We start from the raw sequence: 144,179 nt of genomic DNA on the forward strand, positions 1-144,179 counted from the left end.
TTTTCGCTCCTCTATCAATAAAATAGTAGAGGGGCGAATATACAAGTCTAATTTTAATTAGATTGTAAAACCCTGAAATATCTTTTTTGCAAAAAAGACAATTTTCATATCGTTTAAATATAATGTCATAATTTCAATGATGATACCTTAGTTTAAAGCCCCCCTCCACCGCCTTCTACGGGCCCGATGTCCTGATTTAGGTATGCATACCACACATTCAGAGTATCCTTTTCTGTGATTTTACATGATGAAAGCCATAAAGGACACTTGGTATATTTGTTTTGTGAAAATAAGATTCCCTCAGAGGCAGATAAACTTGTTTTGATTGCAACAATTAATAGCATGTTACGCTATATTTGTACTTTATTAATTGATCACGAATGAAATATCATCGAACACAAAACTGACACAGACCAAAAATAAGGGACGATGTGTTTTAATTTTTGCTGGAATTTACTCTATCTATTCTTAAAATAACAAATCAGATTGACTGATAATCCCTGGAGTTTGTAAATGCCATCGCCAAAGTTTTATAAGAGAAAATCCGATGCCATCATGAAGTGATCAATATGTGACTGATACGATATTAAAGACTCTGTATATATAAATAAACTAGAGGTACTATCAGCATTGAGCTCACAAAATAATACACCACCTCCCATATGATTAAAATAGCCCGTGTTTTGCCATGGGGACCCAAAATAAGTGTCATGCAGATCAAAAAGTAAATTAGAAGGTCACAATTAATGGCATTACTAATTTGTGTGAAACTTTCATTAAATTTTATTCAAAATGCTAAAGGAGGAGTTGCGGATAAGAGATAGATGGGAGGTCAACATTACCGCTACATCGCCCAAAATTTCAACTCATTACCGCTACATTTTTTCAAATTTTCGACCGATCATTACCGCTACATTTTTTTGGCTCAAAAACAACTCATTACCGCTACATATTGAATCAGCCGAAAACAACACATTACCGCTACATATCGCATCAGCAAGATATGGTACAGAATATGATCATGTAATGCTTCAAATATTTGAATGTTAAAAAAAAAATTTCAAAGTGCGTTAAAATTTGGGACCAAGCTAACGCACTTTGAAAAAAACATTTTTTTTTCAAAGTGCGTTAATATCGACCATATTAACGCACTTTGAAAAAAATGTAAAGATTGATCAATATTCCTTCAGATAATCGGTATGATTATGAATATAATTAATAAACACTTTGCAGAAATATCACATATTGATGTGAGCACAGAATCCGAACTACCCCGTCAAGGGCCAGGTCCACCATATTCAATAAACACAATTCATACTACACCCCAAGAAGTGGAGGATCAATTACATAATATCAACCCATCTAAACCCCCAGGACCAGATGATATTTCTCCACATATACTGAAAAATATAATTCCGTCTATCAATGCACCCCTAGCAAAATTGTTTAATGCATCATTAATCAGCAAACAGCTTCCCCATATATGGAAACTATCAAATATTACACCAGTTTATAAAAATAAAGGTAGTCCCGAAGAACCAGGAAACTACAGACCTATAGCTTTAACTAGTATTCTCTGTAAGATTATGGAAAAAATTATTTTCAAACATCTCCAAAACTATATGATGGATCATAATCTTTTATCCAAGAATCAGTCTGGATTCCAACCTGGGGACTCCACCGTAAATCAGCTTCTAGAAATATACAATAGTATTATAAGCAATTTAGACCAAGGCAAAGATGTAAGATTTGTTTTCTGTGACATATCAAAAGCATTTGATAAGGTCTGGCATAAGGGGTTATTATTTAAGCTTAAGCAGAATGGTGTTGTCGGAAATATATTGGATTGGATTGAAAACTATCTTACTGATCGTGAACAAAAAGTTTTAATAGAAGGGTACTCCTCAGTTAGAGAAAGTATAAATGCAGGCGTCCCACAAGGTTCGGTATTAGGACCATTCCTCTTTTTGATATACATTAATGACATAACTGAAGATTTAGAAAATCAAATTAGGTTATTTGCAGATGATACTTCTTTGTTTGTAATTGTAGACTCTGATACACAAGCCCCTGCTGTCTCTTTAATTAATGACTTGGAAAAAATTAAACAATGGTCCAGACAATGGATGGTAGACTTTAACCCTAGCAAAACTGTAAATGTTAATTTTACCCGGTCAAATAAAGCTCATCCACAAATCTCATTTGGTTATGTAAATAGTTACATAGAACAACGGCAAAGTCACTGCCACCTTGGACTTATACTACAATCCAATGGTGGTTGGTCAGAACATATATCTAAATTATATGATAAAGCATGTCAACGTTTAAATGTTCTTCGCACCCTTAAATACAAATTAAACAGAGATTCCCTTATTAGTATTTATATTGCTTTTATAAGGCCTATATTAGAATATGGAAATGTAGTATGGGATAATTGCACACAGGAACAGAGTAATCTATTAGAGAGTGTGCAAATAGAGGCTGGGCGTATCATTACTGGGTTAAGGCGCAATTCTTCGAAACAAAAATTGTATCATGAATTAGGATGGCAAACGCTTAGTGAAAGAAGAACTAAACATAAGCTTACACTTATGTACAAAATACTTAATGATTATACACCTGAATATTTGCAAGAAATGGTCAATGAATGCCTACCTGTTTCACATAATTACGCGTTACGCAATAATTCGTATCACTTACCAATCACTAGAACAGTTACATACTACAATAGTTTTTTACCATCTACAATTAAATTATGGAATGATTTGCCAGATAGCTTAAAATCTGTAACAAGTGTAGCAAAGTTTAAACAGTGTATGCAAAATAAAAATCTTAAAGATAAAAGAAAATCCAAATCATACAATTATGGACAAAGAAAATTAAATATACTCCACTGTCAGTTGAGAAACTTCTCTAGTAATCTTAATGCAGACTTGTTTAATCATAATTTAGTTGATTCACCTAAATGCATAAAATGTGGATATTGTTTTGAAGACTCTGTTCATTTTTTCTTTCAATGCCCATGTTATGATTTTGCCAGGAACATTTTAATTACATACATGAGTGACCATGACATACCAAGAGATGTCAATATTGTATTATCAGGTTATGATTGTCTGTCTCTTAGAGAAAATATGTTATTCTTTGACCAAGTTCATAATTTTATAAAAAATACTAAAAGATTTTAGTCTGAGCCTTCCTCTCCACATTCTTATTACTTAAATTTTTGTTTGTTTGTTTTTTCCATCATTTTTTTCTTTTCTTTTAAATTTATGTTATTGTTTTCTTTATGCATTTTTTCTCCTCAATTTTTCTTCAACCATGTATTCTTTATAATTCTCTTAATATTAATTTATAATACATGTTTTGTTGAACTTAAAATATGTACAGTAATTTAATTTACCATGTGTACCTTGATCTTAAATGGAGAGAACTAATATAGGCCCTTGGCCTGCTGTTCAATCCATATTCATATTGTACTCTTTGTATATTATGAATAAAATACTTCTTAAACTAAATAATCGGTATGATAAATAACAGATCCTGGTTTGATAACTTTTTTATGATAAAGTCACTGTAAGACCTGAGATATTGACGTTTTAAATATTTAAGGTTTTGATAAAATAAAAGGGAAAATTAAAGGGTCTTGGAAAAAAGAGTGACGATTGTTTAAGTTCATTAATTCGTTTCTTCTTTTTTTTTAATTCTAGTCTTTGATAAGTAGATGTAAAGGTGTATAGGGGGCACTAACAGAGGACAGCTTCAAGCAACTTAGCATTTATCATAATAAAAAGGGGCCAATTTGATTGTTCAAAACTATGAAAATTCTTCCTCTCTCATACGTTTTACTGTACTTAAAAATTTCTAGTTTTCATCTATGAAATGAACTCATTTATTATTGAAAGTTTTCAACGTCATACCATTTAGGTAAATACATAATTATTTGAATGCTTTGAGTATAGCATAGACATCGAGACTGGGCGAAGGGCCAGGGGAAGGGATGGGGGGGGGGCTAAGCCCTCCACTTATTTTGGAAAGATATATACATTGTACAAGCATTGAAAATGCAGCGTACCCTTTTTAGGTTTATTGCTCCCCCCCCCCGTTTGTTACCGACACCTATGTATGAAAGATAAAGATTTGGACTAAGGGATCTTATACCCGTCTTCTCTTTTCGACGGGAGTAAATCAATTCATTTTTGAGGTTAGGGTTAGGCTTAGTTTTTTGAACGATAAATAATAAAATCCTTCCATGACTAAAATATGATTTTTTTATTCAAAGTGCGTTAAGTATCTCCATGGTAAAATATATTGATGTAGACTCTTAACGCACTTTGAAAAACTTTTTCAAAGTGCGTTGATTGTGTCCAAATTTTAACGCACTTTGAAAATTTTTTTAAAGTGCGTAATTTTTTCAAAGTGCGTTGCCACACACGTGAATGAAGGATTTTATATCTGCTTGATTTAATTTTTTAAAAGTGTTTTATGAAATTAAATAGATTTTAAATAAAAATTATATTGAAAAAAACATTATACTCAAAGTCCTACTTTCAACTTCCCGTGATGAGCAAGGGGAAAAATGTCTTTTGCATGTACATGTTGTTCTCGTAATCAACCTGTTTACATGTAAGCAAAAGTGGCTGGCTAACGAAAGAGGCAATGTAGCGGTAATGTATACTTTTATATGTAGCGGTAACGTAACGTTTTTTGTAGCGGTAATGAAAATTTCGAAAATGTAGCGGTAATGATACGCACCCAGATAGATATCCCTCAATATTTAAGAAAAAATGTCAGTATCCATGTTTGAATTGCTATGGGAAACCCGAAACAGAGTCCGATCAAAAAGTAAAGAGGTCACATTGGCACTATTCTAGTCATTCAGTGGTATAAGAGGAGTGCGAAAAGAGATGAGCGGGGGTATAACAATAGAATATAGAATATTGTTTCATATGTTTCTAATGTCTGCATGTATATATGTTTATTTATTTATTTTATTTTATTTATTTATCTATTTATTTATTTATTTATTTATTTTTTCATTTATTTATTTATTTATTTTGGTAAAAAATTTGATTTAAGTAATTTCAATTTATACTTTTTTAAAAAATTAATTTTAAAAGAAACAACTAAATTGTACATACGGTGACAACGATGATTCGCATCGTCAACTTTCCTTATTTATATAGTTATACACCGTTATTGCCTGCTTATCATTTTTACATATACAAACGTATTCAAAACTCAAGATCGTCATAAAAAAAGACCAGTTTTTAATCTGAGGCAGGCTATAACAGATAAGTTGATTATACAGGGATTTCAACAAACTCGTTTAAAGTCAGTATTTCGTTAATTCTACAGTTGTTATGATAACCTTGTTGAGAAGTTTAACCCGGCATTTTGTCGTATTTTGGCTTACTTGTTTCAAACAAATTGTTAGGCCTTTGTTTTCGTATACTGAATTTGACAAAGGAATGTTTCCTTCTACCAAATCAATACATAGTATTCACAGTTTTGTAATGAAGATGTAGACTAGTAAATTAAATTTATAAAGCATATAATGACCGAAGATGTAGACAGATATATAATTTTATGCTGAGCTTAGTTTAAATGAATTGTTATTTGTCACTATCTGTCACTCATGTAAAATGACCCTGTCTACGAACGTTCCACTTTTCTCTAGAATATTTTCTGACACACAGAGCAGAAGAGTTACAGTTTCGTCAATTTTTTACTCGTTTTCATTAATCGAAGTGTCTGCGTAGAAATAATGCTATAGCAGTATTTGCAGATCGTTTTTATATTACGACTCTTTATTCTCTTTGGATGTTTTAAGCTTTATTAGTTTGTGTTGTGTTTCCGGTGACAGGGGATTGATTATCAATTTGTTTGACAAATCCTCAGTGAAAATGAGTACACAGAGAGATACAAAGGTCAAGGAGACCTGACAAATATCTGCTCGAAAAGTTGGAGGATATATATTGATCGGGATGTCCGTCCATCTGTTAAGCTTTGGGGAACCAGTAGTACTCCTTTCCGCAACTCCTCCTATACCACTGAATGAAATTTAATGAGACTTTCACAGAATCTTTTTACATAGTAACATTGTGTACCTCCTATTTTACTTTTTGATCTGACACTTATTTCTGGTCTCTCAGAGCAAAACATGAACTTTGTCATTATAATCACATGGGAGGCAGGGGTATCATTTAGTGTGCTCACAGTACCTCTAGTTAAATAATGCTTCAGTTTTTTTCAAGAAGTACTAGGTATGACATCATTTCAACAACGTACTCAGTGCCCTTGAATTCTGACGCTGAAGTGGCCTTCAGGCAATAGCTTACAACGTATCTAGAAAACTGATGTATTTATTACAGTTATAGTAACACGTGTGTTGATCGAACACGTGTTTGTTTATTTATATTTATACCGGAAACCAATTTTCATTGGTTAGTTATTTCAGAAATAGAACCTGTTTAACAGGTATTTTACGCGACACACCTTATCACCTGTTTAACAATTAAACCCCATTCGAAGGCTCTCTCTTCGTGCAGTATAGACGTGGCGCCCACCCACCCACCCTCACAGTGTTTATATTGTAATACATGTATTTCATATTATCTTTTTTCTCGTTATTACAGAGAATGGACTTAACAAGACTTTATATTACGGAAGATTATTTTTGTATGATGTTGTAAATAAACTGCACTCTTGAGAGCGCTTCTGTACCTACACACTGTGTTTATTTATGGTATAAATGATTTATGTTCGTTTGAGTGTGAACGAATTAGAACATAATTCTCTCTACTGTCATACATGTAGTAACAGATCTGTAGTAGACAGAGAGAAAAAACTTGCCAAAAAAATTATGTTCTTTTACGTGAAATATATACGAGGGTTGATCCAAAAGTTCGTGGAATTTCTTTCTAAAATTTTATTGCGATTTGATGAAAGCAAAGAACATGCATATTTATAATATAGAGTCATAATGTAACAATACTGGAAAATTTACCGCATTCCAATTACCAATAAGGTCACACAAGCTTTCTGAAAATGGATAATTGTGAAACCCGGAGGAGACTTCGACGTAACGTCAAGTTAGATATGTCACGTCACGTTATAGAAGCATCTCGCCCTAATGTCCGAAACGAATTTGTAATTCTACAAAATGCTGCCCTTTTCACCATTTTTTTTCTCAAGAAAAGCCTGGGTATCCTCTCGCACAAAGTTTTCTTAATTTTATCACTCATATTTCAAATACTCTTCATCTTGCATATGATGTTCCAAAATTAGTAGCAATATCAAGAACACTTCGTCAGCTGACAACCTCCATTAACGCTTTTTCACTTGTCTAGGAAGATAAACACTTAAAACAGAGCCTCCAAAAGGCAGCCACACCTTTAATCAACGTCCATGGAAGTTCTATTTTTCTTAAATTTCTTATTTTACTGAAAAACCACTAATTTAATGCATTTTATTTTGAGCATAATTTTCACACAAAGGTTTATGAAAGATCAAGCAATCGTAAAATGACACAATTTTCGTTTTCTATAACTCATAGGGCGGTTTTATTCTCATTTCAAGTATTCAGAATTAAAATGATAATAAACGTGTTGATGTCTCCCCCGCATTCCCAAACAACCGTTTCCATGGCAACTGCCATAGAGTTACTATCATAAATATTTGAAACTTTCTTTAATTTTAAATATTCAACAAGTGTCTATATTCCCATTTGTAATTTTCAAACAATTTTACTTATAAATAAATAAAATATGAAGAAATTCCACGAACTTTTGGATCAACCCTCATATATAGAGATAACGAACAGTATTCCATCTCAAAAATCCATTCAAACAATACAAAATAGGAGCAGACCAAAACGGACCTCCTAAACATCAGATGTTGGATCAGCTGCCATGATGGAGTGATCATCCCCTGCTGACCGGTCACACCCGCCATGTTCTCCTTGTCATGATCGGGAAATAACGGAAAATTCGTCAATTCAGTGTGTAAATAATGGGCTAACAATTTGTATGAAAAACGTCAGTCAGCATTTGACTCAATTACATGTATAAATTGTATTTGCTGACAAAGTCGTTGTATCGACCACAGAACTTACTAAATGACGATTTTAAATGAGATTGTTGATATTCTTGTTTCATCAACTTGTTTGTCAATAATTTACCTCCTTTTAGAAATTGTACATACATATATAAACGCCGTATGCAGGTGATGAAGATATATTGCTGCATAGATAAGTGAAGTTTACGATTGAAAAGTTAAAAGCATCACGTTTATCATTAGAGTTTTGTGGTTAGATTACCATTAACGCCTTTTCAAGTAAAACATCCACATTTGAAACAGGTGTGTCAAACTCTGTGGTATCTTTTATCTCAAGCTCATGCACCGGGATATATAGTATCGACATAAGAATGGAAATTACCATTGTTAATTGACAATACCTCGTCGATATTTCTAAATGTCGAGTTGAAGGCCACAGTAAGTGTTTTCTTCTTTTCACGTATAAGATTTTGGACAAATTCTGCTTCATATGAATACTAAATAGGTCTGCTAATAACGGGGCGCAACGTGAAGGGAAATATAATTTTGATTTGAACAAAAACGAGATCAAAAGATATTAGCTTTATTGAAAAATGTCAAGTACTGGACGTCAATACTAAATGGACACACCTTATTATGACCAGAAGTATATGTTCAACAGCAGTATAAATAGCCTGAGTTAATATATATATTCCAAAATAAGCTTTATTCTGTAATAATATCCCATTGTATTGATTGTAGCAATTTGTAATGGAACACAAAACATTAAACTAGATATGTTTAATTGATAAAGAATTACAGGTATCAGGTAGGTCACGAACGTTAATGTAATGTATTGATGAAATTGTAAAATTAGTAGAAACAAACAGATTTAGTCTAGACTTTAACATAATTGCAGAAGGATTGACAAGAAGTGCCATGAAATTATTTAGAAAAGTTAACCTAAGCATTTTGAATACATGGCGGACGATTACATGTATAACTTGAAAACATTAATGGTAATCTAACAACCAAACTTTGTGGCAAACGAGATGACTTTAACTTTAATTTCAATCTTCATCTTTCCTTACTTATGCACCAATATACCTACATCACCTGCATACGGAGTTTATATATCTCAGTTGATTCGATACGCAAGAGCATGCTCAACTTATGAACAATTTTTAAAACGAAGTAAGTTATTGACAAACACGTTTCTGAAACAAGAATAACAACAGTCTCATTTAAAGTCATCATTTCGTAAGTTCTATGGTCGATACAATGACGTTGTCAGCAAATACAGTTTATCATCAAGACAAATGGTGGCTGATGTTTTTCATACTAATTATTAGGCTATTATATACACGCTGATTTCCCGATTATGACAAGAAACACACGCTTGGTTTGTCCGGTTGGCAGGTGATGGTCACTCCTCCATGGCACCTGATCCCACCTCTGCTTTTTCAGAGGTCCGTCTTTGCTCTGCTTCAATTTTGTATTGTTTAATGGACTTTTTAGCCTGAATACTGTTCGTTATCTCCATATATTTCATATAAGTTACATTTTAAAAAACCTGTGAACATCACAAACGTATTTGTAAGGATATTCCTTACTTTAAATGTTTTTACCTAGGGAAGCTATTCTCAAGACCAGAATCATTTTTCAAGACTATAAAAACATATAGTTATATGGTTTGTTTTTTTTTTTAAATTGCAGGCAACATATTAATTAAAAGAAATGTTTTTACATGGCTTAAAGCCATTCCAAGTTTTATTTCCCTGTTTAGTATCCATCCAACTTTCCAAGACCCACCTACCTATTCGCATAAACACACTAGCCAAAAAATAAAACCTATACTTTATAGACTTCATTCAAAGCATTTGATTTTACCAATCTATTTTTCTCGCAGAGAAGTTGCATTTTTCAGCAAATTCAAGGTATTAGATGCTCAATATCCCCCTAATATGACAAACTGTAGAAAAGTTAAAAATGTAGTGTTAATTAAATGCATAATTATAATTTATAATACATTGTAAATCGGCAGTTCACTGTCAGGGATTTTTTCTTTTGTTAGTACACGAAGGTATGAAAAGAAAGCATCCTCAAAAGTCTTTTGGAACATTAAAAATTTGGAGCAAAACAGACATGGATCACCAAAGCACTAGAGGTGGGGTCAGATGCCATGGAGGAGTGAGTTTCCCCTGTCGACAAGTCACATCCACCATGTACTCCTGCTAGATCGGCCAAACGGAAAACCGGTAGGCAAATCAGTGCGAAATGAAATAATGACATGTAAATCGGAATGAAAATTAATATATAAGGAACTAATCTAAGGACGAAACATGACAATCAGAATCGGATTAGGTACTCTGTATAAATACTTCGTGTTTTCATCTGTTGTCTTTCTGAACAGTCTTTGCTCTTTCATACTATTATCAAATTGTAAAAAGAAAAAAATTACCATGATTGTAATTACCAGCGACCTTACTTAATTATCTAGAGACTTGCACCAAATGTTGATCAATATAATGTGCAGTCGTGAAATTTCATTGATTTCCAGTGAATCGGTATCAGACTATAATACTATCGCAATCTTTAATTTGCATAGATCACTGGAATTCAGGGTCTTATTGATTGGAATCTGATGCTGGGATTTGAATTTAAACAGGTTCTAATAGCGATACAAATGGGAAACACCTGTGGAAGGGAAACAAACAGCATGACTACAGATACATAAGGTAAAAACTCTCAATATTTTAACAAAAAATTATTTCTTCTGTAATAGTCAGATCATTTATCAAAAAATATTTGATATTAGATTTCTTGAATGAAAAAAATGTAATAATTCATCATATAATTCAAATGCAGGTAAAATATTTTGTTTTTTTTTTTCGGAAAAAGGAGTAAATTATATAGAAGGAAATATACCTATTAAAGGAGGGCAAGGGAAGCAAAAACTTTGTGCAAGTGTTTTTGACCATAAAGACATTTATATCAAGATATCAATTATATGATATATCATCAATTTATAGTGTATTTTGTATATGTAGATATATTTCATATATGTAGACTTAATGTTCGGATGGTTGGATTCAGCAGAAGATACCTTATTTGGATACAATTAACTCAGAAACGTTGTCTTACATAACTATTAAATATATAATTATATATTTAATATGTATAATTCTAGAATTATATATACATTTTTTTGGATTTATACAAAAATAATTGCGATTCTGAAATAAAAATTAAATTAAAGATACAACAATTATGAAGGATTATTTTTAAAAAGATGGAAAGTAACTTTACCATTCACCTACTTACATACTAAATAATAAAATATATTAGATAACAAAAAATGATCGATCTGAAAAATCAGGATAAAAAGATCTACACACAATTCAGAGCATAAAACTCGAAACGCTTAAAAATATCAGAGGTTGGAACAGGTGCCCGAACTAGTAAGTAATTAAGGGCCTCAAAATAACACCAAATGATAAATTGATTACAAGGCCATTAATAACAGCGACTATAGGATTAACGGAGAGCTGATTGTAAATGAGATTGTTGGAATTACTGTAATATCAACTTAATTGCAGTAGCTTGCCTCGGTTTTTGTTGTAATCGTACTCAGAACATTCTCTTGAAAAATTATACATTAACAAGTTTTGACTGGGAAATAAAGTTCAAGTCATCTCTTTTTTCATTCAGTTTGTTAGGATGATAGTTGGCACTTATTGTCTACAGTCAATAAAACATCATAATATGAAACCGATTTCGCAGTGCAAATGGAGGTGTGAGTATCCCCTACCGACCGGCCACACCCGCCGTGTGCTCCTTGTCATGAATGGGAAATAGTAGAAAATCCGTCGACAATTCAGTGTGTAAATAATGGCCTAACTATAAGCATGAAAAACGTCAGTAAGCATTTGACTCAATTATAAATTGCATTTTCTGACAAGGTCATTGCATCGACCATAAAACTTACGAAATGATGACTTTAAGCGAGAGTGATGATATTCTTGTTTCAGTAATTTGTTTGTCAATAACTTACTTCATTTTAGAAATTGTTCATACATTGAACATGCGCTTGCGTATCGAATCAATTATGTGATACTCAGTACTAACCCCATATGCAAGTGATGAAGGTATATTGCTGCGTAAGTAAGGGAAGTTGACGATAGAAAAGTTAAAGTCATCTCAAGCTTGGTTGTTAGATTACCATTAACGTCCTTTTCAAGTAAAATATCTAAATTTAAAACAGATGTGTCAGACTCTGAGGTATCTTTTATTTCAAGTTCATCGGGATATATCGTATCGACATAAGAATGGAAATTACCATTGTTAATTGACAATACGTCGTCGAAAGGCTACTCCTTCTGCAATTTTAGTCTGATTGCAGTCTTTCTTCGAAAAGATGAAAATATGTCGTCGATATATCTAAATGTCGAGTAGAAGGCCATAGCAAGTGTTTTCTTCTTTTCACATACAAGATATTGGAAAAGTCTGCTTCTTATTAATACAAAAATAGGTCTGCTTAAACGGGGCGCAATTGGTACCCATGGGAAAACAAATAGACTGTTGGGAAACCTGGTCTCCAATTTGATATGTAGTATAAAAATTGAAAGTTTTTTTTCCCTCAGTTGCTATCAAATCAATTTTTTAAGCATGAAAATCTTCTTTTCATTTTGGGGCACTGGATTTGTCTTGAATTGTATTCCAAATTTAATGTACAAAAGTGTCTCTCCATAATTCGTGTGCTTAAATATTACTATGGAACTAAAAAAGGGTCATTTATTGATTAAGATTTGAAAAAAGTTCGCAAAAAGGCCTCTAGTGCATTTGCTCTCTGTTTTCAAATCCAACATTACGTCTCTGGGGTCGAGGAGACATACTGATACTTTGGTTTGCAAAGCAGTGTGCTACCTTGTATATGGCTTGGTTTTTTTCTTTGAAGATTACGTAGAAAAAGTAATAATGTATTTGATGATACAAATTTGATAAGAATGTACACTCCTAAACAGTAATCAACAAAAGTATGACTTTTTAGATTTTTTTTTACTGTTTTATATTATACATATTTCTGAGATACATCAGAGGGGCTTAAAATATCCGGATCCGCAAATTAATAAAACAATGTTCACTTCATATAATTCTAAGAGATGTATGCCGTATTTTTGTTTGTTTGTTTTTTACTTTGTGTTATATTTTGGATCCATGAAATATTGATTATAACTACCCGATGGACCGAGAAGAACGAATATACAAGCCAAATGTCACTTCATAAAGTTATACCATAGAGAGTCTTGTTGAAATTACAGGCTTCAAAAGGGCAAGGTTGTGAATATTTTATCATTACTTTGCCGAGGTGCAGTTGCATCTTACATTGTTACTAAGGTTTTATTTGATCAATAGCTCCTGCATGGTGACATCTCTTTGCACTGAAGAATACATCTCATTTATAAACAAAATGCATTTTCATTCCTACGCTGTTTCGAAATATCTCTTTAAACTAGCTTAAGATAAAAGATACCACAGAGTCTGACACATCTGTTTCATATTTGAATATTTTACTAGAAAAATACATTAATGATAGCCTAACAACAAATATTTTTGATAAACTTGATGACTTCAACTTATCCATCATCAGCTTCCGTTATTTATATTGCAATACTGACCATATACCTTAATCATCTGCATTCATATGGAGTTTTTCTCTTCCATTTGATTTCCCATGCAATGTCATGCTCTACCTATGAACAATCTTTTTAATGAGGCAAGCTACTGACGAATTACTTTACGAAACAAGAATTTATAACACTCTTATGTCAATATTCAATAATCTTTAAAAGAAAAATATAAAATACATTTATAATGTTTACATACTCTATTCTATATAAAGAATAAATTGAAACGTTATATATTCTAGAGCATACATTAAATATATGATTTATTAAACATCAGAAAACGGGTAGCAACTGTTCCTACGCAAAAACTATGCATTTTGAAAGTTGCCGATCTTTTGCATGAGATCAAGGATTCGATTTGATATAGAAGTTGGTATGATGAAGCTCAACGGCTCTGATCTAATTTTTTTCTCTCACCTAATGATAAAATAATTTATATACATGTATATATAATGAACCAAAATTCTCGAATGGGATGTAAAAATACTTACATATTTTTTTTATTATGTACGTTAAATAAAGTAAAAAAAAATCAGTTAATATATGCAGATTTTAGAAAACAAAATGCATACATTAGTACATACCCGACGATTAGAGAAACACGTAATTTAAGTGACATATACAGGGAAACTGTTTAGAATACATGAGTCTTTCACTATCGTGAGCAGTAACTGAAAAATAAATAATTCTTTATAATTTACTACGATCTCATCTGAACTAAAGATTGAGACAATTATGTCAAAGAACTTTTTAAAAGTTTGAAATTTACATTTGATTCATCTACCACATGATTAGTGATCGTATTTTCGCTAAGCGATGGCATTAGAAATAAAAGTCACGGGTCTATTAAATGCACAAAGCTGCATAAAGATCTCTCACAAATAAGCGCCCCGCTTTAGTCACCACTGCATGATGACACTTCGACTAAAGAAAATGTCGTCTCTACGAGCGAAAAAAAATCTTGAATAGGACGTTAAACAACATTCAATCAATCAGTAGCATTGCTAAGTAAGATCATGTCTCTTGTCGCCTTTTTTTAAAACCTAAAAAAAATCAGTTCAATGTTTTGTGTAACTGTAAGACCGTAGAGAAAATGTAACTTATAAGACGTTAGCAGCATTTTAATATTACAAATCTTACTGATCAGAGGACTGGTAGCAATGGTACAAGTTTTAAGTAAGATCATGAATCTTGTTGGCTTTTTTAAATATTTAAGCAAAAAAAGTTCAATGTTCTGAGAAACTCTAAGATCTTAGAAAAATATATCTTATGAGACGTTAGCAGCCTTTTTGATCTGACAAATCTTATTGATCAGGGAACTGGTTTTGTGAATCTTCTCTTAAACTTAATGCATGTTTTTTTTTTTATCCTTTTAAAACAAATAGGCCTATGTCAATAATTTGCCTTGAGCAGCTCCATAGGACTATGTTTGTATGAGAATTTACACAAATATAACACAACAATGTATGTAAATCCAAGTAAAATAATCCTGCTAATGAAATCGATATTGCTGATATTGATAAAGAAACCATTTGGCGTGATAGAATTCTGAGACCTCATTTTACGGTTTATTCATTATAAAAATCCAATCATTCATGCAAGTCTAATTTCATTAATTCCTGAAATCAATACCAATGTTGTTTGAAATATAAACTCACAGAATATTCGCAAATTTCCTAGTTAAACAGTAAAAAAAAAACTTGCTCCTTTTAGAGCGTGTACATATTCTCTAGTTAGCAGAATATGAGTATGTCCTTTTTAGTACATGTCAATATTATTCAGAATGATGCTGATTATCAGAGACAAAACAACAGTCCTCACAAAGAATGGCCACACTTTTATTTGCAGTAAATAATTTAATTTTTCATTAAAAACAAGAATTTTATCTCTTTTTCCCAGTATTATTCTCATAGAGTTTGAATAAGCGTTTTGTAGATTTCAATGAAAACTAACTTCTTTACTCGAAATATCAAAACTAATACAAAAACAGCAATCCAAATACAAAAACAATATTGAACAGATCAAAATAAAGCTAATTAAGGAAAGATTATACGAACAAAAAAAATGGATGTCTTTCATTGCAAATGATGCAAATAACAAATTTCTAGAATATAAAGAAATTGTAAACCTTCTGTGATGTTCAAAAGTATGCCCTTCTGAAACCACCCTTGTTAATCTAAACAAATATTTTTCACTTCAAATCCCATTTTTGTGAAATTTTGAATAAAAAATAAAAAAAAAACAACTATGCGGTGAAACTTATGCATTTTACTCAAGTTATTATTTTCAATTTTTTGGACATAAGTTTGTTTGTATCATCTGTCCTTAAATAAATCAATAAATATTCATTATATATCTAAAATAATGTTTATTATTATAAACAGCATGTCAGTTTTGAATATTTTTGATATCCCGAAGAACCAAAATGATTTTGAACTACCATATATATATATTGGATTCCAAAACTTCATAAGAATCCTTACAAACAAAGATACATTGCGGGTTCCAGTAAATATTCAAACAAGCCTCTTTCTTTACTCCTCACTAAGATATTGACAGTAGTGAAGGAAAAACTTCAAGAATACTGTGCAACAATATATTCAAGAAGTGGTGTGAATCAGATGTGGATACTCAAAAATCCCAAAGAACTTTTGGACAATTTGAAATCACAAGATTTTACCAAAATCAACAGCTTAAAAGCTTACGACTTTTCAACTTTATACACAACCATTCCCCACGATAAAATTAAAGTCCAGGCTTTTTGATATCATTGACAGTTGCTTTTTCAATAAAAATGAAACTTCAATTCACTTACTTGGTCATTGGTCATTTGCAAAATTAATTATTTTGTTAAAACACATTCGGATTGCACACACAAGTACTCTGAAGTTGACATAAAAAGATGCTTAAGTTTCTGATTGACAATATCTATGTGGTTTTTGGAGACAAGGCCTTCCAACAATCTATTGGAATTCCCATGGGTACCAATTGCACTCTGTTATTAGCAGACCAATTTTACATTCATTTGAAGCAGTGTTTGTGAAAAATGTTATGCGTGAAAAAAGAAAACACTTGCTGTAGCCTTCAATTCAACATTAAGATATATTGTCGACGTATTGTAAATAAGCAATGGTAATTTGCATTCCTTTGTCGATACGATATATCCTGGTGAGCTTGAGATAAAAGATACCACATAGTCTGACACATCTGTTTCATACTTGGACATTTTACTTGAAAAAGACTTTAATGGTAATCTAACAATCAAGCTCTATGATAAACGTGATGACTTTAACTTTTCTATCGTCAACTTCCCTTACTTGTGCAGCAAAATACCTTCATCACCTGCATACGGAGTTTATATATCTCAGTTGGCTCGATACGCAAGAGCATGCTCTGCGTATGAAAAATTTCTAAAACGACGCGAATTATTGACAAACAAGTTGATGAAACAGGGATATCAGCAGTCTCGTTTAAAGTCATCATTTCGTAAGTTCTTTGGTCGATACAATGACCTTGTCAGCAAATACAATTTATCATTGAGTCAAATGCTGACTGACGTTTTTCATATTAATTGTTAGTCCATTATTTATACACTGAATTGACAACGGATTTTCCCGTTATTTCCCGATCATGACAAGGAGCACACGACGGGTGTGACCGGTCGACAGAGGATACTTACTCACCCATGACACCTGATCCCACATCTGATGTTTTGGAGGTCCGTGTTTGCTCTGCTCCTATTTTGTATTGTACTATGGACTTTGATATTGAATACTGTTTGTTATCTCCATATCCTTCATTGATTATCATAATAGTAATACAGCGCCCATTATATATAAAAATACTTAATAAATTAAAATAACTACTATGTATTATCCAATGAAACAATATTCATCACATCAAAGTAACACTTTCAATATTGCATTCCACCAAGTCTTCACCGTGCCTTTCCTACAGACTTCCCAAACTGTTGTTTCAACACTTCTGAATTTGTTTTTGCTCTGCTCCTAATTAGTTTTGTTTGAATGGACTGTTGGTTGATTGATTGATTGATTGATTGATTGTTGTTTAACCTCCCTCTAGAGAAATTTTCACCGACTTGGGGACGTCAACACTTGCCGGTGGAGGGCTTCAAATTCTGATCTATACTCATACTAGGACCATTAAGCAGTCAGGGATCTTTTTCGTTCCAGCACCTACTGCGACACAGAACCTCGGATTACACTGTCTCAATCCGAAGGATGAATGCTATATGTTATTTTCATATATTTCATCTATAAGTACCCAAATTTTGAAATCTAAAACAAAGTCCTCTTAACTGCGTTCTTGTTTTTCTACATCTTTAAACTACTGCCCCTTTGGACACATCTTACCTGTGATCTTAATATACATATGGCTAAAAATGAAGGCCTAAAACCAAACTTCTTTTTAAAATAACCTTAATACAGGGGACCCAGATCTCTCGTTAAGCATAGAAACTTCAATTCTTTCAATTGTATTATGAATTTTTCGAAAAAAATTATTCAGACGTTTTGGCTTAACATAAAAAAGGAGGAAAACATATAAAAATATAGTTTTAAAAAAGAAGTAAGAAAAAGACCTAAACACTTTGTCAGAATGTCTTTTAGAAAAATGTTAAGGAATCGTAAAAGATATTTAAAAGGAACTAAGCGAACCATCTATCCTTATTATTTTCACAAAATTGGAGTTAATAAAATATTAGAAAAAAAAACTGCATGAACAATGTGTTATGGTTCCAGCAAACAAGATTTGTAAAGATATTGTTGTTCTTTTTATGGTTCATTATTTTAACTGTATTTTAGATGAAATATATGAAGATAACAAACAGTATTCAAGCTCAAAAGGTCCAAAAAAAATAATACAAAACATGATAGGTGGGATCAGGTGGCATGGAGGAGTGAGCATCCCCTGCCGACCGGTCAAACCCGCCGTGTGCTCCTTGTCATTATCGGGAAATAGCGGAAAATGCGTCGTCACTTCAGTGTGTTAATAATGGCCTCATAATTAGCATAATAATGTATCAGATTTGACTCAATGATAAATTGTATTTGATGACAGAGTCATTGCATCGACCATAGAACATTCAAAATGATATCTTTAAATGAGACTGCTGATATTCTTGTTTCATCAATTTGTATTTCAATAATTTACCTCGTTTTAGGAATTGTACATTTAAGGAATCACTGTCTAGTTAGTTATAGTATGCCAGGGCATCAACAATAGTGGGAAACATGGATAAATTTATGTTTCCCACTATTGCTGATGTCCTGGCATACTATAACTAACTAGACAGTGATTCCTTGTATTTCCATTTCATTGTGAAATAAAATTGTAGATTTAGACTTTAAAAATGCACACATCGATTTAAATTATACAAGAGGATTCCCAACCCAATTTCAATAGTCCTCGCCCACTGACGTCAAACACAACGGCAGCCGCACGAAATTTTCATGCATATTTGGCCTCCTTAGCGTCAGACTCAGAGACAGATGCGCACGAGATTTGCATGCATATTAAGCCTCCCTAGCTCCTGACCTACTGACCTGCCTAATTTACATTCCGGTAAAATTATCAAGAAATTAACTCCGCTAACTTTCAAAGAGTTATCACAGAGAGAAAAATTAGAAATGGAAATATAGTAGAACATGCTCTTGCGTATCGAATCAACTGAGATAATAAACTCTGTATGAAGATGATGAAGGTATGTTGCAGCATAAGTAAGGGAGGTTGACGATTGAAAAGTAAAAGCCATTACGTTTATCACAGAGCAGGGTTGTAAGATTACCTTCAATGTCTTTTTCAAGTAAAATATCCAAATCGAAGGATTTGTTTCCAAATCGACATTTTCCATTTTCGAAAAAAAAATATATATTTGTAAAACGTTTATTTACCAACCTTTACTTCATTATTATAAGTGCATAAATTAGTAACATACTTTTAAAATTATTAACAAAACTCTTATATGCCACAGTTCTCCTAACGAATTTACCGTCAGATTAAAATTGTTATATTTGAAAATTGTGATGTCGGACACGTCAAATAATCACTTTCCATTTAAAGTGAGTTTTAGTAGAAGAAACATGTTTTAATATTTTTCACCTCTTACACAGAGTAAAAGCACTGACTTCTGAACAATGAAAAGAACGATAACTCTTAAAAATTTTATGATTAAATGTTTTATAACCTTCCAATGACAGACATGTAATAAAGAAGGCATCGAACAATAATAAAACTAAAAGGTATTTTAAAACAAAAAGAATCATGAATGATTTTAAAAAAAAATCTCTGAAATCATCAAATAGTGTCCAAATTCTATCAATGACAATCTTAGGTTGATGAAAAGACATGGTGATTTTGTGACAATGACTATTCTTTATTTGTTGTCAGCTCTATATTGTTTTACTTATCTCTCTCAGGTCATTATGGATTTCCTTTATTAAGAAAGCATGATAAGTGTGTAGTGTTGTTTAATTTCCATTTTGATTCAGGAAAATTAAGTACCTGAATTTGCTATTTAAAAAGAATAAGAAATAAACAAAAAGGAAAGAAAAATTTATGGAATTGGCATTAATTGGGCGGGAAAAAGTAATCAAACGTCTTTTGTTTACAGATTGTTGAAATCTTTTGTTGTTAAAAAAAAAAGATCGTTAGCACTATAAGAATTCAATTTTGTGGTTAATTAAAAAATTCAGGCTTGCAATATCCTTATTAGAGCCTTCAAGAGTTATATGGTTTAAAAAACAAACACGATCATTGAAGAGGGAAGCACAGCAGGCCTTAGTGCAATTGAAAACTAGTTAAGGAAATTTCAATTTAGAAATGCTCAATAAACTAAACAGGGATGTATATGTCATTTTCTTTTAGGGAAACATCAATTCATTTATTGTGTTGGGATGTCAATACTTCTTTAGATGGAAAAAGAACATTGGATACATAGAGAGCATATAACAGCTTAACGAATTAAAGGAGCAAAGGATCCTACAAGATGCAGGGAGGTAGGTGTCAGGATTAAGTTACAACTATTTGTCTCGTATTTGAACAAATATACAAGAACAACGTATCAAAATCAATTTTGATGAAAAATAGAAGAAAAGGCAATCTGTTATTTGAAAAAAATCTTCATAAATGCTTAGAATTTCATTCTCTACTCTGAATCTTTCCTTATTTTTATTATCAATATTACATACATGTTTACATCTTTCGTAATCAATTTTTGTTTTGTTTGTTTGAACAGATTTGAGCACCTACCCTCCTAATTCTATTTTTCCCTTATGTCCTTTAATTTGTAAAATATTTTTAAGATAAACACTTAAAATATTTCTGATAAAAAAAATCTTGAATTGAATATTGTTCAAATATCATTTGTGTATTCGAACAATCATTATTTAAAACATAAATAGTATTTTATAATATTTTATAATAAACGTGACGACTTCTAATTTTCTGTGTTAACTTTCCTTATTTACTTATGTAGCAAATATATCGTATATTATTATCGTCTAAAAATAAAGTTTATATCTCTCGGTTGATTCGATACACAATTGCATGTTCTACGTACGAGCAAATTCTTGGACGAATCAGGCTATTGAAAAATGATTTGATGATACAAAAATATCAACAATCTTGTTCGAGGTTAATAGTTTGCTAATTCTAATACTGATATAACATCCTTTGCAAATACAATCTGTAATTGAATCAAAATATTGACGAAATAAATGTCTTTCTGGTACAAGTTAGCCATTGTTTAAAACTGGATGTCTTCCGATTTTAACGTTTTTATGATGATGACGGGAGGGGCATGACGGTTGTGACCAGTCGGCAGTCAATGATGATATCTGATCCAAAATCTTTATGTGTTTACTTTCCTCCAATTAATTATTAAGAAGTGGACTTTTGAGCATGTTTGTTTTTACCTGCATGTACCCCTGTATCTTTTCATAAACACTTTATCTGTATTATTGTCCCCCGCTTCAAAAGTGGGAGAACCCTTTGAGCTTTGGCAATGAAATTTTGCATATCAACTCCCTATGGACTAAAAAAGAACCCTATTGATTTTGAGGTCAAAAGTCAAAGGTCATTCTGCAAATTCTGTCTGTAACGCTTTCATTTCCACACGATCTTTTGCAATGAAATTTTGCATATCAACTCCCTATGGACTAAAAAAGAACCCTATTGATTTTGAGGTCAAAAGGTCAAAGGTCAAGGTCATAAATTCGCAAATTCTGTCTGTTATAACACTTTCGTTTCCGCGCGATATCTCGAGAACCCTTTGAGCTTTTGCAATGAAATTTTACATAACAAATCCCTGTGTCCTAAGTAAGACCTCTATTGATTTTGAGGTAATACAGTCGCTATTTTTCAAGGGCGTAAATTTATACATTATGTCTGTGTGTAACTTTATATTCTTTTACATTAGAACTGTTTAATAAAGGTTAAAAGAGAATTTTGTAAAATTTTGCAATGTAGTGAATATATAAATACATGTATGTGACTTCATCTTTGCATATAATATTCGTCAATTTACAGCGTTTCCGTGGTGTAGAGGTATGTCTCTCGCTTCACATGTGAGAAGTCCCGGGTTCCATTCCAGGACGATCCATTTTCTTTTTTTGTTCGAAATACTTTTTTTTTCCTAAATGATAGTATTCAGCATGTGAAATGAAAAATTTATGAGGTCTAGCTTGTACAAAACTCATAAAATCTTCATTACAGTGTGATGAATATTCCATATAAAAAGAATCTTCTATACAAATAATTAAGAATAAGCAATAAAATCTTTATATCCATATTGACATACATGTATTTTATTTGCTTTTTTGTATACATTTAATAGTTCTACTACAAATTCAGTCAGGGGGATCCGACCCCCCCCCCCCCTCCGACCCCCGAACTGCACATGGTTTATTTTTCCCTAAGCGGGGGACACAAATTCTCTGAATTAGCTTGTATTGCATATTTCAACACGAGAAAAAAATCTTCTGAAGGAATTCAGGTGACAATGATGTGTAAATGAGTACAAATGTAGCTAATACCTGTTTTAATTTAATTCAATTTTCAACTTACAAGAAAGAGCATATTTAAAATCTTTTTTTTTCTTCCTTTTTTTGAAAGGGGATTTGGGTTCTTTGTATATATTTAAGGAAGAAGCACTTAAATTGGCTGAAGATTTCTGTAAGATGTTCAAAGGATTGTTTTTGTCTGTGTAACTGGCTGAGGATCCCTGCAAGATTTTGAATGAACTTCCTACATCTGCATGTACTTCATTTGTAAAACTTTTTTGTATTAATGTCAATTACGAGTTAATAATTCCGTACAGAAAAAGTGTACAAGTTTTATTTTTAAGTCAAGGGTCGCAATGCCTGCCCATATAAAATCCAATTTTACAAGGTAAATAAGAATTATCGGCCTTAACAGGATTTTCTATTCTGAGATATTACTTTCCACCACCGTAAAGTATGCCGTTTTAAACTCCAAAGTTTGTAAATGTACATTAATATTACTTTTCTATATGTTTCTGTTATTTTTGTTTGTGTTGGAGAGGACAATCTAAGTTGGCATAACTTGTGTCCAGTCCCATTGACTGTGTTCAATAAAATATGTTTAAATCTAAATAAAAATTACTTTTCTCAATCAATATGTTTTTGATAATCATATGTCATTAATAATCATTACAATATCATGATAATGATATTTATTCTAAAATTCAAACCTGTGTTTCTATGGACAGATTTAAAAATCTGAATATTTTTGCTGTAGGCTTAAGATTAGTAAAATCCCAAAAGCTTGAAAAATTACTTAATCTTTCTCATAGTTTTTCTCCAATTATCAACACCTATCGAATTCACTGTTTTTACAACACCTTTTCATTTTCTTCATATGATTAAGATAAAGCAACCAAAGCTACATTTTCGATTGAAATAATCAGTTTGCATTACAGGTTTAAGTTAATTAAATTTTATTGATCAAATGCCATACAAGTACTTCCTCTATTTATTTATATTATGATGACATTGATCTAGGTTTATCTTTTTTCCTGTACCTTGAAGGTTAATGTACTTTATGATTGTCTGCCATTCAATTTGTTTTTTCTTTCATTTGTATTTGCGTAAAAAAAACTTTATGTAACTTTATCTAATTTTAACAAAAACAAACTTCATACAAAAGCTGCATTGTAATGAAAGGCAGTTCAATGCTGAATCCGTGGTGCTATCATTGTTAATTTTGTGTAATTTTTTTGTACAGACACTAAAAATAAATACAGAAGTATTTGTTTTAAAGATTGTTAAGTATTTGAAGTCGTGTAAATGTAATGTGTGATTGACTTGGAGCTGCTGAGTTTTATTCTCGATCACGCCTTTCTTTGGAGTCACACCGACAGAGGACAAAAGATTTTTTGTTTGCTTTTTTAATCGTGGTTATTCAATGTCAGGGTGAAGAAAATACATGTATAACTTTTGATTTTAGAAATTTTTTTTTACTATTTTGGAAGTAAAGAGGAATTACTCTAATTCATATCTGTTGAAATATTACATCGATTTACCTTTCAAAGAAAGACCAGAATTGTCCAACATTAACCAGAGGAATTTATTAAAGATACCCGATGAAAAAAAAATCTTCACAAAATAGAAAAGTCGATATCTTATATTCATAACGATTAATTCATAATTGCATATTAATGGAAAGAAAGAATATATTTCGACATATTGATTGTCGTGGAAATACGACAGAAGTTGCTGTTTGAAATCAGAAGTAAATTTCAACTACATAGTGGTTGTAACCAATCTGCGTAATTAATCCACAGCCTTTTAAACAAAGAATATTTGTGTGATGTTTAAAAGTATCTTTGTTACCATGTTAATACATGCATGTATGTTTCATTTACCGTCAGGAGTATTTTAAAAAATGAACCCATTGATAAGTTACTGTGATGACTAAACAATTATGCATGTATTTAACATTTACATAAACTAAAATTTTATATTCAAATAAATGGTCAATCTCTTATCAACAGGATGTCAGCTGAATTTGGTCGATACCAGAAGCTGAAGCTTCTTTTCAATCGTTGCCGTCAGGATCAAATCATATCTATATGTTTCTGATGTTCCATCGATCTTTTAAAGATTCCTAGCTTTACACCTTATTATATGCTTGTAAAATCATTGCCTGAAAGAATTTATTCCGGCATTGATAGGCAAGCATTGTTGAAAAACATTCATTTTTTGTTCTTATCCATTATATTGATTTGGTTTCGAAAACAAAGAATAGTGGGAAAGCTGAAACCAATCGATAATTTTTCTTTTGCAATAAAAATCAAAAGTGCTGATCTAGAACTCCTGAATACTTAATTCTTTTGGATCTCCGTACTTCAATTGATCAAGTGATTGATTGATGAAACCAAGGATACATTACGATATGACAGAGCTAAGCTTGGAAGCCATTGTAATATTTTTAAAGCATCCTAAATTATTTTTTAGCTTTTGTTCCATATATTGATAAAATTTCTTTCAAAATAAAACCTCTTCACCTAATTAAAGGGTTGAGAGTAATTTCTGATTATGATTCAGACATGGAATATACGTGGAGAAACTTGTTTCTTTATCGTAGAAATAAAAACAAAACAGACATGCTAAAAAACTGAAGTGATTTTTATTTCATTTTTTGTCCTGATGATTGTCATATAAGTTTAAGAATTGCTTAAAAGAGCATTTTAGTAGATATTCTCAATATCCAAATGAAAAGACACTATAGCGATGTTTTTAAACACCAATTAACTTTTAACCTACATCTTTGAATGTAATTAGAAAGAACATGTGTCCTTAATTACAACAGTTCTAGACGTAAATAGGGGACTCAAAAGAAGTCCAGACGAACGTCTGTGTGGATAAACTGGATTCCTAGAAATCCGTTATTGTCTACTAAAATGTTTTTAAGTCTGCATACAGATTTTTAGAAGACAGGTGAAAGCACACCCAGGGTGCGTTCAGAGTATCTCCAGTGGTATCATCACCTCTCTGCCAATGGTAACAATTTGTACCGTTGGTACCATTGGACCCATATGTACTCTGAAGGGGTTTTGGGTAGAGTTGGTAGGAAACTCATCAATGTTAACAATGGCACCATTGGTGTACCATTTGTGACACTGGTGTATACCATTGTTAACATTGACAGATTTCGTAGAAGAAAATGTCAAACCAAGATTATTATTCTTGCTTCGTGCATCATTTTGCAGCAAGAGAATGCTTTCAGAGCTTTCAGAAATACCTATAAACACAACTGTTTATGTATACAGGTGTAGTAAAAACATTACAATGATTTGTTACTATTTCAACTTTTTTGCCCGAAAGGGAAAACTTTTCAATGATTTAGTCTTCATTATTTTGTTATTAATTCTTTTAATTAAAAACGATTTATAAAGTAAAAATGAATTTCAATTATGCATAAAATTTGTTTGAATTTACCCAATACCGAAAATTGTAAACCAATGAGACTTGTTTTTTCCTTCTGAAAGGTGTTTTTTCAAGTTTGGAAATAGAAACAAGTCAAAAGGTCAAAGATCACCATTTTGTTTGACGTCATTAAAAAAGTTACCATCGCTAACAGAGCTCTAGTTCGTCTGCAGAAAAATCTACCTATGGTCCCTCCTCTAATAAATTTTTTTTTGCAAACAATTTGCTTTTTACACTTCTTAGAAATTGGTAAAATTTTTAACAACAATGGTAATATTTTGAAAATTGCATATAAATCTGTCTTTGTGCTCTTGCAATTCGCACCCAATATAAACTGCTTTTGTCAAAAAAAAATTTTGTTAATAGCCAAAACTGTTGAATCTATTTGAATATCAAACAAACATGGTAAAGTTATGATATTTTAAAATAATTGTTAAAACAACAGTCATTTTCTCTATTTTTCAAAATATAGGGTGACCGGTCACGCCCTTTTTGTGTGCTCAAATTGTCATAAAACAGTGTAAATAACCCAAAATGATGTCTATCAAATTTGCCATGTGTATAAATAATGGACTAACAATATTTGTTGAAATTTGGCAAACATTTGACATCAATGATAAATTTTTTGCTGACAAGGTCATTGTACCCATTTTTGATGCCCATTATAAAAAAATTTATCATCGAAATCCACCTGATTTTCTATAAAACCTTGAACGTTTGTAAAAATATTTCAGTGAATATTTCTTTGGGATTTTTAAGAAGAGAAAGATTATTGATGAAATTTTAGTTTACCGATTCTTTACCATTCATTTATAATGCAGTGTCTCTCTGATTGCTCATCTATTTGAAAAGTTTACATATATGTTATAAATTCATTAAAGATTAAAAGAAATGTTTAATATATATTTTTTTTATGTCATAAGAGATTTTTATTGAACATACACTTAAAAGTTATTAAAATAAAATTGAAACCATAAAATTTCGTATTAAACTATATACACAACTGTTTATGTATACAGGTGTGGTAGAAACATTACAATGATTTGTTACATTTTCAACTTTTTTCCCCGAGGGAAAACTTTCGTAGAATAATCTTGTTATTAATTTTATAGATAGAAAACGATTTATAAAGTAAAAATGAACTCAATTATGCATAAAATTTGTTTGAATTTACCCAATAGGTAAACCTTGTAGAGTCTCTCTTTCTTTGACAGTTCTTACCCGACCATTTTGTTTGACGTCATTAAAAAAGTTACCATCGCTAACAGAGCTCTAGTTTTTTTCAGAAAAATCTACCTATGGTAATTTTTTTTTTTAGTTTTATCTATCTGGCTTACCAATTGTTGTTTTGTTGTTTTTGTTGTTTATTTGAACGCACCTAATATAAACTGCTTTTTCAGAAAAAAAAGTTAATAGCCAAAACTGTTGAATGTAGAATTCTGTAAAATGATTTTTTTTCCCTCTTTAAACAACAGTTTCTATCCAAACATTCAGAATTAAACTTGTTTTATTATAAGTATATCCGTTTCTGCGTCCACACTTTTATTGCAACACTATGAGATGGATATTTATCAATATCAAAGTTTTTCGAAATACTACACTGAAACATTAAGGTGCCATAGGAGTGAGCCGTGTGCTCATTGTCATGATCGTGAAATAACGGAAAAATCCGTCGTCAATTCAGTGTATAAATAATGGACTAACAACTGGTATGAAAAAAATTATGATAAATTGTATTTGCTGACAAGGTCATTGTATCGACCATAGAACTTACGATTTTCAACCTTGAACGTTTGAAAATACATACCAAGAAGAGAAAGATTAAAGTGAAATATTGGGACAATATCGTTGAGTCTCTCTGATTGCTCATCTATTTGTTTATCTATATGGACACCATAAGTTAAAAAAATGTTTGTATATTTTTTTTTACAGAAGAGATTTTTAGAATATTAGTCGCATAAATTGAAACCATAAAATTTCGTTTTAAGCTATTTATCTAATATGAATAATTCTTACACGATTATGAGTGATCAAATCAACCATTTTATATGGCATTGCTTATATTTTACTTAACATTACCGTACAAAGTAGAATGGTCATCTTAGAAAGCCTTAGGAAACCTTGTAGAGTCACTTTTCTTTGACAGTTCTTACAGATTTATTATTTTTCTACAGTTGTAGTTTTTATTTTCATTTGTAAAATTTTTTGTTTAAATCATCTTGTTGTTGTTTTGTTGTTGTTGTTGTTTATTTGTTGTTATTAATTTTTTTTTTCGCTTTGTTATTTGAGTTTTTATTTTTTTTTTTCATTACACTGTTAATATTATTTCTAGGGAAAATTCCTTTTTTACTGCAAAGATAAAAATTATTAATTATATTAAATGCCATTCTTATAATTACTCAGCTGTAGTAAAGGAGTTCTATTCAACATTCTATTTGAGCAATCAGATATAGATACTGAAAAAATCGAAAGATCTTTTTAGATAATTTGAACGTTAATGTCTTTGAATATCAAAAGATCATTACGTATAACTTCGATTTATCAACAGAGAGCTTGAAATAAAAGAGTCAAAGTTTCCTAACATCACTGACACATCTGTTTTATATTTGATATCTTACTATATGGTAACTTAGCGACTAAGCTTTATGGTAATCGTTATGACTTTAACTTTTCAATCATCAACTTCCCTGACTAATGAAGCAATGTAATCTTTAAACCTGTATATGGGGTTTAAGTACCTCAGCAGATTCGATACGGAAGCGCATGCGTATGACAAATATATCAAATGAGGCAAGCTCAAATGAGAAACAAGTTGGTGAAACAAACATATTATCATTCTCTCTGTTGAAGTCATCATTTTGCAAGTTTTTTGGAAGGAACAATGACCTTAAAGTTTTTTAGCAAATACAACCTATCATTGAGTCAATTGCTGACTAACGTTTTTCTACTGCTGTAATTATTTACCAACTTAATTCTCCACGTTTTCGTTTTTTCCCGGTCATGACAAGGAGCACATGACGGGGTGATCTTTCGACGGGGAAGCTCACTTTTCTATTGTACCCAATCCAAATTCAGCTTTAGAGGTCTGGTTAATGTGCTCCTGATTTGTATTGTTTGAATAAACTGTTGAGCTTGGATGTTATTCGTTATATCTCCATATATTTTATCGAAGAAAAATTGCACTCAGTTCACATTTCATGTCCATATGTCAAAAGCTGCAAACTCTAAGAAGATTACTCAGATAAAAGGCGTTTGTTCATTTGCAATTTTCTTCAAAAGTTATTTGAATTTTCCTAAAATTGTTTTACTCTCTGGGTTTTGAATAAAAGTGTTTAAATTATGTTTAATGATTATTGTTTTTTTCTATTTATTTATTTTATGAATTAACGTCTTTGATATTACGTTTTATTTTCTACTTTAATTTTCATTAACGCCTTACGATTATAAAAGATACGAGAAAAGGCATATTTTTATTACCTATTCTATCTGTAAACAGTATAGGAACTATCACCATAACTTTAATTGAAGTCGATACTTATTCAGATAAACAGAATTTTTTATCAAGATAAGTAATTGATCAAGGTAATTTAGACTAGTCCCCGACGGTGGTTTGCAAACATATATGATTGACTTTTCTTCAGCTGAAACACGAAACATTTATCCCTTTGCACATGATAGCAAACGATTATTAAGCCAAAACACGGTTAGATCGATGAAAACCTAACAAACAAAATAAGCTACTTATTTTTGCTGGTTTTGAACGTTGTATATTTGATGCTTAAAAGGTAAGAAATATTTTGTGTGGAAACAATTCTTAAAACTCCATATTGATAAAACTCAATTTTGTTAAAAGTCACTTACGTGGAATTCAATTCTTTGAATTTACAATGATGTTTATTAATTTGTTTTAAAATTTCTTTTTATATTTTAAAATTGTGAATGCTGTCGTTTTCTGTTCTAACAATAATAAACATTTAATGTAAGGATACGGTTTATTTACCAGCTGGGATTTTTTAAAAACATTTTCATAAGGTCAGTCAGAGTAATTGACAACTAGAAAATGTTTGTTATGATAATTTTGTCTTTATTACCGGAGATATTTTTGCATTTACAATACTATGCAGTATTCAAAATCAAAGCACGGTTTTAACGTTCAATTGCTATATCTAATGAGTCTGCTGCCTATGTTAATGGCACTTGACATTATAAAAATGGTATCTGTGTTCACGACCAGCAACACATCGATTTTGAAAACTTAAATAAATAGATAAGCGCTTCAATAATTGTCATTATCGACTGAAATTCTTATAAAAGGACACACTATTCATTCCAATTTCCGGAAGCAACATTGTTTACTTTATAAAGTACACTTTATAAGGAGGATTTAGCATATGAGAAAAAAATATAAAGAATTTTTGGGTATCTTTTCCTTGTGTATGAAATAAGAATTACAGTGGATTTCAATAAGGTATGTTCAAAACTTGTTTTGTTTTATCGAAGGTCCCTTTTTCAATGTTAAATGTTGAACATTTCAGAAAAATGCCATATAGTCCATTTTTGACAGTTTCTTTTATCATGTTATGTTACAATTTTTAAACACCTCTTTAATTGCTGATATGGATTTTTAATGATTTATTTATACTTTACCAACAGAGTTCTGAAATTGTATATCTATCGTATTTAAATGAATCGGAATAAAATAAATCGTCCATTTATTTCTTTGTTTAAAAAACAGGACGATATTTCAGATAGGTCTTAATTATTCTGATTGCAAAGACTTGTTTATAAGAGAAAAAGATTCGATGTCTGAATCATTTTCTATTTATTTCTTATTTTTTCGTTTTTGATTTCATTGTTGAATGTTTTTTAGTCTTCCAATTCCTAAAGATCACGAAATCGAAATTTTCGCGTCACTAATTATTTTTGCTAGATACTAAGCCATTTTTATTCATTGGCAAGACGAATTTTGTTATTGTTGTATATAATCATTGTCACTTTAAACTTTTAAATAACAGTTAACTAATAATCAAATGTAAAATTATATCTATGACAAGCGTCGTTTGAAGAAAACATGAGATTTATATTACAACAAACAGAAATGCAAATTAAAAAAATGGAAAATAACACAGAAAGTCAAAAACAGATACACTGTATGCAGAAACGAGTGTAAATTACTTAAAATGAGGTGCTAAATGGTTAAAGCTGACTAAAATGTCAGTATTGTGGAAAATATAAATGTGTTCTGTGATTAATAATATATTGACTGCAAAAAAATTGCTCTTGTTTCTTTTTTGCTTCAAGAATTTTTTTTATTTTAAAAAATCGCTAAACAACATATTCGAGAGGTGGTGTAAATCAGATGTGGATACTTAAAACTTCCAAGGAACTTTTGGAAAATTTGAAGTCACAAAATTTTACCAAAATCAACAGCATTAAAACTTACGACATTTCAACTTTATATACAACCATTCCTCACGATAAATTAAAGTCCAGGCTTTTTGGTATCATTGACAGCTGCTTTTTCAATAGAATGGAACTTGTTAATTAACTCACCTTGCCATTGGTCATTTGCAAAATTATTTTGTTAAAACACATTCTGATCATACATATAAGTACTCTGAAGTTAATAATAAAAAGATTGAATTTCCGATTGACAATATCTTTGTGTTTTTTTTAGACCAGGTTTTCCAACAGTTTATTGGAATTCCCATGGGTACAAATTGCGTCCTGTTATTAGCGGACCTATTTTTGTATTCATATGAAGCAGAATTTGTCCAAAATCTTATACGTGAAAAAAGGAAAACACTTGCTTTTGCCTTCAAGTCATTTAGATATGACATATATCGACGACGTATCCTTAACTAACAATAGTTATTTCCATTTTTATGTCGATGTGATATATCCCCGTGAGCTTGAAATAAAAGATACCACAGTCTGACGCATCTGTTTCATATTTGGATATTTTAGTTGAAAAGGACGTTAATGGTAATCTAACAACCAAGCTTTGTGACAAACGATATGGCTTTAACTTTTGAATTGTCAATTTTTACTTACGTATGCAGCATTATACCTTCATTACTTGCATATGAGTTTTATATCGCTCAGTTGATTCGATACGCAAGAGCATGCTGTACGTCTGAACAATTCTTGAAACGAGGTAAATTATTGACAAACAAGTTGCTGAAACAAGAATATCAGCAGTCTCGTTTAAAGTCATAATTTTGTTCTATGGTCGATACAATGACCTTGTCAGCAAATACAACTTATAATTAACGTAGTCCGATCCTCAGGTTTATAAAATAAGCAGTTAAGTAATCAAAAATACTCATAAAAGTATCTCTGAATCCACAGAGTTATGTAAATTTATCCACATATTTCTTTTAAGTTAAAGATTAAAGTTAATCATATTATATAGGGAAAAGCACACAATATTTTTGCAGAATAAGCGTATTGGAATATCAGCAATGCATTTTCTTATTGCAAATTGATCAACAAATATATTTTAGGTTAAAAACCGATAGATATCGCGGTATTCAGAGAAATTGTCCTGATTTTTTATACTTTTTTGGTATTTTTTATGAACTATTTCTGTCATGTATTGTATAATACATAGTGTAAAAGGCCTTTGTTATATTGCAAGACACCACAAATCACTTCTCATTTCATATCATGCTAATAATCATTGGTACCTAAGGCTGGATTCAAGAAAATCTTTTTTCTCTAAAACTATATTAATTTTTTTTCCTTTTATAGGGTATACAAATGTCAACTTTTATAAGACCTTTTCTAAGACTTCCAAAAACCTTGAATCTTATACAGATGAATATAATGAAAATTGCTGCATGAAAAAATTTCATTTTCAAGCTACATTTTGATGCATTTCAAATTAAATACACATTTTTGATTTTAACATCCTTCCTGGCTGAGGATCGGATATCCTTTTGTCAAAAATCACCTGTTTTTCAACTAATTGTTAGGCCATTATTTACTCACTGAATTTAGACTTTTTTTCAAATCATGACATGAATTGTATTATTTAACAAGGGAAATCCTCCATGACACCTGATCCCATCTCTGATTTTTTGGAGGTCCGTGTTTGCTCTGCTCCTATTTTGTATTGTTTTATGAACTTTTGAGCTTGAATACTGTTCGTTATCTCCATATATTTCACAGAACAAACATAACTGATAATTGACTTCCAAAAGACTTCACATTAATTTAGGATGGTAAATGTACAATTCATGGTACTTGTTAACTGATGTGAATGTATTTTGAAAATATAAAAATGTAGATTTACTATGCTGAACGGGGATAAAATCAAATGCTTTAAAATGTCCCCTGTATTTGATTGATTTACTAGAAAATACACACTTGTGATTTTAACATCTTATTCTCAGTACCACTTTTGTCAAATATCACCTGTTGAACTACAGCTTTTGTACAATTTAGATTTCGTTTGGATCAACATGTATTATTTAACAAGCAAAATAGCCGAGGTTAAATGATCACATTTAGTAAATTGCTTCATAAAGTGCATTTTGATAACAAGAGTAATTATTTAAATTACCGATTTATGAAGTACCAAACCATGTACCCCAACCTTCTATAAGGAAATATATCATATAAATATAAAGAAACGACGGGTAATTTAGATGTCAGAGCAATTCTTATGCTTTTCTGTCGGAGAGGGGTGTGCTGCAATTACTGTGGTTCAAAATCACTTGTCGTTTCGACATGTGCAATGCATCATCAGCTTTCCTTATTTATGCAGTACTTGTTTTATATTCAAAAGCATTCTCTGAGTACGAACTGGTTTTAAATCAAGGCAAGCTGAGACAGGTAAGTTGACTTTACAGGAATTTCAACAACCTTGTTTAAAGTAGACATTTCGTAAAGTCTAATGTCGTTATATAATGACTTTGTTAACAATCATGTACCCTTTTTTGTACTAAATTTGACCAAAGAATGTTCCATCTCCTTGATCAATGCATATGACTCACGGCGGGGGCGTCCAATCAGCAAGGAATGCTTTCTCTTCCTATGCACCTGATTCCGCTTCTTAAATTTCCGGAGGTCCGTGTTAAATGACCTGTTAAAAAATCTGTCTATTGTATGTAGAGTTTCTAAGATCGATCGCTGTCCGTTACCTTCACCTTTATAAAAAGGAAACAGTTATAATTTTATGAAAAAATTCTTTTATAATGAACGTGTCATTTTTCCTTGAATATACATTAAGAACGCTCTACAATTAACCTGAAACATTTTTAAATTGATTTTAAATAATTTTATTTTTTGACTACTTTGACTAAACAACATAGCTTTAAGAATATATATCAAATAATATGAAAAACCATCTATCCTTCTGTATTTATATAGAAGTGAAAAAAAATTTAGATAAATTACATGATCAGTACTGGTCCCTACTGACAAAGCATTTAACAAAATTGTCTTCGTTTGTAAGGCTCATTATATATATGGTATTTTAGAAGAACTTTGATTTAATACAAGAGGTAATAAAAATCCTTTTAAGGAAGAAATTCTTCAAAATCATATGTGAGTTTTGATTTTTTTTAATATTCTAAATAACCATAATGAATTTGAATTGCCATATCTATATTTGATTAAAAATCAAAAATAAAAATGCTTACAAACAAAGACGTACAGCGGGTTCCAGTAAATGTCAACAAACTCCTCACAAAGATTATTAACAGTAGTGAAGAAGAAAATCAAGAATACCACATGCATTGGTATATTCGAGAAGTGGTGTAAATCAGATGTGTATACTTAGAGAACTTTTGGAAAATTCCAAGATTAACTTTTGGAATATTTGAAATCTTTATAACATTTTATCTTTTTTAAATCAACAGCTGCCTTTTCAATAAAAAAACGTAAATTTGCTAACCTTTCATTGGTCTTTATAACTAAAAAACCATTTCCCACGGTAAATTACAGTTAATACTATTCGTTATCTCCATATCATTCATGCACATGTATCATAAGCCATTTTATTGGATTCCTTTGCAGCCTGGTCATCAACCTTTAATCAGTCTATTCGGGTAATTTTTATTAAAATTTGAGCACATTAACAAATCACAATATGTGAGTATTTCCAAGAAAGAACGTCACTAGTCAAAAAAAGAATATTTTTTATCTTTACACGTGTTTCCTGCAACAAAATTTCAAAACACAGAAGTGGTCATGCATATAAAACAAGAAAGACATATTTGTTTTAATTACATGACGACGCAATTTGAACTGTGTTTGTACCAAGCATTAAAAGTTCAAATGCATCGAATGAATGCTCAAGTACAAAATATGTTTGTTGTTTCAATATTTGCTTTTATTTGGGTTCTCTCATCGACAGTTTACAGCAATTAGCTACTTTTTAGTCTGGCGTATTTCAGAAAAAAATCGTTATTTAAAAAGAATTAAGGATTGAACATTCCGATAAAACAGGCGATTTATAACTTCCGGTTTGACGGATAATATTCCCCCAAACAAGAAACTTTGTACATAACCAATCTATAAATTTGTTTTCAGCGTCATAGTAACCCTCAATAATCTAAGTGTCATATCTGTGGGTCCATGAATCATTTTCTTTCAATTTGACTATGCCCTAAATTATCCGATATAGTTGCATTTTCTGTCATTTTTATAAAATATATTAGCAGGATTTCAATTTATTATCTCATTCTTGCTAATTCTATATTATTATTTTTTTTTTTATATTTAATATTATTATATTATATTTTAGATTTTAAATATTTTATATTTGATTATTTTATGTAGAAAACTATCTATGTTGCAGCTTCAATCGTTTCAAGATAGAGAGGATTTATTCCATCTTAAATTACAGCCATCAAGATCAATTTTCATCAAATCATTAAATGTTCGATATCTTTATTAAATATACAAAATAAGTGAGGTATGCCTAGATTGATTTTAAAAAGTATATGTAAATAAAACTAGACAGAAAATCCTCAAATTTTATATTCTAACATAACTAAGGGAATAACAGTCCCTTGCATTGATAAAAAGTGAGAACTTTTCTTTAAAGGAACACGGAACAATGAGTCGGAGATTTTGAAGTCCGCCATCAACGAAGCGTACGGGATGGACTTTGTTAATGCCAAGCGAGTCCTCAAGACCAAGTACAAGCGGAAAAACAAAGATGGCCTCACCCTAGCGGACCGGATCCGGATGAACCGTTACGGAAGCGGAGTGAGTAAAAAGTTCACCCACGTAAAGTTTCTGAAACTTTAGTGAAAGAAATAAAGATGAACTTGCTAATAGTTTTAAATTTTCTATCTCTGTAACTTCACCTACAGAATTTTATTTGAATTGCGTAAATGGTACTCGAATTCTCTATTTCGTTTTTCTCTTCATGTGTAAATCCAGTCCTAGATTTATAGTAAACTTGTTTGTCAGGGTTTTTTTTTACTTCTGAAACTTAACTGATGAAATTACACTTGCATTGCTTGGTTCGTAATTTTCTGCAATTGATACGTGGATTATTAAAGCTGAATTATTTGGTTGAATAAAAGTTGAACTAGTGTACTTCGAAAACTTAATTAAATGATTGAATTATAGTTGATTTGGCTGTACTACACTTCAGAAATTAGAATGATTGAAATACGAGGGTTGATCCAAAAGTTCGTGGAATTTCTTCATATATTACTTATTTATAGGTAAAATTGGTTGAAAATTACAAATGAGAATATAGACACTTGTTGAATATTTCAAATTTAAAAAAAATTCAAATATTTATGATAGTAACTCTATGGCAGTTGCCATAGAAACGGTTGTTTGGAAATGAGGGGGAGACATTAATGCGTTTATTTAAGGAATCATTATTGTTGATGTCCCTGGCATACTATACTAACTAGACAGTGATTCCTTATATTTCCATTTCATTGTCAAACAAAATTGTAGATTTAGACTTTAAAAATGCAGACATAGATTTCAATAACACGAGGATTCCCATCCTAATTTCAATAGTCCTCGCCCACTGACGTCAAACACAACGGCAGCCGCACGAAATTTTCATGCATATTTGGCCTCCTTAGCGTCAGACTCAGAGACAGATGCGTACGAGATTTGCATGCATATTAGGCCTCCTTACATGTAGCTTCTGACCTATTGACCTGCGTAATTTACATTCCGGTAGAATTATCAAGAAATTAACTAACTTTCAAAGAGTTATCACAGAGAGAAAAATTAGAAATGGAAATATTATCATTTTAATTCTTAATACCTGAAATGAGAATAAAACCACCCTATGTGGTATATAAAGCAAAAATAATGTCATTATTACGATTGCTTGATCTTTTATAAACCTTTGTGTGAGTTTTAATGATTTTATTGGATATTTAGTTTATTAGTTGATGATTTATCGTTCATCTTTAGTTGTTAAACAAAGTCAAATTTCGGAAAAGTCATAAGTTTTGTGAAAATCCCGGGATCACTCTATCTGAAATGCGTATATTATTGACATTGGCTGGGAATAAATGCATTAAGTTACTAGTTTTTCAGTGGCCTTAAAAATTTAGGAAAAATAGAACTTCCATGGACGTTGATTAAAGGTGTGGCTGCCTTTTGGAGGCTCTGTTTTTCAGTGTTTATCTCCCTAGACAAATGAAAAGCGTTAATGGGGGTTGTCGGCTGACGAACTGTTCTTGACATTGCTACTTATTTGGAACATCATATGACAAGATGAGGAGTATTTTGAAATATGAGTGATAAAATGAAGAAAACTTAGTGAAAGAAGATACCCTAGCTTTTCTTGAGAAAATAAAAATGGTGAGGAGGGCAGCATTTTGTAGAATTACATATTTGTATCGGACATTAGAGTGAGATGCTTTTATAAAGTGACGTGACATATCTAACGACGTAACGTCGAAGTTTCCCCCGGGTTTAACAACTATCCATTTTTAGAAGGCTCATGTGACCTTATTGGTTATTGGAATGCGGTGAAAATTTCCAATATTGTTGCATTATGACTCTATATTATAAATATGCACGTTGTTGGCTTTCCTCAAATCGCAATAAAATATTATAACGAAATTCCACGAACTTTTGGACCAACCCTCGTACAATTAAATTCTTTATAAAACGAAGCAAGCTACTGATAAACAAATTGGTGTAACAAAAAATATCATCAATCTCATTTTAAATTATCATTTTGCAAGTTCTGTGGTCGATACAATGCCCTTGACAAAATATACAATCTAATCATCAAATACTTAAATGCTGACTGACGTTTTTTCATACTTATTTTAGGCCATTATTAACACACTGAATTGTCTTGAGATTTTATGTTTTTCCTAATCATAAAAAGGAGCACATGGCAAATGTGACCGATCAGCTTGGGATGCTCACTTCTTCATGGCACATGATCCCTCCTCTCAAGTTTTAAGTGATCTGTGTTTGTTCATCCCCTGATTTGTATTACTCCTTTGATCTTTTGAGAATGATAACTATTCATTATCTTCATACATCATCACTACGTTAAATGCTGACTGACGTTTTTCATACTAATTATTATACCATTATTTACACACTGAATCATCTACGGATTTTTTTCGCATTCCCCAATCACGACAAGGAGCATACAGCGGGTATGACAGGTCAAGGGTTGCTTGCTCCTTCGTGGTATCTGATCCTATTTCTAATGCTTTAGAGATCCGTTTTTGCTTTGCTCTCTATTCATGTATTGTTTATTTGATCATAGAAGCCTGAATGATGTTCGTTATCACCATATGTCATCGATACTCTCAACTGGTAACTTCATTGAAAAAAGTAAAGTCGAATTGCAATGTTTTTATTCGTGTCTGTAAATTTTAAGTTACAATTTTAGTTGAGTAAGTTGTAGTCTTCTTTTAACACTTCGTAGAAGTGGTTACTAGCCTAAGTTTTTAGCTTTATTGATAGAAATATAGTTGCACTGGTTCTTTGGCTACCTCTGCAATACCATAACACGAATAACTCTTGATGAATGAAGGAATATGTATACAAAGAACACAAACTATTCGAAGTTAATAAAAATGATGAATTTTGTGAAGCATCTGTCCATATAAGCAATTGTTATTAAATTAAAAATAAAAGGAAAACAAAATATATAATTACGTATCTTTTATAATTTTCATCTACATGGATTTATATTCAGAGTCAGTATTTGAAAATTTCACCATGCATAAATTAAAACACATCAGTTATACCCTTTTAAACAATAATCGCCACATTTTTGTATCGACTACTTGTCGTAAATTGGGGTTATACCATTATAAACATTAATCATTTTATGGTATTGAATTCTTGCGTTACATTACTTAAGACACTTTTGCAGTTCAACTGTTACAAGCACTAATCGTTACGTCTAAATCGCCATCAATCCAATATAGTTTTTCTCTCATTACTTTGTGAAATTGAATGATGAAAATCGATTTCAGTTGATCGAATACCTCCGTGTCTGGTGTTGGCAAGGGTTGTTTGCCAGCAGCAGGGAATAATCAATGATGTAAGAGTTAACTATACTCAGACAACATTTAAATTTCTAAAATCCAAATATCTTCATAGCTTCTAGGGCTACTACTTCTATTCATAATGGATAAATAACAGAGGTGAAATTAACATAAAAACTAAACAATAGTTTTGAGGAAAGTTCATTTTCCTTCCATGAACTGTTTGATTATAGTTTTGTTAACTGAGAGACGATATAGCATATAGTTTATAATCTCATGCATCTATTACTTTCTGAATTCCATTGCTAAAAAATATAGTTTGAAATGCATTTATTCATCTTCAGGGAAATCGATGTAAAACAGAAATGTTGATTATCGATGCATTCCACATGTAAACAAAGCCACAAATCTCTATTTATTATTAATCAAACTTTCTATTGATTTTTATAAAGTTTAAAATTCTTCTATTAATGGCCTGGCAGCGAGGCTCAAAAAGCAACTGCAACTTTGATTTAGGTAAGGCTTTTTTTTTTGTAACATTCCTTTTTTCACAGACAAAGCTTGGAATGGGGGACAAAGATTAATTATGAGGAGGATAAACCGAAAATTGGGGTATTTTTTACAAAGTTTATGATCTGTGACATGACTACTCTTGGAGACAATATATCACTTGTTTGTTTGATGATCCTAGGTTTTCGACTGTTAACCAATGTTTAAATATTTATTCGTTAAATTAAACTGCAATTCTGCATGTTTTCTATCGTGAGAAACATTCAATTTCATTTTTGTCGGAAGAAAAGTAATAATTAACTTTTAAATATTTAATTACTGTTTCATAATATATTCATTTTTCTGAATAAATTTCGATTTTAGGTCTGAAAAAAGTGAATTGATGTACTAAGGAACCTCATATAAATGTAATTAAGGATCTTAGTGATAATATCACTACAATAATTTTTCACACTTATCTTTTACGAATTCAAAAAAAAATATACAGTTTACAGTAAAATGCGTTTTAAAGTAATAAAAAAAATTATAATGTAAATCATATAGTGCGCCACTTCCGGTTTAAGTTGAGTTTGCTACACTATAGTTCCACTTTATAAATGAACAGAAAACCTTCCGGGAAAACTATATCATGTACCTACAGGGTACCGGGTTGTATTTTTTTTTTTTTTTACTGATCGGGGTAAATTTTTTATTGTTCTCTTAGACTACATTATATTTTGCAGAATTAAAAAAAATATATCAGAGAGATATATGAGTCCGTACAAAATGAGACTGACATAAATCCATACATTTCTTTTCGAGAACAGATTAATAATTACTTTTTTCCCGATGGGACTGATAAAGCTTTCATCGTCCTTGGTTTATTTAGGCACACTTTTTAACTTTGCAAGTACAACTTACATCTCAGTATTTTATGTAGGGTAGGATATGAAATAAGGCATTATAAGAACCCTATTTAATTCAAAAAGTTTTTTATCTAGCTCTTGGATAACCGTTTCAAGTCCTATAAATATGGTATAGTTGTTCTTTTAATGGTTTGTTATCCTGTTTCTTTTCCCGTCTGTCATTTAACGTCGCTAACCAACGTCAGTATCATATTACGCAACGATTGATTGATTGTATCTTGTTCAACGTCCCTCTCGAGACATTTTCACTCATATGGAGACGCCACCACTTGCCGGTGGAGAGCTGCAAATTTTGTCCTATACTCGGCACTCAGGGCCATTGAGCAGGGAGGGATCTTTTTCGTGCCAGCACCTACTGTGACACGGGACCTTGGTTTATACGATTTGTTAAATCGTACAAACGATTTATTCCACGTCCCACAGTTTATTAAACCCGCGACGTAAGGATTGACAAACGATTTACTAAATCGTACAAACGATTTGTTAAATCGTAGCATACGATTTATTCTAACCACTGCGCCACGCAAACGATTTAATAAAAAATTTCGCATTGTTAAAATGGCAGCGTAATTTAATTTTTTAAAATATTTGAGCCATCTTTTAGATTAGATTTTTTTTTTACAAATACAATTACATGTACTTGTTTCTGAGAAAAGAATCCTAACATGAAGTGTTTGGCGAAAGATTTATCCACTTAGTGATGTTCACAGGATAAATGGGTAAACATGTGATAAATACTGTTAAGCTTGATAATTTACAAGATTTATTTTTAATTTTAGTCTGCAGATGGGGCGAATGGCGAAAGGAACGACAGCGCATTCGCCAGTGTGGATATAGCTGACTTTGCCAGTCTAGAAGAAAACGAGCGACGCTCCCCTACCCCTGAGCCAACCATTTCACCAGGCCAAAACCAACGCCAATCTCCTCCTAAAGTAAATATAAATGTCACACAAAGATTTACATTTTTATGCAAATTCTGGAATATTCTTTCTTTCAACTCACTATCAATACATATACATGTACTTCAATTTGGATATTTTATTACTTACCAGAACAATTAACCTTAATCTTTATCTTTTTTCATATTTTATATACCGTAAATGAGCTTCACATTTATTTCATAATTATATATATTTTTAGAAGCATTCACCATCCCAACCAGATATGGATGACTCGCCCAGCACTAGAGTAAGTGAACCACAAAAAATTGGAAATAGTTTGATGTAAATATCACTCAACCAATGAATTTAATAAAAGACATGCATTCTATTCACAGAAACGGTTAACAAAGCAAGGCTCTGGTCATTCACTCTCAGCAACACCGCCCCTTCCACCAATTAAATCCAATCAATCAAGAAATGATTCCAGAAGCCGCCATGATTCGCCTCTTCCACAGGAAAGTCGCAGTAAACAACGTGAACCCCTACCTCCAATCCAGCGACCACGTGACCCTCATCAGGACGACGACGAAGAAGACGATGACCCATCGCGTCGTCAGGTCCATCCTCCGAGAGATTCTAGACATTTTGACCCTGATATCGGCGTAGGTGTCCCTGTTGTAGGAACGGAGCGAAGAAGAGAACGATCGCACACTCCTCCACCAAGAAGACGCCATGAATCAAGATCTAGATCCAGATCTCCAAAGCATGATATAGTTCCAGTTGTAGTACATACTAATGCAGAACATCGCCGACGAAGTCGATCACACTCCAAAAGAAGGCAAAGAAGTAGGTCAGATTCCAGAAGAAGGCGAAGTCGCTCTGATTCCAGAAAAAGACGAAGAAGTCGATCGGACTCCAGAAAAAGGCACATGATTGTGGTTAATCATGTTCACTCAGACAGACAACGAAGCAGGTCGGATTCAAGGAAAAGAAAGCACAGTCGTTCCGATTCTCGCAAACGCAGAAGTCGTTCTAGATCGCGTGGAAGACGAAGAAGCCGATCAGATTCTAGAAGGCGACGCAAAAGTCGGTCAAGTTCCAAAAACAGACCGATTGTCGTGAATATTTCACCAAGTCGCAGATCTCGATCCAGATCTCGAAAAAGAAAATCTCGGTCTCGTTCACGAGATCGCAAAAATAAAAAATCTCAGCCTCGATCTCATTCACCAAAACACAAACATTCAAGGTCAAGGTCTCGAAAAAAGTCTCACTCTCGAAGTCGTAGGTCTCGTTCGTCCAGATCATCATCGCCAGAAGTAAACATAAACATCAAGCAGGGTGAAAGTAGGGGTCGCTCGAAAAGCAGAAAGAAAAACAGATCCAAACATAGAACTCCCTCAGAGAAAAGGAAACAGTCAAAGCTTAGAAGAGACTCTTCTGGGTCTATCTCCCCTGAGGTAACTGTCAACAAAAGTCGAAGTAAAAGCAGGGGACGCTCAAAAAATAGAAAAGAAAAACAGAATAAAAAGAAAAACCACAGTCCATCAGGTGAAGATACTGAATCTCGATCAAGAAGTCCCAAGAAAAAAGAAAAATCTAACCATAAGAAAAAGAAGTCTAGTCCGGAGCCGTCTGATGATGAGGAAGAGGAAACGCCTCCTCCAAGTCCAAAACCAAAGAAAAAAGCTGTAGCTAAAAAGAAGGAAAAACCAAAGAAAAAGGAAGCAACCCCGGAACCATCTGATGACGAAGACGATAGTGAGGAGCCAGAATCCCCACCTCCAAAACCGAAAAACAAAAAGAAGAAATCCGAATCTCCAAAACGAAAACCGAAAGAGATTAAATGGGATCATTCTTCTGAGTCAGAAAAAGAAAATAAAGCACAGAAAGGAAAATCATTTAAAGTCCCTAAAGCAGCTGTTCCGACAAAGAGTAAACCACCAGCACAGAAGGCAGAAAGTTCAGCAAATGTAGAGGTTAAGGCTGGCTCTAAGCCCAGACCACCAGTTTCAGAGGACAGCGATGACAGCGATGATATTCCGGATGTTCTGTCCAGTCCAGTGCAGAGTAAAGCGGCTCCCCCGCCCCGGCCGCCCGTCACTACTGCTCCCCCCAAAAGGGAGCCCAAACCGGAGACGCCTGTGCCATACTTTGATAACACACCCAGGGTCCCTTCAAGAGAGGATCGAGATTTGCAGAGTGCTATAGAACAGCTAGATAAACTGTCAGATTATGATTTGAAAAATTTGGCGGGAAAGGGAGATAACTCGCCAGCTCCACCTGTGGATAAAACGGTAATGAACAAGATCATGGGTAACGAATTTCAGAAAAATCTTGATAAATTTTTATCAAGTTAAACTTACTATATAGATGTGATAGCAGACGTGATACAAATTAATATTTTTCAGTCAGTACAATATTAATCAGATATAGAATATCTGTTTACAATGCCACATCTGTATTATGTGTTGTATGTGTTGGTATATTTTATGACATGTACAGTTAGCTTGTCAGTGTCTTTCATATTTTTTGTATATGTAGTCTTCCCTCAAAATAGTCTTTAAATTCTTTAGATTTTTTTTCAAGTATATGTTTTGCCCTAGTGTAGGTTAACTAGTGATTTAAAAAAAAAAAAAAGAAAGTCCAAATGTCTTACACAAAATTAACACGTACCGTTAGTAGGTAGTACATGTGTATATACATGTATACGAGTTTCTTTGTGATATACTTAGTATACGTATGCTTGTATTTGATAGCCGTAGAACTGCAGCTTTCTGGTTGAGAAAATTTGGACAGATAAACTAGAGAGCTACACTTCTGTAGCTAAGTATTTTAGTGACCTTACTTGTATTAGCAAGGTTTTTGTACATAGAAAATGTCTAGAAGTGGCCAAGTAAGCTTTCTGTGATATTATGTATTAGGTAGCAAAAGCATCGTTAACTACAGAGATCGGAATACATACATTATGTGAAAGATGTCCACTCATTCGGGTATTATTATCTTTTGAAACATTGCTAATAACGAATCTAAATTACTAAATTACATCACGTGTTGTAGGAAAAGTATTTTTTTAAATCAGGATATGTTAGAGTGCTAAATTGTTTTATCTTTTAGATAATTATTTGACAACTGATTTTAACATACCCCGGTATGTAATGTGTTGTGATTTTTGCATTGCAGTCCTTTATATAAACTTGTTATATTCGGAGCAAAGATATTCGAAGCAAATATACCTGCCCCCGAATATAAAACGAATCTGTTCATACTTGTATGCATTATGTTCTTTTAAAAGACCCAGCTGATATCTGACTTCTGGGACGGTTCCTTGTTGGTTTGTAAGCTGCTTTCAGCAATCGATGGAGTTCATTACCAAGTCTTTGATCTATTGTTGCTGGTAAAAATGGATCAAAATCTGATCGACAGCTATAGATTTTCTTACACTTCTGGAACAATATTAAGATTATTTTTTCCGTTTAAAGAATGTGAGTGCTATTGAAGTTATCTTCATGTCAGAGAGAGAGAAAGAGAGAGAGAGAATTACTTTATATATTGAACACAGCCTGTGGAATATTTTAAAGATGTGCATTGGAAACCTATTTGTTGATATTGAAATTGCTGTTGTTGTGTGTTGGTTATTGTTACATATTTATCTAAAAATAAAATAAAGAAATACATTGTTTGTCGTCTTTATAATCATTTGGGGATTATAGTGTTTGAGAAAACTAACCAATGGAGATATTGAAACACTATAACCATACTGCAAACTTGAAATGTTTGCAGCATCAATATAGTTTTAGTATATAGATACCGAAACTCCATGATGCCATCATACTCAGATGAGAAATATCAAAACTCTATAACCACTGGCGGATCTAGAAGGGGTCATGGGGTTTTTATTGCGCTTTGCCAAATGGAAATCAAATTACAGAACGACATATTCTTTCCCATTGGCTTCATCACTCCTCACAACAAAATACAAAGAAAATAGATCACTCCACTCGAAATAAAATGCATCACAGTCTTTTTGATGATTGGATATCAAATTTAACTAACTATAGGTGATAAGGGCAAACTAAATGACCTTAACTTTTCAACTTAAAAATTCCTTATTTGCCTGAAGATATTGAACATCGACAACAAAATCCCCTCACATGTTCTTGCTCTTCTTCTTTTAACTATAGTCACGTGGGACACCGTCTTTACTAGTGATGGAAATATATTTGTAAATGCAAGATGACTTTAAAACAATCATTCTAAAAGTACAGGGAGCCCCGAGGTCGATCTTTCAATTTGACGACAGAACTTCTATTTTGAATACCAAGATGTTGGCTAAATGTTAATAGAAAATCTAAACACTTTGTCAGAATTTATTAAATGTTTTAGAAAGTCATTAGAATTCCCTTCACCTGCATCTCTCAGTTAAGCATGTTCTATATTCGAAAAATTTCTAAAGCGAGGTAAGTTATTGAAAAACAAGTTGTTGAAAGAAGATCATCATTAGTCTCGTTTTAAGTCATCATTTCGCAAGATCTATGGTCGATACAATGACCTTGTCAACAAATAGCATTAAATCAAATGCTGATGGACGTTTTTCATACTTATTGTTATACCATTATCTACACACTGAACTGTCGTTAGATTTTTCTATAATTTTCCAACTATGACAAGGAGTACAAGGCGGGTGTGACTGGTCAGCAGGGGATTCTCCTCTACAAAAATTTGAATTTTTTAATTCAAATTGTATATGACAAATTTAAATTGAAAAATTCAAATTTTTGTAGAGGACAGGATGCTCACTCCTCCTTGGCACCTGATCCCACTTTTGATGTTCTAGAGGTCCATGTTTGCACTGCTCCTGGTTTGTACTGTTTGAATGGACTTGTCAGCTTGAGTACTGTTCGTTCTCTCCGTATAATTCATTCTACTTCTGGACATCCAGCTTATTTACACTCGCAGTTCATTATAACTTGCTTGAGATGAAATATTTTAAATCACTTATCAGTATTTTAAACTTTCAAAAGGGTCAAACAAATGCTCTGCTTACTATTAACAACAGATCAAACAAGAGGCCCGTGGGCCACATCGCTCACCTGAGCAATGTAGCTAGGAAAAAAGCATAAATCAGTTTATTATTAAAAAGTTAAGACCCAAAAGTGGTCCCAACCAATCCTTAAAAGGGAGAGGGTATGATTTGAACAAACTTGAATCTACACTAACAAAGGATGCTTCCCCGTCTTTGACTACCTGTGGCTATATTGCCCTTTACAATTTTAAAGATTTTTTCTACGTTTCTATTTAAAACTTGGATTCCATGTTGTGGCCCCGCCCTACCCCCAGGGGTCATGATTTGAACAAACTTGAATCTACACTACCTGAGGATGTTCCCTATAAGTTTCATCTCTCCTGGCACAGTGGTTCTTGAGGAGAAGATTTTTAAAGAATTTTTTTTATATTTCTATATAAAACTTTGATAGGCCATTGTGGCCCCGCCCTACCCCTGGGGGTCATGATTTGAACAAACTTGAATCTACACTACCTGAGGATGCTTCCCTATAAGTTTCATCTTTCCTGGCACAGTGGTTCTTGAGAAGAAGATTTTTTTAAAGAATTTACCTTATATTTTCACTATTTCTGAATTATCTACCCTTTGAATAAGGGCGTGGCCCTTCATTTGAACAAACTTGAATCCTCTTATACCTAAGGATACTTTGTGCCAAGTTTGTTGGGCCTTTCCAATGTGAAAAGTTAACGACAACAAAAACGACAGACAACGGACAAATGTATAGAAAAAAAGGTTGATCGCCATGACAACTATTTTTCCTCCCTTTTCACGATCCCTTTCTTTGAAATAAATGCATGCATTCCAGAATATTTTGAGTGTTATTAACTTATATTTTAACAGATGTGGTTTCAAAAACATTAATTTTTTATTTTTTTTCAATGTAACGTATATTACGTATTAAAATATACCAGGGGTAGAAGGGACTTGTTTTGGAGGATGTAACGGAAACAACATCTATCCTAGATTTGAATAAACAGGAAATGTATAGATTTTGAAAATAACATCCGGTGATTTTAATACAACCTGGTGAGACGGAGGAAGAGGTTGTTTTTCCAAGGGGGAGGGGGCACCTAAGGGGTGACAGAAGACAGAAAGGCAGCCGGCAGAATTTGCCAAGTTTGGTTGAAATTGGACAATGTGAGATAAAATCCATCAATCATTGACAGGAGGAATAGACAAAAAGATCGAAGGCATGGTAACGATAATGTACAATGTAGGATTGGACAGATTTGGAAAGGAGGAAAGGCAGCCATCAAGAGGACAAGTGAATAAGAACAGAAGACAAAGAGAGATGACCAATCTGAGGCGAGAACTGCGTCAGCTGGCAAGACGATTTAGACGCGGAACATCATTATAGATTTACATGTATACTAGTATATCATTTTTCATAAAGTTGAAACAAATGTTTTTAAAGAAATAGATATGTTCTAAACCTTGAATTTATTAGGACTCATCATTAAAGTTCTATTAACAGAATAGTTAGCCATTTTTCATGGCTAAGCTTATATGAAATCAATGTTTTCAGACCAAAATACATCCATATTGGTGATTTTAGGACCAGTTCCAAATGATGTACTATGAAATATATTAATCACTTTAAATAAAGGGTTAAAAATACAAATATATGAAATTTGAATTAATGATGGATTGTATTTGATGACAAGTGACATAATGAAATAACGGAAATCAGTTTAAATTAAGGGCTAAAAATTAAATGAAATTTGAATTAATGATGGATTGTATTTAATAACAAGGACATTGAACCGACCATAGGTCTTACGAAACTAATGGGTCAAATATACTTAATTTTACAAAACTTTAGTGAAAGATTTAGATGTCATTTCTTTAACCATTAGTTCAAAATCTTATAATATAGAAAATATGCCAAACATGTTGAATATATGGGTGTACAGGTCTAAAATATTGGCGGGAATCGGGACTTGGCGTTTGCTATTCTTTGTTGAATAACAAACACAAATACTAGAATATTAGGAGTGATTTTTTTTTAACATTATAAAACCAACAAATATTTTCTTTAAAGATACAACATTTATACACAGTAATAAAAATAAATAATACAAAAATTCATCAAATGCATAGAAATCTTTGCGACTGTGAAAAAATGAAATCCCCGACCAATCTTTTTTTTATATAAACAGCTTTGCTGCTAGTTACAATCAAAAGTCATTTCTTTTTCCGTTGATTCTTTATTCTCTCTTTTATTCCATGGTTCAGTCCGTTTTATTCATCTGTAATAATTCTGCAATAAATATTACATTATTATAAACTAATCCGTTCATTTAAAAACATACCGCATAAAAGTTGTGGTTTGATATTATAATTGCCTTTATTAAGCATCTTTTAAATAAATTTACACACACTTTTTAACAATCCAGATATTTAATCTTTGATTATATTTAATCATTAGTCAATCCATATCACAGGAAGCATTAATTTCGACAAAACATACATAGTCTGTCATTGTATACTTGATTCCCTTCATGTGTATATATACGAAAGATGGTCACTTTATTATCTATCATTAAGCATGATGGACAGTTTGGTAAGAATAAGTGATGAAATCCTATCCTTTGCTCTATAAACTAAGGGCTGGGTTTTTAGAAGAGTGGAATAACCCCCCCTCCAATAAGAAGGATACTCCAAGCGTGGAAATAAGGGCGGCTCGAGGGAGGCATCACTTGGGAAAGGGGGATGATGCGGTGTTCGGTTTTACATTAAGTAATCTCAAATGTGTACCACTTTCACTTTCATATTTTTTGTGTGTTTGAAAAAAATAACAAGTGAAACAAAAGAAGCACCTGTGGTTTATGTGTTTCCTTATGTCGGATTAATAATACACCTCGTGCTGAAGTATGTACGTGCTTATCATATGAATTGTTGGGCTACTTGAATAGGCCTTACTTTTAATTGACAGTTGATTAATAATGATCATATTAAGATCTTATTACTATGTCGTTATTGTGAATCGGTATATAAAGCAAACATATGCTTATAAATTATCTTTTATTTGATATATATATATATACAGGCTCTAGGTTTTCACTACTCGACCCATATTGTTCAAAACAAACAAGTCTAGAACATTCCCTCTAAAAATTTTCTCTGGCCAACAAAAGCATTATATAGCATCCATCCATAAATTTTATAACTATTTCGTATTTTTTAATTAACAAATTAAGTTTTAATGACACCTACCATGACATGCTATTTTTTGGTATGTACAGGGCCTGTAGGTTCCTTTTCCGATTTATGTGCGCTGTTTATAAGATGTTCGGCGATTTTGCGCGTGTGTTCTCCCGGGTGCTTGTTCTGCTCCGCCTCATGCTTGGTGCGCCCTTTCCCGCTTTTGCCGTGGACATACTTGTCCTGTTCAATGTTGTATTTGTCAAACTCGTCCATATATTTCTCGTCTTCTTGGGACATGTTTACTTCTCCAAAGTTCACACGTGGCAATGACCAGAAGTTAGAGTTATCTTTCTTTCAGAGCATTCCAGAGAGGCAAAGTAGGGGGTTGCCCATAAAAAGTTCATGCATGTGTAACAAATGTTTAATAAAAAGGCATGAGCAAGAAGACATACACCTATAGTAATATAGGATGCCATGTTTTATAAAAGTAACTTTACAATGCCATCCTTTCTGCTCCATAAATAAATTATTTTCAATATGAGCCCATTATATGGGCATTTGAAAACAACACAAGAGAACAAAAAATTGTTGGAGGACTGTCGTCGATGGCCTGTGACAGGCCTAAGTAAGTAAGTTAGTATATGGGCATTTGAAAATAACACAAGAGAACAAAAAATAGAGGGTGAAGAGGTTTAAAAAAAAAATAGATATTAAAATTGTCTTACAGAGTAGCAACACATTATCGCAGTAAAACCCATGTCACACCGGGGCTGCGTCCTAACGGCGACTGCACGGCGTCCTCAAAAAATGCAAAACGCCGAGGTGATCGCAGTAGAGTCTCCTACAGCGCCGTGACAACGCGTCGAGATCTCTACTGAACGCCGTAGGGTCGCGTAGGGTCTCCTAAAACGCCAGGGGACGGCGATCACTTTGGGCATGCACAAAGTACGCGCCGTGTGATCGCGGTCTGATAAGAACGCAGTAGAAACGCAGTATGATCGCCGTAGCAGCGCGGTGAGATCTCCAACAACGTAGTGGGAGCTCCGTACGAACGCCGTGAAGACGCACATGATCGCGGCACGAACGCAGCGATAGTACACTGCGCTTCCACGGAGATGTCGCGGAGTCCTTGGAGATGTCACTGCGTTTCTATCGCGTTTTTACGGCGCTTCTAATGAGATTTATCGTCTTGTGATTTTTTCGACTGCTACAATAAAGCGCATTGAAGTGGTAAAATTTTCCGTTCGAATGGAACGTTTTGAGCTACAATGAAGCGCACTGAAGTGGTAAAATTTTTCGTTTGACTGGAACGTTTTGGGCTATCTTTAGAATGATGATTGTCATACAATGACATGCCCATTTCTTTAGAAAAGAAAAATCGGTCAGATGGTTCATTCGAATACCTGTAGAACAGGTATTCCATAAATATGATAGCCAATCAAATTGGCGGCCTACATATAAACACCGAGTAAGCACGTGTTCGAACGATACATGTGTTTTGGTAACTCCAATGAACATGATAAATTCATAATTATGGACAAGATCGTTGCAATATGTGTTTTATAGAAGCAGGAACTCTCAAACTTTCTCTCTTATGATATAAAAATCTCCATTTCTGTGTAACTCATGTTGCTTGTCTCGAAGAGAGAGGTGTCCTTAAACATTACGACGAATATTTCTTTGTCGTTTCTAAAGATATGGGCGTGTCTAAATGTTATAATTGACGTCCAAAACATGACTCAGAACGTTTCATCCAAACGGAAAATTTTGCCACTTCAATGCGCTTCATTGTATCTTTAGAACGTTTATTGTCATCTTATGACACGCCCATTTCTTTAGAAATGGATAAAACGGTCAATTTGTTTATTCGAATACCCGTAGAACAGGTTTTCCATAAATATAATAGCCAATGAAATTGACGGTCTAAATAAATACCGATTAGACACGTGTTCGACCGAAACATGTGTTGTGGTAACTTCAATAGACATGATAAGTTCAAAAATATGTACATATTCGTTGCAATTTGTGTTTTACAGAAGCGAAGAGTCTCCAACTCTCCCTTCTAATTTTTTTAAAGCTCCATTTCAGTGTAACTCATATTGCTTGTCGCGAAGAATGGGGTGTCCTAAAACATTACGACGAATATTTCTTTCTCGTTTCTAAAAATATATATGGGCGTGTCATTATGTTGTAATTGACGTTCAAAACATGACTCAGAACGTTTTATCCAAACGGAAAATTTTACCACTTCAATGCGCTTCATTGTATTACACAGCGACAGCACGGAGTTGTCATTGCGATCATTGCGCTCCCATGGCGTTTCTACAGCGTCCGTTTGCGATCACAATGCGCTTTCACGGCGTTGTTAGACCGTTGTCAGCCACCTCACAAAACAAGAGCAATGGGATCATATTTGATCAGCAATAATTCCAGAGAAAATTACACCAGAACTTGTTCTGTTGTGACATGACCCGGCGAGTTTTCCTTTGAAGTCAAGCATACTGTAACTGCGATACAGAACACTTTTTATGGGCGTTTCTTATGCAAATGAGCAGAAACTGTACTGTATCTGAAAAATATCAACGATACAGTACGGTTTATTTTTAGCGATGACGGAAAGCTGTATCTGTATACAGACACAACAATCGTTCAGTTCGCATGATAGCACTCTTAGTATTTACTCAGAGATGAATTAAAAGTAAAATTTTACAACGTGAATTTATTAGTGTCGGACTTGAAAATTTTAGAAAGGAGTGAGTGAGGCAGTTCACCAATGATTACTTTGAACCCCCCCCCCACCCCCCCAAAAAAAAAATCATTGGAAAATCGTATTTCGTGAGGTTAGATTTATAACCAACCAAGACACAATGTGCGTGATATCGTAACCTGCTGATAAATTTAAAAGCGTATAATGTATACCAGTTTATCGAAAATTATTTACGAAAGCGAAAAAGAAAAAAATCAAAGGAGGGTGGGATGGGAGCCCCCAGTGAGTGCTGAGATCCCCTTTGGTTACACTACATTTTATTAAAAACATGAAGGTAAAATACCCCCCCCCCCTTCCTTTCATCTGTTTATTTCAATTTTGTGTATGACGACCGGTGGAGGACATTGTCGGACATTTCTCTCAGATTACGTTTTCCCAGAAGCATTTTTGTTTCAAAAATATTCGCACATTATGCTTATGTATCAAAATGTATTGCATTAAATCGTAGCTTAAAAAAAGAAATATCAGCAAGAGCTGAATAGAGAAAAAAAATCCTACGCAATGAAATCTAAAATTAATTACTAGTATTAGGAAACAAATTATATAATGCATCCCTTAAATAATTATTTCAAAATGATAAATACCTGCACGTCCATCTCACTCAGCATTTCAGTTGCGAATGCTTAAAATGAGATACTAAATCAACTTTCTGCAAAATTATCTGATTTGTTGAGTGATATGTACCCAAATACGCATGTAAATATGTGAGGTCATTAGAAAGGTCATGTCACAAGTCATTTAAAATACTCGTTTCCTACTGTATCGGAGATACAGGGCGGGGCCCGGCTCGAGCTATCGCTCTCGCCTTAAGCCCCGCCCTGTATCTCCGATACAGTAGGAAACTCGTACTTTAAATATAACTTGTTTCACTTAAATTTTGTAGAAAACTTTTCAGTGTGTTTATTTTTTACATTCATAATAAAATCAAAGAAAATCTAACAACACATCTGAACCGATAAAATTGAAAAAAAGGAGCTTAATCATAAAACTATTAAATATTAATAATTTAGTGCTAAATTATTTAAATAGAGCATTTTTAATTATCTAGAATATTTCTTGGCATGATTAGAAGTCTTTTCATCTTGTAACTTGAATTTTTAAACAAAAATGTTTCACATTCCTTCTGAATATTTATATCAATGAGTATAGAACGCAGTGTGAATGTATTGTGAACGCAGCCAGCGCAGTGAGAACGCCGTGAACACGAGGTGAAAACTCCTAACGCGCCGTGAAAACTCCGCGGAAGCGCAGTCAATCGCCGAGAGATCTCCGTGGGAACGCAGTAGAACGCCGTGAGATCGCCGTAGAATCGCATCCGTCGCCGTAGGGACGCCGTGACATCTTCATATTGTGAAAATTTTACGGAAATTCGTGCAATTTTCTTACGATTCCACGGCGATTTAAAAAATTTAACAACGCCGTAATGACTCCGTGTGAACGCAGCTTGGTGTGACAGGGCCTTAATTCAGATAATTTTACTTTAAGGATATCCGATCCTCAGCCAGGAAGGATACAATGAAACGCATTGAAGTGGTAAAATTTTCCGTTTGGATGAAACGTTCTGAGTCATGATTTGAACGTCAATTATAACATTAAGACACGCCCATTTCTTTAGAAACGAAAAAGAAATATTCGTCGTAATGTTTAAGGACACCCCACTCTTCGTGACAAGCAACATGAGTTACACCGAAATGGAGATTTTTATATCATAAGAGAGAAAGTTTGAGAGTTCCTGCTTCTGTAAAACACATATTGCAACGAATTTGTCCATAATTATGTATTTATCGTGTTCATTGGAGTAACCATAACACAGGTATCGTTCGAACACGTGCTTACTCGGTGTTTATATGTAGACCGCCAATTCGTTTGGCTATTATATTTATAGAATACCTGTTCTACAGGTATTCGAATAAACCATCTGACCGATTTATCCTTTCTAAAGAAATGGGCGTGTCATTGTATGACAATCATCGTTCTAAAGATAGCCCAAAACGTTCCAGTCAAACGGAAAATTTTACCACTTCAATGCGCTTCATTGTAACTCCAAAAATTGATTTTTAATTTGAAATGCATCAAAATGAAGTTTAAAAATGATTTTTTTTCATGCAACAATTTTCATTATATTCGTCTTTATAAGATTCAAGGTTTTTGGAAGTCTTAGAAAAGGTTTTATAAAAGTTGACAGTTGTACCCTATAAAAGGAAAAAAAAAATTAATACAGTTTTAGAGAAATAAGATTTTCATGAATCAAGCCTGAGATACCAATGATTATTAGCATGATATGAAATAAGAAGTGATTTGTGGTGTCTTGCAATGATATCAGAAGCCTTTAACACTATGTATTATAGAATAAAGATAAGATAAAATTTATTAATACCAATTTGGGGTCCATAAGGGCATACAAGTGAAGAGAAAAACAAAAGAAGAAATTCAATTGATAGTAGCAACTAACAAAAGATTAATGATGATACAGCAGTTGGGGATTACAACATATATAATCGACATACTGTACATGTATATAAGGCTTTTTTATAAACATTATTACTCTTTTGCATTTATTTGTTTCTTTTTTTAACATTGCATAATTCGCTATTTCTTATTTTAAAGATATTGATTAAAAAATAACCCAGCTTGGTTAGCAACATGTCATTTTCATTAGACATAATCCATAAAAAAAATTTCTTTATTTGTCAAAGTATAGAAATTTTTATTACTTTTAGCAATAATCTTAAAAAAGTCATCTCTATCATGTTTATATAATGGACATTCAATCAGTGAGTGTATCTCATCTTCCACACAGTTCATGTCACACATTCTACAAATTCTTTCATTTCTTGCAAGGGTGGTTTGCTGTCCTACAGTGTTTAAATTTTTTTCATATCTTCTACTTTCAATCCTGAGATTATGTGAACTTACTCTAAATTTGCATATAATTTTTCTTTGTTCAAATTTTTTTAAGAATACATGATGGAAATAGAAGATAAATTAAAAGCTAACAGAGAATACCAAATCCCCCGTATAAAAAGCTCCCCCTGACTGAATTTGTAGAATTATTAAATGTATACGTGTATACTGAAGCAAATAAAATACATGTATGTCAATATGCATACAAAGATATATTCTTTATTATGTGTATAGAAGATTTTTTTATAAGGAATGTTTATCACACTGTAATGATGATTTTATAACCTCATAAATTTTTCATTTCACATGCTGAATACTATCATTTAGTAAAAAAAAAAAAAGTATTTAAAAAAAAAAAAAAGGAAAAAAAAGAAAGGATCGACCGAGATTCGATCCTGCGACCTCTCACATGTGAAGCGAGAGACATAACCACTAGACCACGGAATCGCTTTACGCGCAGTGAAGTATATGCAGAATTGTTCATGTTCGGTATTCTCAAAATTTTACACAATCCATGGTGTTTGATTTATTTAGCCTTTATTAAACAGTTCTAATAGATGTAATAAGAACATAAAGTCCGCCGAGAACCTGTTTTATACGCAATAACTCTCCTCATGCCCCTGCGCTAAAAATAGCGACACGTAATACTATAAATACTAATAAAACAAACGGGGCGGGGTACTTGGCTTTAGGGAGTTTTGGTATAAAATTTTGCATAAGCTCAAAATCTTCTTGAAATATTGACCAGTGAAATGATAGTATTACATACAGACAGAATGTATAAATTTACGACCTTGAACTTTTTTTGACCTCAAAATCAATAGGGGTCTTCATTAGGCCACAGGGAGTTGTTATATAAAATTTCATTGCAATAGCTCAAATGGTTCTCGAGATATCGTGTGGAAACGAAAGTGTTTTAACAGACAGAATTTGCTTATTTATGACCTTGACCTTTGACCTTTTGACCTCAAAATCAATAGGGGTCTTCTTTAGTCCATAGGGAGTTGCTATGCTAAATTTCATTGCAAAAGCTCAAAGGGTTCTCGAGATATCGTGTGGAAACGAAAGCGTTACAGACAGACAGAAAGACGGACGGACGGACAGACGGACGGACGGACGGACAAACCCAAATTAATATCCCCCACTTTTCAAGCGGGGGACAAAAATACCAAATAAGTATAAAAAGACTGACAATTTCTCTGAAAGCCTGGATACCTATCGTTTTTTAACCTAAAATATATTTATTGATCAATTTCCAATTAGAAAATGCATAGCTGATATTCCTATTCGCCTTTTCTGCAAAAATATGGGAGATTTGGCGATTTTCCCTATATAATATGATTAATTTGAATCTTTAACTTTAAAGAAATACTGTGGATAAATTTACATAACTTTGTGGATTCAGAGACATTTTTATGAGTTTTTTTTTTATTACTTTACTGCTAATTTTATAAACCTGAGGATCGGACTACCTAAAAGAAAGAAAAAAGTTAAGAAGACATTTACTTGGCTTTAGGAAAGGGTCTAATTTTTTCAAATATCTGGACAATGTTGACCAGTGAAATAGAAAGCTTTAATATAACTGTTACTCAATCCGAAAACACTTTAATTTTTTTCTCTATAGATCGATTCTCATAGGATTTCGTACAAAACATATCATTTTTTTATTAATTCGAGGCAAAACTAAATGAAAACTTGGAAAATGGGCGGGGGAGGGGTGTTGCTTGATGCATTCATCCTGTGAGAATGAATTTTTTTTTTTCTTTGTAGGCCTATATTTTGAAAGATCATTCCTTTCAATATCTTCAGGTTTTATTGCAACACTAAATTATTTTTTTTTTTTGATAAAGAAGAGAATTTTTATTTTAGATGTATACTACAATTTTTTCAGATGTGAAATAAGTTGCGTCTTCTTTGAGTTTGATGTGCAATTTCTACACATTTCCATGGCCTTAAGAACCTAGGGGGGGGGGGGGGGTATACAGGCATGTGTCCTCCCAATAATTTTCCCGATAAAGAGAATGATATAGAAAATTACTATATGCTTGTGCCCCCTTACTAAAAAAAAAGTTTGATGACCTTTCTTTGCTTGTCAAGGAATTTTTGGTAGTTGGTAGTGCCCCCAACTGAAAGTGTTTGGCTGCCCCCCCCCCCCCCCCCCCCCCCCCAATTGAAATTGCTTCCTACGGGCATTATTTCTGATTTCGACAGGTATTTTATAAATGTCTAGTACATTTGCTTTTTTATTTAAGGATCTCAATCAGAAACTTGTGAAGCAATATTAAGGGATGAACGATTACTTTGCATACTAGTATTTCCCCCTCAATTGTCTACTACAAAGCTTAAACTACGTATACAGGTCATGTGTAATATATGAAGACAGGGTATTACTCTGTATCTGTAGATACATCATCAATAAGAATGGACCTGCTCCTAAAGCTTGAACTGCATGATAATGAGTGTTGGATCCAGAGTATAATGCAAGTATTATAGTACACGCATCCCTTTATAAAACAAAAATCTGTTTTTTCCGCAGACAATACCGCAATAACAGGTGCAAATCAATATACCTCTCCCTTGAAGGGGACATCAATATTTCTTCTGTTTGTGGTGCCTATAAATGCGAATAAGGAATAGTCATTTCATTTAGACTTTAATTAGGTTAAAATTTGAGTAAATCCATCAGTCATTGTCACATCTGAGTTTCTAGCTTATGCACTTCTCCATAAGGTGACTAATTATCTGAACATTGAATTCACTATTACTCCCAGAGCACTGTTATCGCTAACACAGCAACAATCAAAAATCACAGGATTTTGGCAATGTATATCATGTGATTTATTTTAACAGCAAAAACATCTCCAGTTGTTTAAATAATAATATTGGACGGTCCTCAATTCATACTTTATATAAAAATCATGATAACACATGTATAGGGTATTGTAGAAAAAAGTATCACAGTATTTCACAACACTCCAACAACCTTAACTAAACAATAAACAACAAATAGTTTAAAGCATATGCAGCAGATCATGACATATTTCTATATAGAAAGTTTTTCCAAAACTTAATTTTTTTTTCTCTGGTTACAATATTGCATCTCAAGTGCTAATTTCACTGTGCAAACTACGAGTATAATTAAAGGATTGCACTCAGGGGTGATTATACAATTGTGCAAAATGCATTAAATGATTAGTGATTCATTATGAAATCAAATTGCTTCAAAATGTTTTACTTAAAAAAAATAAAATACTCTTGTGAAAATTCCAATGTTAGAATTTTAAAACAAATGTCCAAAAACATACCCTGTTGAACAGAATAAAAATAAAGTTTCTCTACACGAGCAGACTTTAATAAAATTCAGATAGAGTAAATTAAACATTTACATGTATAAATGTAAGCATAAATATCACTGAAAACAAAGGATGAATTATGCACTAAAATGGAAAGGAAATATATGCTTCTTCAAGATACAAAAATAGAAAATGTCAGTCAAATAAGCATTTTGTAGAATCATATTCCAGGTATATAAACATTTAATACACTGTGAAACAATTTAGCTTATAGTAATTCTATAAAAAAATATATGTTTAACTGAATTAAAACAATTTGAAACAAATTCAGATGATAAAAAAAAATTAAATTCATAAATTATATATGAATTGGAATGCTTTACATTGACATACAATAATATTGTACAGCATTGTAATAAATATGATATGTGTGTTGAAAATAAATAAAAATGTTCTCATTAACTGGATTAAATAACGACACATTTTTGTATTATGTAGAGAGGGAATCTACTGAATGAGGGGGAACACAACAGTATAAAAAAATAAAACTGAGCAAAGCATCTGGAGAAATACTGGTAATATCTAGCAGGTGAAATAAATCATGCAACAAATTAAATAAAACATGGACGGAAAAAAATATAAATATCAGTCATCCTTGTTCCTAAAAACAAACTTAAAGAAGGTCAATCAGATTTAAGTCCCGGGTTAACAGTTATAAGAGTACACAAGAGCTGGATTGTTTCTGGCTTCGGATGGCGTCAGATGTTTGAGCCCGGGCTTTATTTGGTGGGGGACGCGGTGACCGATTAGACTTTGCGGAGGCCGGTTTTTCCTTTTTCTTTAGTACTGCTTTAGCTTTCTTTTTCTCCTTAGCTTCTTTTTTGGTTTTCTTTTTCTCCTCATCAGATGAAGAAGATGATGAAGAAGAAGATTTAGATGATTCCGATGATGTGTCATCTGTAAATATTGAAAATTCATCAAAATCAATTCATACGTAAATCACATCAGAAATAAAATGTATTCCATCATATTTTATATTTTAAAAAGTTAACATTTTTAAAACTAAAAAACTTACTTAAATTCATGATTGCTTTTATGTGAAGATGAATAAGGTACAAAGTAATGATTTGAGCATTTGTAATGCAGAGAGAGTTTTTCGTCAATAACTCAAGGGTTAATAACAATCCCTCCTGCGTTTTTGCTCCTTGGGACTCCAGCTGATGAGGCTGGGGGCCAGTGAAAGGGACCGAGTCGCGACAAGTCATTAAATACGAAAAGAGAAATTTCTCCTAAAATACGTACCAACTATTTACCTTTTTCCTGTGGAATAAGAGCAATACATTTCTCGGCGGCATCACTAGAGGGGGCGTGGTAGATCTTCTGGATCAGTTCTATCGTCAGCTTCCTCTTCTTGTGTTTGTTTGCTTCCTCCAACATTCTCTTCATGGCTGCCTGTAATCAAACCAGCACACAATGTCAGACAAGGTAATCAGATTCCACAGTGGAAAGAATTATGACAGGTAATCAGAGGCCTTCGGCTCAGGTGAGCTAAAAATAATTCTGATACAAAAACCAAATAGGGATACTCAAACAAATTTGGGCTACTCAAACGAAGTTGGAATAGTCATACCAAATTAACATTTTCAAGCCAAACTGGTCTACTCAAACCAAATCAGAATACTCTGATCAAATCAGGATACTCAGAGTTTAGACAGGATAAATTTGGATCCTCACCAGTTTCTGTTCTAGATGTTGTGTCTTCTTCTCTAACACTGCACACTTGACCATGTACTTGACCTTCTCTGGGTCCACTTTCTTGTTGTTGGTGTTGACATTGTGGGACTGACCCTTGGTCAGCGCTCCTTTAACCAGGGCATCCTTCGTGTTCACACTTCTCTTCTCCTTTGGAGGCTTCTGTTTTCCCCAGACCTGCAGCATGATGGCTCCATCTTTCAGAAATGCAAGGTCCTGGACAGAAAATAACATATTGAAGAAGCACATCATATAACATGTACAAGTTATTATTGAGCATAGTTGTTCTTTAATATGAGGAAGATCCCTTATCCCTCATGTATCTAAAATTGCTCTTTGAAGTGAACAAATGACTGCATGTGCATTAAGTAATCATTGTATGATGGTAAATGATGAAAGATTTCCAAGATAAGATAAAATTTAGAAGAAAATCTGTCACTCACATCAGCTGTGCATTTTGCAAATCCATGAACTTGGTTAAATTTCCATTGAGGGTTGATGGTATTGCTCAACTTCTTGGTTTCATATGGTTTTTGTTCATGATTGAAAATATATTTGGCATACAGATCCTGTCAAAAAATTACATTATCAAATTAATAAATGTACTGACATAATTCTAACATTTTGCTGAACGCTTATTCATAACAAAACAAGACAATGAGCTGAATTTCTTAAATTTTAATTTTCAGACTTGATGTATAAAGACAAGGAATAATCAACATACACGTACATGTTTCAACTTTTTTTATTTCATTACCAGTATTGATTTTTTTTCGTTCTTCGGTTTTCTTGTTAACGTTAAAAAATCCAACAACAAGTGCTGGCCACTTAACATAAAGTCGAGAGTTGGAGCTTACCGTGAACTTGGATGGTAGACCCATGGCATTCTCAAGCTTCAGTTTGAAGAAGACATCTTTACCTATGAGTTCTGATGGGTCCTCTACAAATACTTCATCTTCAGATATCTCCTTACCAGATTTATCACAGGGGACTAGCTCAATCTGGAACAAAAAAAAAACAAATACTCAACATCAGTCATACAAAACAAACAGTAATAGGCTAGAAACATACACCTTGTATCAGTTACAACTACATGAAAGTCTAAAATCATATACAGTGTACTAGCACAACAATAAAAATAAATTTTTACATTATGGAGATAAAATGTCATATAATGGTTTAAAAATGTACATGCATTTAGCTTTAGAAACTACATGTTACGCCAGAGACTGCCAATCCACATAAGTAAGGACAACAAGGCGCAGGTTCAAGTTACCAATATATTACCCTTAATGGAGGTCTTTTCTGGCAAAGTTCTTTGCACTACATGTTTTAATTTTGACACACTTCTAATTGCTTTCAAATATTTTTAATCTTTATAATCTATCTGACAAGAACAAGTGCACTCTGTAGCTTACATTGACTTTTCCCACTTCATAGCCTCGGTAGTCAATAACATCCAACTGTTCCTTCATAGATATCTGTACAAAAATTAAATGGCATCATTATTTTTCTGTTAATTAAGATATAAAGTGAATCATATGAATTCCTCAATCTAGAAATAAATATTTCAAGGTCCAGTCTATAGAAGTCTGTGATTTTCTCACCATGTATGAGGTTGACTGCAGCCAGATTTTCACACTACCAATATGGAACTCTGCATTGATGTCATCAATGAATGGATCCTTCTCCTGAAAAAATTAAAGTTGCTTTTAGTAAAAATGTGATGGACCTTATTCCAGGGATCATTTTCATTCAAGAAAAAGTTGCCCTATCATGGCATGGGTAAATATCACAGATCATACCCCTCCCAGAAACACACGCTAACTTACTGGTGGTAAATCCCAGGGGTCGTCTCCATCCAAGAAGTCATTGTACATCTCCTGCATCACATACTTCCTGTTCATGAACTTGACCTTGGGCCAGATCCATTCGTGTTTGGTCTCTACGTTTGTGGCCTTGATCATGACCTCTGTCCGACCCGTCTGTTCGCCCCGCGCCTCGGGGGACACAATCATCGACTCAAACTTCATCTTTTTGTCCAGTTCCTGACTGATGGCATTAGCTTCCTCCACTGCTGGCATGATCTCCAACATGTCTTCTTGTAACAGGGCATCATCTGTCATTAAAAACAGAGAATAATCAGTATTATTATCTTTCATCAAGCTGATTGGTCAAGAACATGTCACATTCAGGGACACAATTTGTGATATCTTCTCCATGTCCAGGGTGGCAACTATGTTGTCTCCCTTCATATGACAATACAATAGCTCATCACAAATTATCAGGTCTGAGAAGGGTTGTCACCCTTGGGAGGAAGCATCATAGAACAACCCTATTCAGACTTGATCACCTGTAATGTCTACCTTCTAAAGATTACATTATTCTATATTGAAATGCACTACAGAATTTATCTCTAAATGTCTATTGATACTGAAGTTAATAACTGACCTCTAGACTTGTTTTCTCCACTCATGTCAAATCCGGACTTTTTAGCCACCTCCTCCTGAGCCATTTCAAACGTCACCTCGGGATACTTCTGTTTGGAGGAGTCCCTTTCTTTAGGATTTACAAACACAAAGTACTGTGTGGTTCCAAAGATCAATCTATTGGATAGGAATGCAAAACATTAGAAATAGGATTCCTGTAAACATTTATTATGAAGTACAATGTATGATACACCATATAAAATCTTAATAGACATATCAACGAATGCTATATGAACTTCTTTTACAATAAGTTATCATGTAAATGCATTGTGTTTTTTTAACATCATGCAATCATATGAATTAACAATTTTAAAAAATCAGACTTTCAATCAACTAAAACAATTAAGCAGGGTCTTTTTATCGTTGTACCTGTCATTATGGTTGAGGGGTTGTTTGGACACTACCGCCTTCCCGTTCTGTAACAATCTGTTGGTAACATCGCACGGTTCAATGGTGAACTTCCCCCCATCATTTCTGATTATGGCATGTTTAGCTGCAACACTAAATAGGAAATAACATAGTAGTTTTAAATGGTAGTTACAATCAACATGAAAATGAATATAAACATTATACAAGTATTTTAATGAAAGTTTATTATCATTCTTTAAAGTATTTTTTTTCTTTTAATTACTCAGAATTTGCTGAATGTGCCTTAGATTTAATTTTTTTAAAAAATTGAATTAAACATTCATCCCTGAATTTCATGCAGATTGCAGAGAAAAAGAAAATAATTCAACATTTATTCCAGCTGTATATTAACTTTTACATCTGTTGAAATATTTTTTTCAAACTGATCAGTTGCCTTTATCACTCCATTAATAATAAACTAAGATAGAAAGAATGGTCTGTTTTACACTTTTCCTGAGTGACTGATATAAATCATTAAAACTAAGGGTTGCAATCACTGAAGAAAAAAATTACATAGCACAGTTATGTTGGTCACTGGTGTCTATTTTTTATGCTATCATATAGGTATGACCTATACCCCCACATTAATAAAGCAGTACAATTATTGTTAAAATTAATTAAGGTACTGTATCTCTAGCATAATTTTCTAATAAATCAAATTGAAGATGCTTTTCTCAATGAATATTACATTGTATAAAAGGCTATATGTACATACAAACATGCAACTAGACTGATTTGTCTGACATAACATGTACTCTCTAACAATTGTTCTACTAGGAGTATATGGGAATATCATATGTCCCATGAATATGTAGATGATAATGCAGACTATATTCAGGGTTGCAAATACATGTAACCACTCATCCACTTGCAAATAAAAATAGAATTCATCTGTCGGTGACAAATTCCTGAGGATCTTATCTCTAACAAGGTGAGTAAAGATTATATCTTATCTTTTCCAGAGGACAACCTTATTTGAATAGACTTGTTTTCACTTTTTCTTTTCCATCAAATGTTTTCTAGACCCCCAATTATGTCAATGTTTTAATAAAGTGAGGTCTTTATGTAAAGAAAAATGTGGAATTTAAATAAGAGGTGTCAAAATATGCAGGAAAATGAATAAATTTATATGAATATACTGTAATTTCTTGTTTAAGAAATACAATACAAAAGGTGATTTTTTTTTTTCCAACTAGACAGAAAATTGTGGGTCCCAATACATGGGCTAATAAATTTTGCAAAGTTGGGACGCCCACATGGCCCCTGAAGTTTTGATGCTATTTGCAACCTTGCAATACATGTAATTAGAATTGGCTAGCCGTAAATCTATATTTCATACATATTATATCTTGGAATGCACATACAATGTACGTATACATGTACGACTCTTGCAAAAAGGCACATACCAAAGTGATTTTTATCTGGAATACATGATCTGTAATTTTAATCAAAAATTTGTTTTTATGTTGGAGTAATCAATAACTGATTTACTAAATTCTAGGAGATAAACTGCAAAATTTTTAGATTGCAAGTTTTTAAAAAAAAAAAAAGCAGTTTGCACAAAATACTGTAGATGGACGAAGTTTTGCAATACCTTATCACTGCAGAATTATGTTAAGTATAAGTGAGTAAATTTTTCACAAAATCTTGTTATTGTAGTATATACATGTAATCTTTAATACAAAAAAATATCTGAGGATGAAATGATTGCATGTTAATAATCTCATTTAATCAAGCATAAAAAAGTAATTGTGAAGAAAAAGGGATTTACAGTAAACTGTTTCATGATTTCCTACCTTGGCCCTTTCAAAACAATGTCCCCTTCAAATCCGAGGCAAATTTCGGGGGCCTCCAGGAAATGACTTATGTGTCCCGACAGCTGGGGGTCAAGGTTCAGGTTAGACAAGTGGGGGACCGTCTTCTTCTTCTCAGCAATGGCATGGTAATCAGTCCCTCCTCCACCCTAAATATCAGATAGGTAAAGAATTAATTTATTGTCTCGAAACATTGTAAATAAAAAAATGTTCTGACCCATTCTCATCAATTAAATACTAGTAACAACTTATTCAATTGTTCATTCCAAAGAAATTAAATTCAAATATTTTCATTATTTTCCTCAATGAAACACCCTGAATCAAGTAATGGTCCTCCAGCACTTTTTTGTCCACTCCCTTCCTCTGATCATGTGCTTGTCTACTTATACCTTTCTCCACTCTTCCACCCATCTCCTTAACATCTATTTTCTCCACCCCTCCTCTTTACCCCCCAACCCCCTTTTGATCACATACTGGTCCACTTACACCTCTCACCACCCCTCCCCTCCAATCCCACCCCTTTGATCACATACTGGTCTACTTACACCTTTCACCACCCCTCCCCTCCAATCCCACCCCTTTGATCACATACTGGTCTACTTACACCTTTCACCACCCCTCCCCTCCAATCCCACCCCTTTGATCACATACTGGCCTACTTCAGAGTTTCCGAAAACCAAATATTTCTATCAGTCATTCGGACTGATGACTTAATGCGTTCTACCGGTCCGAAGCATATTCTATCAGTCCAAATAAATTTTAGAATATACAGTGTATATTTCAAATGGCATTGAATATGTATAAATTTTCATCAGGTCTCACCAATTTAACACAGATTGGATACCAGGGTTATGCAACTATACTTAATTCAAGCATGGCAAAAGACCACACAGGCTTGTGGCAGCATTAAAGTCACTAGCCCCAAGTAAATGTTGAGGGAAAGAAACAAGAAATTATGAAAAAAAATAATTGTTGAAAAAGAAAATGTCTTATGGTTACTAGAATTCTTTTTAAAATAAAAATTAAATACTCACTTGTAAAATTGAATCATATATAAATAGCAGTTTACTGTTATGATAGAAATTCAAAATAAAAATAAATTTAAATTATCTTTACGTTTTCTTGGTGGACATTGCACTGCATGACCTATATACTGCATGTGTTTACCATTAACAGAGGAATAGAGGAAATTTGGATTAGGAAAAAAACGATCGTTTTTGGAAGTAAATAAGTCAAGAAGAATTGCAAAATGGATAAGATTATGGATATTTACAAAGAATAGGAGCATGCTGCATTGAAAATTTTCATTTATGAAGACTTCGCAGTAGATCAGAGTGCAATAAATTAATCAGGACAAGCCCTCACCACAATCGGTCACACAGACCGGTACTATAGCCAATTTCATCGGACATTTTGATTTTCTATTTTTGCCGGTAGGACCGATAGTTTTCGGAAACTCTGCTACTTACACCTTTCACCACCCCTCCCCTCCAATCCCACCCCCTTTGATCACATACTGGTCTACTTACACCTTTCACCACCCCTCCCCTCCAATCCCACCCCCTTTGATCATATACTGGTCTACTTACACCTCTCACCACCCCTCCCCTCCAATCCCACCCCCTTTGATCACATACTGGTCTACTTACACCTCTCACCACCCCTCCCCTCCAATCCCACCCCCTTTGATCACATACTGGATCTACTTACACCTTTCTCCACCCCTCCCCTCCAATCCCACCCCCTTTGATCACATACTGGTCTACTTACACCTTTCTGTTCAGCCTCCTTCAGTTTCTCCTCAAAGGTTTTCTTCATATCCTCCATTTCTTGGGCATTTTTGTCCAGAATAGATTTGTACTGATCTTCTAGTTCTTCCTTTATCTGTTTCTTCTCTACAAAGCAACAGAGATAATATTTACCTCATACAATGGTAGCTAAAATCAACTGTGAATCTAAATTACAGGAATATTGCTTTCAGGAAGTTCCTTTCAAAAAGACATTTAATTTATTCTTTTATTTGATTGGAGTTTAAATCTGAAGATGATATTACAGCCAAACAATAACACTTCATAATAATCAGATTTGTGATAGAGAAGTTGCCAGCATTCTACTTGTAAATTTGCAGTGTATGAATTTGGAATTTTTTTTTAAAGAGCTTGTTTGTTTAGGGTACATGTAAATCCCCTCTAATGTATTGTCATAGATTAAAAGTTTTCACAATCTTTTATTAATTTAGTATCAAAAGCTAATGTTTATGGGATTGCTTAAAAGGTTTCAGCATTCAGTAAAACTCCTCCTTTTGGTATTAGCCAGCTTAAAATATCAAATCTGAGATAAAAAAACAAAAACTAATTTTACCTTCCTCCGTTAAATCTTCATCCTCTTCGCCCGCCACCATCTCGAGTTTACCCGAGGCCAACATGGCCTTCAGCTTCTCGTTTTCCTCCTGTAACTCTCGGATCAGTTTCTCTGTGGGGTCCTCATTGACTGAGGTGGAGTTCTTGATCTGCTTGGCTCTGTCTGCGTACCTGAGAGTGGACAGGGTCTCGTCGTAGTTAATGTCGGCGGGGGACAGGGCAGCGATCATGATGGTCTTACTGTTACCTCCCAAGGCGTTCTTCAACAGCTTGGTCAGGACAGAGTCTCGGTAGGGAACTGAAACATCGAATCTTAATGAATAACCCAGGCCTATATGTATATCTGAATAAGTATGTAATGAATAATTAAAATACAGATCTACTTGGTTTCTGCATCGATGAAAAAATAAATTACTATAAGTTAAACTGAATAAAACATGAGAAATGTGATGTAATTACTTGAATAAAAATTAGAAATTAGGTGTATTTCTGTTTTTTAAGATAAGGATTCTCAGTTGTTTGCCTTTTTTAGACTCACCTCGGGTATTTTTTCCTGATGATCTGTCTGCTAGCGCTGCGATCACGTTACCCAGACATGAGAGAGACTGATTAATGGCCGCTCCCTCCTTTAGCCTGTCCCCAGTGGCTCCAGTACTCTCCGCTCTCTCACTGAAATCAAGAGATTTATATGAAGAGTTTGTTTGTTTACATTTCTGAATACTCAGTATTTAATTCACCCATACAGAAAGTTTAGGTAATGTAAACGAAATATTTCATTTTAACCAGCTTTAAAACCATTTTTGAACAATTTAAATTCCCACTGGATCTCTTCAAAAGGAATCTAAAAGTACTTAGTACCACTTTAGTATTTTCAAAGTTATATTTTTAATTAATCCTAAGTGTTGATTCAAACTCTGTTATCTCTACATTGTACTAACATACCTGCCAGCCAAGTCCACCAGATTGGTGACAGCTGATTTTGTGGTATCCTCTCCGGCAGCATTCTGGAATTTCTGAATAAATGTGATTCCAACAATGGTGTGAGCTCGACTGAAAAATAATAAAAATATATTTATAAATTATAATTACCCATTTGTGATCAATAAAATTATTGATGAAATATATACTTCATTTTATTTAGTTAATATTTTGTCTCTTGTCTAAAACATGTAAACTATATGAACAAAGAAGGCACTGATGTGTCCTTGCAGGACAGATTATCCATTTATAAGTGCACACTGACAATAAATGGATGAACGAGAAAAACATTTAACTAGCTGAAGTCAATATGGCAGTCAAGGTCAAATAGTAGGTTGCTGGAGTGATTTTGGCATACATAGGATCCCTGTCAACATTGTGGTATTTTTAGCTGTTACCATAGTTACCTGCTGGTGGCGTTCATGTTTGTAGAAGCAACAGTCCTGTTTTGTGTGCCTTCCTCCATTCTGGCCTCAATGTCGGTGTAACTCTTTACTGGTACAATTTTCAGACCTTCAGCTGAAATCACAAAAATCTAAATCAAATCATTTGTTGACATTTCAAATCAAACAATTCTCACATTTAAGATGCTGAGCTCCCTCCCTCCTCTCTCTCCAAAATGAAAACCCATATCGTACCGTAAAATCCCAGTTTTGGGTGCTGTCGGACTCTAAGTCCACCTTTCTTTGTTCGACTGTCAAGGAGGTCACGAACTTGTTCATTGTAAATTTCCAACATGCTAAATGTGATCTGTCAAAATAAAAATATATTAATTAGAATATATATAGTCTCAACTACTTAAGGTTTGTTGTATGGTGTGAGCTGATATGTAATACTGGGAAATTAATGTAATCATTAGAATAATTAATTGAATTGCTGATGAAGATTTCTTACATGTATTTCAGCAAACTGTGTGAGAATAAATTATTCAATTATACTGAGGTATATAGATATCTACATAAATCATTGTCTGTACATTGAGAATCTTTTATATTTTTTTAATATTTCTATGTTCATGTTATCCATGAACTCTGTTGACTCGTACCTCAAATTCTGTTTTGTCTCCCTCGGCCTTCTTTGCTTCCACTTGCTTAAACACGTCGTCACAAAACATAGGTACAATACCTGTGTAGAATAATTCAAAATTGAATCTATGAACTGTACGTAAGATTGTTTATAACTTTCAAGGAAGTCAAAGCTGCTTTTTCTTTAAAATTAAGATCTGTTCAGGATATTTTCTTCTCTGAATTAATTTTTTTTATATATACATACTGTAAAACGAGAATATTTGGCGCACTACTTATTTTAGCGCCTTTGGCGCAAGAGCCCCTGAGCGCTAAAATTAATTGTGCGCTAAAGGATTTCTAAATATCATTTTTTTGCATGTTTAAAGCTTTTACATAAGTACATGTAAACCGGAACGCGCGATTACGTAATGTCGAAGGGTCATTGGATTTTATTTACACACTAGTCCTTCACATGTTTGGAAGACAGAAAGTTTTGCCAAATTGTAATTTGATTAAATATTGTTACCCCAGTAGTTGTTACACAATTATTATCATTAGCCCCTTCAAAGTTTGGCTTCTCGGCGTGTCAATCATCTATCGCCTCGAGGTAAACAATGCAATCAAGCATGGCGATTGAGCTTGCACAATACCTGATTAGGATAACCGTTTTATCGAAGTAATTTTCTGTCGATGCATGCATTGTTTTAATATGATTTTAAATGAGTATATTCTCCATTTCTTTTAATATAAAAATATTTAACATTGTGTCACGTTCATGTATCAGGAACGCGTACCGCGGTAAAGTTAACGAATGTTTTCTGATATACTGGAGTACTTATGTGTTTCCGTGCTCGACTTACCATAAAATCAAATACGGGTGTGGATTAAAAAAAAACAAAATATAAAATATAAATATTTTACTGACATGTGCAAGCGCTAAAAATTATTTGCGCTAATGCATTCCCACTTGCGTTTGCGCTAAAATATGTATGCGCCAAATTTTCTCGTTTTACAGTATACAGTAAATGTGGAATCATTTTAATTCATGGGGGTCAATGTTCTTTGGTAAGCAAAATTTGACCTGTTCGTGGGGACGTAATTTTGAGGGTTAATCATAAATCTGATGGTTCACTTATGCATCAATATGTTGACAAAATGAACGTTTGGGGGGATGTTAATTCATGGATACGGGTGACCCATAAAATCCACGAACATAGGTCCCCCACGAACAATGATGATTCCACAGTAAACAGGAAATTAAGGAGGATGTTGCTCCACATTTTCTATGACAATTTTTTATCCATACACAAACCTTTGTTAATCCCATAACCAACGACGGACCAACTTTTTCCAGAGCCAGTCTGACCATAGGCAAACAATGTGCTGTTATAGCCCTCCCAGGCATTCTGAAGAACCGCAACTCCCAGCGAATCATAAACTTTTTTCTAAATATAACTACAGTGATTAATTTCTCATCCTTTTCAATTACAAGTAAAGATTGAAGATCAAAGATAAAAAGTTTTAGTATGATCACATTATTTAATGCGAAAAACTGATACCTGATCAGCAAATTTCTTTCCATTTGGGTGTGAAGTGTCAGGGCCATAGTACCCATTGGATTCCTCTTTGCTTCCATCGTGTGACCAGAAACTGTAGTCAAATGTAAATTTCCTTGGTTCGTCACCTCCTTCTGGGTCTGTAATCTCTGTTGTGGCACCATTCATGTCAATAATAAGGGTAGCATTTCGCTCCCTTTCTCTGCGATTGTAAACAATGTTAAGGAACAACACATAATTCAGCTTTCATACACATGGTACATGAACAACTTATTATTATCATAATTTACCGAACTTTTCAACCTTACACTATATAAGGTAAATCTATAGTGAGTATGTAGTTTTATGTGTCTGTCACTGGGCAAAAGCTGTGCAGACAAACAAGGAGCATCCCGTATAAACTGGCAATTAACAAAAATACCTATACCTACAATACATACACTACTGTGACTACAGAATAAGCAGGATTTCTTTGCTATTGGTCTGTGACAATGCAGAGTTGTGCCCCCTTTATCACAGCCTTTAGAAAATCTTCATAAACCCAAAGCAAAATCTTCTGCGATAAAGAACTTCCGTCAATTACGTGTAAATACACAGCTTAAGCTAACATAAATTTCGTAAGATGCTGCTGATAGGATTTAATGACTTCAACCGGTACACTGTATGCCATGCAAGATCCACGCGGTAAATCTCCCCAAGGAAAAAAAATCAAAAAAGGATATGAAAGGTCGCACTCTCACAGCAACTCTAACGTTTTCCTCCGGCATGATGAAAAGATTTTCAGTAATGCACCAAAATTTTTAAGTTCAGCTATTAAAATTTAGCTGGTGAACAATTTTGATCTCACAACTCAGCCATTCTTACTCAACAGCTGTTTGTAAACGTTGATTGGTTGCTATAGCACGCGTCATTCATTGTGGGGCCACCTGAGGGGGCACCTGTTACACTTCACAAGAACCCTACAGAAAAGAGCACCATGACGTATCTCTCAACTTAGCCTTCTTGTACGTCACCATGACAGGTTGAAAATTAGAACGGTTGACTGATTATTTTAATATTCCTATTTTATGTTTTTATTCATTCTTTTAATTTGTCGACTTTGCATTTATTTATAAGGAAATGAACATATATTGTACATTAATCATTAAAAGGGGGGGGGGGGGGTCTGTGACGATGTTTGTCAATCACTTAACTGTAACATTCCTCTTTTAATTGATTTTTAGAAATCTCTTTGCTAGGAAATATCACACGTTGTTTTTAAATACATGTATTTTAAAATCACACTGTGTAATTTATTAATTAAATGATATTAATTAATAGACTTTATATAATATAAATTATGATTATCAGTGTCACTCAGTATAGATACTTGCCCCCAAACCATTATTTTCTTTCACTTTTTAAATTTGAAATCGATACCACTTCTTTCCTCAAGTCAAGTCAAGTCAAGTAATTTTTATTTATAGTCGGCATATATATACAATTCAACAGAAATAACATGAGCTGTGGTAAGCTCTTTAACCGACTTTTTCCTATAAATTCATATTTTTCCAATAAACTGATAAACACGCTAAATATGAAAAACATTATCTCTCGTCTCTTTAACATGTTTTAACTATTTCTGTGTAAAATATTTTACATTTTAGAAAATAAAAATACATGTAGAAGAATGTGACGATTCGACCCAGGATAAAAGTACAAGTGTTAGGCCTAAAGTTTCGTGCATGTGTCCCATTTTTAAGCACGTAAATTATCTCTCTTTTCCAAACAGAACTTTACTTTCATGATGCGTGCATTACCGAAGAACTCAATGACAATGAATGTTTTTTTTTTTGTTTTTTTTTTTTTTTTTAAAAAACACATAATGAAGTTGATTTTAAAAAATCCCTTATTTTACCTCTTGGTAGATATAGATTACTTATGACGACAAAATTTACAGGTATTTCAAAATGTGTATTAGACCTAGGCTAATTGTAATAATTGCTAAATGCAGAGCTCAATAACCCACTTTTAAATATCCATATGTCACGATTAAATTCATGCACCCTCGACAATTGTATTTGTTCTATCATACCCAATCAAATATGGTCAGGTGCCAGTTATAATAAATCTTTATATTATACTCTTGTGAAATAAACTTACGTAATATTGAGGAATTTAAATGGCAGGTAATGCTTTTAAACATTGGTTAGTGTGAATGAAAGGACCATATATGTGTGTATTCAGATTCATGATAAAGAAGGGAGGTGCAATTCCGTTTTTGGTTTGATGGCTGACAAAATTTAAACCACCCGGGTCAAAATTGGAAAAGGAATCAGTGAAATGAATGACATTGATTTTCATATCAAAAGACCCCGTGAAAGAGTTAAAAGTTTAAACTTATATGAGACTTAGAGATCAATGGAATTTAACACTATATGAATAACATCCCCCTTAATTTTCCCCCACCTGGATTGGGATTTTTTTTTTAACGGTTGTCCATCTGTCTTCAATTTTCCGTCGTCTACCGCCGTTGTCGGAAACTTTTTCACAATTTCATCCATTTTTTGCAAAACTACTAGACCATTTCAACAAGAGACATAAATATTTAGATATATATCTTCTTCAACTAAATCTGGCACTGAGTATTCTTATAGGTAAAGGGCCTGGGGATTCAAGATTGTCCAAATAAAGGTCCACATCCTCATCCAAGGGGAGATTATAAAAAAAAAAGTAAAAATTGGATGGGGTCATTTAAAATTCTTTTTCTCAATTACAAAAAACCCACAGGGCCAGAAAATAATAAAATTAAAGCCTCCTGACATAATACAGACCCAAATTTCTTTAAATCTTGACCCCAGAGTTACGATAGGGCGCCACAATGGGCGAGAAAGGTGTTTAAAAAAGGAAATCCAGAGGAAAGTCCTTAAAAATATACTTTTAAACTAACAACAAAGTCATGATGCGATTGGTCAGTATTAGTTAGATTCAAGTTCGTTCAAACCGTGTGAATAAAACAATTTTAAAAAACATTTTCGAAAAATGTATTTGAAACATTTTAAGAAAATGTTCTGATAACATTAGCTGAAACATTTTGCTAAAACATTACAAAAATGTTTTTTAAAAACATACAAAATCACGTGATTAAAACATTTTTAAAAATGTTTTCGTAACATTACAGTAAGAAATCAAAATGCAAATAAACTTACATGTCTACTTTCGTAAAGTGATTTTCACTTAAATAAATTAAAATGAAATTAAATAACTAAATAAATTAAAATAAGCTTAAATCTATATACGATTTTTGTTATCTTTTCGTGCATTATGTGAATCCCAATAACTACTGACTTTATTTTAATTTAATTTACCATCCTTACTTGCAAAATCTTTTTATTGACATTCCAAACTGGACAACACTTGGCATTAGATGATATTTTATGGGTTTGTACCTTAAAATCCCTATGAATAAAATTATAAAGCAAATCCGCTATCTTGCGGTAATTAGTCGCTTCCTCTGAAACTCTCTGAAGGGAAGTAACTGGACCTATTTCCTGTAGAAGTAGTCTCGTTCAACCAGACGCTCGGCTGTAAACTCCGACAAGCAGAGAGTCTGGTAAAGAATCACGTAAGCGTTTGTAACCGTCAGAGGGCGCTATCTTGTTTTCATTTTGAAGATCCTTTTTGAAAACAAATGTTAAGTGTGTTTTTTCTTCTGGATTGTGACTTTATATTAATAAACTAATCTTTAATTTGTGACTCCAAACGGAATTACAATATCAATCGAAGGAATGTGTATTACGCAGGTAGGGTTACCCTACTTTCACTTTTGTTTTCGTACAGAATATTTGCAAGAAATAATAAGACACACTTACCTATAACTGGTGGGCATTACCGTAAATAATTCCTATCTAACATCTTTAAGTTTTAGACACAAGATTTTGACATCTTTAAGTTATTTTTCTGCTGATTTATCAAGTATTTATTTAAATCGTGTAGGTGTGTTCTTTTCAGCCAATCAAAAACTTTACCAGAATTTCGGTAAGCCTCGTTTTGGCGTTACAAACGATAATACGTATCTTTACCAGACCCTCTGGCTGGTCGGAGACTTACGGAGACAGCCGAGGGTCTGGTTGAACGAGACTACTGTAGAAGTAGAAAAATATGGTTGCGACAGATCAGAAAGCAAGTCCAGCCGATGTTGTTCTAGTGGTGGAAGCCACAGCGAACCTCAGTGCATACATTGATGTACTGAAGAAGCAATATATTGTTCCAGCTCTTGAGTAAGATGTTTGAAATTGGATAGATTTAGTGACAGTAACCCAGAGACAAAACAAAAATGTTATTTATAGTCATTCTTTTTCTTTATTGAGTTTCTGGTTGAGTAGATCAAAAATTTTAACTATATGTAAAATCAACTCTTTTTCAGAGTGTTTAATGGTGGACCTCCTGATCCAACAGACATTGGACATGATGTAAGTAAATAAAATGTAACATGACGTACATTACTAAGATGACAAACAAGCCATCAGTCCTGATATGATCTTAATAAATCCTGTTTTAAGGGTATTCCCTTTTTCTCTAATGAAGACAGTTATAAACATAAAACACATTGTAAAATTGGATTAGATATGCCATAATATGGACTGAATATTGTCTAGTGGTTTGAAATGTGTGATTAATATTCTGATGAATTTTAGAAAGTGAAAGTACATTCATTTTGTTTTCTTTGCAGTATAGCTGTTCCTTGTACAACCTAGTGACCTTCTACTCGGCTGATGTCATCCCAGACACAACATCACGATGTTCCAGTGTCACTACAAATATCCACGAGTTCATTACATGGCTGGATGATCTACCGTAAGATATAGAGGCTACTTTTATATGATGCCTGCCTTATTAAGTCCACTGTAAACGTCAAATGCTGCCTTCTCTTCTGTGTTCTTCATAAACATTATATACAACAGATTGTATTTTTATGAGCAAACTGCGATATTTAAAAATGCTATTTTCCCATTAATTCTGTTATCAAAAAAATGTGGGTTTAACTACAAATCAAATTCAGAACAGGTTGGCTTTGATGCTTTAACCTATACTGATTTTAATGCTTATATTAAAAGTACCTGGTACTCACATTGTTACTTTTGGGTTGCCTCTTTTTCTACACATTTTCATCTATCTTTTGAAATATCAGGTTTATTGGTGGTGGAGGGGAGTCATGTAGCCACATCACTGAAGGTTTGAGTACAGCTCTCCATGTCTTCGATGATCTCCAGAAAGTTCGCATTGATATTGGGTAGGTTCCTGTTCACTGAAAGTCTTTCAGAGCAAAGAAATCCATATTATCCGTATTTTATGAGCTCAGAATTTCATAGTGTTTGTAAGATGTACAATCTTTTATGCCCCAGGATCGAAAGATATGGGGGTTGGGGGTTTGGGGGTTGTCCTGTTTGTCTTTTGTCATCTAATACTACTACGCTGTCAAGGGTAAGTGTATACCACTTCAGTCTACGTCCCACTCCAGAATTGTGTTACCATCGGGGGCATAGTGTTTCACAAACACATCTTGTTAAATCTAAAATGCAGAATTGCAATGGTAAGCCAGTTACAAATTATTCACAGAAATAATTTAGGAATCTACTCACCAAAAATAACTAAAGACTTGAGAAGAAGTAAATGATGATGTTATTCTTTAGTTTTTATAACCATTGGTTAACATTTTAGGTTACCTGTGCAGCGACACTGTATCCTTGTCTGTAATTCCCCACCCTATAATCTACCCAGTCAAGAAGGGGTCCGTTATGTAGGTTATATGGCAGATCAGTTAGCCAGCATGATGGCCAAGGTTTGACTTTTTATCTATATGGTTTAATAAATGTTTCAACATAAAATGATTGAAAAAATGTGAATTTCAATTGATGCCTTAACCTATTATAATATAAAACAAGAAAATGTTTTTCTGTATCTGAGATTTGCAGAATTGCAGTTAAATTATAGTTGTCTAGTATTTTGGTTGTATGTTAGTTATATTTGACTTGTATTTTGACAGAGAGGCATCCATCTGTCCATTATATCCCCAAGAAAGATCCCTGCTCTTCAGAAACTGTATGAGGAGGTAATATATACATCTCATTTTATCTAATTGCTGACATTTATAAATGCTTTCAATGGGCAAAGTTTTCAAGTGTTTTAATAAAGCTTTAAGTTTTAAGGTACAATTTCTTAGTTGATTAAAAAAATGTTTAACTTAGTGCTGACAGTTATTGGATTACCAATAGTAAATGTCTTTCAATCAGATTTAATGGAATTGTGTACATATATATTCCTGTTCATAGTCTAGTTCCCCTGCTGATATGTCAGCTCCAGTGAAAGACTTTACCACAGATCCACGGCATCATGTTTTACTCCACGGATTCCAGCTAGAAGGTTATTTTCCGACTACTTATACAGCCACATTTTGGGTGTAAAATTACCTGATTTGTTTCATTCTATATATACATCTATTAAATTTTATTGATGATTTTACAGAACGAGCACACAGTCCAGCAGGAGACCATGCAGCGGTCATAGACAAACCTGTAGACAGTAAGTGTAGACATGTATATATCTGTAGACAAACCTGTAGACAGTAAGTGTAGACATGTATATAGCTGTAGACAAAGCTGTGGACAGTAAGTGTAGACATGTTTATAGCTGTAGGCAAAGCTGTAGACAGTAAGTGTAGACATGTATATAGCTGTAGACAAACCTGTAGATAGTAAGTGTAGACATGTATATATCTTTAGACAAACCTGTAGACAGTGAGTGTAGACATGTATATAGCTGTAGACAAAGCTGTGGACAGTAAGTGTAGACATGTTTATAGCTGTAGGCAAAGCTGTGGAAAGTAAGTGTAGACATGTATATAGCTGTAGACAAAGCTGTAGATAGTAAGTGTAGACATGTATATAGCTGTAGACAAAGCTGTGGACAGTAATTGTAGACATGTTTATAGCTGTAGACAAGGCTGTAGACAGTAAGTACAGACATGGATGTATGTAGACAAACCTGTAGACAGTAAGTGTAGACATGTATATATCTGTAGACAAACCTGTAGACAGTGAGTGTAGACATGTATATAACTGTAGACAAAGCTGTAGATAGTAAGTGTAGACATGTATATAGCTGTAGACAAAGCTGTAGACAGTAAGTGTAGACATGTATATATCTTTAGACAAACCTGTAGACAGTGAGTGTAGACATGTATATAGCTGTAGACAAACCTGTAGACAGTGAGTGTAGGCATGTATATAGCTGTAGACAGTAAGTGTAGACATGTATATATCTTTAGACAAACCTGTAGACAGTGAGTGTAGACATGTATATAGCTGTAGACAAAGCTGTGGACAGTAAGTGTAGACATGTTTATAGCTGTAGGCAAAGCTGTGGAAAGTAAGTGTAGACATGTATATAGCTGTAGACAAAGCTGTAGATAGTAAGTGTAGACATGTATATAGCTGTAGACAAAGCTGTGGACAGTAATTGTAGACATGTTTATAGCTGTAGACAAGCCTGTAGACAGTAAGTGTAGACATGTATATATATGTAAACAAACCTGTAGACAGTAAGTGTAGACATGTATATAGCTGTAGACAAACCTGTAGACAGTGAGTGTAGACATGTATATAGCTGTAGACAAACCTGTAGACAGTAAGTGTAGACATGTATATAGCTGTAGACAAAGCTGTAGATAGTAAGTGTAGATATTATATAGCTGTAGACAGTAAGTATAGACATGTATATATCTGTAGACAAACCTGTAGACAGTGAGTGTAGACATGTATATAGCTGTAGACAAAGCTGTAGATAGTAAGTGTAGACATGTATATAGCTGTAGACAAAGCTGTAGACAGTAAGTGTAGACATGTTTATAGCTGTAGACAAATCTGTAGACAGTAAGTGTAGACATGTATATAGCTGTAGACAGTAGTTGTAGACATGTATATAGCTGTAGACAAACCTGTTGACAGTTGGTGTAGACATGTATATAGCTGTAGACAAACCTGTAGATGGTAAGTGTAGACATGTATATAGCTGTAGACAAAGCTGTAGACAGTAAGTGTAGACATGTTTATAGCTGTAGACAAATCTGTAGATAGTGTAGACATGTATATAGCTGTAGACAGTAGGTGTAGACATGTATATAGCTGTAGACAAAGCTGTTGACAGTAGGTGTAGACATGTATATAGCTGTAGACAAAGCTGTAGACGCTAAGTGTAGACATGTATATAGCTGTAGACAAAGCTGTAGACGCTAAGTGTAGACATGGTATATAGCTGTAGACAAATCTATAGACAGTAAGTTTAGAAAGCTGTACACAGGTACATGTACATCAAATTAAGATAAACCTACACTGAGTACAGACATTTATAAGGGTCACACTAGACTATTTTAGCACAGACATGAGTAAAGACATTTATAGTTGTACACATACAGTATGTATAACTCAATGAAATAGATCTACAGACAGTCGGTGTAGAGGGTGTACTCAAACATATAACTTGGTACATGGTACAGTAGAAATTCTACGAACAGTGAGTATAGAGGTTTATATAGGTGAATACACACATGTATAACTATACAATAAAAAGATCTATAGAGGTTTATAGGAGTATTCATAATTTTGTCTCAGAAGCAAAGATAAATGTACAGACCCTGACTAGAGAGGCTTATACACATATACGAGGGCTGTTCAATAAATAATGTCCTGAACTATTTTCCATAAAGAATAAGGGTCAGATTATTATAAAATTTGTTTTAACGCATGAATGGATCTTTAATCAACTGACAACCGCTTATGTGATCACGTTTTATCGTGTAGTTTTATTTTGAGGACCTCTAAAACAAAGGCTTTTCGAGACACTGCGCGTAAAATGCCTAGTAAAGAATTGTTGAAGAAGACGGAAGTAAGAAGCTTCATAAAAGCTGCTGTTTTACTTGGTAAGCATCCCACAGAAATATTTACTGAAATGCGTGATGTGTATGGAAATCAATGTTTGTCATATAGACAAATGAACAGATGGATATTAAAATTCAAAAATGGTAAATTTGAGGTCAAAGATGAGTCCCGTCCTGGTCGACCAAGAACAAGAACATCTGATGCAATGATAGCTAAAATTCGAAAACTTGTTACTGATGATGGGAGATTGACTGTAAGACAATTAGCTAAGTTAGTGGGCATATCATCGGGGGCAGTTTACACAGTTTTGAAGAAACATTTGGCCCTGAAAAAGATTAGCGCGCATTGGATACCGCACGTTTTGACAAATGAACAAAAAGAACATCGTGTAAGAATATCCAAACAATTATTGAAAAAATACAAAAACTGCAATGATCGACGTTTGTCAGAACTTCTAACGGGTGATGAAACCTGGATTCATTACTTTGAACCCCAAAGAAAAATTAATAACAAAATGTGGTTATCGAAAAGAGCAAAGCGCCCAGGGATAGCCAAAAGATGCCAAAGCACTAAGAAAGTGTTATATGCTATTTTCTTCAATAGCAAAGGTCCTGTGGCTCAGATTCCTATTAGGAAAGGTCGTTCGATAACTGGACAAGTATATAAAGAAAAAGTGTTACAAAAGGTTAAACGAGTGTATGAGAGGAAGAGACCAAAGTCTGGTATCCGTCACATCAATCTCCTCCATGACAACGCTCCAGCACACACGTCACGTATAGTAAAAGAGTTTTTAGAGAAGGAAAAGGTTAATGTTTTACCACACCCACCTTATTCACCTGACCTGTCTCCCTGTGACTTTTTTCTATTTCCAAAGTTAAAAAAACACCTCTCAGGAAAAAAGTACAACTCAAGGAACGCCATTGGATCTGCTATATTTCAGTATATGAAGGGCATACCCCAAATTGTGTATAAAAAGGCATTTAGGAACTGGATAAAAAGGTTGCAAAAATGTGTTTCTGTTAAAGGAGAGTATTTTGAAGGAAATCATTAAAATAAAAACATTGACAATTGTTTTTTGTTTCTTTTTTAACACCGAGGACATTATTTATTGAACAGCCCTCGTACAGTCTTCATGTCAGATCTAGAATAAAGCTCACTGTATTTACATGTTCAGTCAAACCTTATTATATCAATAGAACAAAGAGAAAAACCTATTTATCCAAGGATTTGAGGTATCGACAGTAAACTACCAAAAAATTCAAGTTATTTTAAGACTCATATCCATGATATTTGAGATCTCAATGTTTGAGATACTGAAGTTCAGCTGTATTTGAAGTCCAATGCTAAAAAGATCTTGATCCAAGCATACAAATTAATTGGAGGTTTACAAAATAAGCTAGCTTTCAGTATAATTACTAGAGGTTGTCAATACAATGCCTATTGAAATGCAAAGCTTACACCTCTGCTGTTGAAAACTTGAAATTGCTGATTTTAACCATTTCTTACTCTAGGACAATATCTTACTCCAAAAGTTTTGAATATATGACATGTCTCTCGCCTGAAGTTTTTAAATATATCTTAAAACTTATGTAAAAATATCTGTTTTATAGAGAACCCCACCAGCCCCGCCCCTCCCAGTATTTCTGCCAGCACAGGATTTTCTCCGGCGCCATCCCTCACGGATCAGATGTCTGTGGACTCTTCATTCAGGAAACCGAACACAACATCTACTGGAACTGGTAAGCCAAGCATCAGAAACAAAGCTGAAAATCTGTACCCAGAAGCAAATCACTAGTTTATTTTAAGGTTTATTAGTAATAGATGTAAAAGGATATTTTCACTAGTTTGGAAAGTGTTCCTTACAAACAATTAGATAAAGAAAACATCATCTTTGTAGGAATAGCACTTTGTAAGCAGTTTACTGGTAACTCTGTAATGATGATTGGAGTTCTGGTTTTGTTTGTATAAATTTATTTTTGGTTTTGTCATTGTTTATCTCTTTATCAGTTTAAGTCTGAATGATTATACATGTACTAGGAAACATTTAATTTGATAGCACTGAGTACCCAGGACCACTCTATACAGTCCATGCCTTCCCCCCAGCAGCCCCTCAACCAGCCATCCCCCTCCCCCCAAGTCCCCCTCCAACACAGCCCAATGCCACAGCCACCCCAGCAACAGCAACCCCAGCAGCAACAAATTGTACAGCAACAAATGTCCAATCCCATGCCACCACAGTCACAGTATGACACACTTAAAATGGTGAGTACTCAGTACAAAATCTTTTAATCCATTTTTAGCTTATTTTTTACAGTAAAGTGGTTGGAATGTTAAAATTACTGTACTTATAGTTTGAAATCTTCTGATTTATGCTGAAATGTTTATGTTCCTAGGAGTATTCTTTCATAATTCTCCTTGCTGAGGTGTACAAAAATTCTGAAACATATTATTTATCTTTTAGAATCCCATGCAAGGCATGGATACCAGTATGCAGAATAGGAGCACAGGTTAGTTTTAATTGCTGTGTTTTTATTTTAAAAAAAAAATATCATTTTCAATGATGGTCTGTAATATATATGTAAGACTCCAAGGTCTGATGGTGACGCCAAAGTCCGATGGTCTCGCTAAACCCCGACGGTCTGCGCCAAACCCCGATGATATGTTGTCGGTGCGGATGCCGAAGTCCGATGGTCACGCCAAAGTCCGATGGCTCGTTTCCTATGAGACACGCTGCGCTAAAGTGTGATGATCTGACACGCCAAAGTCCGATGGTGTGGAGAAACAATCGACTTTTATGACGCCACAATAATTCGACATCAATCCTTGACGCATTCAAATGCCATCATTTCTGAATTTATCCTTGCATAGTTATATTACGCTTTTATTTATTTTGCGTATTACTTACATGTATCAGAGATATTGGGATTAGTCCTCGCATACCACTCAACTGATAAGGGTTAATCTTTTTAATTGTTTTGATTTACTATTGGTTCTCGCACACTAGTCGAGTTATTAGGGTTAGTGAAGCACCCACCCAAGATATCTGGATATCTATATAGTTGTTAGGCCTACACACTTTTCGAGCGATTAAGGTTAGTTTCGCACCTATTCGGGAGATAAGGGTTAGTTTTCGGATGATGATAAGTATTTTAATACTTATTTCAAAACCTTGGCATGGTTACGGCATTGTAGTTTGGCGCATTAGTACTATGACATCATAAGCGTTAATTGTTTTCAGCACCATCGGGGTTTGGCGTCTCAAACCATCGCGGATTGGTGCAGACCATTGGACTTTGGCGTGACCATCGACTTTGGAGTCCCATCGCACTTTGGAGTCCTACATATGCAGTGAGTCAGAGTTCTTGAAATCTTTCGGTCCTGTCGGCAAGACCGATAAAAACAACCAAGGACTGATTACTTTGCGTTCTGTGTCAGTCCAAATGACCGGTAAATGTTGACAGAGGAACTTGCAAAAATCTGACAAAATTTCATGCCAATTACATATAACATATATAAGTGTCAAACTATGATTGGTAAACTGATAAAACAGGTTTGTTGACAGTGCTACGGTAAGCCAAGTGAGAAAATCAAACTAGATTAAAAACCTATGAAGAAAATTGACCCCCGAGATAATTTAAAGAAAATTGACGATCAAATCAGCATGAAGTATGCAGTGTTTATTGAAACATGGTGCACAATGTATTGATAATAAAATCGAACAAAGTTTTCATCTTTTTATTTAATTTTTTTTTTTTGGACAGATAGAAATTTGTCCGGACTGACAAACTTCACATGGCAGTCGGTCCAAATGATTGACTGTGAAAAAAAGATTTCAAGAACTCTGAATGAGTTCATTCAAATTTTTGAATTAATGTACATATATGTTTTGTTACAAAACTGAAGTTACTCGGAGATAAACAATGTTCTGTACTCTGTAATTGTATGATTTTTTTTTAGTCATGGTTACCAATCCCACAAGTCAGCCAATGTTCTCCCAGCCCACCCCAGACCAGCAACAGAACGTGGGAATGTCGGCCCAGCCAGGACAACCCAATCCTATGAAGGACAGGAAAATCATCTGGCAGGGGATGTTAGAATGGCAGGAGAAGATGAAGGCAGGAGGACCCCAGACCCCCAAAGTCAACCGGCAGCTACAGTGTCACCTGTCCATAGGCCTAGCTGATCCAGACATGTATGTTATATACATCCACAGCCTGCTTTAGACCTAACCTTTCTTTGGGACCTGAGAATTTTAATGTAACTTTAGATTTATTGTCGTATTTTAGACAGCAGACCCATAGAAATCCTATTGTATGAACTATTCTGTTGTTTAGCTAATATCGAGATTCTTACCAATCAATATTTCTTGAAGGCTTTTAATTTACAATATTTTACAACATGTTTAATTAATTTGTTTTTCAGTAATGCCATGAATTGGCCCAAAGTTCTGATCATGCAGTTGATCCCTCAGTCACTCCTGAACTCAACCCAACTTCAGCCTCTCTTTAAAAACTCCCGCCAGGTGGCATTTCACTTTGGCAATCAGAATCTGGACGATCTTAGAAATCTCTACAAAGTCATGGGCACTGGTTTTGTGAGTAAATTTTACAACAGTTTATTTTTTAAAAATCATAACAGTAATAAGTATTGAAATCTCTATGTAAGAAGAAGGTACGGTTTGGGCTTTGCAGTGCCTTAAAAATTATTGTTTTTAGTAAGATATGAATTTGGCTTTAATATGAGTTGAGTATATAAATATGATAAATCATTAAAGAATATGGCATGATGGTGGACCATTCTGGAAATATGACGTCATTAATTTTGTACATTTGTAAATTTTATGCAGAAAAGATTCAACAGGAGGTCGTATTGGAAAAAGATTTGTATGTTTTCCTTTTCAGGCTGGTTGTGTACATTTTCCAGCAGGAAGTCAGTGTGAAGTTCGAGTGCTTCTTTTATTATTTAGCAACAAAAGGAAAGCCTTTATAGGACTCATTCCAAATGATCAAACAGCCTTTGTTAATGGGATAAGGAATGTCATCTTCACACACAAAATGAGGGTTAGTATACTACATGTATATGCTATTCATGTTGTATTGTGTTGAGATTGTCTTGTAACCCTAATATAACATCCTATCCTATCCCTTTCTTTTCATTTGTAAATTTTTTTGAAGGTGGAGAAATGCATTGTGTATTTTACTGTCCATGCTAAGTACAATGACAGATTTGAACTCAGGATGGGTCATAACCCTATACTGTAAATATATTACATTTGGCGTGTACGAAATTTGGCGGAATTTCAATTTTCAACAAGTTAGCGTAGATTTGATTTAGCGCTGTCTGAATTTGCTAGTTATAAAAGATAATAGACGACAAGACATTTAGCGATATACTTGAATTAGCAGACTCTGCTTTCCGCCAAAGTCGCTAAATAGAATACACCGCTAAATGTAATACGTTTACAGTATTAATATACATGTACCACGACTCTCATTAAAATTCTTTAAAGTTCAAGGTCACATGGATCGAAAGTCTAGAATGCAGGTGTAATAGTTTTAGTGCTTAGATTTTGAAGGAAACTCTGTATTTGACCATTGATTGTGACATAGCCTTGGGTAAGATATTACTCCCCTACTGATAAAACAGGAGGGGACTTTAGTTTTTCTTTTCATCAGTCTATCCATCTGTCAGTCTGTCCTGCTTTGTTTTCTCCATTTTTTCTGAGACAATTGCAGATATTATGCTGCTTTTTGGTATGTAAGTCAACCTTGATGAGTTGATGATTAAGTTTGCAATTTGTTCCTACGCTGAAATGAAAATAAATAAGATTTTTGGAAAGACTTGAACCACGTCTGGCCTTATAGGTCTGTTCTCCAGTTAAATGGAGGTAATCCTTATCTATGTTTTTGTTTTCATAGCAACAACAGCAACAGAGACAAGACCAGCCACAGCAGATGCCACAACAACAACCATTTCCCGGTCAGCAGCAGCCAGGCATGGCCGCCCAGCCCATGCAGAATCCCCAGGGGGCCCAGTTTGGGGTATGTCGTAGTCTACTTAACTTCAAATGAAATCTGTCAAATTATTTCAGACCAGTGCTAGCAGTGGTAAAAAGAGGATGTCAAGGTAAACACTGGGAGATTTATCAAATAAAGTGAATAATCTGGAGTTATCTCACTTGGATTGAATGTTATAAACCCCATTAATAAAAAGTTTTTGTGCTTTATGTGTATTGGTTTACCTTTACTTGCTAGGTACAGCAGATGCCTCAGGTTAGCATGCAGAACCCCATGATGACCCAGCAGCAGGCCAATATTGTAGGTACACATTTCTCTGTAAGGCTGAGAAATATCCGTTATATTACCAAGAGTGTTCATTTTCTATAATCTCTGTAAATCTTTCTGTAGCAGAAGCAAATGCAGGCAACACAGTTAGCAAAGCAACAAGAACAACAAAAGTTACTAGGTAAGCAAAGGAATAATGTCACATTCAATATTAAATTTTTTTGCTTTAACTGTTATGACATTGATACTAAATACGGTAGTAGAATGAATACAGTATACGATAATAAGTTTGATGCTTTGTACTACATGTAATCCTTTTAATTGCAGCACAACAAAGACAGTTGCAGATGCAACAACAACAGAGGCAACTGCAAATGCAGCAACAAATGCAACAGCAGCAACAACAGCAACCTGGTCTCAATCAACAGCAACAACAGTTAACACAGCTCCTGATGCAGCAGGTATAAAAAGAAAATATGTAAAGAGGAATTTAATTCTTAACTATTAACCAAATATTTCTACATATTTATATGTCTTTGTGTTAGTAAGTGCTAGTAAAAAAAATATTTTGAATGGTATGTAAAAGTAAATATCTGTGTCATCATTACAGCAGCAACAGGGCCAAAGACAACCCCAGATGATTATTCCTCATGGGGGGAGGGGACCAGTCCTACACCAGGGGCAGCAGCAGGTGATGGGAGGGGGGCAGGTGCTCCAGGGAAACATGCCCCAGATGGCTCAGCAGGGCCCCGCCACAGGACCCCAGGGCGCTAACATGTTTGACGACCTGGATATGAACTTCTTGAGCTAACACCTCAAAAGACTTCATGAAATCTTTGGTATTTGATCTGATCATTGTGTTAGCTTTAGGGGAGTTATTACCCCTGGAATCAGGAATCTGGTTCTTAAAGCTTTTGTGCTTATAACTAATGTGATGTAGGTATACAGGCATACCTATACAAATGGATAGCTCAGCGAAGTTGGCGTATTTTTATTCTGTAATGGAAATTGTTGTAAATAATTGTTATGCAAAATAAAGTGCAATACGTCTTTCAAATTTTGTTTCTTCTTTTTATACAGCTAAATGTCTTACATTTAAACGTAAAAACATTATAGGCAAACATTCCATTCATTTTTTTTTTCAGATTTTGCTTGTTGGTATAGTATTTCAAGTGTAAATTTAAAGCTGAACAAATCATGTGCTGAACTATTTTTTAAGGGGTTATTTATTTCATAGTTCTACTGTATTGTGGAAAAATCCACCTCAAGCTTCTAAATGTGATTTTGAGATATTTAAAATATTTGTAGAAACATAAAATCCAAGCAATATACTGTAGAATTCCTCATTTTGGTTTTGTCAAAGTTCTGGTTAGCTTACCTGAGACAAAGGCTCAAGTGAGCTTTTCTATCAGTTTTTCTGGTGTCTGTCTGTCCGCCTGTCTCTGTTAACATTTTACATTTTTGACTTCTTCTCAAGAACCACTGCCAATTTCAACCAAACTTGCCAAATAGTTATCCTGGGAAAAGGGGATTCAAGTTTATACAAATGAAGGGTCACACCCTCTTCCAAGGGGAGACAATTTCAAATTAGTGAAAAATTAATGGCATCTTTTATACCGAATCATCCTCGGGTAGAGTAGATTCAAGTTTGTTCAAATAATGACCGCCGGAGGTAGGTCGGGACCAAATTGGATGATCAAAGTTTTACATAAGAATATATATAGAAAAATTTTCTTCTCGAGAACTTCATGTAAAATGTCATGATTTGGCATATTTAAATGAAAGCATTTTCAGGTAGCATGACAATCTCACATGCATGGGCCTTTTGTTTTAGTATTGGTTCACATGAAGGACATGAATTTGTGGGTTTCCACATACCAAGGATTAAAAATTAGAAATTGAAATGTCCCAAAAAGTTATTTCACAGCATATGCTGCAACCAAATTTTTTTTCAGGAGAATTACAATGCATTTTTCTATCTTTATGAAGTTTTATCCCATGGATATGACTCTGTGACATTTTTTTATATCCCACAATTAAGTGCAGTTGTTACATCACAATGGTTTTTGCGTTAGCGTGAGGAAGTAAAATAAAGTTGAGTTCCTATACTAGTATATAAACAGTGTAATTCACTTCATGTGATTTTTAAACATGGGATAAAAAGAATCTCGCCATGGCTCGGGGATAAAAAACACAACTGGTTGGATAAAAATCATATCCAAGGGGTGACTGGAAAAACCCGAAACCCCCCGATTTTTGGAGAATACCCATACAGGAGGGGTGAAACCCCAATAAAGTGGTGGAAACCCCATAAAATTGAACGTAATGGGGTACAATAAGGCCTAAGGTGATGTTTAATTGAATGATATTGACATCCGTAAATTTTTATAGCCAATTTTACCTCAGAATCGACGGAAATCGGGCGCCATTACGAGTTTACCGTACACCACGCCCGATCTAAATTCAAAGCGAGCTGTTTGTCAATATAATTGCATAGATAATAATAAAATAATTCATAATAATTTCCACAATTATATTTGTTTTACAATGATAATAGTAAAATATTAATTATGTAATAAGTATTTAACAAAAAATGTAAGGACGTTAGCCATTTTGTGTACTAATTATTCATATCATCTCAATGTAACCAGCTCTAGCCATGTGGAGGCCTCCTTTTTGTAGAGCCATAATTTAAGATGATTTTAGAGAAATTCTGAATTTAGAGATATAAAAATATCCAAAAGTTTCAAAGGAACAATAATAATAAAAAAAAAATAGTAATGGTAATTAATTAATAATTACTTATACATGTATGTTAGAAAGAGAGCAAAAAACTAGATAAATTTCAAAATATGAAAATACTGAACTTATTTTTGAGATTATAGACAAATTCTGAATTTAAAGCAACAATAATAATTTAGAATAAAAATAATAATTACTTATATGTAAAATACAAAGAGAACAAAAAATGAATCATTGTCAAAATATGAAAATACTGAAACCTGGAAAGAAATAGTAAATTAAAAGAATATATTAATAAATTTTCAAATATACAGATATTTTATTTCAAAGTAACCTTTTTCTGTTCTTTTCTTAGAAAAAAAAATCAGATGCTTTAAATATTTCAGTTGTTTACATTTTGAATTGTCTTTATATTAAAACAAATATGAAATAAAGAAAAAAAAGAAAAGTAAAAAAAAATTACACCACAAAATAAAATAACAGAAGTTTTGATTGAATTTTAACTATGAAAAAATCTTAGTCTGGACTGGTTGAAAGTGAACTGAAAATATTTGATCATCTTCAAGCATAGGTATTTTATGTAATTTTACATTTCATCGCCAGTTGAATCTGTCGACTAAAAATTTCCATTGCCTCTCTGTTCAAACTATTCCCATTCTCATGCCAAACGTTTTTATTCAAATATTCTGAGATTTCCATATTTCCTTTGTAGTGCTTTATTTATGTCAAAAACCGTAGAATAAATTATTGTACTTTCCTGGATTCATGGTTCCACAATTAAATCATTTGCCTAAACAGACTTCCAATGAATATTTTTTGAACCGAATCTTTACTTAACAGTTTTTCAAGAATGTTTTGGATTTATTAACACTATTTCTGACACAGAAGATGAATTTATGTCTTTTTCTCCCACTTGCAGAAACACTTTTGTTGGACAAAATTCAACTGCTCTTCCGCGAAAGATTGACTATAAATAAAGCTTTTTGTTGTAGCTAGTATCTTTGTCACTAAAAAATTGAACTCAATATAATTATTTAGCAACGTAAAATTCACACAACCATTTGCTACACTATTCTCTAATTCTAGCACATGATTTTGACCAATTACCGCAATTCGTTCTGAATAAGTAATAGATGGAACGGGTGCCTGAGGAGTTGTAGGAATTACTACAGAGGAAGCTCAGAAAAAGTAGGAGTAATTAAGGGAGCTGCTGAAGGACTTGGTACGGGTATACAGGTGGAGGAATTGATGAAGCTGCTGTCGGGATTGGTGCTGGATTTGACGGAGCTGATGCAGGACCTTGGATGGGTACAGGGTGCCTTGTAAAAGGGGAATAGTTGAGGGAGTCATGCAGTCATTAGAGATCAGGGGAAAGCACCCTGTTTAATCCTATACACAGAAGACGAAATTACTGACATTAAAACTTTATGTTGCAGTGGACAGACAATTTTAGGTGTTGACAAAACTTTTAATCTTTGTGACATGCATGTCTTTAAATATCAGCCATCCTTTGCTCAATTATTTATTAAGGTTAGAACTTAGAGTAGGGTTGGTATCAGGCAGTATTCCTCCCCCGCCAGACAGGTGCTGACCAGTGAATACTGCTTGGTGTTTTGTTAGGTTAGGTTACGTTAGGAATATAATTGTTTTTTTAAATGTTGCTAATAAAATTATAAATTCCTTTCTCTAAAATTTTTATAATGTTATTTTATTTTATGTATATTACTTTCATTTGGCTGTAATATTTTTATATTTGAACAAAAGATTGACTAGGAATAATGATACAGTATCTTTAAGTCTTTTAAAAAACTTTTTAATAAAAGTTTTTTTTTATTTTTTTATCTTTTGGTCATCTTTCGGTTCTTTGGCTTTAATATTTTTCTGTTTCAAAATTCAAATCATGGCTCTACAATTAAGGAGGCCTCCACGTGGGCTAGAGCTGGGAACATAAGGAAACTATGAATATTTTCAGGTATTACTAATTTGAAAGGTCTTTATTTATTAATTTGTCATGAATTATCAAAATTATCAAAATTCATATTTTCCTTATGTGTGTGCTAACGTCCTTTAAAATGAAATTCTGTAAAGCATAACTGTACAATTGAGAATAGTAAAGGTTCAGTGTATATACACATGCCCTTCCAGAGGGGGGTTGGTCAGACTAGCTGGGAACCCAGGTGTTTAAACAAAAGGTGTTTATTATCAAGTTGACCAAGTGTCAACAGCTGTGTATATATTGCATGTACACACACAGGGGTGCCTGTCTATCCCAGTATAAAACAACAGAGCTAGCTGAGGTGTGAATAATATTCTCACAACAATGTTACAATGCCCACTGTACAAGGATTCACATATGCAACATGCACATTTTTATTATTTTTTATCAGACTTTTTTATTTCATAGACCTGGATTCTAATAATTTCATTGTAATGGATACATGTTGCTTTCTCATATCAATGAGTATATTTTTTTCTACTACCTGCATAAAAAACAAAACAAACAAACAAACAAAAAAACACTCTCTCCCCCCCCTCCCCCCCAAAAAAAAACAGAACCAAAAACATTAAAACAAAAAATTAGTAACTGAAAAATAATAATGAATGAATACTGAATTTAAAAATTAATTATTAAACATAGAAGAAAACATTTCAAAACAAACACCTTAATTAAAAATTAAATAAATTAAACAAATTCATTCATTAGTTAATTTAATTTGATTACATGTTATACATGATTGGAATTGGGAAAAATTACTTTATTCCTTGATTAATGGACTAGTTAAATTCATAAAAAAAAACCAAAAAAAACATTCAATTAAAAATTTCACTGTAATGTCTTTCATTATGATAATTACATTAACAAATTCAGTCATTAATTAATTTAATTTAATTACATATTATAAATGATTGGAATTTATAAAAATGACTTTATTTCTTGATTAATGGACTAGTTAAACTCTTTAAAAAAATGCACTGTAAATAATTTCAACATGATAAATATTTCATACTTCTTTTATATTCTTAAGGTTTCCTTACAAATAATTTTTTAAAAAATAATATTCATACATAATATAATATTCATATTGATCAAGGTTACAGTAATTATTTCCACGGATTACTCGAAACGACTTCAGCGATCGCGAATTTAGATCGGGCGTGGTGTGCAGTATATCAAGAAAAGAAGAAACCCGTCGATTCTGAGGTAAAATTGGCTATAAAAATTTACGGATGTCAATATCATTCAATTAAACATCACCTTAGGCCTTATAGTACCCCATTACATTCAATTTTATGGGGTTTCCACCACTTTATTGGGGTTTCACCCCTCCTGTATGGGTATTCTCCAAAAATCGGGGGGTTTCGGGTTTTTCCAGTTACCGATATCCAAGTACTAATCATGGGAGATCCTATATTAAATCAGTGAGGACCTGAAGCATTTGGCCTTTTATTCTAACAGTAAACATGAATCTGCTGTTGTATCCTTCTCTTATTTGTGTATCAAGGAAGTTGATAAAAGTGAGGCCCCTGTTTTCTAACTAGAGAATGGAGAATGACAAGGCTCTGGACTTCAGACTGACAAAAGTCCTGTACAAAACACTGTCATTTTAGGGAGTCAGGTAATTTTGGACATATACGAGGGTTGTCCCATAAAATCGTGGACAAAGCGTTTTTCTCGAAAAGTAATGGGCGCACTAAGCTGAAATTTTCAGTAAATGTTTATTCATCATATTTAAGTGAATCATAATGTTTTTTATAATACATATTCAAAAATAAAGATTTAATTCTGATTTAATGTGCACAAGGTATTGTCCTACGGCGCATGGTAAAAATAGCAAGGTTATATTAGAGAAGACATAAGAATTAATTCGTAATAAAAGTTTTCAATACATAAGATTAGGATGAAAATTATCCTTATTCCATTCCTTAATCAATTTTGTCGTCTTTTAAAAAAAATTCAAGGCATTTGGTTAATTTTTGGCAGTGTCCCGAGCTTTTGAAATGGGAAAGTAATAAACACAATACACGAAAAATGGCGACTTTTTATGACGTTACGGCGCACCGGAGAGCAGTTCAGATAGATTAGGATGTTGTAATGACGCCTTAAAGAGACTTTAAATGAATACAGAAGAAAGAAAATGTGAAAAATATCATCAGATTTTTAGTATATAAATGAAATGAAAGTTTTCTTAGCGATTTCTTCGTGGTCGAGTCCCCAGATAGTACAAAACACATGGACAGACTGCCATTTGTAATAGCAAAGGACGCTGTCACTGTCGACCGTCGATGCGAGATTCTCTTTTAGTTGAATGGTGGTGAGAAAACTGTCTGTAACTTGCTAATAAATATTCAGAAGATCGCATGAGTGTGTCACATTGGTTTCTTAACTGGTTATATATACTCACATATGTAAATCAATAAAAAAACTAAATTTAAGTGGGGCTTATCCAACTTTAAGTTTAGCAAAGATGAAACGTGACGCTGTTTTAGACTCTTTGACGTTATCATCCGTGCGCCGTAGGGCGATACAGTATATTACATAAAATTAACAATTTGTTTACCTATGCATATATCTACTTGAAATTTGATATGTATATTCATAATTTATCCACTAAAAAGAAGTGAAAATTTCAGAACGCAGTGATGATTATTTTTCAAACTAGACAACTTGTCCACGATTTTACGGGACAACCCTCGTAATGATGTATAAAAGTCAAAACATAATACTTAAAAATATTTATTTGGTCATAAAAGAAATACAATAAGTAGTTGGTGTGATAAAATCATACTGCTGTCTCTAAAATATTTTTTAAAAAATTAAAAGACTTTTAAAATGCAATATAATCAAATAGATGGGACACAAAATGATCAATACAGATAAAATTACATTAATTTAACACTACCCTGTAAGTTTATTTTTACTTACGGAATCACTCAAAAATATATCACAAGATATCCAGTAAAAATGCATCATACATGTACATCTATTAAAATGTACAATCATTTCAAAACAAATACAGATCATATAAAATTAGGTATTTTAAAAACAAAAAACATTAATAAATCAATGATATTTTAGAAGAATCACAGGGAAAAAATCTGAATACTGTAATTATCCTGCTAACACATGAACTTGTACCAAACACTGATATGTTTTACAAAGAGGAGGAAGGAGAAGATAGTTCCTATGATCAAGTTATGGTTGTTCTTGTTCACAGCTTGCTAGAGTCCTTATCTAGTCAGCTAGATTGTTTCTGGGTCAACAGCTCAGCAATCTTGTCAATGAACTCAAATGTGTTCAGGTAATCTGATCTTTGGACACTGAAATTTAAAAAACAACAACTCATTTTTACCGCTGAATGTGAATATAAAAATGTTCATGGTATGTAATGTGCTGAATATGTGTGACACAATACCTCTCTCTATGTTCTAACTTGGTGCTATACATTGTTTGTATCTTTATAGCAAGAGTTCGTAAATTCTTCTCGAACAAATCTAATACAAAACATGTTACGTAGGATCTCATAATATTAATATATTACATACATGTATATTACTTTTTTAAAAAAGAATTCCAATACAACATTCAGTATGAAAAATTCTATGAATAGTACTGCCTACTTGTACAATAACATTCCTTTGATTCAGATAATACTGCCTACTTACTTCTCCATGACTTTGATACAGATAATATTGACTACTTGTTCAAGTCTTTTATTCAGATAATACTGTCTACTTACTTGTTCAAACCTTTGATACAGATAATATTGCCTAATACTTGTTCATGCCTTTGCTACAGATAATACTGCCTACTTACTTGTTCATGCCTTTGATACAGATAATACTGCCTACTTGTTCATGTCTTTGATATAGATAATACTGCCTACTCACTTGTTCATGTCTTTGATACAGATACATGTAATACTGCCTACTTACTTGTTCATGCCTTTGTTACAGATAATACTGCCTACTTGTTCATGTCTTTGATACAGATAATACTGCCTACTTACTTGTTCATGCCTTTGATACAGATGGCTAGATCTTTGGTCATTATGCCTGATTCAATGGTTTCTATACATGCCCTCTCAAGGTCATCAGAGAACTTCTTTAGGGCATCATTCTTGTCCAGCTTAGCTCTGTGGGCAAGTCCCCGGGTCCAGGCAAAGATGGAAGCTTTAAAGAAATTGTTAAGAATTTTATACCTGTCATTTCAGATCTTGGTCTTGTATACAATTAGTATTTATATGCAAAGATAACTTTTTTTTTCTTCAGGAATCTTTGTCAGTCCTATAGACTTTTTTTTAAAGTAAGGTTTGATTTACACATTGACAACAAACCAGAAAACAAGACTATTTATCTAGGAACAAGTTTCATCTATATGTTTGCCAACTTTCTTATTTCAAACATAATGTAACTAATCTTAAATCATTCAGTTTATTTCAGGGAAACCATACATATTTTCTATAATTTGAGCTTTACCAATGGAGTTTGTCGATGTTTCGCTTCCTTTCTGATGTTGACGAAAATGCCTGGTTACTGTTCCGTGAGCAGCCTCGGCTTCAATAGTTTTACCGTCTGGGCAGACCAATACGCTGGTCATCATTCCTAGGGATCCGAAACCTACAGACAGCCAGGCATAAAAATTACAAATAAACTTGTGTTTCACAGTGACCAATCTACTTCTCAGATAGACTTTTTTTGTTGCTGTGTTGTACATTTGGGTAAATATCACGAACCTTGAGCAACAGAATCAGACTGTACATCTCCGTCGTAGTTCTTACATGCCCATACAAAGCCTCCCTCTGATTTCATGGCGTACGCTACCATGTCATCAATAAGTCGATGCTCGTACCAAATCTTTTTCTCCTCATAAGCCTTCTTGTAATCTCTAAATACATGTAAATTAAAGAATCCAATGTGTTTACTCTAAATGAATGAGAAAATTTGTTTATATATAAAATATAATAATATTCTACTCACTTTTCATAAATTTCTTGAAATATATCTTTGAATCTTCCATCATATTTCTTCAGAATGGTATTCTTTGTACTGAAAAAGACTTCACCTTTAATACTGTATACAGGAAATTTTTGCCCCCATTTTATTTTCGTCCCTTTCGCCCTCTTCTTGATTCGGCAAATTTAAAACGGGGCAATTTCAAATTATACAGCATAATTTCTTACACAAAACTATGACTGGGCGAATTTAAAACTGGGCAAAATTGCACGGAGTTGCAAAAGGGCTGTGCCGGAACTCAATCCGGAATTTAATTCGTTACTGTTCTAATTTTACTCTCGCTTTCATATTTCCCGCGTGGAGATCAGCAAGTTGTTTACCGATGGAATTTGGCTGTTTCATCTCTATCAGATGACAGTGTAAGTTTGCAAACATGTTTTGATAATTATTTTTATGATATGTAACAAATTTAAAGCTATTCTTGTTATGTGCCACTTCATAAATGCAAATTTGAGCTGTTATGTACTGAAGGCTGATTTTGTCAATGTATGGTGCGCATTTTCTGTCACATGAATTAAGTGATAACTTTCATACTGGTTATGTGTGAGAATAATTGGCTGTTGAAAATCTTTGGTATTTTTTTTAATAGTTATTGATTATTTCTACATGTTATTGTTGTTTTCATTTGCAGTTTTTCACCTGATGGAATAAAGGAATCGCTACTGTAACACTCTTATGTTCATCATGTTAGCTGTCTGCAAACCTACCTAGAGGCAGCACAAGGGCGAAAATAACCCGGGGCGAATTTAACCCTGTATACAGTATATGGTGTGCTACTGACAGATACAATAAATAAATGCTTACTGGTACAAAATCCAATTTCTTTCAATTCTGATCTGTTCACTTGTAAGCTTTAAGCTTGAGTACAGTTATCTGTAACTAAAATTTGTTTTTTTAAGATTGAACAAAATAAAAAATTCACCTCAAATATAGTGGCCATTCTTTTTGTAGAGTAAACTGGAATGAACTATGGGCAAATTCTCTTATACTCTTCAATGAAAAAAGAACATATTAATGTGAATAATATAAAATTAAAACAGTGAATTAGAATATTGCTTTTTGTAGAATTGAAAACTGCTCTCATGTCTCATAATATGCTTTGATTTATGAATGATCTTGTTATAATAATTGACTGCCACATAATGAATAGAGCTTTGATTCTATTCCCAGAAAAATAGGAGAAAACCAGATATATGTTCAGTATTAAAAAGTTTAAATATACAAGTGGACCCCCTTAACCCCCACCCACCCAGGGGATAGAGTCATGATTTAGACAAAATTGAATCTGTGCTACTTGAGGATGCTTCGATATAAACATAACAAATCATGGCTTTTCTATTCTTGAAAACAAGATTTTTAAATATTCCTATGCAAATTTATGAACCCCCACTGTGATCCACCCTACCCCTGTGGCTTGTGGGGTCATGATTTGTACAATCTTTAATCTACACAATGTGATAAAGCTTTCACATGAATTTGTCTTTTCTGACCCTTTTGTTTTTGAGATTTTCAAAAGATACCATTAAATTATCTCCCCTTGAAAGATGATATGAATAAACATAAATTCATGCTCTTTGTGCATGAATGCTTTGTGGCAAGTTTAGCTGAAATTGGCCCAGTGGTTCTTGAGAAGGAAATCCAGTCAAAGCGCCCCCTAATAAAACCGTCCCGGTCAAAGCGTCCCCTGATTTTGGTCAAAGCGTCCCCTGATTTTGGTCAAAGCGCCCCTTATAGAATTTTACAGTAAAATGATGTTACAAAACATCCCCCAAACCGCCCCCAAATATTGGTCAAAGCGTCCCCTGATTTTAGTCAACGTGCCCCGGCCCTGATTTTTGTCAAAGCGCCCCATTACATTTTTTACTTAGAAAAAATCGTCTGGGAACCGTCCTCAAGCAATGGTCAAAACGTCCCCGATTTTTGTCAAAGCATACCCTGATTTTGGTCAAGGCGCCCCCTAATTTATTTTTACAAACATGTTACGGAATAAAGCAATGGTCAAAACGTCCCCGACTTTGGTCTAAGCGTCCCCTGATTTTGGTCAAGGCGCCCCCTAATATATCTTTACAAACATATGTTACGGAATAAAGCAATGGTCAAAACGTCCCTGATTTCGGTCAAGGTGCCCCCTATTATATTTTTACAAACGTGTTACGGAATAAAACTGTTTTGTATTTATAATATTATCATTCTTTGGCAGTTACCTGAAAAAATTCTATAAGGGGGCGCTTTGACCAAAATTAGGGGACGCTTTGACCAAACCCAGGGGACGCTTTGACCATTTCTTGGGGACAGTAAAGATTTGTTTGAATAAAAATATTTTTTTCTATAAAATATGTTAGGGGCGCTTTGACCAATATTTGGGGGCGGTATTTTTTCTATAAAAAAATTTTAGGGGGCGCTTTGACCAAAATCAGGGGACGCTTCGACTAAAACTTGGGGACGCTTTGACCGGGACATTTTTATTATGGGGCGCTTTGACTGGCTCCCCTTGAGAAGAAGTCAGAATGTTAAAAATTTACAGAGACACACAACAGAAGACAGAACCAGGCAGACACTCTAGATCTTCAATCAGAAAGCTCAACTGAGCCTTCAGCTCAAGTGAGCTAAAAATTAATTAACTTACAATCTTATTTTTACTGCTTTATTTAGCATTGATGAGAGCAATAATAAAACAGCAGTAAAATAATATTGTAAACAGTAGGTCTGGATACTCCAGTCCCTATAGCTCTTACCTTGTCTGTGTTATACATGGCCAGGGCTACACCTCCCGACTCTGTAAAGTCAAACACATTGTAGTTCTGTTCCTGGCCGCCATTAGCTGGTGTGAACTTGATCTCGAGTTTGCCAGGTCCAGGTACAACAAAATCTGTGGCGCGGTACTAAAAATAGAACACATCGTCTATAATACAACAAAATCTGTGGGGCGGTACTAAAAATAGAACACATCATCAATAATACGACAAAATCTGTGGCACCGAACTAAAAATAGAACACATCATCTATGATACAACAAAATCTGTGGCACGGTACTAAAAATAGAACACATCACCAATAATACAACAAAATCTGTGGCACGGTACTAAAAATACATCATCAATAATTCAATATGGTGGAAACTGAAACACTTGAACCTGACAAACTACTGAATCAATATGGTGGAAATTAAAACAAATTAACCTGACAAGTTACTGAATCTTGTTCCCACATAGCTATAAAATAATCCTTTTTACCTGGTCTCCATAAGCATGACGGCCTATAACGATGCTCTTTGTCCATCCAGGTACAAGACGGGGAATGTTGCTACAGATGATGGCTTCACGAAAAACTGTTCCTCCTAAAATATTTCTAATGGTTCCATTAGGAGACTTCCACATCTTCTTCAAATTGAATTCTGAAATTATCAAATTAAATTAATATCAATGAATTAGTTACAATAGAAAAATAAATTAAATCATTGTGTAAAATGTGGTTCTTACCCTGCACTCAATAAAACAATGTTTGGTATCTACTCTCAACTCTGTAAAAATGTTTTTCTACCCAACTTCTATTCAATAATGTAATAATTATATGTGGTATATCATACACTACATATAATTATTACATTATTGAGTATATCTATATGTGGTGCCTAACTTAAGTGGTAATCAGCCTTTACTTTATAATGTGAAATGTGGTGCCTTCCCTTTACTCTTTAAAGTAATATGTGATCATTAACTCTAATCTTTAACAAAATATAAGATACCTTCCTTCCACTGTTTAATATTAAATGTGGTAGCTATATACAGTATATGTACCCCAATCTGTATTAAACAAGAGATGTTGTGAAAGACTTGCCCCCCCCCCCCCTCCTCCTAGACATACACTGAAGTGTTTACAAGCCTTAATTATTTATTATGGGCAGTGTACATAGAAATGCAAAATAAATGTGTATAGATATGTGCATAATTTGCATAGAAAACGAATGGAAACTGCAAATAAATAGAATTTTCTATCATGTCCAAGGGGCACAACTCTGTCAAAAATTGCTTGATTGCACCCAAAACAGGAACATGACCTAGATATTCCTCTGATTAATCTGTAAACCAAATTTCATTTCAGTATGTGCAACCTCTGCAAAGAAAATGATTGAAACTGTTGGTACCAAAAGACAAAATAACCAACTGAAAGAGAGCAGCAAAGCAATAAGCCCACCCCTCTTCAAAGGGGGGCATAATAATATGGCACCTACCCTCCACTCTCTTCTCATCTGGGGTAATGGTGGCACACTTAATTCCCACATTGTACTTCTTAATAGCATTGGCAGCATCAATTGTTACTGAAAAAAAAATCAGAGGGAACAGATAAGTAAATCTTTATAAGGCTTTTATAAATCAGTATCACAAACAATGTAATATGTCAAATACAATACTCAAATACCCAATTACAAACTTGAACTTATTTAATATTCATGATTTTTATTTATTTATTTATTTTTCTTCTTTTTTTTTTTTTGAGTCCAGATGGTGAACTTTTCCTAATTCAGGAATTAAATTTTCTTAGTTTCCTTGTCTTTCCAATCCATTAAAATATTTTGCTCTATCAAATGATTTCAAAGTATTTATAATTTATTTAGCTAAACTTTTACTCTGGATTAAACCCTGTAATATATTTTTATGTACAATCTAATATGATGAAATAACAATGTTGATTTTATAAGTTTTTTTTTTAAGCAATGAAACCTCCACTGAGGGAAATCCTTCATTGTTACCCTGTGTATACCCTGTGGTAATATTATATAACTGTTGAGTAACAAGTCTGTTATATAATCACATTCAATGTACCTTGGTCATCTGTCGCGTCTCGATTTTCCATTCCAAGATCATAGGAATGGAGCTCTAATTCCACAAAAGGCAGGATCAACTTCTGTTTGATTAAATCCCAAATGACTCTGTAAAATTTTGAGGAAAAAAACTTTGTAGCAACTCAATCATTAATAACAATTTTAATTAAATGAAATATCATTTAGATTTTGTGAAATTAAAATAATTTAATGTTATAAAATGCCAAAGAAAACTATCAACCCTCCCTTGAATATTAAGGTGATATAAATGTAATTTGCCCCCATCCCCCCTTTTTTTAGACATGTTTCATGGCCCTTATTTTGAATGCTCTAATTATAGATCCGCCAATGAAATCCGACATGCCACATGTCATTCGATATTCTACTCATCTTTCAGAATTTAAGTAGAAACTCGTTCATGACCGAAAGAAAGCATTTAAAAAATAAATTTATATAGATAGATATTAATAACAATTTTTTCCCTCTTTCATTAGAGATGAAAATGATTTAGTATAATAAAAACAGCTGTGGACAGATGCTCCGCCCACTTTTGCATGTCTTACCGGGTCATTTCATCTCCTTGCATTTCAACAACTGGTCCTCCTGCAAAACAAAGCCAATTTATTAATTTTTGTCATATCTTGAATTGCTTAACGATATTATTTTCTTCAGTTTAGATCGCATACCTTTGATTTTCCCCATTTTTCTTGTACAGAGACCGGTAATACACGCGTGCGTACAAGTTTGACGTTATCGCCTGAATGAACTTTGGACGCTACGGAAGAGCCCGTGTGTCATAAATTTGAGGCTCACCATGGGACACAGGCAGATTTTGAAATGTCGAGAAAAAATGAATACACGAACACCATCAACAATATTTATATTCTAAAGTAATTAAATTTTTCACTTAAAAAATATGATTCTGGGAGGGAAAAAAGGAAAGATATTAAAATACTAACGTAATTCAACAGTAGACTCTTTTTCCGGAAAAATACTTAATAGGCCAAGAGATGATGTAGGAACTGGATTTACACACATCTTTACTTTGCAATACGCAGTTTTTTTTTCCTGCAAACAATTCAACAAGATGCCGACTGCTGTTGTGTTGCTGGCAGAAGGTGCCGAAGAAATGGAAACTGTCATTTCGGTTGATGTCTTGCGTCGTGGAGGTGTACGTTTCCTTTCACTGAACATTTCTTTTTTCGTGTAAAGTGAAAGTAGAAATTCATGCCGGCTGTGCAAATATATCGCATGTGTTACGGTTTCAGTATTTGACACTGTCAAGTATGTTTTGTTGTTGTAAACTAAATAAAAATGCCACTGTTCAGATACAACTCCCTTAAGAAGACACTGTATGCTAACACTAATTATTATACCTCTACTGATTTTTTTTGCTATATAAAAGTAATGCAGTGAAATGTGAATAATTCCCTAGAAATCTCGGTGAATGGACGAATTCCCTGTGTTTTAGTTAAATGAGCTAATCCTTGTTTCTGTAGCTAAATCCCCGGTTATCCGTAATTCTCTAGATTTTACTTTTGTATTGGTCTAATATGTTAATGGATTAATTCCCCATGCGATAGTCTTGAAGCAAATTCCTCGCCATTCGTTAAACTCTATTTGTATCTGTAACAGAGACAATTTTGTGCCTCTGCTGGGGATTGAACCCAGGGATCTGGCTTGCCAGTCCAGTGCTCTACCATTGAACTAAAGGGTTAACTCACTAGCCCAAGCTAGTAGGATGCCATGTACCTTAAAATTACATTACTACATTGTCCCCCTCCAGGGAATGAAATGTCCTCATGTCTTTGGGAGTGCCACACCTAAGGGGCGAAGTTCTAGGGGCAATCACTCTCACCAGCCAGAGAACACCTGGGTCCCAACGTGGGCGCCAAATGTAACAGAGACAATTCTGTGCCTCTGCTGGGGATTGAACCCAGGACCTCTGGCTTGCCAGTCCAGTGTTCTACCAACTGAGCTAAAAGACTAGGCCAAGCTAGTACTGGATGCCATGTATCTTACACTACTACATATCGGTATAATAAAACAGTTAAAAAGTATATCATTGAGGGAGTTAACAAGATTCCAGTTCCTCTCGCCAGGAAAATTGTCCTGGTCTTGGGGAACTGAAATCTTGCTAACTCCCTCAATGATATGCTCTAACTGTATACTGTAATATTAATACTAAGGCCTAATTATGAGTCTGCTAGCTGTCTTTCTTCAATTCTTGTGTCACATGTAAAAATTGTTCAGCACTAGAGCTGCATGAAAACTAGGACTTTTATATTTTGGAATTGTATTTCATATGACCAGAACTTTGTTTGGGGAGCAGTATTTTCTTTTGACCTTGACATTTGAATTTTAACAGGTGCCGCAGAAGTATACAAGAACATTGTTTATGATTGGAGCTTTGTTAGGGTTCCACCATTTTCTTTTACCTTTTGACCTTAAACTTTGACCTTCTCTCATTAAATTTTAACCTTGGACATATTTTTTAATGGTGGGTGCCTGCAGGGGTTTTATTTATTATCACATATATTTCTTGTGACAGGCATTTCTTTGACAATGACCTTGACCCTTGAGGTTTGACCAACATTCAAGTTTGAAAAGAAATTAACTTTGCCTATACTTTTTAAATGCTTGGTGATAGGGCTTTCATATTTCACATGTCATGCATTCCTTGTGTTAATAAAATCTTTTCTTTGTTACTAAACTTTTACCTCATGACCTTGACCTTGGAATTTGATCTAATTTTGAAAACTTTAATCTGCGCCATATTTTCAGAATCACTATTTGGGGGGGGGGCTTTTCTTTCACATATGTATTTCTTAATTTGTGTCATGATTTTTGGGGGATTTTCACCTATATTTATTAACTTATGGTCTTGATGTTGAAGGTTTACCCACATTTGAAATCTTAGCCTTGAGCTGCTATACGGGGGACTAATTGTGTCTTAAACACATTTTGTTTCTACTGTACAACTAAGCAATTTTACTCTTGATTTCTCAAAATCTACATCTTTTGAAAACTTGCATTGTTTCATTGGATGATTCTAGACCCAGTTTAATCCGGTATGCTAATCTCTTTAAAAATTTTAATTACATGTATTGGTATTTAGGTAGACAGACATCTCGGCCCATCGACACCTCTGCCTGTGACAGTTGACACCTAAGCCCTCACAGGTCGGCCCAAAATTATTGACACGTCGGCCCATATAAAAGACACCTCGGCCCAAGCAAATTTGTGGTAGAAAAAATTAATTCAGTGTCTGAATTGAAGTTAATAATAAAAAGATGTCATTTTTTTGGACGGTTTAACATTTTTTAAAAATCAAATAAGGAAGGGGGATGGGTCTATCATAGACTCTATGAAAGATGATTAGTTTATTTCTTAAACTAAATAATTTTAAATTCATGGAAGGAATTTTCTTAATGTACAATGTGGCTGAAACCATAACTTATAACTTTTGTGAATGTTTTCATAAGAAATGTTGGAGATGTTGTTCAGTGGAATTTTTAAAAAAACGTGCAGACCCAAATTTAAGCCTGCTCATAATTAACCCCCATTGTCACTTGTATGGAGACTGCGGCTTTTTGTTTATCAATGTCTTCTCATTCCTTGATTATAGTCAATATACTCGTGGAAGTTTTTGTATAATTAAAAAATTTATGACACAAATTCTGAAAACGGAAAAATACTTTATTTCTCAATGAATTTTTGCTTGGGTCGAGGTGTCTTATGTATGGGCCGACCTGTCTTTAATTTTGGACGGACCTATCTGAGCCAAGGTGTCACTGGACCGAGATGTCAATGGGCTGAGGTGTCTGACATTCGGTATTTATTATATAAAAGCAGGTTGAAATAGCTGACTTTTTTCTTAATTTGTAGATAGATGTGAAGTTAGTTGGGCTACATGGGACTGAGCCTGTACACTGCAGCAGAGATGTGAGAATTGTACCGGACACCACCCTGACAGAGGCCCAGAAGTCAGCTCCGTACGACGTAGTCGTCATGCCAGGGGGAGCAAATGGAGCCAAGAATCTCGCAGCTGTAAGTGATTCAATTCATTGGATTCAGCTAAAGGCTCAAAAAAGCTTTTCTGATAAAAAAAAAATTGTCCATTTTCAATCATCATTGTTGTTCAGTCACTGTAAACTTTTCACAATTTCTCCAGAAAACTAGATCAATTTCAGCTAAATTTAGCAGAGAGTATCCTTTGGTAAAGAGGTCTTCTATTTGTTCCTACAAAGGGCCATGGCCTCTTAAAGAGAGAATTAATGAAGAAAAAGCAAAAATATTTAGGGTATTGTGAAAATTTTTCTCATGAACCACTGAGCCCTCTAAAAAAAAACTTTTGTGAAAGGAATCAGAGTTTTACATTAGAATATGAAAGTAAAAATTAATGGTCCCTGAGGGTAGGGTTGGGCTGCAATATGGAATCTAAAATGGAAGTATATGTTTAAAAATGTTCTCAAAGCTAACAGGACCAGGTGAGGATTAGTAATAGTAGTATGCAAGCATCTTCAGGTCATACAGATTCTAGCTTGTTCAAAGCATCCACCCTTCACCCCCATCCACGAGGATAGGATGGGGCCTCAATAGAGCATCAATGTTTTACATTGAAATTTGTCAAAAAATTCTAACTTTCATGAACAACAAACATCATGATAAGTGATAGAATGTGCAAACCTTGAATTTGTCAAGTCATGTAGATTCAAGTTTTTGACCTTTAGAAGAATCAAGGAAAGAACACATGGCCATGATTAATTAAACATATTAAAATGCAAGTTTCCTCTGATAGTGTAGATTCAAATTTGTTCAATTCTTGACCCCCTGATTAGACTGAGGCCAAGTACTGAAGAACAGTAGGGCCAAGGTGATTCAGGGGAGCATTATGGCCCATGTTTTTTTTTTTAAGGGAGGGGGCATTTGTTTCTCTAGGACTACATGCATGTTATCAAATATTTCAAGGAAAATATTCTGGAAATAATTTATTTTGTGACTTTGTCTGTTTCTTATTTCAGTCCTCTGAGGTTAAAAGTCTCCTAGAATCACAGGTGGAGAACCACAAGTTAATAGCTGCCATTTGTGCAGGTAAGATTCTTTTTTCACTATATATCTTAGTTTGTTCTTGAGGCTGGTCTTAAATCAAAGTTGAAGATTCTTCTTGATATAAAAACTGGAAATTATGTTTATTTAACGGTATTTAAATCATTGATGAGACCTTTACATGCTGTTTTGCAAGACTATCTGTATAGTCATTATTCAAAAATATTGAACTGTAGATACTTGAAATGGGTAGGATGCATTAAAATTGCTAAAAAATCTAAGGAAAAAAAATGACAATATGTGCTATTAACTCGCAAACTATAGTGAATTACAGACTTGGATAAAATTGTATGAAAGTCACTTAGTATAATGCTTGAATTTTTAATTTTATTTTAAAAATATTTTTCAGCTCCAATAGCATTGGTCAGTCATAAAATAAACCCGGGATCCAAAGTAACATCACATCCATCAGTCAAAGGAAAAATGGAGGAAGGTAGCCATAATTCCTTGTACATGTATATTATTCTGTACTGTATACTATACTATAACTCATTCTTCAGAACTGAATTCAGATTTGTGACCAAAGGGCTATTTTTTAAAAATAATCAATTTCATAATTTATGTATATTAATTGAGTCAGTACCCTTCCTGTTTCTGAAAAAAAATTATGGGAAGATAATCTGAAGTCTTTAAAGGAGATAGGTGTCCAAATGTACAAGCATGTCTGAAATTTTATGTACGTAACTTGGTGTCCACAGTGACTGTTTTTTAAATCAATAAGCTATTCTTTTCTGGTGAATCCTTTTTGAAGTATATAAACACTAGTTTGCATGTTTTATTGCATGAGTTATTTCGGCCTTATTCCATTATAATCAAAAAATATATCCAAGATTACCAATGGACACCGTTACTTACATAAGCACTAAACAAGTAACATATTACTAGAGATTAACAAGTTGTTAAAATATGAAAATAATGTAATCAATAAGGTATGATGAAATCATGTTTAATGTTATATTAAATGGAATTTATTTTAAAAGTCACAATTTTTATTTCTAGTTTCAAAAAAGGAGAAATTATGTAAGTAACATGGACACCTAACTCCAAATCAGGCTTTAAAAAGGAACAAAAAAATAACAAGACAATCGAACACTTGTCTTTAATACTTTAAATATTTCATTTCAAAGCTTAGAAATAGACTAGCTTTCAAAGAGAATTAATGCAGACAAGTAAATTGTCAAATGGATTGCTAAATATCCCAGGTCTTCTATTTTGAGTCTTGTCGATCTTTGTGTCAATGTTACGAACATAATTCAGTCATTTATTGTAAATCTGAAAGAGAAAATGATATAAAACAAAATACACCATAATGTAATCAATACATATGCTGTTTAATTATATTTATTATATATCCTTGAAAAAAAAACCAGAAACAAGGCAATTAAAGCACGAATTATGTCACTACTTCAAGTTTTCATGTCTCCTTTACGAACGTAATTGCTTAAACAATATGGCAATATTAAAAAAAATATTCAATAAGTATTCATCCTTTGATAAGACCAGAACAAAACTAACAAATATAGAATAAAATATAGTAAAATGTAACTATATCATTAATAGATTATACAAATAATGTAAAAACACTTATGTTCGTAACAAAAGACGCGAATCAAAAGTCAAATGTTAAATCGAAAGTACTCGACTCGGACAGATTTATGTATTTTGTATGATCATAATCGACATATTTTAGTTTCTGATTAATAGCTACATGGTATAAAGATACAATGACTGTATTTATGTGTTAAACATTCACTCAAATTGATACAATATTGGACACAATGAGCATTGCCATGTTTTCTAGCAGACAGCTATGCCACCTTTCTTCTTTCGTTTTTAATTTATAATTATACCACTGCTATGGATTTCCTGAGCCAAACTCATGATTCATTGGCTGTTATTTTAGCAATCATACTGAAAGCTATTATGTTCGTAACGGTCAAGACACCAAACATTTTACAATCAGAGATCATTTTAAAATTACAAAAAGAACTGAGTTATGTTCATGAAGCATATTGTTAAAAATAATTTATCACACATACTCATTAATTAAACACAGAAATTGAACTTGACAAATTATTTAGTGTTTGTAGAGAGGTTAAAAACTTCAATGCATATGGACACAATGCGTTACGAACATGAACCATATATTTTTAAGTTCAGAAAAAAATAATTAGGATAATTTTAGCATGTTTGACAAAATAAATGTATTATTTCATTTATATGCTAAGACAATGTACACATATATCATCCCAAATGATTTGATTTTTGAATGAAACAATATCTTTATGCCTATTAGAAAATTATGCCACATTTTCTGTGATTGAAATACCCTACAACAATGACCAATATTTTTTTATTCCTCAACTCACATTCATAAAACTATTTATACTATATCCTTACACAAGTATCAAATCATATCAATTAATCAATCTATCTGCTTATACATTATTTATTGGAAAATAAAGGAGAAAAGAAATATATTTTAAAAATTCACCAGTATTGAAGAATGAGTTATATAGAAATTTATGGATTGGGGTTTAATATGTTAATACTGTGATAAATGCAAAGTTTCCGTGGGTATTATGAAATCATTAAAATTTGTGGGGACCAAATTTCATGGATTGCATAAATTTCATACATGTAGGTTTGTGTGGATTTAACTACATGTTTTCTATTATACATGTGCCTACAAAAGGAAATATGGATGTAACCCTAATTTTAGTACCAGGTAATGACATGTATGAATTCATGGAGGATGTTAATTTATGGATGATAGCTATACCCACAAACTCTACAAAAACTGAGTCACCACAAGATATATTCATTCAAAAGTATAAAGGAATCTGGCTGTCTAGTTGTCCATTTGTTCTTGCGATCTTGCCAGGACTATAACTCAGTAACAGAGAATCATTGGCCTATAATTGGTGCAAAGATTGCATATGAACTGAGGATGGGTACTGACCTTGACACAAAGTCATTCTGGCAAGATCAAGGTCACTTGCAGAAAAAAAGTTTTTAAAAAATGTTTGGTCTACAACATACTAAACATATGCTAATAGAGGCTATTTGGAACTCCAAAACATACAAAAGAATGCTTATGAGTTCAGGGTGTGTCATGACCTTGATCTAGTGTCATTGTGACTCTATATACAAACAATGTTGATATCATTGAAATAATTTGGTGGCTAGTATAAATGTTTTTCATTTGCTTTTTTATACCAGATCTTGACAGTTGTATGCTTATACATACATGTATTGATCAGAGCTATTCAACTGTATTAATATCTTTTGACCTTGGCCTTTCTCTTGATCTTACTTATCTTAAAATGATAAAAAGTTCAGTTTAAAGAAACTATTTAAAATTTTCTAATCAGACCTAATGTGCTCATTCATATTGTAAGAGCTATTCAACTGAGGCAATATTTTTTTTTACCTTGACCTTTCCTTTGACCTTGACTTTGAATTTGTGTTAAGCTAAATTTCAAACAAAGTATTCCAGATATTTTTTTATTTAATTTATATGCTTCTTTATATTGAAAAGAGATATTTGGTTGACCTTGACCTTTCCTTCAACCTGGTGTGCAATTTTCTCAAATTTGTTTTTATCTCAAAGAAACTGTTTCTTCATGTATTCCTTTTTTATGCAAGCATATGCACTGATACATTAATTGGTGAGGATTAGGCATATGTGTCCATTTTGCTTACATTATCTTCCCAATGATCTTTGATTTTAGAGCTGTATTAAACTCAGTTTTAAAGAAACTATTCAATGTACTTTCATCAAACTTCATACTCTTATACAAATTTTAATGTTGCATTACTAATGAACCCTGGGTGGGGTATTCATGTCATATGGACATATTTCTAGTTATTACAGCTACACACAGAAGTTGAAACTTCGATACTCAGAAAAGCATTGTCAGTGTGGCATTTTTCCGATGACAGTGGGTAAATCTATAACAGTGTTAATGTTTTATCTTTTAATGTTTATTATGTTATTATTCACTGATATTTTTGTGTCTTAAGGTGGCTACAAATACAGCGAGGAGAGGGTGTGTTAGTTTGTGGCTGTACGACAAACTGATCACCAGTCTAAAAATGTGTGTGAGGGCCGGGAACCACTTTTGAATTTGCTCTAAAGATTGTGGAAATTCTACAAGGCAAAGAGAAAGCCCACTCACTTGTGGCACCTATGCTGTTAAAACTGTGACATTGACGTGTATTCATGTTTGGTTTTTAATTTGTGTATTGCTTTTCTGTTATAATCCAAAGAAGAAAAGTGTAAAATTTTTATTGCAGCTTTTGTTAATAAGTAATATTGAATTGGCATTCAGAGTTAAATTTTATTGTATAATTTACATGGTTTTGTGGGATTTTTGTTTGTTTTGGTTTATTAAAGAGAGAGTTTTGATACTTGTTTGATTTTTTGAATAATTCTATACAGAATCATTGTATTAAATATAAGAAGAATGTAGAAACTAGATACTATATTCCAGTTTTGAAATTAATATATTCCTTTTCATCACCCATGATGATGATTAGAAGAATTACAGTGTATCCATGTAGTGTTACAAGAATTCATCTAGTAAGTTGAATTTGTAATGACCTTTGCAAGAGATACACATTTTAGGTCACCCGAGTTTATGCCAATGTACTTAGAGCAAGGTTATGATGAGCAAGGGTGCCTCTTCTTTAATTTTGAATATCACAGTCCCAAGGTCAGGGGTTCTGGTGCTAGGAATTATTTAAAGGGGAGGGGGGCTCTGTTGAATATATTGCAAAAATGCATTAAATTCATTAGAAATGTTAACCAGTAAACCTAAATGTATAGTTATGATGAGCTTGGGTGCCTTTTCCAAAATTGGGAATGTGTTGCCTCAGGGTCATGGGTTCCTGTGAGGTGGGGGGGATGTACTGATTATATGTTTATGATTAGTGGAAATGCATTATTTCTTTGATCCTCTGCTCTGTGCCTGGGTAAGTATAGAGTCATGATGAGCAATGCATGGTGCCTCTTTCAAAAATGTGAATTTCATGGCCTCAATTCAGCGGAAAGTTGTTACATGATACTCAGGTGACCTATAAGGCCCATGGGCCTCTTGTTCACATAATTTACTCAAAAGAAAAAAAAAAAAAGTTATAACAGCTAAGTAGAAGATTGCGGGGAGAAAGTTGTTACCGGGTAGTTAGGAATATACAGTAGTTATGTTTTAAATATGTTCAAAATGTACTTGAAAATAAACAGTTTTTGCACATTTTGATTTTCAGTATCGTACATTTATATTTAGTACTCAAGAGTTAAGAAGCATATGCTGTTTGATTTTATTTGATTACTTTGTTGCTTTTTATGCACCCGAATTTATTCGGGGCATATAATGTTTTTGTCCAATCTGTCTGTTTGTCTGTTTATCTGTTTGTCTGTCTGTTGTCAACTTTAACCTTCGCCATAACTTTTGAACCATGAGTACATGAATACATATTTGGTATGCAATTAAGCACTTTCAATTGACACCAAGGTCAATGACCTTGTGACCTTGACTGTGACCTATACACTAAAAATAGCTTTTTCGAACTTTCGCCATAACTTTTGACATATGAGTGATAGAGACTTCATATTTGGTATGCTTACTCCACTAATTAAGCACTTTCAACTGACACCAAGATCAATGACCTTGTGACCTTGACTGTGACCTATTTGCTAAAAATTGCTTTTTAGAACTTTGTTGCCGCCGGGCGCATAGTGTTTCACAAACACATCTTGTTTAACATTATATAGGAATACAAAATATATAGTATAAACAAGGATCGAATAAAATTCAAGCATCATGGATTCATGCTACTAGCCCCTATGATTGAGTAGGTTAATTAATTTTTGAAACATCATTTTTTAATACTTTGACCTTGAATATTGGTATCCAAACAGAATATTTTTTTTACTAATTAAAATTCTAATTTACAAATTATTGATGTAGAAAATTTATTTCCCAAAATTTTTAAATGATAAAAAACCTTTTTTTTTTACTAATTAAAAATTTAATTTACAAAGTATCAATGTAGAAAATTTCTTTCTCAAAATTATTAAATGATAAAAACCCTTTTATGTGCATTAAGGAACTAAAAAAGAACTTAATTTAATCAATATTAAAAACATCATCTTCAGAAAAAAAAATCCATGAATCCGGAAGAAGTTTTACCTGTGGTATTCTAAAATTACCCAATCCTTTGCATTCGCTGCGGGATTGGTATTCTCATCGTGATACGACAGCATGATCATATGGAGGGAGACTCTTGTGATTTTATAGAACTTTCGGGAGTGTTTGAATATATATGTAAAACTTTTTCCTTGCTATATTTAATTAGTTCAAGTTATGGCAGAGTCAAGTCTTGACGATTTCTTCGCTAAGAAGGACAAGAGTAAAAAGAAAAGTAAATCAAAAATAACCCCTGGTGACATTTTGTCACAGCAGGAAAAAGAACTAGGTTCTGTCAAGAAAGAAAAGAAAAAGAAGAAGAAAGATGGCGAATCTACACAAACATCAGCATCAGGAGCTGAGGGCCAAACGAATAAGACGGTAAACACTCGAATCTGGCCAGCCCAGGTGTTACATAATCACCTGCATATGCGTTGTTCAGATTAACATAGTGTATAAACAAACAAAGCCTGGTTCTTGGAAATCATTTGCTGAGCTGTATAAGGTTTTATGAAAACAGAACAGCAACTTCATGAGCAATTGTGGGTGATTATTGACGATGCGACCATTAGGGCAAGCACAGATACTTGTATTCAGTTTTAATTTAGAATGGGCTCGTTCAAACACACATGCCATTTTCTACGAGTAGAAAATGACAAATTGTACATATGTTGCATTATTAAATCAAAGTATGAACAGTGTGAATTTTAATCAAAGACATTTATTCTACGAATTATCTGCAAAATACTTGTATCCATTAATTTAAGGCATGTTAATTTTTTTCTTGGTAGTCTTGTTACTTTAAGAACAAAGTTTGCGGCAAGGTATATTTTGCTAAGATTTATGGGACCACAAGTAACTGGTGAAAAAAAATTGTTTGGATCAATGTGCAAAGTCTGAATTTTCTTTTTGCCCATGCTGCGTTTGCTATTAACATTCCCTCTATCTTTTTCTTGATATTGAAAGAAATCACAGAAAGGGCTTGCTTTCAATGATTTTTTTTTTAATTGTATGAAATTCTGAAACAACACAAGGGAGGGTGCCATTTTGGGCACCTTCCTCACTTCAACCTCTGTTTTTGTAATATTATCCTGCATTTTACAGACTGCCTCAGTTCTTTCAAATAATGATTCTCCTATGACATCACATAATACTTGGATGTATCACCTTGGAGCCTTTACAATGCACTTTTCAGGCTAATAATAATCCAGAATTGCCCTTTTAGACATTTATTTGGACAGAAAGTAAAAATACATGTGGAAACCTCAAACTTTTCTACTAGTTTCTACTAGCTCAAATAATTGCTAAATATGAATTATTTGTTGTAATTATATTTCCTTTCTATAGGAAGATGATGAATGGGTTGATTTTGAACAAGAAACAGAGAAAGATTACACAGGGCTGAGAATTCAGAACCTCCAGATCAAGTGAGGAAAACTGTCATATGTCTAAAGACATTTCATCATGTTTATAAACATTACTTATTTAACACAATTTATATACATTAAAAGGTAAACTTGGATTTGTACACTTTTCTATGAAAACAATTTTAAGTAAGAGACAAAAACATGCTTTGAATATATAAATACTGTATACAGGGAAATTTTCGACCACGTTTTATTTTCGCCCTTTTTGCCCTACTCGCTGGTGGGCAAGGGCGAATTCAAAAAACACAGCATGATTTCTTAAACACAACTGTGATAGGGCAAATTTAAAACGGGGCAAAATTATTTACAAGTGTGAAAGGGCGAACATAACACGGGGCGAAAATAATCCTGTACAAGTATATATTTGTTCCATCAAAGTGACATAAGAATTTGTTTTCTCCCATTACAGTAAGGATAAATCGGATCAGGAGGATGAAGGCAATGAGAATGAGAATGATGAGGAGTGCGATGAGAATGGAGAGAGGAGGGAAGGGGCCCAGGGGCCATGGAATGTGAGGGAGGGGCAAACAACTCAACAACAGCCTGCACCACAGGCTGCAGGTAATAAGGAGTTCCATGTTATATAGTTCAAGTAAACTAGACAATCGTAATTTAATTTAATTCACTGGTTACAATTTTATATACATGTACCTTATAATGGTCATGATATGGAGAAGCATTATAAATAAATCCCTGAGCCAATAACTCAGAAACCTACGCTGTGTCCATCTACTCTGGGCTTAATCATTTTGGAAAGTTGTCTTCAAATGTCTTGTATGTATCTCCATCACCAAGGGCATAGGATGCAGTTTTATCATCACATTGGAGTTTATCTTTAGTGATGCTTAATTAAAACTTTCATATTTGGCATACATGTACCTTGGTCACTAAAATCTTAAGATGCATCCATAGGTATCGAGAATTGAAAGTTGTTGAAATATAGTGAGATTTTATCTCTCATTAGAAGTATGACATTTATAACAAAAAGTAGTTAATTTTGATTCTGTGTATTGTAGCTGCTCCACCACCTGTTGAGGAAAGTAAATCAGACACAACTCCTGCCCGGCCTGGTAAATACATCCCACCCTCAATGAGAGGAGGAGCTATGAGTACTAGTTCTACTGATTCACCAGCCAGACCCACACCCAGGAGGAAAAAGGCCGCCCCCAATTTAAGTAGTGAGGAGGACTTCCCCACCCTGGGAGGTGGACCCACACCTGCAGAACTCAGGTAAAACAAGCGGGGGTGTTTTATCTGACGTACTTTGTGGTTTCCCCTATATTACCTCCCAGCTAAACTGATCAGGAAGGTTTAAATGTTCTTGATCATTCTTAAACAGTGCTATTCGGAAACCAGAAGGTGGTGTATGTGGGTCCTTTTATCTCTAAAATTTAATAAAATTAAATTTAAAACTCGGGTAAAACAAACAGGGGTGTTTTATTTGATGTACTCAGTGGTTCCCCCTATTTTCCTCCCAGTTATCCCAATAAGGAAGTCTATTTGGGATAGCTGGGAGGTAAAATTGGGGGACCACAAAGTAAATTAGAGAATTAATATTCTTAATCCTTCTTAAACAGCGCTAGTTGGAAACGAGAAGAATTTAGGTGATAGTAAATGTTGGTCTATTTATCTCTAAAATTTTAGTCATCCTACAGTTCCGGTCCTGATTCAGATTTAGTAAAGAAGTTATTGTCACCTGTCCAACATGTAGAATTAAGGATATCAGTTAAATGATGTGGTTTTCTTAAAAGACAAAAATTCTATGAAATTCTTTCAAACACTCCTCATAGATTTAGTGTGGACTGCACAAAAATCAGTAAATGGAAATTCTGAAATATAGAGGTACAGTGTATCTGCTAATTACTGAATAATTTGTTAAAATCCTAAAGTTCTTTAAGTTCTAGTTTGTTTTAAATAAAACTTAGTACAAAGGATGCATAATTCTGCTGATGTAAAACTAAAAAAGAGTTTGAAGTCCAGGTGCTGAGTTTCTTTTTTTTTGTTAAGATTGTAGACCAGAAGAGCTATAGTGTCAGCAGATTTCTGGTTTTTGATAGAGAGTTCAGCAACTGATTGATGTTCCACACTTAGTATCATGAAATGGCAGATGGGATAGATACCACATGAATATCAAGCTTGTACTCCTTTTGACCATCACTCTTTTTGTCTTTCAGTGAGCTGAGTGGCTCGTCCTTTAACAGAGTGCAGTCTGGAGGAAAAACTATGGAGGACCCAAGTAAGGCACACCAGTCCCTGTCCCTCGGGAATAAATTCTCTGCTTTACAGGACTAGCGAACCGCAGGTTAATGTGAGACAGGACTAAGAAACAGTAGGTTATTGTGAGACAGGACTAATGAACTGCAGGTTATTATGAGGGCTCCTTCAGCATCAAACATTTCTCGATTTTTTCCTTCAATTTCAGAAAATGGGATGAGAGAGATATATTGTGATCAAGTGCTTATTTGAAAACTGATGTACCGGTAGAATGATAGTGCTTTGTTAAATATTGAACCACTTGTTTCTTTTAATATTCACACCTTGTTTGTATAAGTATTATTCTGCATGCCTTAGTGTGCCAAGTTAATTCTGGAATGAGTGCAGAAGTGGTGGTAGAAAAAGGCTTTTGTTACATCTGTAGAACTGGTGATTAATCTTTGTGTGTGCTCTTTCTTTTTCTGCAGTGTTCTATGCATGCAATAATGACTAGGTGATAATTATACCCCCCGCAAACGAAGTTTGGGGGGTATATAGGAATCACCTTGTCCGTCTGTCTGTCCGTCCGTCTGTCTGTGCAATCGTGTCCGGTCCATATCTTTCTTACAGAGGGACATTAGAATCTACTACTCCACACTAAGATTGCTCATGACCTAAGGGTGTGTCATGACCTTGACCCAAGGTCATTCGGGGAAGTTCAAGGTCACTGGAAGAAAAATTTCATAATTCGTGTCCGGTCCATATCTTTCTTATGGATAAACTTGGTAGGTTCTCATTTCACTGAAAGATTGCCCATGACCCAAGGGTGTGTCATGACCTTGACCCAAGGTCATTTGGGAAAGTTCAAGGTCACTGGAAGAAAATTTTCATAAATCATGTTTAATACATATCTTTTATAGATAAACTTGGTAGGTTCTCATTTTACACAAAGATTGCCCATAACCCAGGGATGTGTCATGACCTTGACCCAAGGTCATTTGGGAAAGTTCAAGGTCACTGGAAGAAAATTATTTATATTCCCTGTCCTGGCCATATTTTTCTTATGGATAAACTTGGTAGGTTCTCATTTCACACAAAGATTGCCCATGACCCAAGAGTGTGTCATGACCTTGACCCAAGGTCATTTTGGGAAGTTCAAGGTCACTGGAAGAAAAATTTTATAATTTGTGTCCGGTCCATATCTTTCTTATGGATAAACTTGGTAGGTTCTCATTTCACACAAAGATTGCCCATGACCCAAGGGTGTGTCATGACCTTGACCCAAGGTCATTTGGAGAAGTTCAAGGTCACTGGTAGAAAAATTTCAGAATTTGTGTCCGGTCCATATCTTTCTTATGCATAAACTTGGTAGGTTCTCATTTCACACAAAGATTGCCCATGACCCAAGGGTGTGTCATGACCTTGACCCAAGGTCATTTGGGGAAGTTCAAGGTGACTGGTAGAAAAATTTCATAATTCGTGTCTGGTCCATATCTTTCTTATGGATAAACTTGGTAGGTTCTCATTTCACTGAAAGATTGCCCATGACCCAAGGGTGTGTCATGACCTTGACCCAAGGTCATTTGGGGAAGTTCAAGGTCACTGGAATAAGAATTTCATAATTTGTTTTTGATACATATCTTTATTATGGAAAAACTGACTTCTGAAAAACCCAGCGGGGGGTATTTTGTCCCGTTTGGACAGTTCTAGTTAATTTTAAAAATTGAAGCTTTTATTCTACTCCTTCAAGTTAAAATCAAGAGTTAAAGTGTTTAAATTCTGTAGTTTTGTTAATTTTCATGTCTTCCTTTATTTTTGACTTATTTCTATAGATATTATGTTACCAATTCAATTGGATAAATTCCTAGTAAATATGAATGCCTTGGGTACTTTTGAAGTAAATGGGTGCATTGTGGATAAGAGGTCATATTGATCTGTTTATCATCTACATAACATTTGTTGTGTTGAAAAAATTGTTAAATGTTGTTCATTTGCAACAAGGTTGCAGACAGTTATTAAGGACATATGAAATATAGTTTTGAGTTTTATTTTCTTTTTCTCTTTGTAATTGAAGAGTTCCAATATTTAAAGGACCTTATAGTGACTTTTATAATGTCTTGTGCTCTATAGCTTTTGCAAAACAAATTTTGATGAAATACCAACTAAAAATGCCTGTAATTTTTAGCTCTACTGGTCAGAGACCAGAAGAGCTTATGCGATAGTAATGCGTCCGTCGTCCGTCCGTCTGTCTGTCTGTCCGTCTGTCTGTCTGTCTGTCTGTAAACAATTTTTCAAAATGCTACTCCTCCTACAGTTTTGGTCTGATTTCAATATAACTTGGCACAAAAGTAGACTACACTAAGATACATAATTCTGTGCATCGGTTTTTGATTTCGATGAACAGTGTTGCCGTGGTTACTAAAAATAGAAATTTCTTTGAAATTCTTTCAAAATGCTACTCCTCCTACAGTTTTGGTCCAATTTCAATATTACTTGGCACACAAGTAGACTACACTAAAATACATAATTCTGTGCATCGGTTTTTGATTTCGATGAACGGTGTTGCCTTGGTTACTAAAAATAGAAATTTCTTTGAAATTCTTTCAAAATGCTACTCCTCCTACAGATTTGGTCCGATTTCAGTATAACTTGGCACACAAGTAGACTACACTAAGATACATAATTCTTTGCATCGGTTTTTGATTTCGATAAACGGTGTTGCCGTGGTTACTAAAAATAGAAATTTCTGTGAAATTCTTTCAAAATGCTACTCCTCCTACAGTTTTGGTCTGATTTTGATATAACTTGGCATACAAGTAGACTACACTAAGATACATAATTCTGTGCATGGGTTTTTGATTTCAATGAACATTGTTGCCATGGTTACTAAAAATAGAAATTTCTGTGAAATTCTTTCAAAATGCTACTCCTCCTGCAGTTTTGGTCTGATTTCAGTATAACTTGGCACACAAGTAGACTATACTAAGATACATAATTCTGTGCATTGGTTTTTATTTTGATGGGTGGCAAGGATCATTTTTCTATTTATTGCTGATTTAAAGTCTCAAGTCCCAACTGCTACTTTTCTCTTCCTTTGTTTTACGTATAAACCAGTAGAGCTACAGTCTCGACAGAGACTTCTGGTTCTTTGTATAACACAAGATTTTTTTCTGATACCTACAAATGATGTATTTAGATCTCTTGACAGATGTGCCGTTACTAATTGTTTAAGAGCATCTGATGGTATTGATATCACACAATGGTGTAAATGATCATGTGTTATATAGCATCATTTATACACATCATGTAAAATCTAAGTCTTGTTTATACTATGTGAAGCTGCAAGTATTTTGCGACAGTAGCTATTCAGAAGTTATGAGTATATTAGAATTTCTAATTACCGGGGTATAGATGTCAGAATAATAGAGTGCTACAGTATGAAACCTTGTCTGCTATGATGTATGTATTTACAGAGCCAGTTGTAAAGGGCACTCAGAAGTAACGTGTGATAAAATAAATTTATAATGGGGCAATCATAAATTTATTGTTGGGCACTCAAAGGTTATGTTTAACAAGAAAATCATTACGCTTGTTGATTCACATCATTGTTTTTCATAGTGTCTATTGGTAGACACGAATGTGTATAAACATGCTCAGACATCACCACTATCGACGCTTACTGTCCATTTTTCTGTTAATTTAGCAGAGAAAAAATATAGAATGATGAACATAAATACAAATGTTTGATGCTTTTGTCGGTCAACATTACACAGTAAAAGATTGTATGTTGGAATTTAAATTAAATATTTTGATATTAACTCTGACAGCTTGCAATATTTATGCTATATTTTTCTGTACATTGTTGTTAATTGAAATGTCATGAAGAAAACATATGTTACAAATTTGTAAAGGTATTATTCATGTAGGGGCAGTTTTGGTGAGTTTATAATTTGAAACTTGTTTCTTTCAATAAACTGGTTCACTTCAGATGCAAGTCTTCATATTATTTTTTCTGTTAAATACAGTGTACATGTATATCAAAAAAATTTTCCCCATGATATATTCACGTAAACCTGTTTATTTTTTTTTTTTTTTCAAGATTATGAAAGGTTTCATAACATGCCGAGTGTATTTGTTAATCAAAGTAATTCTCTTTATAGCCTAATTGTATTTTTACTGTAGCTAATTTTATAGGAAATTATGATGAAAAGAAAGGTTTTATGGTGTCTTAATTTGTGATTGAATTATGTAAGTAAAACCTTGTAAGTTAATGTAACTTTTCCCTCCAAAAATATAAAATTAGTATGAATAAAAGGTAATTAGGGTAAATTTAATAGGTGTCAGAGTGGGTTTGGGGAATTTATATATGGTTTTATTGGTTTATATATATTTGGTGTGTTTAATATTATTGTTACGTGTATAGTGTTAATAAATTTAAAGTGCTGTTAATTTTATTGTATTTTTCATACGGAATTATAAATAATTTGAAGATAGAAAGGATATTCAGAGTAATAGAAAAAAAAAATGCAACACAATTTACAGGCTAAACGATTGCAATAAAATAGCCCTTTTTTTTTCTTCAATGAGTATAAACATTATAATTCATGTTGTACTTAGATACAGATGCAAATTATACAATTATGGACTTCGTTGTAGGTCGATGTGTGGTTATAAGGACTCATGGCAAGTGATATTGACCTTAGACCCAGAAATTGATAGCAACTGAGCCTTCAAGGTAGCTACTGTTCACTGAAGTCCATAAAAGTTATATAATCACTCGAAGTGAATGATCTTTCACAGTCCTAACTGAAATGACTTCCCGATTATTTTAATTTTCAAAATGGTAAAAACATGCTTCATATATCATGACTTCGTTATATGAGCCAAGTATGTATCGCATCAAGTATAAAACAATTCAATTTTGGTAACATTTTGTTTAAGGTGAATTCTAACAAGCACATAAACATTCACCTGGTATAAGTTGGCCTGTGTTAGGAAAGTGTGTCACCGTGTGAAAGCTATTAATCTAATTGGAAGTTCTTAATGCTTTTGTATTTTTTGTTTCGAAATGATACATGTATCTGTAACAATCTGAGAAAAAGAATTAGCAAAGTAAACGTAAATAAATTTATTTTACAGCACTTCACATACAATAACATTTGACTCCAAGACATGATAAACAGTGAGTTTCTTTTGTATATAAAGTGTAACACCCTCCGGTTATTCTGTATCTCAGAGCCAGCTGATTTATTCTGGTTTAGGTCCAGAATCCGGCGTTTTCAGGTTCAGAGAATCGGCTGTTTTCTCCTCAATAATTGTAGCCAGTTTGGCCTCTGTGTTGGAATCACTCTCTGCAGCTTTATCTGTACAAAGACAAACTTCATTTTACATGGGTCTTTCGATTGATCCTGGAAAATTAAACTCTTTAAAAAGATATTTTATTTGCTTTCAGAAGTTGGTAGAAATTAAATATTCCACAGAATTTGCATGTGAACTAAGAAATGAAGGCAGATATCTGATAAGTACAGTGTTTATTTTAAATTATTGCAAGGTGAGATTAATTCGAGTGTAAATTAACATAGATGGAGAGCAATTTCCATATATATGTGTAGCGGGAAAGGAGAGAATGCAGCGGAACAGACCGGGATTCAAACCTGGTGGCCAGATAGCTCAGTTGGTAGAGCACCTGACTGGGGTTTCAGGGGGCCTGGGTTCAAATCCTGATCTAGTCCGCTGCATTTTTATCCTCTCCCGTTACATTTGGTGCCTTGCAATGCCCTGGAACTGACAGGTGAGAGGCCTGCCAGGGATGAGCCTGGGCTTTAAGGAGGGAGGAATGTGGCGGTCAGCTGGGTTCGATCACCAGTGGCCAGATAGCTCAGTTGGTACAGCACCTGACCGAAGTTTCAGGGGTCCTGGGTTCGAATCTCAGTCTGGTCCGCTGCATTTTCTCCTCTCCCCTTACACATGCATGAACGTTTAAATTCTGTATTTCCAACATGCATTGAGTGGTACTTTACTTTTTGTAAATCTGCCATTTTAAAGCATAAGAAGTTATAAATTACCTCCATCAGTCTTTTCCTGGTTTTTAGGATCCACAATGGTGACCTTGACCTCACTGGGTGGTGGGGTAGGCGGTTTTGGTGGCGGATATATCACATTTTTATCAGCAATAATGTCCTTAAAAAATTAATGGTAATTTTTTTTTAAAAATACCCACAATATTGAAATAACCATCCCTAAAAATACTTAATAATTATAGGGATGCAAAAATATTTATATACTTTTCTTAGTCATGCAATTACCAGTATTGCATTAAATTTAAATGATAGTTGGATATTCGAATCATTTTGGAATTTTTTTTCACAAACAATCAATAGGACTGAAAAGCAAATATTAAATAGGAGATATAGGCTTTTCTTTGGTTAATTCACAGATTACATGAACATATTTATAATTCTAAAACCCCTTGACACAAATGTTGGTGATGTATTGTTTACAGGAAGCTCGACATATGGACAGTCCACTGCTATATTGTGATTCCTCACCTTAATGGCTGCTTTAATTTTCTCCTTGATGGCATCAGTCTGCTCCAGGTCTTGTACAACTGACCAGGAACCTTCAGGATTGATGGTCACAGGGAAGGAGCAGGGCAGGCCTTCAGGGACATCATACCATCCTAAAACACAGGAATATAACATATAATCCAGTCATTAGTTTATAAGCTAGCTTTAAGAAACCTCTCTACACTGCACACTAAAGAGTTCTGATTCCAAGGCATTTTTCTGCACTTAGAGTGATCTGCCCTTAGATCTAAATTCTAAAAAATACATGAATATATATTTACAATGTATTACTCAATTTTCAATTAATTCAAGTATTCTTAATATTTTAAAAGGCCAAGACAAATTAACTGAACGTGTTATTCACATGTATTTTCTCTACTGAATTAATTAACAGTGATTTCTATTCACCAATACTGTGTTGTCTTTGAACATTTTTCCTGGGGGTAAATGCCACACACCATACAGTGAAAATTAGATAAATAAGCTCAATATTAACTCCTTTATTCAATATATTTTTCTCAATGTCCAAAAAAAATTTTGCACTGGTGTAGAGAGGGTCCTTAACTGACATTCATCAACTTGAATTGAACCCAACGATGTTCTGTTGTTAACAAATACATATCTCTGCTCAATGCTTAAGATAAGGGGTGATAACTCTGTCCAACAACTTTATTACGCCCCGCAAACGAAGTTTGGGGGGGTATATAGGAATCACCTTGTCCGTCTGTCTGTATGTCCTTCTGTCTGTGCAATAAGATGCATAAAAGTGTCCGGTCCTTATCTTTCTTACAGAGGGACATTAGAATCTACTACTCCACACTTAGATTGCTCATGACCTAAGGTGTGTCATGACCTTGACCCAAGGTCATTTGGGGAAGTTCAAGGTCACTTGAAGAAAAATTTCATAATTCGTGTCCAGTCCATATCTTTTTTATTGATAAACTTGGTAGGTTTTCATTTCACACAAAGATTGCCCATGACCCAAGGGTGTGTTGTGACCTTTACCCAAGGTCATTTGGGGAAGTTCAAGGTCACTTGAAGAAAAATTTCATAATTCATGTTTGATACATATCTTTTAAGGATAAACTTGGTAGGTTCTCATTTCACACAAAGATTGCCCATGACCCAAGGGTGTGTCATGACCTTGACCCAAGGTCATTTGGGAAAGTTCAAGGTCACTGGAATAAAAATATAATTCATGTCCAGTCCATATCTTTCTTATGGATAAACTTGGTAGGTTCTCATTTTACACAAAGATTGCCCATGACCCAAGGGTGTGTCATGACCTTGACTCAAGGTCATTTGGAGAAGTTCAAGGTCACTGGTAGTAAAATTTCATAATTCGTGTCCGGTCCATATCTTTCTTATGGATAAACTTGGTAGGTTCTCATTTCACACTAAGATTGTCCATAACCCAAGGGTGTGTCATGTTGACCCAAGGTCATTTGGGGAAGTTCAAGGTCACTGGAATAAAAATTTCATGATTCATGTCCGGTCCATGTCTTTCTTATGGATAAACTTGGTAGGTTCTCATTTCACTCAAAGATTGCCCATGACCCAAGGGTGTGTCATGACCTTAACCCAAGGTCATTTGGGGAAGTTGAAGGTCACTGGAAGTAAAATTTCATAATTCGTGTTTGGTACATTATAATCTTTATTATGGAAAAACTTACTTCTGAAAAACCCAGCGGGGGGTATTTTGTCCCGTTTGGACAGTTCTAGTTTTCTTTGACAGTGGAATTCAGTTTTATATTGGGCAAGCTTTGTGCTCATTAATTGCTATTTAGAAAGTAAAAAAGATATAATTATGTGCTTTATTGGACAGAATATTTTAAGCTTACCTTCTGATGCCACAACAAAGGAAAAGATTTGTCCCTGCGGTGATCCATTCCACCAGTGAGCTAATGTGGTTTCTATAGCAGCCGCTCTGGACATGCTGGCTGAGTGTCCCATCAACTCCTGACTTTTCTGGTGCCGGTTCTTTACAAGCTCTGTAAAAGCCAGTTATATAATTCCCTTGTACCTATTCCATAACTGTATATTATAAAATTCTAATGAACTTTTCAATGTAAAATTCTTTAAAAAATGAATTTACAGAAATTTATATTTTTAAAAAGTGTAATCTCATACCAACAAACTCATTTTCCATCCACTTCTTATCCCAGATCATTTCAGCAGCAGGAAGTGAGAAGGAAGGAGGTCCCCAGATGGCGCCATCATAACCATGGACACGACATTTAGAGATGTCAATGAAGGAATCCCCATTGATGTTTCCCCAAACAATTAGATCCACCACCCCATTGGGATTTATGCTTAGTTTCTCTGCTACCACAGACTTTGCATTGTTTTCCAGTCTTCGGGAAAGTCCTACTATGTTTTGTTTTGGAATGTTTGGGGCATTTTCGATCATCATGTAAACATTTAAATTAGTTGGCCCATTTCCTGTGACTAAGACTTTGACCTCTTTTTTCGCATTATCGTTGATGGCCTTGGCATATTTGACATGGTATTCAACAGACCGTTTAACAAAATCATCTCTGCTTTCTTTCTCTGATTGAATCAAGTCATTCATCACAACAATTGCATCACATCCTTCAAAAGCCTTGGAAACCTCTGAGGTCACAATTATTTCTCTAAGAAGTCCATGTGCCAGGTCCATAGCTTCCATTTTAAGTCCTTCTAATGATTCCATGTTAGATTTATCATCTAACAGATGCAAAGAAATCTCTGTTGAGTCACCAAAGACATCCCCTCTAGCCATTGCATCAACTAAGTTGTAACATACAGGATTTGAGGCGTTTGTGATACATACATGCAGGGGGTGACTCAGGGCTTTGAATGCTTCCTCCTCTTTATCCTCCTCTATTTTGTATGCTTTATTCTCCTCAGAAATCTTTTGCATGTCCTCACTGTTTTGTGTGGATTGAACGCCATAGTATCCATTTGCATATTCCTGGAATTCATTGGCACCTCCTATGAGGACCCCCTTTCCTCCTCTATCAATGAGTTCTCGCCACACCAAAGGGGACTTCTTATGTTCCCATTCTCTCAAACTGCATGTGTCCTTCAGCCAAGTCTTCAATAAATGATAATGAAAACATATTGATACATATTTTGAACATATTTTAAAATATTTTATTATGATATGTTATTCAAAATAATTTTTTTTAAAAAGGATCACGAAATACAACTAAAATTTTAAAAGTAAAAAACTACATGTATATAAATTTTTTTTTTATCATGACTCTGAATATATGAAACAATTTCTTGCCATGAAGAAACAACTATTAACTGCAGCTAAAATATGTTCAGAATAAAATAAATGAATATCACTCACATCCCATTCTTCTGGCTTCACAACTATTTTATGCAGTTGAAAGTCTGGTAGATTCCTTGAAAGTTTGTCGCCTAACAGCTCTGATCTGGCATAATATGGACAATTGGATTTTCCTGCACAAAAAATCATCTGATTATAAGTACAAAGAAGATATGATTTGGAAGAAAAAAATATGAATGGGATTGGGCAGTAGACACAATCCTAATTTAGCATGTTTAGCCCTGTAAATTACATGTGCATCATACATGCTTTGAGAGGTGTTCATGTTTATTACGATTATTCCCATGTAAAAGCTAAATAGATGATTTATTCAACATTTTAAGTTAAAAAATCTTACCAGCAATCACGATTTTAGCCATGTTTACACAGTTGTCAAGTTTGATCGGATTCCCTTGGGAAAAACAGATTCCCTAAGTGGTACAATTAGAGGTGTTCCGATAGTGCAGGCGGTAAATCTAGTACTATTGAAGCCCTCCGAATATTTTTTTCCCGTAAATATTCTCCATTTCGCTCAACAGATTCGATTAAAATTTTTCGGAAATATTAAGTATATTGAACTTCGTTTATATCCAAAATATTACGAATGATGACATTCATAAACTAAGTTGTGCCGTTCAATGAATCGGGAACTTTTTTTGTCATTTTTTAATTATTTTGTAAAAAATGAAATATAGATTTTTTGTTAAATATTTGCATATGCTGAAAGAAATATTTGACTTCAAACAATACTTTTTAATTAAGAGTTTTTAAATGTCATATTTCAGTGCGCTTTTCTGGGGAAAGAAAAACAGTAAATGGATGACATAGATTAATATAAAACAACATGGAAAAGGAGAAGCATGTGGCAAAAGTTAAAAAATCAGGAAAGGGTTTGGCTTTGGAGCCAGAAAAGCAAGAAGAATTTAAAGAGAACTTGAAAAAAATCAAGGCAAATATTGAATAGAATGTGCGAGAGACTGCCCTAGACTTCACGGTTAAAAATTGTCAGATTGTGTGACTATCAGCTCCAGCTTATTCCCTTGATAATGATTTAGCATTGGCTTGAAATAGCTAGAGAGCTGAAACAAATACCAAAAATCAATATTCGTTACTGTTATTCGATTCGCATGAACATTCCGTAGTTAAATAAAGGTGTTATTACATATACTTGCAAATCCTATTGTTAATTACTATATATCATGGAAAAGGAGAAGCAAAGTCGTTTGACATGTACAAAAAGTTACGAAAAATCAGGAAAGGGCCCGGCCGGGCAAAAGACATCGGCTTTGGAGCCGGCCCAAATTTAAAGACATTTAAAGAGAATGCCGTTATATATGAAAAAAATCAAGGCAAAGGTAATTGAATAGAATGTGCGAGAGACTGCCCGAGAAGATCATGTTTGAAAATGAAACCGGTTAAAAATTGAAGAGATTGAGTTTTTAAAATTAAACAGACCAGGACATTGTGCTGGACTATCAGCTCCAGCTTATTAGTGTGACATAATGATTTAGTAAACAAATACCTGATTTTTTTTAAACGATTTTTTTTAATTCCATATGGAATTTTTGTGAAAAAATAGCTAGTAGCAGCTGTTAATATTTTTAAACGAATACCAAAAATCAATATTCGTTACTGTTATTCGAAATTGCCAGCATTCGGGTGATTTACATCAATTACACTTTTAGTTAAATAAAGGTGTTATTATGCCTTTTTCATATACTTGCAAATCCTAGGTGTTGTTAATTCAACGAGCACGGGCCGAGGTGTCGTTGGGCCGAGTAGTCGTTTACCTCTACGGACCCGGTTTAACGATAGAATTCGTTTATATATCGATAAGCATAGTGTAAGAAATAAACGTCTGTTCAAAGTCGTTTGACATGTACAAAGTACACACAGGCACCTGACGTTACTTATTTTTCTTTTAATAAAAAAAATATACCCTTACCTTATAATAAACCAAGGCTCCCAACGGCGCCATCTTGAATTTTTCAAGGTCTGCCACATCCACTTGTATTTTCGTCTGAAACTCCGTCAAATAAATTCCCTGCAACCATATTCTTTCTGTGGCCAGTCTTTCGAGGTCTAAACTTACGGACACTGCAGCCAGAAGGGCGCATCACACTTGCAAATATTAAAAATCCCTCGTCAAACTCGATCTACTGCTTCAACAATCCGAGAAATCGCCAAAGGGGAAAAAAAATGTCGCCATGCCATTACTTTATTGCAATACATAAAATTGTAGATCTCAACACTCCCTGGAATAATTTTAGTGTGGAACCCCCCCCCCCTCTCACACACGTGGGTACATACTTTGAATAAACAAAGTCAATCTTCTCCACGGATATCGCTCAATCAGGGCATCAATCATGACAGTGTTATTAATTATATCAAGTGCATGTAATTAGGGACTTACAACCGACTCAATATTTTGTCTCGAAAATGTTCATTGATCAGCTAGCATGATATCAGGCCGATCTTCGACATTTACAAAATATAATCGCTTTGATCAAGCTATATCGAAATTATTTTAGAGAGAAATGCAATGAATGTTCTTACATGTATATTACGTTGTATTATTGTCTGAACTGTTTTTGGAATAAGTAGTTTATAACTTTCGCTGGTTATTTTTAAAAATAAATCAAACAAATATATTGACCAATCAAAAAAGGGCTTTCCTTAAGAATTTCAAGTCATATGTAAACTTCCGGCCCCCCTTTGGCGATTTCTCGGATTGTTGAAGCAGTAGATCGAGTTTGACGAGGGATTTTTAATATTTGCAAGTGTGATGCGCCCTTCTGGCTGCAGTGTCTGTAAGTTTAGACCTCGAAAGACTGGCCACAGAAAGAATATGGTTGCAGGGAATTTATTTGACGGAGTTTCAGACGAAAATACAAGTGGATGTGGCAGACCTTGAAAAATTCAAGGTGGCGCCGTTGGGAGCCTTGGTTTATTTTAAGGTAAGGGTATATTTTTTTTATTAAAAGAAAAATAAGTAACGTCAGGTGCCTGTGAAAGTACATTAAGACTTGCTTTTACTTTCAACAAATAACTAAATTAGAAAAAGAATCTTTATCAACAATCATAAGCCTCTTTACTTCTTAAAATTAGTTCAATGTCTTGCATTCTGATTATGTAAAACGCTCAGTCACCAAACCAGCAGGTGCACGCCATGTTTTACTGTTATATTTAAAATAAACGAAAAACGGTCCGTTTCCAGAAATGTCCTGTAAATTTATTTAGACTATATTAAAATTTAAAATATTACATTCTCAAAAAAGTATAATGTAATGTATATTTTTTCACAAATGATTTCTGCAATTATTTATAAATCGGAACAATCGATACTATTTGTTAATCTGGAATAATTTTCTCCGCACAATATAAATCTTTCATTATTTTCGATAGTAAAAATCATGGCGGTCTAGATCGGAGATACATGAGGCTGATGAATGTTTGTCTTGAAGATGATTAAATAGATTTGACATCATGCCTTTATCAGGCCAGTAGTACCATGTGGACAAATATTTTCATTTGCGAATGTTTGAATGTTTGAACATCCGTTTCAGCTCTACTATCTAGCTTATTAAGCAATTCAGATAGCTTGAAAAAATTAAATGCAGTTTTTCACAAAACTGTTTTATTGTAAAAAAAAAAAAAAAAAAGAAAAAAAAAGGAAAAAAAAAATTGCTATCAAAAAAGCAACCCAAATTAAAGATAGATTAAGTACATTTATATATGCCATATAAATTATCAGCACTTAAGACTTAAAAAAATGATTTATTAGTCATCAAGGTTCAAACAAGGTTGCACAGAAATTCACCCTGTGTTTTATTTTATACATCCAGTGGCCAAAAGACCTAAGAGGCTCAATGTGTATGGAATGCAAGGTAAATATGTACACCTTGATTGGACCTGAATTACAATTTTATTTCCATTGTAACCAAATAAATTCACTGTGAGGCCAAGTCAAATAAATTGTGCTTGAAACAAAGATTTAGTGCATACTAAAATGCATATAACATCTTATTATTTGTTTTTGTATTGGAAAAACTGTGCATTGTTTATTCCCCTGGGGAGCAGGAATCGTAGAGTGAATGTAAATAAAACAGGCCCTTGAGGTTGATTTGAAATTTTGATTTTGATTTACAAGGGAGAAAAAGAAAAAGGATCAGGAGTTGTCTACCTTGGACATCTTCCCCATGGATTTTATGAAGGCCAACTCAAGAAATACATGTCACAGTTTGGAAAAGTGAAAGCTGTGAAGGTTTCCCGTAGTAATAAGGTGAGATATACCAGGCTGGCCTAGTAGATTTAGAATTAAATCTATGTTCAGGACTTCCTGGATCAAAAAACTTAAGTGGAAGTTCCAATCATTTTTCTATAAGGCCAAAAAAAATTAATTAATAGTTTCATCAGTTCAAAAATGGCTGCATTGATCAATTTTATTGACATATTGAAAAGGGAAATAACTCAATTTTTCTATTTTTCCAAGTTGAAAAAGAAAATCGAGTTATTCCCCTTTTCATTAATGCTAAGAAAGACGTTTTTATTAGAAAAACAATATATTTCTTCTAAATCTAAAGTATTTTATCAATTAACTTTTAAATAAATGTTTGGAATAACATTATTTAACGTTGAAAACATATTATACCTAATTTCAGAGATCAAAACTTAAGAATTAGTAGATATTATCATTTCTATTGCACAAATGACTTACAAAAAAAGGTGTAAAACCTGCTTTCGAAAAAACAAAAACAAAAACAAAACAAAAAACAAAAAAAAGCCTGCCTGTCGCATTGAATTTTTAATTTTTTGGCCTGAGAAACTATTATTTTTTTTTGGCCTAAGTATTTTAACCTTGATTTTTTTTTTACAAATCCTCAAATATCCCAAACTTCCAGACAATAAGGTTTGACTGTAATTACTATCCACGGCACTTCACTGAAGGAAGACAGATGAGGTGGGGTTTTCTGGTAGAATATTTACAATATAGAAAGTAGGAAATCTAACTAAATCACTCAGGTGACATGCTTATTTCTGTTGGTTGCTAAACAATTCCAGCTTCCTCTCTGAAACAAATATCAATTTTATCATAATTATAGCATGTATGGGTAAGAGACACACCAATGTGATGGGTTCTACTCTCCTAGGTGAATCTGCTCTTGGTATAAATGCATCTTCTCATTCCTATCTTTACTTGGTACATGTATTGTCAAAGGTATACTTTCATTTGTAGACTGGTAAAAGTAAAGGCTACGCTTTTGTGGAATTCCAGTCAGATGATGTGGCCAGAATTGTAGCAGACACTATGAACAATTACCTGGTGTTTGAAAGACTCATCAAGTGTAGGGTTTTATATTAGAGGTTTTCTTATACCAAATAGTAAAGGCAAATAGTATTCATATTTAAAATTTGGAAAAGAGAAAATTGAAAGTTTGAGCTGAATTTCATTAAGTGTAGGGTTTTATATCAGAGTTTTTAACCAAATAATGAAGGCAAAAAGTATTCATATTTAGAATTTGGAAAAGAGAAAATGCCAATTAATGAAAATTAGAGCTGACCTTCGAGACTGTATATTTTAGGCCAGTATATTCCATCCGAGAAACTTCATCCTAAAACAATGGGCAGAAGAAGTGGCGTGTTTAAGCCACCAAAAGCACATATCATCGCTCGTGATAGACACAACAACAGGAAAGCCGAGTTCAAACAGGAAAAGTCGATAAAAAGACTTCTGAAAAAGCAGAAAAAGAGAAGCGACATGCTGAAGGTGTTAGGGATTGACCTGAAAATGAACACTCTTGTAAGTATCCACCAACAGTGTATTAATGTCAAAATATTTAAAATATTTAAATATACATATTTAAAAAAATATGCTATCTGTGAACAATAATGTCATTGATAAAACATGTTTATGTTATGAGATTGTGAATGAATGTATTTTAAAAAAATATATGATACACTAAATAGTGTTATGAAATAAAGTTTGGCATTCATAAATTGCAATCATTTCAGAATAATTCTTTTTTTACAGTCAAAATTTATTCTAATTTACAGGAGAAAGTTTTAGAAACAGGGAAGCAAATTATTGAAGAAAAAGAAAAGGAGAAATTGACCCATGAAACAACAGAAACAAATGTGAAGACACATGTAAAATCTAATGCAAAAACACCGGACTCTGCTAAAAAATCTAAGTCAGATTCCAAGTCACCTCTGTCTTCTGCTGAAGCAACACCTAAGGGACCATCAACACTCTCTAAAGTCACTCCACTGTCCTCCAAGTCAACACCTGTATCATCAAAGAAAGCAAAAACACCTAAAGAAGCCCCAGCTGTGAGTGAAGGAAGGCAGCAAACTCCCAAAGGAAAACCTATAGCAGCAACCCCAGTAACAACAAAGGCAACACCTCCAACATCTAAGAAAGCAAAAACACCTAAAGGAACCCCAGGTGTAGGCAAAGCCACCCAACAAACACCAAAAGCAACAACAGCAACATCGAAGGCAACACCTGTACATAAACTAACACCGATGCCAAAAAAGAAAAACAGGAAGACAATTAGTCCTCAGATCTCACCAAAAGATCAAAGTATGGAGATCTTAATGGAGGACAGTGAAGAGGAGGACATTTCATTTAAAACTCCCCCCAACACCGTACGATCCTCCAAAACCCCGACCTTATCCACCTCCGTGAAAAAGAAGCGGCCTCAGTCAGGAAGCAGTAACACTCCAGTCACCGTACGATCCGACAAAACCCCGACCTTATCCGCCTCCGCGAAAAAGAAGCGGCCTCAGTCAGGGAGCAGTAACACTCCACTCAGAAAAATTAATGAACCACAGAGCAAGAAGAAGAGGAAAAGTTTGGAATGAAAAAAAAATTAATGTCATATGAGAATTGATATCCAATGAAGTTGACTTTCATGGTGAACTTTTAGAGTTGTTATTGCACAGTAAGTGGCATTTATATGGGTATTTTGTTTATCATTTTGCAATATTCATGCCATGAAAAGACTTGTAATAAAAATTTTTATATATTCTGTTACAAGAATCGTAAAAAATTACACAACTAAATAAAGACATTTACAATGATAGCATTGTTAATTTAACTACAACAGTAAAACAAGATATGTCTGTGAAACACTGATATCTCCGTATGGCTAGGGTTGAATTCTCTCAAATGCATGTCAAACTCCAAAGGTCAAGGTCAAAAGTGTTGGTACCCAAAGGAAGGTCTTGTTACAAGGAATACACCTGTGAAATATGCAAACCCTAGTTCTAACTGTTCAAAAGGTATGACCAAGGTTAAATTTTTTTAAAAAATGGGTCTAACTTTTTAGGTCAAGGTCAAAAGCTCAAAAATATTTATACCAGCTGAAAAGTCTTGTCACAATGAATACATATGTGAAGTATGAAAGCCCTAGCCCCAACTGTTCAAAAGTTATGGCCAAGGTTAAAGTGTTGTGGTACCCAAAGAAAGGTCTTGTTACAAGAAATGCCCCTATGAAATATGAAACCCTAGTTCTAACTGTTAAGAAGTGTTTAAAAGTTATGACCAAGGTTAAAGTTTTGAAAAAGTGGGTCAAACTCTTAGGACAAGGTCAAAAATATTTATACCAGGTGAAAAGTCTTGTCACAATAAATACACATGAAGTATGAAAGCCCTAGCCCTTGCTGTTCAAAAGTTATGGCTAAGGTTAAAGTGTGTTGTTTTTTTTTTGGTAAAAGTAGGTCAAACTTCAAGAACAAGAGATAAATTTGGTAGTACCCACAGAAAGGTCTTGTCACAAGGAATACACCTGTGAAGTATAAATGCCATAGCCCCACCCACTCAATAGTTATGGGCTAGGTTAAAGATGACAACAGAGAGACGGGACAAGAACAATATACCCCGGGGATCTTTCGATCCAGGGGCATAAAAATATTTGGGTCAAATAATCAAATGTAAAATAATCAGATATGTAGGGTTTTCTGAAGCCCCAAATATAATTGATTGATGCTTCGTGGAGAATGCTTTGGAAAAGCTAGGAGAAGTATTTGGGGCATCTTTGTCAATTTAAAGCCCACTACCGTATTTACATGCCATTGTTTTGCAATACTGGAATGATTTTTAATATACAATTTTCTTATTTACTACATAGTAATACTTACCTTTAGACAAAAATGGTAAGAAATTTACATCTTGAAAAATTTTACTGCTCAAAAGTTAATTTTAAGCACTTGACCAAAGGTCAGGGTTCAAAGGTCAGGGTCATTACAGGGCCCTTTATGAGTAACTTCAGTCCTTGGAATCAAACTTTTACATTGAAAGGCATAGAAAATCTTTAAAACCCTTCTTAAGAACCACTGGGTTAGTAAAGCAGAAACTTATGTGGAAGCTTCCTGAGGTAGTTTAGATTCTAAATTGTTTCAATCACTGCCCCTGGGGTTAGGGTGGGACGTACCTTAATTTGGAATCAAAGTTAAATTCACATTGAAACACATAGGAAACTAAAGGTATACTGTGTACAATGAGCTCACTAAATGATACCCCCCGCCTCCCATATGAATATAATGGCAGTGTGCATGTTTTGCTAAGGGGAACCCAAAATATGTGTCAGATCAAAAAGTAAAATAGGAGGTGCACAATGGCAATATGTAATAAAGATTCTGTGAAAGTTTCATCCAATTTCATTCAGTGGTATGAGAAGAGTTGCAGATAAGAGATGCATGGGTACCCCAAAGCGTAACAGATGGACGGACATCCCGATTACTATATACCCTCCTGCTTTTCAAGCGGGGGTATAAAAATCTTCTTTTAAGAAACATTGAACCAGTAAATTTGAAACTTATGTGGAAGCTTCCTGAGGTGTGTAAATTCTAAATCCGTGGTCTCCAGGGTTTGGGAGGGGCTACATATTAGGGATTCACATTACTTTGAAACAAAGGAAAATCCTTTGAAATCTTCTCTTCAAAAAACAATTTAATATAGTCCAGTAAAGCTGCAACTTATGTGGGAGCTTCCTAAGATAGTCTAGATTCAAACTGTTCCAATCAAATGGCCCTTGGGGTTAGGATGAGGGCACGTACAATAGAGTATCAAAGTTTTACATTGAATCTTGTATCATGGCTGCGGTGTTTTTCCTTTGAAGTCAAGTGTACAATAACTGGAGATACACCGATGGGCGCAGCCAGCAAAAACTGTGCCGTGTAAATAAATTATTGAACACCTAGGCGATTTCATCATTTTAAATTACATGTATTCTGAATCTGAATTACAGAATGAATGGGCTTTGTAATATACAAAGGCAAAATTTCTGCAAGTGAAATAAAAGTCTTTCACATAAATTACAGTTCATATATATCCCAAACTACTAAATGATTTTACGGAACTCTTCAAATATTCAATCCACAGCAACGAGAAATCAAATTCTTGACATTCATGAATTCCACACAGAAATATATTAAAATATCCCACCTATTGTAATATAGGGCTTAAGCTGTACTGCATCCAAAGATGAAGAGTAATTGACCCTGGCACAGCGTTTTCGTGAATACGACAACTCTCGAATATATCAAATAATCAACGGGTATCTTTTTTTCTTGATTTTCGAATAACACTTGAATTTACCTTCTTCGTCTTCAAATTTTTCTTTTTTGATATCCAAAGGTTTTCATTAACATCCAGGGGCGGATCCAGCAATTTTTGAAAGGGGGGAGGCTCCAGGTCGGTGCCCCCAGCACTCAGAATCACACCTCGACCACTTTAAATCCGTAGCTACATTTAAAAGAAAGGGGGCCTCCAAAAACAGTTGACAAGGAAAAAACCTTTTGCACCACACTCTAAAATCCTGGGGGGGGGGGGGGGGGGGGGGGGGGGGCTGGGATGCTGCAATCCAACGTCCTTTTTCATGAACACACGCACGTAAAATGTGTTTATTAAAAATACTGACAGGAAGGAGAGATTATCCATGCGGTCACCTGACAAAAACTATACATTTTCTATTGGTGTAATTAAAAATCATGCATGAAAATCTGTGACATGACGTTTGATTGGCCATGATACAAGAAAGTTATTGAATATTTATTATGGTGTATCCTGAGTTATTTGGACGAAGGGCGGAGACTCGTGCTTCGCACTCGTCCAAATAACTCAGGATACACCATAATAAATATACAATAACTATTACATATATATAGGAAACATTTTTAAATAATATGCTGAAACTTACGTGGAAGCTTAATTCCTGGGATGGTGTATGGTTTCTAAATTGTTCCACTCATGACCCCTGAGGTGAATTAAGATGGGACCACAATCAGGAAACAAATTATTACCTGGAGGGTCAACATGGTCAAATCTGATGAAAAACAGCAGGACCAAAGTGACTCAGGTGAGCATTGTACGTGGTCCATCATTATTATTTTTTTAAAATATAAATCATGACTTTCAATGGTATGGTGGGACCACAATGGGTGATCAAATTTTTATTGGAACATATAGGAGGAAAATCTGCTGATGGGGAAAAGTAAGTTCATAATGTCTCATGTTAGTATTGTGGCCCATGGGCCATGTGGAATCGCAAAAGCGAAAGTGAATCGGGATCGACATTCACATTTTTTTTTCAACTGAGAAGCAGTCAGTGGCGTCTTTGTCAACAGTCAGGGAATGGTAAAAACGTTTATCATAAGATTATCAATTCAATACGTAATTAGAATTTTAGTAAAAGGTCTCACAAACCCATTAAACTATATCATGGTAACTGGGATTTCCACTTTTCAGAGTTCGACTAAGGAAAGCGTTCTTTCGGCTGCAAAGCAGTTTCTGAACTTTGTCAACAAGAGCCCATCTCCCTACCACGGTAACAAATTACAAATATCTCCGAGATTAAAAAAAAATATGTTTTATTAAAGAAATGAATTGCGATATTAACAAGTTTAATTTGTGTTTGTCTCTTCCACACTCAGTGGTGGCAGCGGCCTCTCTGGTCCAGTTCAGAACTCTGGTCCCAAGCCATGTTCCATAACTCTTATATTTATAGAGCAAATTATAGCACAATGTAAATATATATAGATATTCACCTTTTTCATGCACAATGTAAATTGTTTTCTATAACACTTAGTTTATTTATACTTTCCATGGCACTTAGTTTTTTTCTTTTTTTTTTTCATATACTTTTTAAATTAAAATTTAGAGGTCCGTTTGCGCAGAGCCAGCGTATAATCATCAGGTTTGATGGAACACTGTATATGTACGCTGTAGATGTACATGTAGATGTCTGATTCTTAACAATGGAAAATAAAAAAACCAAAAACATTTTATTATCATATTGTAACATTGAACTCTCTATGAAAGATAAAGCACCAACCTAAAGATACTTAGCCCTAGTTAGAATAATCTAACTGTGTCTCGGTACAGGCCCTCACCACAGTTAGAATACGTCCCATATACTTGTAATGTAGCAAATCGGAGCGGATCCGCTCCGAAACGATTTTGAAGAATATAAAATGATTTGCACTGGGAATAACTGCCAAAATAATCAAAACAAACCTTTTTGAGATTGCTTATGCCTTTTATCCCATAAAATAATCCATATAAATACGAAAATCCAATTAATTTTCTCAACGTTTTTCTCTCGATTCAAATTACTACATTCGGAACTCTCTAGATTGTTCCTAGTAAATGCACTATGCGAGTTATCGCCCGTGTTTCTTTCTGCTACATTACGAATACACGGAACGAATTCTATCGTTAAACCGGGTCCGTAGGACAATATCATTTTAACGATAGAACATTCTATCTAACTTAGCCCTAGGTTTGGTTTAAAGTTTTTGTCAACAAATTTATTCTTGAGATCTCTGTATATATGAGTTACCTAGAAATTACGTCCCCAGGCTGGAACCAATAAAATTTTGCTTGTCTAATAACATTGAACTCCACAAATTACATGTAAAATCATTCCAGAGTAAATGTATCTACATCTCTGATAACAGGAACATAGATACAAAATAAATTTGTAATGTGTGTTTTAACTTTTTTTTGGTATTTGTATAGTTGTCCAAGAAGTAAAGAATATTCTTGTATCAGCTGGCTTCAAAGAACTGAGTGAAACAGAGCCATGGTCAGTGAAACCTTTGGACAAGGTAATACTATACAGGGATTGATTAATTGTCAGTAGGATTTTAATTGTATTCCATTTTGTATAGAAATTTTGATTATCTGTCTGTACATTCAATCATAATATCTTTTTCATACATCAAGAATTGTGACTATGTTTCAAATATGTTCTAAATTGTTATGTGCAAATTTATTTACAGTAAAAATAGAATTCATTTCTTGTTTTAAAGATTTAAACTGCACATCAAATATTACTAGGATATTTTTTATAACTACATTTGTAAATGAAAGAGAGTCTGTTTTATGTATGAAAACAATTGACTTTATTTCTCCATACTAGTGTTTTTTGACCCGAAATCATTCTACCATCATTGCGTTTGCTGTTGGTGGGAAATTTAAGCCAGGGAATGGGTTCAGTATCATCGGAGCTCACACTGACAGCCCTTGTTTGAAGGTATGTAGATGAAATAAAGTAGTCAGCATTTTGTACATGTCATTATGTATTATAAAGCACTCAATACTTATAATTTTAAAGATTTACTAACATCAAAAAGCAAAAAAAAAAAAAAACGAAAGTACAGTGTTGAATGTACATTGTATAAATTTGATCCTGTATAAAGTGTTTTTAAATTGTGCAATTTCTGATACATACATTTTTAATGTAACTACGACATTTGCTTTTTGATATTTTTGATATTATATTAATAAATCTTTAAAAATTTTCTATATAAGTATGGAGTGCTTATTTAAGGAGTGTTTTTCAGTTTTGTGCGAGTTATTGGTGTGTGAATCACACAGACTTGTCACGTAGGCATATTTCATGAAGCGCGCTAGCGCTTCATGAAAAATATGCGTACGTGCAAGTCTGTGTGATTCACACACCAATAATTCACACTAAGCTGAAAAACATTCCTTATATTTCCATTTTACATGTTTGGAAGCAACTAAAACATACTCAATATTTGAATTTATCTCTGTCCTATACTAACATCGCTGCTGCCTCATTGTGACGTCACGTGAACGCACGTTTCTCCGTGTATATTTCTACGCGCGAGTATACACAAAAATGACTTTCAAATCAATTTCACAGTTGGCTTAGTAGAAAAACACAGCGAATGTAAATATACACAAGTACATGTACAAATATTTATCAGATGATAAAGATTGTACAATATGTATCTTAGTTTTATTTGAAAGGAGAAACTCGGTTGCTAGTTGCTATATTATCTGTCTGTCATCACTTTCAGGTGATTGTTTTAGGTCTGTGTAGTTTTTTCCTCTCTCATTTATATATTGTAATGTATGTATGTACCATTGGCAGGTGAAGCCCCGCTCTAAAGTTGATAAGAGTGGGTTTCAGATGGTAGGGGTGCAGTGTTACGGTGGGGGGATCTGGCACACCTGGTTTGACCGGGACCTGACTCTGGCAGGTAGAGTCATCACTAAGGTAAGTCATTCAAATTGACCATCTCAGAAGTCATTCAAATTGACCATCTCAGAAGTCAGCAGCCAAAAATTTCACTTTAAAAAGCATGGAGGAAATAAGTCAAGAGAAATAATGGTGGTTCTACTTTTAAAAGAAATAGACATTTTAATATTAACAGCATTGTCTTTGATAATCTATTAAAGGTAAATATTTAACATAATAACGTAATAAAAATGTCCTATTAAGGCACTTGATATCTCCATTTCTCTATATAGGAATTTTAAAGAGTTGGTATAGCAGAATAGAAATAATTCCCTTGTTATTTTAATTGTTGGAAAGTCCCCCCCACCCCCTTCCCCTGTCTCAAGATTCCTCTGGTAAATAAAAACCCTGCCCTGTAGGCCATTTTTGTTTGCCAACAAATTCTCTTGAATATCGGGGAATAATATCCAACAATGCCTCTGAGGTGGAAATTATTTCTTAAATATTATGACCAAGATATAATTATAATGGTTTAATTTTCAAAATGGAGAGAGGCTGGAGCACAGGTTACTGAAAATTTGCCCCCCCCCCCTTCCCAGTTTCAAGATTCCTTTCCTTTGGCAAATAAAAACCTGCCCTTTGGGCTCAGTTTTTGTTTGCCAACAATATTGTCCAACAGTGGTTCTGAGGTCTGAATTATTTCTTAAATACATGTATATTATGACCCAGATATAACTATTATGGTTTAATTTTCAGAATGGAGAGAGACTGGAACACAGGTTGTTGAATCTGGAGAAACCCATCCTTAAGATTCCTAACATCTGCATTCATCTGATGAGGGACCACAACGAAAAGTTCTCCCCCAATAAAGAAACACACTTGTAAGTCATGTAAAGAATGTGCTGGATTTTTGTGTAGGCTTGGTACCAGTTTAGCTGTCCCACTATTAAAGTTTGACGATAAAGTTAAGTTTAGACGAGTGTCTTGCTTGGAAAATACTGTTATCTAATTATGATATTGAGAATCAGGAAATGAACATCTTTTTTTTCAATGTCAGATGCTTTTGCTATTTTAATGATTACAAAGTGCATTTCAGGGGAATGCATAAGAGAAGCAAAAAAGCATATGTACATATATATACATTTTTACCTTTAAAAGACTTACCTCCATTTCATATTATTTGCATTTCATTTATTATTATTGTCAAATGCCTTTAGCATAAGCAAAATGAAGTAGAAGATACATGTATATAAAAAGATAAATCATATTTTTTCTTTCTTTTAAACAGATTGCCTGTATTGGCAACAGCTGTTCAAGCAGAACTACAGGGTGTTCCAAAAAACTCTGAAGAAAACAAAAAAGAAGAGGGATTTAAATTAGAGGTTACTAATGGCTTTATTATTGCCAGATACATTATCATGTCCAACCATAATGTCAAAAACTGATTTTTATCTGAAATATTGCATGATTGTTTTAACAAGTATTGCTTCCCTTGTAGAAAGATAAATTTTAATATGACTGTTTTAACCGGCATTGTTTTTTTTTTTTTATAGAAAGATAAACATCAGCCCCTCTTGGTAAAGCTAATATGTGATGCACTGAACATTCAACCAGAGCAGATGTTGGACTTTGAACTCTGTCTAGCAGACACCCAGCCTGGTGTAAGACTAATAAATTCATTTTCAAATCATTATGTAAATTTTCTTGCAGTACTACTTAATCTGGTGATGACCAAATAAAACATGATTTTCTCTTTCTATATAGATCATTAATCAACTATAATTTATTGTTCCATTGATACACTTTATGTTAGGCTTTCATTCAGCATGAGGAGAGTGACATCATTAGAGACTAAAGCAATAAATATATGTCATTTGAGGGGATGAAAGAGAATTTCATTTACAAAATGTAGTAAATGCAACTGTTACTTTTTCAGGCTATAGGTGGAGCATTAGATGAGTTTATCTTTTCGCCCCGACTGGACAATTTACTGAACGCATACTGTGCTACAAGCGTGAGTTATACACATATTATAACCAATTCTGAGAGCATCGTTAAAGTTTGAGCCTATTGAAATCCATTAAATTAATACTTACTAAATTTTTCTGCTCCATTTTACAGGCTTTGGCAGAATCTTGTGATGATGGAAGTCTGGCATCAGACACCAATATAAGGCTGATTTGTCTATTTGATAATGAGGAGGTAAGCTTGTCTATTTGTTAACGAGGAGATAGCTTACATGTCGCTGACATGTCTATTTGATAATGAGGAGGTAAGCTTGTCTATTTGTTAACGAGGAGATAAGCTTATATGTGGCTGATGTGTCTATTTGATAATGAGGAAGTAAGCTTCTATATAGCTGATATGTCTATTTGATAATGAGGAGGTAAGCTTCTATATGACTGATATGTCTATTTGATAACAAGGAGGTAAGCTTATATAAGGCTGATATGTCTATTTGTCTTAGCTTATATATGGCTGATATGTCTATTTGATAATGAGGAGGTAAGCTTCTATATAACTGATATGTCTATTTGATAACAAGGAGGTAAGCTTATATAAGGCTGATATGTTTATTTGTCTAAGCTTATATAAGGCTAATATGTCTATTTGATAATGAGGAGGTAAGCTTATATATGGCTGATATGTCTATTTGAAAACAAGGAGGTAAGCTTATATAAGGCTGATATGTCTATTTGTCTAAGCTTATATATGGCTGATATGTCTATTTGATAATGAGGAGGTAAGCTTCTATATGACTGATATGTCTATTTGATAACAAGGTGGTAAGCTTATATAAGGCTGATATGTCTATTTGTCTAAGCTTATATAAGGCTAATATGTCTATTTGATAATGAGGAGGTAAGCTTATATATGGCTGATATGTCTATTTGAAAACAAGGAGGTAAGCTTATATAAGGCTGATATGTCTATTTGTCTAAGCTTATATAAGGCTGATATGTCTATTTGATAATGAGGAGGTAAGCTTATATATGGCTTATATGTCTATTTGAAAACAAGGAGGTAAGCTTATATAAGGCTGATATGTCTATTTGTCTAAGCTTATATACGGCTGATATGTCTATTTGATAATGAGGAGGTAAGCTTCTATATGGCTGATATGTCTATTTGATAACAAGGAGGTAAGCTTATATAAGGCTGATATGTCTATTTGTCTAAGCTTATATAAGGCTGATATGTCTATTTGATAATGAGGAGGTAAGCTTATATATGGCTGATATGTCTATTTGAAAACAAGGAGGTAAGCTTATATAAGGCTGATATGTCTATTTGTCTAAGCTTATATATGGCTGATATGTCTATTTGATAATGAGGAGGTAAGCTTATATATGGCTGATATGTCTATTTGATAACAAGGAGGTAAGCTTATATAAGGCTGATATGTCTATTTGTCTAAGCTTATATAAGACTGATATGTCTATTTGATAATGAGGAGGTAAGCTTATATATGGCTGATATGTCTTTTTGAAAACAAGGAGGTAAGCTTATATAAGGCTGATATGTCTATTTGTCTAAGCTTATATAAGGCTGATATGTCTATTTGTCCAAGCTTATAAATGGCTGATATGTCTGTTTGATAATGAGGAGGTAAGCTTATAAATGGCTGATATGTCTATTTGATAATGAGGAGGTAAGCTTATATATGGCTGATATGTCTATTTGATAACAAGGAGGTAAGCTTATATATGGCTGATATGTCTATTTGTCTAAGCTTGTATGTGGCAGCTGATATGTCTATTAGATAATGAGGAGGTAAGCTTATATATGGCTGATATGTCTATTTGATATTATTATGCTTCCTGTCAGTTTGTCTCTATATAACCTATACCCTACTATTCTCGCATAGTGGTCTAAGGATTTATATAGCGTAAACATAATATGCCAAAATAGTGCACGGCTTTATTTACTGAATAAAATTCTTTGATGCACACGCCGGGCATCGAACTCACGACCATGAGATTGTCAGTCCGATGCCTTATCGATTACGCCACAGAGACGATCACTGATTAATTGAATTTTATTAAATATATAAGCTTAATTTATACAATTGACACAAGAAGGAAAAAATATACAAATATTATTTGAAAACAGTTATATTATTCTAAGGGACCTAAGATTAATGTATTCAACAAAGTTTCAAACTAATCACATACAGATCGTTAGATGAACTGATTTCATAGGGTCATTTAAACGCTTTTTTATATGACGCTTGATTGAAGGATGTAAAAGAAAATTATCAATGAGAATCGACGTCTGCAAACAAACAACAATTACTAACAAAACGGAAAATAAAGATGAGTTGCTTTGGGACAGAAAATCCCGACTTATTTAGAGAAAATACTAGTAACCAAAATAACTAAGCATGCAACCAATTATGAATTTTAGCATGAAGATTTTGAATGAATTCTTGCAAGTGCGCTGTGTTAGCACCGATATTTTCAGAAAAAAGTCAAATGAATTGCCGCATAAATAATTACAACAGTCAGCATAATAATAACAATAGTGTTGCATTATGCATGTACTATGCCTAAATAGTAGGCAGGGTTTGAAACATAGTGCACTCGCCTCCGGCTCGTGCACCATATGTCAAACCCTGCCTAC

General features: G+C 33.7%; 9 protein-coding genes, 1 long non-coding RNA gene and 1 other non-coding gene across 12 annotated transcripts in view; 6 read left to right on the top strand and 5 right to left on the bottom strand.

The window, feature by feature from the left end:
* The first annotated feature begins 20,730 nt into the window (after nucleotides 1–20,730).
* Nucleotides 20,731–44,624, top strand: LOC134250172 (serine/arginine repetitive matrix protein 1-like). The gene is made up of 5 exons (XM_062732522.1): nucleotides 20,731–20,740; nucleotides 36,249–36,412; nucleotides 41,846–41,998; nucleotides 42,207–42,254; nucleotides 42,343–44,624. Exons 1-5 carry the CDS (start codon nucleotides 20,731–20,733, stop codon nucleotides 44,302–44,304), a joined length of 2,337 nt encoding a protein of 778 aa, XP_062588506.1. The 3' UTR covers nucleotides 44,305–44,624.
* A 4,539-nt stretch (nucleotides 44,625–49,163) lies between these two features.
* Nucleotides 49,164–50,546, bottom strand: LOC134250161 (uncharacterized). The gene is made up of 2 exons (XR_009988438.1): nucleotides 50,226–50,546; nucleotides 49,164–49,269 (listed from the first exon to the last, which is right to left on the bottom strand). It is a non-coding gene; the product is annotated as an uncharacterized LOC134250161 (long non-coding RNA).
* Nucleotides 50,547–59,531: 8,985 nt separating this feature from the next.
* Nucleotides 59,532–71,693, bottom strand: LOC134250198 (kinesin-like protein KIF28P). Of its 2 annotated transcripts, none has more exons than XM_062732551.1 (20): nucleotides 71,488–71,693; nucleotides 71,241–71,373; nucleotides 69,967–70,046; nucleotides 69,560–69,671; nucleotides 69,329–69,440; nucleotides 68,886–68,993; nucleotides 68,482–68,612; nucleotides 67,945–68,241; nucleotides 67,354–67,478; nucleotides 65,566–65,732; nucleotides 63,731–63,862; nucleotides 63,324–63,478; nucleotides 62,705–62,991; nucleotides 62,480–62,563; nucleotides 62,291–62,353; nucleotides 61,730–61,873; nucleotides 61,316–61,441; nucleotides 60,855–61,088; nucleotides 60,434–60,572; nucleotides 59,532–60,077 (listed from the first exon to the last, which is right to left on the bottom strand). In XM_062732551.1, the coding sequence occupies exons 1-20, from the start codon at nucleotides 71,650–71,652 to the stop codon at nucleotides 59,833–59,835; spliced, it is 3,039 nt and encodes a 1,012-aa protein (XP_062588535.1). In that variant the 5' UTR covers nucleotides 71,653–71,693; the 3' UTR covers nucleotides 59,532–59,832. The 2 variants fall into 2 exon arrangements, with proteins under 2 accessions (XP_062588535.1, XP_062588536.1); XM_062732552.1 differs by having other exon boundaries at nucleotides 59,971–60,077; nucleotides 60,423–60,572.
* A 3,273-nt stretch (nucleotides 71,694–74,966) lies between these two features.
* LOC134250199 (mediator of RNA polymerase II transcription subunit 25-like) lies at nucleotides 74,967–87,698 on the top strand. The gene is made up of 20 exons (XM_062732554.1): nucleotides 74,967–75,025; nucleotides 75,616–75,743; nucleotides 75,890–75,935; nucleotides 76,196–76,320; nucleotides 76,655–76,756; nucleotides 77,185–77,305; nucleotides 77,510–77,575; nucleotides 77,796–77,886; nucleotides 77,989–78,045; nucleotides 82,010–82,138; nucleotides 82,456–82,661; nucleotides 82,861–82,906; nucleotides 84,357–84,591; nucleotides 84,822–84,993; nucleotides 85,301–85,459; nucleotides 86,318–86,440; nucleotides 86,654–86,716; nucleotides 86,807–86,864; nucleotides 87,011–87,144; nucleotides 87,294–87,698. Exons 2-20 carry the CDS (start codon nucleotides 75,625–75,627, stop codon nucleotides 87,492–87,494), a joined length of 2,253 nt encoding a protein of 750 aa, XP_062588538.1. The 5' UTR covers nucleotides 74,967–75,025; nucleotides 75,616–75,624; the 3' UTR covers nucleotides 87,495–87,698.
* Nucleotides 87,699–94,251: 6,553 nt separating this feature from the next.
* Nucleotides 94,252–102,091, bottom strand: LOC134250162 (isocitrate dehydrogenase [NADP] cytoplasmic-like). The gene is made up of 12 exons (XM_062732513.1): nucleotides 101,948–102,091; nucleotides 101,825–101,864; nucleotides 101,263–101,369; nucleotides 100,671–100,757; nucleotides 99,673–99,833; nucleotides 99,175–99,321; nucleotides 97,362–97,429; nucleotides 96,404–96,472; nucleotides 96,160–96,311; nucleotides 95,903–96,043; nucleotides 95,434–95,596; nucleotides 94,252–94,744 (listed from the first exon to the last, which is right to left on the bottom strand). Exons 1-12 carry the CDS (start codon nucleotides 101,961–101,963, stop codon nucleotides 94,663–94,665), a joined length of 1,233 nt encoding a protein of 410 aa, XP_062588497.1. The 5' UTR covers nucleotides 101,964–102,091; the 3' UTR covers nucleotides 94,252–94,662.
* Nucleotides 102,092–102,282: 191 nt separating this feature from the next.
* LOC134250173 (Parkinson disease protein 7 homolog) lies at nucleotides 102,283–110,616 on the top strand. Its single transcript, XM_062732523.1, has 6 exons — nucleotides 102,283–102,432; nucleotides 105,150–105,311; nucleotides 106,286–106,355; nucleotides 106,720–106,819; nucleotides 110,397–110,422; nucleotides 110,480–110,616. Exons 1-6 carry the CDS (start codon nucleotides 102,349–102,351, stop codon nucleotides 110,578–110,580), a joined length of 543 nt encoding a protein of 180 aa, XP_062588507.1. The 5' UTR covers nucleotides 102,283–102,348; the 3' UTR covers nucleotides 110,581–110,616.
* Nucleotides 103,177–103,253, bottom strand: Trnaa-ggc (transfer RNA alanine (anticodon GGC)). Its single transcript has one exon. It is a non-coding gene; the product is annotated as a tRNA-Ala (tRNA).
* A 1,973-nt stretch (nucleotides 110,617–112,589) lies between the features above and the next one.
* On the top strand, nucleotides 112,590–120,170 carry LOC134250200 (protein CDV3 homolog). The gene is made up of 5 exons (XM_062732555.1): nucleotides 112,590–112,942; nucleotides 113,909–113,988; nucleotides 114,398–114,549; nucleotides 115,005–115,218; nucleotides 116,163–120,170. Exons 1-5 carry the CDS (start codon nucleotides 112,739–112,741, stop codon nucleotides 116,278–116,280), a joined length of 768 nt encoding a protein of 255 aa, XP_062588539.1. The 5' UTR covers nucleotides 112,590–112,738; the 3' UTR covers nucleotides 116,281–120,170.
* A 1,124-nt stretch (nucleotides 120,171–121,294) lies between these two features.
* On the bottom strand, nucleotides 121,295–126,486 carry LOC134250201 (putative malate dehydrogenase 1B). The gene is made up of 7 exons (XM_062732556.1): nucleotides 126,422–126,486; nucleotides 126,085–126,197; nucleotides 124,878–125,823; nucleotides 124,589–124,738; nucleotides 122,730–122,860; nucleotides 122,247–122,361; nucleotides 121,295–121,544 (listed from the first exon to the last, which is right to left on the bottom strand). Exons 1-7 carry the CDS (start codon nucleotides 126,441–126,443, stop codon nucleotides 121,429–121,431), a joined length of 1,593 nt encoding a protein of 530 aa, XP_062588540.1. The 5' UTR covers nucleotides 126,444–126,486; the 3' UTR covers nucleotides 121,295–121,428.
* Nucleotides 126,487–127,385: 899 nt separating this feature from the next.
* Nucleotides 127,386–133,088, top strand: LOC134250174 (MKI67 FHA domain-interacting nucleolar phosphoprotein-like). The gene is made up of 5 exons (XM_062732524.1): nucleotides 127,386–127,418; nucleotides 130,214–130,345; nucleotides 131,300–131,408; nucleotides 131,646–131,863; nucleotides 132,118–133,088. The coding sequence occupies exons 1-5, from the start codon at nucleotides 127,386–127,388 to the stop codon at nucleotides 132,925–132,927; spliced, it is 1,302 nt and encodes a 433-aa protein (XP_062588508.1). The 3' UTR covers nucleotides 132,928–133,088.
* A 3,582-nt stretch (nucleotides 133,089–136,670) lies between these two features.
* Nucleotides 136,671–144,179, top strand: part of LOC134250203 (aspartyl aminopeptidase-like) — a 16,396-nt gene continuing 8,887 nt past the window's right edge. Inside the window, exons 1-10 of the mRNA XM_062732558.1 lie at nucleotides 136,671–136,702; nucleotides 136,814–136,892; nucleotides 138,086–138,174; nucleotides 138,489–138,602; nucleotides 139,470–139,595; nucleotides 140,313–140,437; nucleotides 140,845–140,938; nucleotides 141,110–141,217; nucleotides 141,493–141,570; nucleotides 141,678–141,758. Of these exons, the coding sequence (XP_062588542.1) occupies nucleotides 136,700–136,702; nucleotides 136,814–136,892; nucleotides 138,086–138,174; nucleotides 138,489–138,602; nucleotides 139,470–139,595; nucleotides 140,313–140,437; nucleotides 140,845–140,938; nucleotides 141,110–141,217; nucleotides 141,493–141,570; nucleotides 141,678–141,758 (897 nt within the window). The 5' untranslated portion in view covers nucleotides 136,671–136,699. The remainder of the gene's footprint in view (nucleotides 136,703–136,813; nucleotides 136,893–138,085; nucleotides 138,175–138,488; nucleotides 138,603–139,469; nucleotides 139,596–140,312; nucleotides 140,438–140,844; nucleotides 140,939–141,109; nucleotides 141,218–141,492; nucleotides 141,571–141,677; nucleotides 141,759–144,179) is intronic.

This window comes from Saccostrea cucullata, unplaced genomic scaffold, assembly GCF_032062105.1.
Source record: "Saccostrea cucullata isolate Sc308-1 unplaced genomic scaffold, CSIRO_AGI_Scuc_v1 ctg44, whole genome shotgun sequence".
In the NCBI taxonomy this organism is placed as follows: domain Eukaryota; kingdom Metazoa; phylum Mollusca; class Bivalvia; order Ostreida; family Ostreidae; genus Saccostrea; species Saccostrea cuccullata.

Excerpts from the sequence above, each read along its gene's own strand:
- LOC134250199 (XM_062732554.1), top strand. The coding sequence starts at position 75,625 with ATGGTTGCGACAGATCAGAAAGCAAGTCCAGCCGATGTTGTTCTAGTG. Across the intron at positions 76,757-77,184 it reads AAAGTTCGCATTGATATTGG|GTTACCTGTGCAGCGACACT; the intron begins GTAGGTTCCTGT and ends TTAACATTTTAG. Across the intron at positions 86,717-86,806 it reads CCCAGCAGCAGGCCAATATT|CAGAAGCAAATGCAGGCAAC; the intron begins GTAGGTACACAT and ends ATCTTTCTGTAG.
- LOC134250201 (XM_062732556.1), bottom strand. The coding sequence starts at position 126,443 with ATGGCTAAAATCGTGATTGCTG. Across the intron at positions 126,198-126,421 it reads GGCTAAAATCGTGATTGCTG|GAAAATCCAATTGTCCATAT; the intron begins GTAAGATTTTTT and ends TTTTTTGTGCAG. Across the intron at positions 121,545-122,246 it reads CCAGGAAAAGACTGATGGAG|ATAAAGCTGCAGAGAGTGAT; the intron begins GTAATTTATAAC and ends GTCTTTGTACAG.
- LOC134250162 (XM_062732513.1), bottom strand. Across the intron at positions 100,758-101,262 it reads AGACGCGACAGATGACCAAG|TAACAATTGATGCTGCCAAT; the intron begins GTACATTGAATG and ends TTTTTTTTTCAG. Across the intron at positions 96,473-97,361 it reads GAATGGCCACTATATTTGAG|TACAAAGAATACCATTCTGA; the intron begins GTGAATTTTTTA and ends AGTCTTTTTCAG.
- LOC134250200 (XM_062732555.1), top strand. The coding sequence starts at position 112,739 with ATGGCAGAGTCAAGTCTTGACGATTTCTTCGCTAAGAAGGACAAGAGT. Across the intron at positions 112,943-113,908 it reads AGGGCCAAACGAATAAGACG|GAAGATGATGAATGGGTTGA; the intron begins GTAAACACTCGA and ends TCCTTTCTATAG. Across the intron at positions 113,989-114,397 it reads ATTCAGAACCTCCAGATCAA|TAAGGATAAATCGGATCAGG; the intron begins GTGAGGAAAACT and ends CTCCCATTACAG.
- LOC134250172 (XM_062732522.1), top strand. Across the intron at positions 36,413-41,845 it reads TGAACCGTTACGGAAGCGGA|TCTGCAGATGGGGCGAATGG; the intron begins GTGAGTAAAAAG and ends TTTTAATTTTAG. Across the intron at positions 42,255-42,342 it reads ATGACTCGCCCAGCACTAGA|AAACGGTTAACAAAGCAAGG; the intron begins GTAAGTGAACCA and ends TTCTATTCACAG.
- LOC134250198 (XM_062732551.1), bottom strand. The coding sequence starts at position 71,652 with ATGAATGGTGCCACAACAGAGATTACAGACCCAGAAGGAGGTGACGAA. Across the intron at positions 68,994-69,328 it reads AACATGAACGCCACCAGCAG|TCGAGCTCACACCATTGTTG; the intron begins GTAACTATGGTA and ends ATTATTTTTCAG. Across the intron at positions 68,613-68,885 it reads CTGGTGGACTTGGCTGGCAG|TGAGAGAGCGGAGAGTACTG; the intron begins GTATGTTAGTAC and ends TCTTGATTTCAG.
- LOC134250174 (XM_062732524.1), top strand. The coding sequence starts at position 127,386 with ATGCCGTTATATATGAAAAAAATCAAGGCAAAG. Across the intron at positions 131,409-131,645 it reads GTTTGAAAGACTCATCAAGT|GCCAGTATATTCCATCCGAG; the intron begins GTAGGGTTTTAT and ends TGTATATTTTAG. Across the intron at positions 131,864-132,117 it reads ACCTGAAAATGAACACTCTT|GAGAAAGTTTTAGAAACAGG; the intron begins GTAAGTATCCAC and ends TCTAATTTACAG.
- LOC134250173 (XM_062732523.1), top strand. The coding sequence starts at position 102,349 with ATGCCGACTGCTGTTGTGTTGCTGGCAGAAGGTGCCGAAGAAATGGAA. Across the intron at positions 102,433-105,149 it reads ATGTCTTGCGTCGTGGAGGT|ATAGATGTGAAGTTAGTTGG; the intron begins GTACGTTTCCTT and ends CTTAATTTGTAG. Across the intron at positions 106,820-110,396 it reads GAAGGTAGCCATAATTCCTT|GTGGCTACAAATACAGCGAG; the intron begins GTACATGTATAT and ends TTGTGTCTTAAG.